We start from the raw sequence: 144,179 nt of genomic DNA, 5'->3' as shown, positions 1-144,179 counted from the left end.
AAAAAACCTGTTTACATGTAACCTCCCGGCAGTAATCTGACACCACTAAGAACACAGGCTGCTAGTTTCACTGTGGGAGGCCACTTAAGAAAGTTGCTTTGGAAATTGACAAGCAGTTGCTTCTATTGATACTTGTGCAACTATATGTTATTAAACAATGATAATTCAAGTCCAACAAAACCAGCAGTGAGCATGGGACAGCCTGATTCTGTATGACTGTAACTAGGCAGGGGAAGACAATTAATAAATGTGCATGTTAATTGGCCCTCATCAGTACCATTCATTACTATCGTATGGAGGTATGGTTAGCGTGTCAAATGATTTTGTGTATTTTCTGATTTATGGACAAAATCGACATATGCTGTCTATGAAAATGGAACCCGTTTATAACCCAGGGACAGCCTGTATTAATAAGCCTTGTTGTGGCTCTCTAATTTTCAAATCTCCCTATTTTCAAAATGTCATTATTCCTCCAATTTTTTTCTGCTTTCTGAATTATTAACTATATTTTCTCATGATATTGCTGGTATATATATGCATAACAGGAGTAATAGCCTGGCATATAGAAGATGATAATATAATTAAGCAGAGCCAATGTGCTTTATTGAAGGAAAAATCATGCTTGACAAACTTATTAGCATGCTTTGAGGATTTAAAAAGCAGGATGAATAAAGGGAAACCAGTCAATGCAATGGGTTTGGATTTCCAGAAGGCATTTGAAAAGGTGCCACATAACAGGTCATGGAATTAGGGATAATATATTAGTGAACAGAGCATTGACAAACTGGCTAAAAACAGAGATAAGATACATGGATCATTTTCAGGATGGCAGTCTGTAACTAGTGGCATGCCACAGGGAATAGGATTGGGCCCTCAATTATTTGCAATCTACTTACTAGCTTTATAGCCGTATTTACTTATAAATCAAAGGCAGGTGAGAAAGCAAATTGTGAGGACGCTCATTCCTACAAATTGGAGTTTTATAGTTTTTAACAAATTGCAAAAAAGAATTAAGTAGGTTTTAATCTTGATTAATGAGCAAAAACTTCTTCTGTCCTGTTTGCAAGGGCACCTGCCTACAGAGATTATAACTGCCACAACACTGTGGTTGAAGATGTGGAAGCATTAAAGCCTTAAAGGAACTGGCAGCCATAGGGCTGGTGCAGAAAATGCTGATATGAAGAGAAGATGCGATGTTGAGAAGACATTTGTTTTTAATCATCATTGAATTTTTCCTGAACTCCACCCTGTCACAGATCTTCCTTTACGTTCTCTATGCCCCTCCACATTTTCTCTATCGCATAAAATTTCATTGTTAACATTTAATTATTAATATTGTGGCAAGTGGGATTAGTATAGATAGGCACGATAGTTTACTTAGACACGGTTGGCCAAAGGGTCCGTTTCTATTCTGTACTACTCTCTGACTCTATGATTGTTTCTTTCACCCCACTTGTTGCCTGACCTGCTGTGTATTTCCAGTACATGTGACTTCTATTTCAAATTTCCAGCAGCTGTGGTATTTTCCTATTAAATTAATATTTAATTTGTTTCCATTCATTGAGTCATAGAGTTGTACAGCACAGAAAAAGGCCCTCCGGCCCATATATGTCCATGCCAACCAAGATTTATATTCAGGCTAATCCCATTTCCCAGCACTTGACCAATATCCCACTAAACTCTTGTCATCTGTCCACATACTTCTTAAATGTATCTATTGTACCTGCCTCAACCACTTCCTCTGGCAGTTAGTTCCATATATCTGTGTAAAATGTTGCTCCTCAGGTTCTTTTTAAACCTTTCACCTCATAACCTTAAAAAACAATGTCCTCTAGTATTCGATTCCCCAACCCTGGAAAAAAGACAGCTCACCCTATCTATGCCCCTCATGACTTTATATATCTCTGTTAGATCATCCCTCAGTCCCCTATGCTCCAAGGAATAAAGGCCCAGCCTGTCTAACCTCTCCCTATAACTCAGTTCCTCAAGTCCTGACAACATAACTTGTAAACCTATTTTGCACTTTTTCCAGTTTAATCATATCCTTACTATAACAGGGTGACCAAAATTGAACACAATACTCCAAGTGTGGCCTTACTAACATCTTGTACAACCACAACATAGCATCCAAACTTCTATATTCAAAGTGCTAAATGATGAAGGTCAGCATGCCAAAAACCTTCTTCACTGCCCTGTCTACCTATGACTCCCTTTTAAGCAAACTCTGCACTTGTACTCCAAGGTCCCTCTTTTCTACAACAGTACCCAGGGCCCTTCTGTACAATGTAGAAGTCCTACCTTGATTTGTCCTTCCAAAATGTAACACTTCGCACTTATCTGAATTAAATTCCATTCATCAGCCTACCTACCCAGCCAATCAAGATCGCACTGCAATCTTTGATACATCACTTCACTGTCCACGACACCACCCATTTTAGTGTCATATGCAAACTTACTAATTATTTCTCGTATATTGTCATCCAAATCATTAATATACAGTAGCTGACAAATAACAAAGGGTCCAGCACTGGCCCCTGAGACACACCATTAGTCACAGACCTCCAGTATGAGAAACATCCTTCCACCGTCACCCTCTGTTTTCTACCATCCAGCCAATTTTGGATCCAGTTTGCTAGCTCACCTTGGATGCCATGCGATACCAGTCATCTTCCAAGAATCTTTCACTTTGAGGTTCTGCCCTTCCCTCCAATGAGATTGCATTCATTGGTTTCTGTTTTCCTTCTTGTATTTGATAAGGTATTTACCAAAATTTGCTTCCATGGCCACATCTCCTTCATTAGTGAATGCTTCTGCTCTAACTTAATACATATGGATTCTCACTGAATTTCCACTCCCCACATTTCAGATCTACCTACGATTACAGATATTTTAAAGATCTTTCTCAAATCACTATTCATGTTGCATCCAGAGATCCACTTTTAATGCCATACATCAACACAGAGAGTGGTGGGTGCGTGGAACACACTACTGGCTGAGGTTGTGGGTCAGATACATTAGGGACATTTAAGAGGGTCTTAGATAGACACATAAGTGACAAGAAATGGAGGGCAATGTGGGAGGGAAGGGTTAGATAGATATTAGAGCAGGATAAAATGTCAGCACAACATCATGGGCCGAAGGGCCTGTACTGTGCTGTAATGTTCTATGTTCTAACACATGCACACTCTTGACCTCTCTCTCCAGCAATCCCAACTCACAAAACTGTCCTAGCATGCAGTTCCACGTAATCCTTCATTGTACATGAGAGTTTAACAAAAGACCTTTTCCTTCCTTTCATATATCAAAGAAAACTTCAACAATCTTGAATTTAAACTCTCTTGTTTACTTTTTTCTGACCTCAGTGCTATTCCCCACTCTTATCCCTTGCTGTGTTTTAACTGTCCCTTCTGATCTTCCCTTCTACGATCAGTCTTCGGCAGTGGAATTGCCTACAACCTCATCTCAATGAGTTCTGAACATGGCGTGATGTTGGGGACTGCTTCCACTGCCTCAGACCTTGTATTCTTTTCTTTGGATAAGAGTTTTCACCCCAGACAGTAGACCCTTTCTCTTGAATTCAGAATTCCTGATCCATCTAGATAACTCCCACAATTTCCTTTGGCTTCCATTTCAATTTTTCTATTCCATTTACTCTTTCTAATCTACGCCTCTCTGAAATTGCAGCTCTTCCTTCACTAAGGGTGAATACCAACATTGTCATCAAGCCTGTTAACAAGGGCAGGGCTTGTTATTCGGGAGGGGGTGAGGAGATGGAAGATGGGCAGAGGGAGATGAAGGGAGAGGGTGAAGGGAAGGAAGGCACCAAGGGAGTAAGGGTGAGGGATGAAATGGAGAACGGGAGGCAATTGGAAGATAGAAGAGAGGGAGCAAGCGTGACAGGAGGAAAGAGGTTAGAAGAAGGAGTAGGCTTGTCAAAACACCTCTACTGGACAGGATGCCAAGTGCCTTTTTTCCATCATAGGAAACCAACCTTCAAGGATCAAATCTGGAGGTGGCCCTGAGCTGATTTCAGGACAGCGTCATCTACCATCAGCACAGAATGGCTGCAGTGCACCATCCATAAAATTCACTGTAGTTTCTCAATTAGACTGTACTGGCAGCACCTCCCAAACCTGTGATGGACAAGAACAGCAGGCACATTGGATATCCAATACCTGCAATTCACCTTCAAATCAAACAACATCCTCGCTTGGAAATATATCATTGTATTTCACCTCCACTGGGTCTAAATCCTGGAACTCCCTCCCCAACAGCACTGCGAGAGCACCTTCACCAGAAGAACTGCAGTAGTTCAAGGCAGCAACTCAGTATCATTTTCTCAATGGCAATTATGAATGAGCAATAAATACCAGCCTTGCCAGCAAATACCCAGATCCTGAAAAATAAATTAAAATATGCATTCTTCAGATGTTTATTGGTGCATACCTCACAATCATAAATTAACAATGTACTTACTGAATGCTGAACACATAGTTAAACAATTGCAAATGAAAACCAGGCACAAGCATTAGTCCTGGTGTGGCTATTAGACGGCAGAATTTGTAACCAGATGATATTTATCAGGAAATACATTCCCAGTTGGTAATTTTATAGTACATAATAGCAAACCATTTTCTACAGTATTAAGTATTATCTCCATTATTTCCTTCGAATGCATTGCTACAAAAATTGTAAAACAGATTAATTTAAATTTCCAAAAGTTTTCTTCAACCACTACCTCCACATTAATAATAATTACAATAATAAATACTCACATGCTTTTATTTTTTCAGCTAACCGGGAAGAGGATTCATTTACAAGAGAACACAGATCTCTTGTGGCATTATGTCTAGTGATGGATAAACACAAATCACATTTTAGGGTTTATATAATTATATGCTAAATTATCTTTGTAGCTATAAAATTGGTGCTGTATGGTGCTATAAATTCCATAATTTTGCTGAAAACAAAGTTATGATATATTGTTATCATTACAATTCATTATGTTATATTAATCTAATCTTAATCCATGTATTGCAAATAGATGTAGGAAAACTTCTACCTCCAAAGCAAGCTAATTTTGATTTTCTCCATCTTATGCATCATGCATTTAATTTAAAATCTAAATTTTGCTATGATAAATCAACAGGCTAAACAGCTGTAACATTAATGCCAAATTTGTAGCTACAGCAACAAGTCAGAGTTTGGGTGTCCTACAGTAAGTGCCTCGCCTGTAGCCATCCCAAGATTTTTGCATTATCTACAATGGCCAATCAGAAGTAAAATGGAACACACTCCAATGGCCAGGATGAACACACCTCCAATAGCATGCGGGAAGCTCAACAACATCCAGAAAAGGCCTCCTGACTGACACCCATCCACCACCTTAAACATTCATTCTCTCTATCACTGGCACACATAAGGGTTGCCCAGATCTATCCTCCTCTAAATAAGACACAGAACATACCATGACTATGTAGTCACATATAGAAATACACTTTCACCAAGTGTAGCCTATCATATGGAAATTAGATTAATCCCTTCAAAAAGTCATTTTATTTTACCACCTACCTTTAAGAGGTTAGAAATTAGACCAAACATGCAACGACTATCATGCACTCAAACTTTTATGCCAATCTGGATTTCAGTTAGTAAATTGGTTTCTATATTGTTTTACAATTACTTATCAAGGACCTATAAAATATGAATTGTGCAAGATTTTTATTTTGCATTGCATTTCAATTATGTAATCTTATAGAAGTACAAATATGAATGAAGTACAAAAATGCAAAGAGAGCTACAAGATTGTTTGACAGAAATACAAGAGACTGCAGATGCTGGAAGATGGAGCAAAAAACAAACTGCTGGAAGAACTCCATTTGTTTGACTGTTTACGACCATTTGCGATTTTGCCTATCAAAGAGCTCATAGGCAATACTTAAAACATGAAAGTTACAGTCATTAATAAGAATTATGGCTCAGAACATAATGTTCTTCTGACAGATTCCTTATGTATAGTGGCTTTTGATTCATTTCTAAGCCCTCAACTCTACTCCCTATAAACTCATGACTGCATGGCCAGATTCTGCTCTAACTCCATCTACAAGTTTGCTGATGCTACCACCGTAGTAGGCCGTATCTCAAGTAACATTCAGACGGGGTACAGGAAGGAGATAGAGAGCTTAGTGACATAGTGTCATGACAACAACCTTTCCCTTAATGACAACAAAAGAGCTGGTCATTGATTTCAGGAAAGGGGGTGGTGTACATGTACCTGTCTATATCAACAGTGCTGAGGTCGAGAGGGTTGAGAGTTTCAAGTTCCTAGGAGTGAACATCACCAATAGCCTGTCCTGGTCCAATCACATACCAACTTTTATCGATGCACCATAGAAAGCATCCTATCTGGATGCATCATGGCTTGGTACGGCAACTGGTCTGCCCAGGACCGCAAGAAAATGCAGAGAGTTGTGGACACAGCCCAGCGCGTCACGGAAATCAGCCTCCTCTCCATGGACTCTGTCTTTACATCTCGCTGGCTTGAGGAAGCAGCCAGCATAATCAAAGACCCTACCCACCTGGGTCATTCTCTCTTCTCTCCTCTCCCATCAGGCAGAAGATACAGGAGCCTGAGGGCACCAGGCTCAAGGACAGCTTCTATCCCACTGTGATAAGACTATTGAACGGTTCCCTTATACGATGAGATGGACCCTTGACCTCACAATCCACCTGGTTGTGACCTTGCACCTTATTGTCAACCTGCACTGCATTTCCTCAGTAGCTGTGACACTTTACTCTGTACTGTTATTGTTTTTACCTGTACTACCTCAATGCACTCTGTAGTAACTCAATGTAACTGCACTGTGTAATAAATTGACCTGTACGATCAATATGTAAGACAAGTTTTTCACTGTACCTCGGTATTAGTGACAATAATAAACCAATACCAATACCAATATCAATTTCTTCCCAGATTGTTCAGGTAGAGTACACAATGCTGAGTGTGTTTGCTACATGCTGCCAAGAGAGCTGTTTTAGATTGAGCCTAATTAGAATAACCATTCTTACACCTATCTCAAGGAACAATATGTCTATTTACTGATCACTAAGTGAAGTATAATTCTGGTATAGCACTATACTAATTGTGGTACTAGATTAATAATATAGTTCAAACCACAAATTATCCCTAATAACTACTCCCAGTAATATAGTAGTTATAGTAATTGTGGTACTAGATTAATAATATAGTTCAAATCACAAATTATCCCTAATAACCACTCCCAGTTTAATCTACCTGCAACAATGAAGCTGACTTCTCACACAATGATTGCACCATTCTAAAAATGCAAGTGTATCACCAAAAGATAGATAAAGCCAAATTTCACAAGTCATGGAATATTAGCCCTCATACCCTATCTTGTTCATATCTGGCATTGCAGTCATACAGCACTGAATGCTGTACTTTAGCAAAACTAACACTGATGAAACTGCTTTATCTAGGTGCTTCTAGTGCACAAATAACTACAAAGAACATGAATATCTAAACAGATGTATGTCATAACCTAGATGCATTGATCCACAGTGAACTGCAAGTTGCCTGAGGCTATGTGTCCTGATGGCACTGGAGCTATTCTACATGCATCAAGCATGGCTTTCAGTGTTACAATCCACCTCCTTTCCTTAGTAAGATCATAATTGTAATCATAAGGTATTATATATGTACACAAGAACACAAGAAAATAGAGCAAGAGTATGTCACCTGGCCCCTCAAGATTGCCCCACCATTCATTATGATCAGAGCTAATCTATGTTGACCTCAGCTCCTCTTCTGTGCCAGCTCCCCATATTCATCAATTCCTCAATCTTTCAAAAATGTATCTACCCGCACCTGAAATACTTCTAATGATCTAGCCTCCACAACTCTTTGGGATAGAGAATTCCAGCGATTCAACACCCTCCACGAAAAGAAATTACTCTGCACCTCTGTTTTAAATGACTGACCCCTTATCTGGTAATACAAAAACAGAAAATGCTAGAAAGGGTCTCTGACCTGAAATGTTGACTCTACTTCTTTTCCCACAGATGCAGCCTGACCTGTATGGTATTTCCATTATTTTCTGCTTTTGTTTTAAATTTCCAGCTTCTGCAGTTTTTTGATTTTCCCTTATCTTGAAACTATGTTTCCTCGTTTGAGACTCTATCACTAATAAAAATCTAGTATAACCAAGTAACATTGATCTCCAGTCTAACAACACCAGTAATTTCCAAAATGAATCTGACTTTACCTCAAATTAACTTTTTAATATAGTTTAGCCTGAAGAAAAGTTATTTTAACTATTACTTACATTTTTGTTGCTTCTTCATTTTTACTGATCTCTTCTTCTAGTTTCATACTGAGACTTTCATTTTCAAACTATATAACGCATAATAATCAGGTTATTATTTATACAATATCATCTTGAAAATAACTAAATCACAGATCAGGTGTTTGGAACCGTCTAAGTACAAACTAAATACAAATTTTAACATTTAAAATCTGCACATCTATATCTAACCACAACATAAATTTATGTTACTTAATGTTGTTTGTGAATGTTACATAAAGAGCAAGAATTTAATTTGTGAGATTCACAACCAGTTGGGTTTCCCTGTGTAATATTACATGGACAATTTTGGCACAATGTTCTCTGTTGATGTGTGTAAGTTCTCATGGCTGTCAGCATTTAGCCCAATGGGTATGATTTTTGCAGCCAGATACATACCATATTATGAGCCACACTCTTAAAGGGCCATACAACAACAGCAGCACCCGTAATGGATGCTACCTTGTTGGGAGGGGATGGGATTGTGTTTACAAGGGGGAGGGGGGTGTAACTAGATAGGAGAGTGAAGAAGTTCATTACCAAGCTAGTTCTCCAAGTCGCTCTAGACAAGGGCTTGTCAGGAAGATCTCTGTAAGAACACGCATGTAGTTTCTGAGTGCCTGCACTTTGGGGAAGCCTACAATGGAAGCAAATGCTTATCCCATTCTGCCTGTTTCTCTGTACTGAAGGAAAAGTAGAGAGTGTCTTCCCTCCTTCAGAATGGAGTTTGAGTTACCTTTCAAACTTACTTTGTTGTTATTGTAATGATATGTCACAGAGACAGCAGCTACAGTTTTGAATGATCCTAAACACAAGAAACTGAGAGTCACTGTGACTTTGAAAAAAGAGCAAACATGAGCAAAGAGGTCAGTACACAAGTATGAACCTATATTTGAAGTCACGGGAAGTCACCTGTCTCAAAGAATGCTTTTTGAGTGTTGGCCCTTTAAAGAGTGGCTTCAGGGGAAATTGGTTAATAAAAAAAGGTTGCTCCATGAGTAAATAAGAACAGTCAGCTATCAGACCAGCGAGGTTCACTGGAGATGAAATGTGTATGTTATACTGCTAGTGACATAATTTGAGAAGTTTTCCACCAGGAGAAAGTTAATGTAAAACTCCTCAAATATAAAAAGCACAAAAGTAATTATGCTAAAATTGTACATTGCTTTGGTGAAGCTTTATTCAGAGTGCTATATGCAATTTCAGGACCTCATCCCTCTTCCTACCTATGTCATTGGCAACAATATGTACCACGACCTCTGGCTGTTCTCCCTCCCTCTGCAGGATCCGGTGCAAGAAGCAAGGATCAGTGAGAGAAGCGAGTGAGCAGAATTGGTCGAGGACTTCCGAAAAGCGAAGTTTTTTTTTGTCTCATGATTCGGGGATAGAGGGGATAGACTGCGCAGGCACGTGACGTCAGACGGTAGCACGTGGAGAGTTTAAAAAGACCGCCATATCCAGCGGGCAGCATCCGAGCGGGCAGCGGAGTGAGAGGTAGCAGAGTGATTTGGCTTTGGCTCAACAGGTTTAGGCGGTAACGGGGTGAGGTGAGGTAGGTGCTAATTGAGGAAAGGAAGCAGTATGAGTGCAGTTTTCTGTGCTCAGTGTCAGATGTGGGAGGCCCTGGAGTCTCCCAGCCTCCAGGACGGCCACATCTGCACTCGGTGTGTCGAGCTGCAGCTCCTAAGGGACCGCGTTAGGGAACTGGAGATGCAGCTTGATGACCTTCGTATGGTCAGAGAGAGTGAGGAGATGATAGAAAGGAGTTATAGGCAGATGGTCACACCGGGGCCACGGGAGACAGGCAAGTGGGTCACAGTGGGGGGGGGGGGAGGGGAAGAGTCAGGTACTAGAGAGTACCCCTGTGGCTGTACCAGTACCCCTTGACAATAAGTTCTCCTGCTTGAGTACTGCTGGAGGAGACAGCCTTCCTGAGGGGAAGCAGCAGTGGCAGTGCCTCTGGCACAGAGTCCAGCCCTGTGGCTCAGAAAGGTAGGGAAAAAGAGAGGAGGGCAGTAGTGATAGGGGACTTTATAGTCAGGGGGTCAGACAGGCGATTCTGTGGACGCAGGAAGGAAACTCAGATGGTAGTTTGCCTCCCAGGTGCCAGGGTCTGGGTCAGATCGCATCCAAGATATCCTGCAGAGGGAGGGAGAACAGCCAGAGGTCGTGGTACATATTGGTACCAATGACGTAGGTAGGAAAAGGGATGAGGTCCTGAAAAAAGACTACAGGAAGTTAGGAAGGAAGTTGAGAAGCAGGACCACAAAGGTAGTAATTTCAGGATTACTGCCTGTGCCACGTGACAGTGAGTATAAGAATAGAATGAGGTGGAGGTTAAATGCGTGGCTGAGGGATTGGAGTAAGGGGCAGGGATTCAGGTTTCTGGATCATTGGGGCCTCTTTTGGGGCAGGTATGACTTGTACAAAAAGGACGGGTTGCACTTGAATCCCAGGGGGACCAATATCCTGGCGGGGAGGTTTGCTAAGGCTACTGGGGAGAGTTTAAACTAGAATTGTTAGGGGGTGGGATCCTAACTGGAGAGACTGGGGAAGAGGTGTTTCGATCTCAAATACATAAAGCTTGTAGACAGTACGAGAAGAAGGATAGGCAGGTGATAGAGATGGGACGCACTCAAACTAACGGTTTGAGATGTGTCTATTTTAATGCAAGGAGTATTGTGAGCAAGGCGGATGAGCTTAGAGCTTGGATAAATACTTGGAGATACGATGTGGTGACCATTACAGAGACTTGGATGGCTCAGGGACAGGAATAGTTACTTCAAATGCTGGGTTTTAGATGTTTCAGAAAGGACAGGGAGGGAAGCAAAAGAGGTGGGGGAATGGCACTGTTGATCAGAGATAGTGTCACGGCTGCAGAAAAGGTGGACATCATGGAGGGATTGTCTACGGAGTCTCTGTGGGTGGAGGTTAGGAACAGGAAGGGGTCAATAACTCTACTGGGTGTTTTTTATATGCCACCCAATATTAACAGGGATATCGAGGAACAGATAGGGAAACAGATCCTAGAAAGGTGTGATAATAACAGAGTTGTTGTAATGGGAGATTTTAATTTCCCAAATATCGATTGGCATCTCCATACAGCAAGGGGTTTAGATGGGGTGGAGTTTGTTAAGAGTGTTCAGGAAGGTTTCTTGACACAATATGTAGATAAGCCTACAAGTGGTCATTGGGGATTCTACAGTGAGGGGAACAGATAAGAGATTCTACGAACCTGACAACAATACCCGGATGGTGTGTTGCCTCCCTGGTGCTAGGGTACGGGCTGTCTCGGACCAGGTCCAGAATATTCTGAGCGGAGAGGGTGATCAGCCAGAAGTCTTGGTACATGTAGTTACCAATGACATAGGTAGAAAAAGGGAGGAGGTCCTGAAGGAAAATTACAAGGAGCTAGGAAGAAGGTTGAGAGGCAGGACCTCCAGGGTAGTAATGTCAGGATTACTACCTGTGCCATGTGCTAATGGAAGCAAGAATAGAAAGATCTGGCAGATGAATGCGTGGCTGAGTGACTGATGCAGGGGGCAGGGCTTCAAATTCTTGGATCATTCAGACCTTTTTTGGGAGAGGTATGACCTATTCACAAAGGATGGGTTATACCTGAACTCCAAGGGGTCCAATATCCTGGCGGGAATGTTTAATATAGCTGTTGGGGAAGGTTTAAACTAATTTGGCAGGGGGAAGGAAACCAGGATGTTAGGATAGAGGAAGAGGTATATAGGAGCAAGTCCAAGACAGCGTGCAGTGAAGATGGAAAGAAGGACAGGCAGGTGAAAAGACCAGATAATTTGCTGAACAATAGAAATACAGCAAAATCGGCAGCAGATACTGGTCTAAATGTACCATATTTAAACACACGTAGCATTAGAAATAAGGTGGATGACCTAGTGGCACAGCTACAGATTAAAAAATATGACATTGTGGAAATCACCGAGTCATGGCTTAAGGAAGGCTGTGAGTGGGAACTAAATGCCCAGGGGTACACAGTGTATAGGAAAGATAGGCAGGTAGGCAGAGGGGGTGGTGTGGCCCTGATGGTTAGTAATGACATAAAATCAATAGAGAGAAGGGACATAGGGTCAGAAGAAGTGGAATCCTTGTGGGTGGAGCTAAGAAATGGCAAGGGTAAAAGGACAATAATAGCAGTGATATATAGGTCCCCTAACAGCAGCCGGGATGTGGACTACAAGTTACAGTTAGAAATAGAAAAAGCGTGTCAGAGAGACAACGTCAAATTAATTATGGGGGATTTTAACATGAAGGTGGATTGGGAAAGCCAGGAAGGCAGTGGATCTCAGGAGAGTGAGTTTGTGGAGTGTCTACGGGATGGCTTTTTAGAGCAACTTGTTGATGAGCCCAGCAGGGGATCGGCTGTTTTGGATTGGGTGCTGTGTAACGAACCAGAGGTGATTAGGGAACTAAAGGAACCATTAGGAACTAGCAATCACAATATAATTGAGCTCAGTTTCAAATTTGAAAAGGAGAAGCTGATATCAGATGTGTCAATATTTCAGTGGAACAAAGGAAATTACAGTGGCATGAGAGAAGAACTGGCCCAAATTGATTGGAAAAGTAAGCTAGTTGGAGGGACGGCAGAGCAGAAATGGATAGAGTTTCTACAAGAAATAAGGAAAATGCAGGATAGATATATTTCAAGAAAAAAGAAGGTTATGAATGGAAAAATGGCACAAATCTGGATAACGAGAAAGGTGAAGGCTAAAGTAAAAGCAAAAGGGAAGCAAAAATTAGTGGGAAAACAGAAGACTGGGAAACTTTTAAAAACTTACAGAAAGAAACTAAGAAGGTCACTAGGAAAGTAAAGATGAATTATGAAAGGAAGTTGGCAGATAACATTCAAAAAGATACCAAGAGTTTTTTTAAGTATATGAAGAGTAAAACAGAGACACGGGTTGATATAGGACCAATTGAAAACGGTGCGGGAGAGATTATAATGGATAACAAAGAGATGGCAGAGAAACTAAATGAGTATTTTGCATCGGTCTTCACTGTGGAGGACATCAGCAATATACCGGATAGTCAGGGGTCTCATGGGATAGAACTGAATTCAGTTAAGGTTACTAGAGAGAAGGTGCTCGGAAAGCTAAATGGACTAAAGACAGATAAGTCTCCCAGACCGGATGAGGTGGACCTCTGGGTTCTGAAGGAGGTGGCTTCAGAGATTGCAGAGGCATTGGTGATAATTTTCCAGGAATCAATAGACTCCGGCATGGTTCCGGAGGACTGGAAGGTCGCAAATGTAGATCCGCTATATAAGAAGGGTGGGAGGCAGCATAAAGGAAATTACAGACCTATTAGTCTGACATCAGTGGTGGGAAAGTTATTGGTATCGATCCTTAAGGATGACGTTATGGAATACCTAAAGGTGCAAGGCAAGATAGGCCCAAGCCAGCATGGTTTCGTGAAGGGAAGATACTGCTTGACCAACCTATTGGAGTTTTTTGAGGAAATCTCAGGTAGGGTGGATAAGGGAGAGGCTGTGGATTTTGTGTATTTAGACTTCCAAAAGGCCTTCAACAAGGTGCTGCACAAGACGCTGATTAATAAGATGAGAGCTCATAGAATTATAGGTAGGATATTGGAATGGGTGGAGCATTGGCTGGTAGGCAGAAAGCAAAGGGTGGGAATAAAGGGATCCTGTTCTGGTTGGCTACCGGTTACTAGTGGTGTTCCGCAGGGGTTGGTGTTGGGGCCATTTCTTTTTACTTTGTACAGTAATGATTTGGATTATGGAGTAAATGGTTTTGTGGCTAAGTTTGCAGATGACACCAAGATATGTGGAGGAGTAGGGAGTATTGAAGAAATAGGAAGGTTGCAGAAATACTTAGATAGCTTAGGAGAATGGGCAAAGAAATGGCAGATAAGATTCAATGTTGAGAAATGTGTCGTTGTACACTTTGGAAAAAGAAATAAATGGGCAGATTATTATCTAGACGGGGAGAAAATTCAAAGTACAGAAGTACAGAGGGACTTGGGGGTACTCGTGCAGGATATCCTAAAGGTTAACCACCAGGTCAGATCAGCGGTAAAGAAAGCGAATGCTATGTTAGCATTCATTTCGAGAGGTATAAAGAATAAAAGTAGGGAAGTGTTGATGAGGCTTTATGGGGCACTGGTGAGGCCTCATTTGGAGTACTTTGCGCAGTTTTGGGCCCCTTATCTTAGGAAGGATGTACTGATGTTGGAGAGGGTTCAGAAAAGATTTACAAGGATGATTCCCGGAACTAAAGGGCTTACATATGATGAGCGTTTGTCGGCTCTTGGACTGTATTCATTGGAGTACAGAAGAATGAGAGGGGACCTCATAGAAATATTTAGAATGTTGAAAGGACTGGACAGAGTAGATGTGATTAAGCTGTTTCCCCTGGTGGGTGAGTCCAGGACTAGAGGGCACAATCTTAGAATTAGAGGGTACCGGTTTAAAACAGAAATGAGGAGAAATTTCTCTAGCCAGAGGGTAGTGAAATTATGGAATTCTTTTCCACATACAGCTGTGGAGGCCCAATCATTTGGGGCGTTTAAGGAGGAGATTGATAGGTATCTAATTAGTCAAGATATCAAGGGATATGGGGATAAGGTCGGAAATTGGAGCTAGATAGGAATAGTATTAGTTTATCTCATGGAGCAGACTTGATGGGCCGAATGGCCTGCTTCTGCTCCTTTGTCTTGTGATCTTGTGGCTGTGCTTGATTTGGTATTGGGAAATGAACCTGGTCAGGTGTCAGATCTCTCAGTGGGAGAGCGTTTTGGAGATAGTGATCATTGGAGAGAGATAGGAACAGACAGATTAGAAAGGCATTTAGTTGGAGTAAAGGGAATTATGAGGCTCTCAGGCAGGAAATTGGAAGCTTAAATTGGGAACAGATGTTCTCAGGGAAAAGTACAGAAGAAATGTGGCAAATATTCGGGGGATATTTGTGTGGAGTTCTGCATGGGCATTTTCCAATGAGACAAGGAGGTTACGATAGGATACAGGAACTGTGGTGTTCAAAGGCTGTAATAAACCTAGTCTAAAGGAAAAGAAGACCTTACAAAAGGTTCAGCGAGCTAGGTAGTGTTAGAGATCTGGAAGAGTATAAGGCTAACAGGAAGGAGCTTAAGAAGGAAATTAGGAGAGTCAGAAGGCGACATGAGAAGGCTTTGGCGGGCAGGATTAAGGAAAACCCCAAGGCATTCTACAAGTATGTGAAGAGCGAAAGGATAAGATGCGAAAGAATAGGACCTATCAAGTGCAACAGTGGGAAAGTGTGTATGGATCCAGAAGAAATAGCAGAGGTACTTAATGAATACTTTACATCACAATTCACTATAGAAAAAGATCTTGCAACAGGCTGAAAAGCTTGAGCATGTAGATATTAAGAAAGTGGAGATGCTGGAGCTTTTGGGAAGCATCAAGTTGGATAAGTCACTGGGACTGGATGAGATGTACCCCAGGCTACTGTGGGAGACGGGGGAGGAGATTGCGGAGCCTCTGGCAATGATCTTTGCATCATCAATGGAGACAGGAGAGGTTCCAGAGGATTGGAGGGTTGCGGATGTTGTTCCCTTATTCAAGAAAGGGAATAGAGATATAGACCAGTGAGTCTTACTTCAGTGGTTGGTAAATTGATGGATAAGATCCTGAGAGGCAGGATTTATGAACATTTGGAGAGGTATAATATGATTAGGAATAGTAAGCATGGCTTTGTCAAGGGCAGGTCCTGCCTTATGAGCCTAAATGAATTTTTTGAGGATGTGACTAAACACATTGATGAAGGAAGAGCAGTACATGTAGTGTATATGGATTTCAACAAGGCATTTGATAAGGTACCCCATGCAAGACTTATTGAGAAAGTAAGGAGGCATGGGATCCAAGAGGACATTGTTTTGTGGATCCAGAACTGGCTGGCTCACAGAAGGCAAAGGGTGGTTGTTGACGGGTTATGTTCTGCATGGAGGTCAGTGACCAGTGGTGTACCTCAGGGATCTGTTCTGGGACCCTTACTCTTTGTGATTTTCGTAAACGACCTGGGTGAGGAAGTGGAGGGATGGGTTAGTAAGTTTGCTGATGACACAAAGGTTGGAGGTGTTGTGGATAGTATAGAGAGCTGTCAGAGGTTACAGCGGGACATAGATAGGATGCAAAACTGGGCTGAGAAGTGGCAGATGGAGTTCAACTCAGATAAGTGTGAAGTGGTTCATTTTGGCAGGTCAAATATGATGGCAGAATATAGTATTAATGGTAAGACTCTTGGCAGTGTGGAGGATAAGAGGGATCTTGGGGTCCGAGTCCATAGGATGCTCAAAGCAGCTGCACAGGTTGACTCTGCGGTTAAGAAGGCATATGGTGTATTATCCTTCATCAATCGTGGAATTGAATTTAGCAGCCAAGAGGTAATGTTGCAGCTATATAGGACCCTGGTCAGACCCCACTTGGAGTACTGTGCTCAGTTCTGGTTGCCTCACTACAGGAAGGATGTGGAAGCCATAGAAAGGGTGCAGAGGAGATTTACAAGGATGCTGCCTGGATTGGGAAGCATGCCTTATGAAAACAGGTTGAGGGAACTCGGCCTTTTCTCCTTGGTGCGACAGAAGATGAGGGGGGACCTGATAGAGGTGTATAAGATGATGAGAGGCATTGATTGTGCGGATAGTCAGAGGCTTTTTCCCAGGGCTGAAATGGTTGCCACAAGAGGACATAGGTTTAAGGTGCTGGGAAGTAGGTATAGAGGAGATGTCAGGGGAAAGTTTTTTACTCAGAGGGTAGTGAGTGCATGGAATGGGCTGCTGGCAACGGTGGTGGAGGCGGATACGATAGGGTCTTTTAAGAGACTTTTGGATAGGTACATGGAGCTTAGAAAAATAGAGGGCTATGGGTAAGCCTGTTAATTTCTAAGGTAGGGACATGTTCAACACAGCTTTGTGAGCCGAAGGACCTGAATTGTGCTGTAGGTGTTCTACGTTTCTATGTTTCTATATGCAATTCTGTTCTAACACTTGAGATAGCTACTTGCTTTGGGGTCATTACAGCATAAGAACTAGATTAATTCCATGATCTCTCTTACTGAGTAAGGTTGGTCAATATTCCTTGGAGTTTAGAAGAATGAATGGCGATTTAATTGAGACATATTACATTTAAGAGGCTGACCAGACAGAAGCCTAAATTGCTGGATTTTCGTACACTGAAGAATAGTGGTTTTAGAGATCTAGGAGCAAAATAGACAAAGCAAAGGATCTACCAAAATCTTATCAAATATTTGTCCAGGGTTAAGGAACTATATAGCTAGTCCTGCTTCAATTTTATGTTCTTTTGTTCTAGGAAGTTTTGGGCATGCTATGTTGGAGCCGGAAGCGTGGCGACACTTGCGGGCTGCCCCCAGAACACTATGCAAAAAGATGCATTTCACTGTGTGTTTCAATGTACATGTGACGAATAAAGATATCCCTCTCTCTCTCTCTCTCTCTCTCTCTCTGTCTGTCAAGTGTGGTCTAACCAGAGTTCTATAGGGCTGCAACATTACCTCGCGGCTCTTGAACTCAATACCCCAACTAATGAGCCAACACACCAAACGCCTTCTTAACAACCCTTTCAACCTGCACAGAAACCTTGAGAGATCCATGGATGTGGACCCCAAGACACCCCGTTCCTCAACACTGCTAAGAGTCCTGCCATTAACCTTGTATTCTGCCTTCAAATTCCATCTTCCAAAGTGTACCACTTCACACTTTACCGGGTTGCAAAAGTTGCATGTATGTAGCCTGGGTTCCAGGCTGCAAAGGCTGCAATTACAATTTACCTCAAATTGCTGAACCCATTGTTGAGTCCAGAACACTTTAATGTGCCTAATCCCTAATCAAATTGGGTATGGCCCCTTGAGGCTGCATTGAAACTCAATGAAAAAGTGTATGAAACTGGACAGTCTATCTTCTAATTATGTACATCACAGCGTTCCAAATTTAACAATGAGATTTACAAATTCAGATAACTAGTAGTTTATTCTTGCAATTTTATTCTAGATTTCCACCATTTCTTCCAAATTCCTTCAGTAATTCAAATAATTATTTTACATTTTCAACTACTTTTGTTACTTACAGTATCACCTTGTGCTATCATTTAATCTCTCCTGCCTTCCAACTTCTCCCAGACATTTTCTTCCACCTCCCTTCTCACTTGTCAAATACATTGTAAAACCTATTTATCTAACTATTTTCAGTTCTGAAAACACAGAAAATTGGAGTATTCAACGCGTCAAGCCTCCTCCACCATTCAATACGATCACGACCGATCCTCTATGTCAATTGTATACAGTATATTCTTGCTCTCTCCCCATATCCCTTGATGCCTTTTGTGTATAGAAATCTATCCAACTCCTTCTGAAATATATTCTGGGACTTGACCACAATCATCTTCTGTTGTAGAGAATTCTACAGGTTCACAAACCGCATAGTGAAGAAATTTTTCCTCATCTCAGTCCTAAATGTCTCAGCCTGTATCCTGAGATTATGACCCCTTGTTCTAACTCCTAAGATAGACTTCTTTATTAGTCACATGTACATCAAAACTCACAGTGAAATGCATCTTTTTGTGCAGAGTGTTCTGGGAGCAGCCCACAGAAAGATCTTCTTCACATCCAATCTGTCCAGCCCTATCAGAATTCTGTATGTTTCAATGAGAATACTCCATTCTTTATAGCTCTAGTGAATATAGGCCTAGGTGTCCCAATTTCTACTCATACAACTGTCCTGCCATTCTAGGAATCAGAATGGTGAATCTGTTCCATTTGCCTTCTTACCTGCTTGCTTTTCTTGCACATTTATTTTCAGTGACTAGTGTGAAAGGTCAAATACCTGAAGCATTAACTGTTTCACACTCCACAGGTAGAGATAAGATGAGATAAGATAGCCTTGATAGTCACATGTACATCAAAACACACAGTGAAATGCAGCTTTTGGGTAGAATATTCTGGGGGCAGCCCGTAGGTGTCGCCACGCTTCTGGCGCCAACATAGCATGCCCACAACTTCCTAACCCATACGCTTTGGAATATGGGAGTAAACCGGAGCACCCAGAGGAAACCCATGCAGACACACGGGAAGAACGTGCAAACTCCTTACAGACAACAGGCAGAATTGAACCCAGGTCGCTGGCGCTGTAATAGCGTCACGCTAACCGTTATGCTACCATGCTATTGCCTGACTTGATAATCATTTCCAGCATTTTCTACTTTAATTCAAATTTCAAACATCCACATTACCTTTATAACATTGCACTCATTTTGAGGAAACAATACCATTGTGGAAGATAGTTATACAGTATAATGATTCATACTTACTTGTTGCTCTTGTATTGCTTTACGCTGAACTTCAATAGTTTGTTTATTTTCTTGTAATTTCTTATCCTTCTGCCAAAGTTCATTATCCATGAATAATTTCCACCTCTTGATTTTCTCAGCCTCCTGGAACAGTTTTGTGTACAATTGGCTTATATGTTCAGTATTCTGCTGAAAATAATGTGGACATTTTAGTAATACATCCTCTGTGAGACAAGACAGCCAATTTCTATTTGAGTATTCAGTAAATTAGGCAAAATAAATCAAAAACAAAATTCAGGGACCTCTTATTATTGATCATTTCATCTTCAACCATAAATCTGAACATCAAAAGATCCTTTTTCAAAAAGGTTCCTCAGATAAAACACTTACAGACTTAAATCTTGCAATATGTGTATGCTGTTTAATATATAGTTGCAACACTTTACGATGAATATTTTTTATGACATTCACTGAAACACAAATATAAGAGACAAAAATATAATCTGCTTTATCCTTCAGGTCTATCAAATCATTATTGCTCAACTATTTACTATTTTTTCTGAATAATCATTACTTAAAGGACATTGCCAGCACCCCTGAATCACTTGACATCCCAATTGATCTCACCAATTAGAAAATGCAGAAAGAGGCAGAAAATATCTAGATCAACTATAAGTGAAGCATAACAGGAAAGCATTGTGCACAAGAAGGACAGATCATTATCTAAAAAGGTGAACGCCTCTTGTTGAGTTTGGTTCAATCAGCACAAAAATCAAAACTGATACCCCAGTGGAGTACTGAGAGAGTACTGCCCTGCTGGAGGTGATTTTTTTTCTATTGATGTTAAAGCAAAGCCCTGCCTGCTCTCTCAAGTGAATGTAACATTTCCCAAGGCACTACCCCAAAGAAAATCAGTGAATTCTTAAAGCAGAATTTCACTTTAGCCGACCTTAGTTCCACCAAGATATGAAGGATTTTGTGGCCATATATCAAGACCTTCAGCAAAAGTGGGATGAGAAGAGAGCCCAAAGAACAATATATTGGTAAAAAGAATGAGCAAAAATAAATACAGGTCCTTTGAACAGGAGAATATAGAAATGGCACAGAACATATACAAAACTTTTGTATTTGTTTTGGCTGTCAAAGTCATAGAAATAGAAAGAAAAGGTTCACCAGGTAATGTAATATATGTGAATTCTGGAAAAAGTGAGCTGCAACATAAAAGGATGTGTCAAGATTAAGCCTACAGGGATAAGGGGTAATATATTATTTTGGAGTAAGCATTGGAAAACAGCATAGGGAAAAGAAATAAATGAGGCATTTTCAGGTTGGTAGATTGAGTGCTTGGGTCTTAACCTTTTACAATTTATACTCATATTTTAGGCATGGGGCTATATTCAAGATTTTTTACAATTCAAAACTCGATGGTAAAGGAAGTTGTCAATGACATTGCAAAAGGATAAAAATGTATTAATTTACTGGGAATGTGGATGTACTGTATTGTAAGGAACTATAAAATTATAAATTATATATAAAGTAAAGACATATTTTCAAAACTTGAGACCAGTAAAGGTTGGTACGCAGATGAATATGAAGGTCCTCGTACACAAATAATGGGATGCTACGACATGTGCTGGGAATCTGGGAGGCAAGTGGTATGATGAGCTTTATTACAAGAAAACTGCAGTATACAAGTAAGAAATCCTCATTGTAATTATGTAAAGCTATGGCACAAGCCATTATTGGGGTAGAATGTTTTATGAGGAGAGATTAAACAGAATGAACCGATCAGAAGAATGAAAATTAATTTCATTGAAAGTGATGCAACTTATTGAGACTTTGGCAGAGTAGATATTGAGATACTATTTCCCATTGTTGTAAATACTCGGATTTATAGTCTCAGGATAAGGAGTCAGCCATTTAGAGCTGAGATGAAGAGCACTTTGTGACTCTTGGAAGTCTCTATTTAGGAGGCTGCAAATGCTTAGTTGTTGGTATATATTCTAGACTATGGTTGGAAGATTTTTAATTAGAATTAAGGAATGTGATAAAGCAGGAATTTGAAGCTGATGTAAAACTGTATCATGAAGCAGGCACAAGGGTAAGTATAAGTAGGGAACATGTGAAGATATTCCTCTTCAGTAACATTACTGTAAAAACTGCCAGAGGTCAAATCTACTTTCAAGATATCCAAACCTACAAGCAAATGACTATGATATTAGCTCTTTGTAAAACACACAGATGAGAAATGTATAGTTTTAAAATGCTCACAGGAAGTTTCTAAGAAGTTTCCCTAAGCTGATTAGTACAAAATTAATACAATGCAGAAGCAGTGAGTTGCTAGAAAATACAGGGAATGCTAAATGTGGAGGGAGCCTGTACATTCAACTGATCATCCTGCATAGTTTATGACACCTTCAACATGATGCCTCCACCAAACTCATCTTCCCCTCCCCTTCCAGTGATCCAAAAGAACTGTTTATTCCCAAATGCACCGGTTCACTCCTTCAAATCCTCTGATGCCCACTCCCCTACTCATGACACCTTCCCATGCAACTACAGGAGAAACAACCGTCCTTTTACCTTTTCCTTTTCCACTGTCCAAGGACGCAAACATTCTTTCTCAGTGAAACAACAATTTACTAGAATGCAATCCACTTTAATATGCTACATTCAGTACTCACAATGTGGTCTCACTTCCACTGCAGGTTTGGTGACCCCATGTTGTCACCCCTTTGTCCTCTCTGTCTCTCCCCCTTCCTTCAATTTAAAATTATTTTGTAGCTAACTTTTTCCAGTTTGAACTGAAACATTAACTTTGTCTATCTTTCTGCAGATGTTACCTGACCTACTGAGTATTTCCAGCACTCTTGTTTTTAATTTCAGATTTCCAGCATCTACAGTATTTTGCTTTTGAATATCATTGAGATTAACATTTGTATGGAAAGTGCCCATTTCTAGTGTGGAGGCATTTTATAGTTTCTTAGTAAAGATTCTTAATGGAACAATTTGAATAGACTTAATGATTACTCTGGATATCCTGTAAGATCCTTGTTAGCACTGCTGTTGTTGATAAAGATATTTCTTTCATGCCTAACATTAAGTCAGAACCATCTACATTAATTGGCATCTTCAGGAATCCTTTTCAAGAAAAGAAAGTTATCTTACTTTCTCTGTGTCTTTATATGTGCCTCTTTTAGTGTCTGCGGCACACATTGTAACTCTGTAAAAATTGGTCAGCTTCTTACACATATCATTGTAAACAAAGCTTAAGACTTTCAGAAGAAATAGTAGGTGAGGACTATCACATCTGAAGTATGGAGTGGGAGTAACCTCACAATATGGGATCTTGGCAACTGAATGCGAATAGCGCTGGTGGTATGATGGCAGCTTGTCATTTCCCAAGTTTTTATTTCTTCACCTTGGGCATACTGCCCAATGAGTGAGTTCCCCAAGAGATGCTCTAGGCAATCAAATTGACCATGACAGCATGTCTAAAAAGAAGGCATCTTCCAAAATTCTCTTCCTCTGCCAACGCTATGCAATTTAGTCCTCCTACACAACCTCCTCCACTTGCGTCACCCTAAAGAAACACCTGAGGTTGCCTGATAACAAGGTTGTACAGGATGACACAAAGATGACAGAGTAATGCAAAGTGACTCCATGGTGGTGGAGATACCAGAAACATATCCTGAGGGCCCTGACAGCATTATGCACTGGCTTCTGATGGTGATGTGATAATCATTATAGGGACTTTGTTGCACCAGCTGGGTAGGAGTCAAAACAGCTAGGCAGCCAAGAAGACAGAATCAGTGACCTCCCTAATGCTGTGAAGTGCAACAAGCTAGAAAATGTAACAGACATCAGCCACAGCAACCTAGAATCATCCAGAAGCTTTGTAGATCAAGTGACACTGATATTCACCTCTGGGGACAGCATTGTACAGTCATGGATGTGTGGCTGGAGCTATACCTATAGAAGATCACAAAACTCTGTTACCACTGACTTAGAAAACCATAGCTTCTGGATAGATGGAGAGCTGGAGACAGAAGTTTGATTCTCTGAATGTCAGGACACATGAGCCTTTCTTCCCCTACATCAGTGGTTAAAAAGAAACAACTCAAACAACTGGTACCAGAATCTGAGGATGAATTAGATGACCATAACCCTCTGTACCCTCATTATCATGATACATGTGAAACTCTGTATGATATATATATAGTAATGGACGCCAGTTTGGGGTCTGCTAGATGAAAACAAGTTAGAGAGTGAGCTCAATGGCCTGGGGATGAGCAAAATGCTGATTTAAACACACTCTGGACCAACGTAGCAGGTGCCTTGAGGAAGTGTTTCCCGTGCACTGTAAATTGGCATAAAATACACAGTACTGCACAAAAGGCAGATGAGGACATTAATGAATATGTAGAATGAGTAACATATTTCAAAAATATTCCGGATTAACTCCAGAGGCAGGGACACCCGCCTTGATAAATGTTATTGTGAGTCGGTTGCAACCCTGGTTAAAGGAAATGTTTACTGTCACTTGTGTGGGATGGGAGGATGAAGAGTTAACTAAGATTGTGAGTGTTTTGCAACATTGTCAAAGGCAGTTACAACACCAGAAATCTAAACTTGCTAAAGGAGATGGGGACAAAGTACTTGTGTCAACACTGGAGGTTACTCCACGTCAACAAGCCTGGGGTCGGGGCAGTAGACATGGTAGGGGTAGAGGACGGGGACGTCCATGAGGGGTTTGCTTTGTTTGCAGACAGCCTGGCCATTGGGCTCGAGGGTGCCCTCAGTGCCAAGGCAACTTTGATAATTATCAATTTCCACCTCTGCCGCCACCACAGGGTGTTCACTTTAAACAACCCATTCGATCAACGTCCCCAGCCACCACAATAGGGGTGCCACGTCCAAATTCTGCCTGTTGTGAAGATCTCTGAGCCTGTTATTCCCCTGACTGTAAATGAACAACCACTTGATTTCTTAATCCATAGTGGAGCCATTTACTCCACAATTCATGCATCCAATTGGCCACTAGTGCCATTGAGCAATGAATCAGTAAGCACCGTGGGACTTTCGGGACAACCAGTCTCCCTACCCATCTCTTGCAGGGTCACTTACCAGCTCCTCAGACACAAAGGAGAACATCAGTTTCTCATAGTGTAGAACCCTCCAGCTAATCTATTGAAGCAGGATCTCCTTTGCAAGCTAGCGTGCATGTTGGTATGCTCCCCTGAAGGAGTGCAACTTGAAGTACCAGAAACAGAATACCCATCTGTCTGTGTCTTGTTAGAGGAGCCTGTTCGGGCAAGACCCGATGTCTGGTGGTGGAAGTTTACTAATGAATCTTTATTTACTAAGGCATTAGCCATGGTTAAGCAACTGCTGCAACTCCCTGAAGCCAGCATAGTGCTGGAAAAATACCCATGCATGACATCTGAGTGGCACACAACTACCTATTGTACAGCACATTACTCTGCAGAAGGTCCAGATCACTCAAATGAGGAATCTGTGAGGCAACTGTAGCAAGACTGCCACGGTAAGTCCTTCTCTCTTTCTATTTTCACCCTCTTTAAGGGTCCTGAAGGTGTTGCCACTGCTATGAAATTACCACCTGATACAGATCCACTTTTTAAAATGCGGCCCGATGTAAGCCTGCATGTTACTTTTCACGTTATACCACCATACTGCTCAAGGGACTTGGGACCAATGGTTTACTGTCTTTTATGTGGGACACTGAAGCTATCTATACTAATCCAGAAGGAACCTTTTCAGTTTTTCCCGAGGTGGGTGTCCTTACATACAGTAAACCTGCATCTTACCCCACTGACTTTGAACACCATGTCTTGAACCCCTCTCCGTTACTGAATGATGATATAACTGACCGGCTGCTCACTCAGGTACCGGTGCCCTTGTGGGCAAAAGGAGGCAATGATGTGGGACGGGTAATATCAGCTGAACCTTTTAAGGTGCAATTGGATTCTGCTAAAACTTTGCCACAGAAACGTTAGTATCCCTTGAACCCTGAGGCCTAATAGGGCATTAAACCCATATTAGCAGCCTTCCTACTCCTGGGGATTATTGTTCCAACAGTGAGCCCCTGTAATATTCTCATATTACCAGTAAGAAAGCCAGGAGGGGGCACCTGGCGTTTCGCTCAAGACTTATGAGCTGTTAATGCGTCCATGATACGAGCCTATCTGATAGTTCCCAATCCAGCCAAGATCCTCAGTTGTATTCCAGCCAACACCAAGTATTGTACAGTAGTTGACTTATGTGGAGCATTCTTCTCCATTCCAATCCACCCAGACTTGCAATATTTGTTCTGTCAGAGTTGGAGGTTCCCACCTGCTTCAAAATGGCATCAAGCATACTGGTGCCCAAGAAGACCAGGGTGAGCTGCCTAAACAACAATCGCCCGGTAGCACTCACATCTACTGTGATGAAGTGCTTTGAGAGGTTGAGAGAGAGGACCCACTGCAATTTGCCTACCGCCACAACAGGTCTACAGTGGATGCAATCTCACTGACTCTCCATTCGGCTTTGGAGCACCTAGACAACAGCAAAGCATACGTCAGGCTGCTGTTTATCAATTACAGCTCGGTGTTCAACACCATCATCCCCTCAGTTCTAATCAACAAGCTTCAAATCTTGGGCCTTTGTGCCTCTCACTGCAACTGGATCCTTGACTTCCTTATTGGGAGACCACAGTCAGTACATATTGGTAGTAACATTTCCTCCTTGCTGACAATCAACACAGGCGCATCTCAAGGATGCATGCCTTGCTCACTGCTCTACTCTCTCTACACTCATGACTGTGTGGCTAGGTACAGCTCAAATGCCATCTATAAATTCGCTGATGACACCACTGTTGTTGGCAGAATAGATGGCAATGGAGAGGCATACAGGTGTGAGATAGATCGGTTGGTTGAGTGATGTTGCAACAACAACCTCGACTCAACGTCAGCAAGACCAAGGAATTGATTGTGGACTTCAGGAAGGGGAAGCCGGGAGAACACGCACCAGTCTTCACTGAGGGCTCAGTGGTGGAAACAGTGAGCAGCTTCAAGTTCTTGGGCATCAACATCTCAGAGGATCTATCTTCGGCCCAACATATTGATGCAATCACAAAGAAGGCACACTAGCGGCTCTACTTCATTAGGAGTTTGAGGAAATTTGGTATGTCACCAAAGGCTCTTGCAAATTTCTACAGGTGTTCAATGGACAGCATTCTGACTGGTTGCATCACCGCCTGGTATGGAGGCTCCAATGTGCAGGATCGAAAGAGGCTGCAGAGGGTTGTAGACTCAGCCAGCTCCATCATGGGCACAACCCATCCCACCATTGAGGACATCTTCAAGAGGCAATGCCTCAAGAAGGCGGGGTGTGTCCCAGGTGGTGAGGGTCCACCATTAAGGAACCTCACCACCTCAGGCACAACCTCTTCACATTACTACCATCAGGGAGGAACTAGAGGAGTCTGAAGACCCACACTCAATGTTTCAGGAACAGTTTCTTCCTCTCCATCAGATTTCTAAATGGTCCACGAACCCAAGAACACTACCTCATTATTCCTCTTTTGCACTATTTATTTATAGTAATCTTTAAGTCTATATGTCTTGCACTATACCGCTGCCACAAAACAACAAATTTCACAACATATGTCAGTGATAATAAACCTGATTCTGATTCTGAATCAGAGGCACTTCCACTGGATCTCATGACAATATGCTGTGCTCCAAACCACATTAATGGGCCTATCTCCGCATGAGGTAGTGTTGGGACTTCCCATGCGCTTGCTGGTCGCTCCTCCCCTTTCTGTCAAGCAGATGGACATCCATACCATGACTGAAAGCAGGCTGCAGTATTGTGTGGCACTAACATGAACTCTTAAAAATTTCCATCAACAGGTAATTGAAGCTCAGAATGTCATGACGACTACAGAGTGCCATACCTACCAGCCAGGAGTTTGGATACTCTTGAAATCCTATCGACGGAAAAATTGCCTTGAACTACGGTGGGAAGGTCCATATCAAGTGTTGCTGACCACACATATTGCCATGAAGGTCCAAGGGAGACCGACTTGGGTCCATGCATCGCTTGCCAAACCTGCTGCACCACCGGACCAGGGAACCGGTGGCAAGGGAGACCCCAAGGATAAGAACTAAGCGAATTACTTGATCATTATCATTTGCGGTTTTAAGTAGTCATTATGTGTTTTAGATTATGGATATTCTCTGTTCCTGTCCTTTGCTTAAGCACAGAACCACATTATAACACCTTCCTACACCTCATTTATGAGTATGCTCTGTGTTCTAACCAGTCGAGTTGTTGGATATATTCTAGGGCCCATGCATTCAGAAGGGGTGCCAATGCTGCCAGTAGCCCTTAATCATAGTGAACTCCATTCCATCTTCTACTTTGATAACGACACCAGAGCCGAAGGGGGAACAAGAAACTGTACTGCCAATAAGAACAAGCCTTGGCTTTGCAATTGCTTTGAGCAATTGTATCAGCCTTCCTATAATGGGTCGCACAACCCTCCAGTGGTGAGATTGCTTCAAGAGAGTCAGAGAGAGGTTTGCTATTGCAATACCCAGGGTTTGGGGTCAGACTTAGGCAACAGTTCTTGCAAGTCCTTCACCACTGCCAACCCCCCTAGCCCTATTAATAGTATTTATTGGGTCTGTGGCACCAAGGCTTACTCGTGGCTGCTGGGGGTGCACCTTTCCAAATGGGATTCCTGGCCTGAACCAAGGCCTTGGAGGGGTTGCTCTTACCTGGTCTATGTGATACCATATATGTACCACCTACCATTGCTCTTTCTACATCCAGCTGTGCAAGGCTGCCTTCAAAGGGCTATCACAGAGGCTGAATGCTTCTGGATAATAGCTGCCCCATTCTGGGGACCTGCAAGACTTGCTCACGAAAACATCAATATGGCCTCAGCAATGGAGAGATTGGGTAATGAGACGGCCCTAGCATTACAGGACACAAGCCAGGTCATTAAGGACATTACAGATGAGATGATAGCAATTCGTACTGTGGTCCTCCAGAATCAGTTAGCGATAGACTTCCTACTGGCCAAGAAAGGCGGTACTTATGCCATTATTGGTCGGGAATGTTGCACATACATTTCTGCCTTGCCTGAAAACATCATTGGTTTGGCCACACACATCCAGAAGGAGGCTGACAAGGTCAGAAAATTGGGTAGGGATTACATAGGACCCCTTCATCACCTTGGGGGCCCTTGGGCACCTTGGGCTGCATTCCTGCTGGGGGCATTGGGGCAGCTCCTTCATACAATGGGGCCTTATTTCTGCTGGTTGTGGTGTCCACTTTAATCTCATGCTTGCGTTCACTCTGAGGGGTGATGGCCCACAGAACAGCCGCCTTTATCATGATCCAACAGCCAACCGTCCCTGATGAAGTCGTTACGGAGTTGCAGAAACTCTGTGCTATTGAATCTTAGTAAGATTTGTGTTGTCCTTTACAGGACAAAAGGGGGAAAATGTGGAAGCTGCAGCGTGGCAAGGGTTAAGATAGTGTGCAGCTAGCTGCAGCAGTACAGAACAGGGTCCTTGGGAGGATAAATACCCATGTGAACAGCAGGAAATACCAAGGACATGAGAAGACTCAGCAGACCAAGACAAAATGAAGATGCAAATGAAGGACTGCAGGGCAAACACTAAGTATTGGACAATTACTTTACTAACAGAGGTATAATTGGCCTTTAACATGTAGTTTCTATTGGTTATTAACACCTATATTAATGTATCATGATTGGTATTTATGTATGCAAATAAGGGATTCTAAGGTGTGCAAGATTTCAATTGGTCAATATCTGTATAAAAGTGACAATTCTTTGTTGAAACTTTGGAATAGTTTGGTGATAGGGGCTGGACTGATTTCCTTGTGGACAAGTAAATAAAGTTTGATTGGAAACAAGTGCAAGTTGTCATAGTCCAGTTGATATTTGTGATGACAATAGCGTCTTGATAGATGGAGAGCTGGAGGTAAGTTTGGCTTGCTGAATGTCTGCATACATGATCCTTTCTTCCCCTCCTTCTTCAGGATCTCCATGCATACTGGCCTTGCCTCTGCAGCTCCATATTGTGTAGCAAGCCCAGCAGGGTCACCACAGAAGCACCCATGGAAAAGAGGTAATACACGGAAAATAGTATTCCACCTCAATGAAACTCCTAATGAAAACGTTCAGCAATTTCCTAAATCTCATTCTCCACATTCGTTGCTGCAGACTGCATCAGTGTTAACTAGGTGAGTAGCCCTCTAAATAGTGCAGTTGCAGTTTGAAAACATGCATCTCTGTGAGATGCTGACGATTATTCCAGTTTCAAGAGCAAATATGCTGAACAAGCATTGCATGACATATGGTGTCAAGACTCTTACCTTATGTGACAACTGTCTGACATTCAATTAATAACAATGGAAGTACCAGGTCAAATTTCCTGAACTGAGTCATTCTCGAAGAAAGGCCACATTCTCAATTTACACACAAAAATAATGATAATCAATCTATGGGTATGGTAGCTTAACGTTTAAATTACTGGACTAGTTCTGGACTATTGATCACGATTCACATGTTTGAATTGCACTATGGCAGCTGGGGAACCTAAGTTCAAGTACTTAAATAAAATAATATCTGATTTTTTTTAAATTCTAGTCTCAGGAGCATTAACAATAAAACTATTATAATATCCTCTAGGAAAATAAATCTGCCACCCTTACCCAGTCTGGCCTATGTGTTACTCTAGATTATCAGTTTATTATCTAGATTATCTAGATTATCAGTCTCCCATGAATGAATATGAAAAAGTAGCTTTTAAAAATCTACAATCTAATTTCTAGAGTTTATGACTCGAGGAAAGTATATCATCTACAATATTTTCCATTTGTAAACTGGGATTATTTTACGTTGTATAGAGAATAACAAAATTAGGAATTATCAATTACTGCAAATTTAAATTGCAAATGTTTTTTGTTAAATTACTAACCTCTTTTTCCACAATGTGCATCTTCTGTGGTTTTAGTAAAATTGGATCGATGAACTCTAAACATAAAAACACTTGAATTAGAAAGGTAAGATAAACAAATTGAATCACAGAAACTTATAGTAGAGGAGGATATTCAACACATCAATGTAGTAGAATTGTTCTACCACATTGTAGTAGAATACAGTACTGTGGGAGGCCTCTTGATCCATTGAGTCTATGTCAGCTCTTTCAAGAAGCAATTCATTGGTCTCACTTCCCCATTCTTTTTCTATGTCCTTGCAATTTCCTTTTCCTTCAAGAATTATTCTATTCTCTTCATATTATCATTAAATTCAAATATTATGGATTTCTTAGACTTCTGACAGGAAATTGTCAAAATTTTATCAGCACTCTGGCAAAATCAGAAAAGACAATTTCTCTGTCTTTTAAAGACTCGATCAGATGTGCCATAATTCACGTTATCCTCTTTCGATCCAGTTAAGCTCAAAATGGTAAACATAAGAGCAGTCCTGCGTTTCCTCCTTTTAAATCTGAAGGATGCAAGGTCAAGTTCCATTCTGAAGAGTTAGGTACAACCAAATTTAAGCTAACATTCACTTGCAATACAGAGTGAAAACTGCACTGTCAGAGGTATTAACTTTTGGCTATGGTTTAACCCTCAGGTAGACTTAAAATATTGCCAGTGTATTGACCAATATCTATTCCTCAATCAATTTCTCAGTTGATGATGCTGTTCCTCAGATGATATGCTGACCCTTCAAATTTCAGTTCCACTGTCTTCAATGGGGCTAAGTTTCAGAAGCATAGTGGAGTGTGCTGCCACTACCATTTGGTGCTTCTAGCTCTAATGACCAGAGGTAAATTTTTGGCAACTCTCTGGCCAAAATACTATTGTTATTTGTGGAAGATAGCTCTGCACAAATTGGCTGCTGTATTTTCATTTTACAGAAGTACTTCTTTGGCTGTAAAGTGTTTTGAGGTCCTTAAATTAAGAAAGGAACTACAAAGCAAGTTGTCCATTTTGCCAAAATTTTACAGAACATCGTTTTTTTTTAAATATGTTACCCAAAGACTAAGAACCATTAAACATTTGCTAAGTAATCTCTCCTTTTTCTTCTTTCTTTCCTGGAAATATTATCATGTAGCATGTTTATGTGCTCTCTGCAGTATAATTTTTTTCAATAAACAATTGTAAAGAAAAACTATGGATGTACTGTAAGTACCGCATAGTTCATGGCTTTCCTTCTGGGTCCTCCCTATATCTGAGGTACTGATTTGTAGGACACCTTTGTACCCCTGAAAAATATTCAAAGACTCTGCTTCAACTAATTTTTGAAGAAAACAGTTCCAAAGACACTCAGCCCTGTGAGAGAAAGTTTTACCTCATTTTCTGTCTTCAGATGTTATTGATGCACAGTAATATCTAAAGGTATGCAACACATGCCTGAATGCTACTTCTGCAATTTAGGTCCAAGATATGCATGGCATCTGTGATGGCACAGACCATATGTGCAGAAGCTGATTTTCATAACATTTACGAGGACTACTTTGTCATTAAAGTAGCCATGGAGGTCTGTACTGGGCACCACCAAATATAGGCTTCCTTAAGATAAGTTCCTTAACCATCATGATGGCGCTCTTTCAGGCACCTCTACCCTCCAAACACAAGTAATATGTTTACATCCTAAAAGAAGAGAGCCTGTTCATGCCCCAAGGAGATACCCTGGGGAAGTGCCTCAACAATCTGTTGGATGAGTTCCTAAACAATAGTGAAACTCTATAAGCCCCTTTGACCATCTGTATCCAGAGCACTGATCAGAAATTCCATTGCAGCTGGCAGATGTTGAGTGGTTATTGCTCGTGCGACAGAAGCTGAGGCAACTGTCATTAGACACTGTTTTGTAGAAAGAATGCCTGTAACTGCTAGTGACATTGCATAGCCTTTTTTAAAGGGTATTTCATACTTTCTTACAACAAAGAAGATAACTACTGGGCTCATCAAGTCATTGATGGCTCCCACAGTAATCCCCTCAATTGCATTCTCACAGTCATTTCCCGATAACTTATTCTCTCACTTTTACCCATCAACACCCTCTTGATTCTCCAACACTAGGGGTAACTTGCAGTCACCAACTAATCTACCAACCAGCATGTCTTTGGGATGTGCGAAGAAACACATGAACATTAAAGTTCCACACAGGCACCACTGAAGCTTAGTATCGAACTCAGGTCACTGGACCTATGAGACCACTGCACGATCTGCAATACCACTGCAATACAAGCCCATATGAACTGGCTTTTAAGTCATGTGGTACAAGTCACTTAAGGTACTGTGGCCTTGTTGAAGCATGCAGATAATGAAAAGTGTGTAATTATATGAACACACGAATTAGGAACAAGAGTACCCACTAAGACTCTTGAGCCTAATCTGCCATTCAGTAACCTCAATTCCACATACCCACCCATCCCTGGTGTCCACTTACCCCAATGCTTATCAAGAATCTATCCACTTTTGTCTGAAAAATACTTAAAGACTCTGCTTCTACTAATTTTTGAAGAAAACAGCTCCAAAAACTCACAGCCATGTGAGAAAGAGTTCCATCTTATTTCTGTCTTAAATGGATGACCCCTCATTTTTAAACAGCAATCCACTCTTCTAGATTCAATAAGAGAAAATAATCCACCCTGTCAAGACCCTTCAAGATCTTGAGATGCAAGAAACAGCATATACTATAATCTGGAGCAAAAAACAAACTGCTGGAGGAACTCAGTAGATCAGACAACATCTGTGGAGGCAGAGGGATGGCTGTTCTGATGCTGAGTATCAACCCAAAACATCGACCATCCTCCTGCCTCCACATATGCTGTCTCACCCGCCGTGTTCCACTAGCAATTTGTTTATTGCCTTCAAAATCTTACATATTTCAATGAAGTCTCCTATTAAACTCGTGCAGACAATACCAAGCATGTCCAAACTTTCCGCATATGACAATCTGCCCATTCCAGGTATTAGTGTAGTAAACTTTTGCTGAACTGTTTCCAATGCATTTACCTCCTTTCTTAAATAAGGATACATAATATTCCAGATGTGATCTTACCAACTACATATGCTGAAGCATAACGCTCCTACTTTAAAACTGAATTCCTCGTGCAATCATGTACGTAACTGAGGGGAGCACAAAGTTGGAGTTTCACATTTGTCAGAAGCAACAGGTACTGTTAACCCTATATGATAATCCCCATGTCTGTCTTTGCTGGCAATCCTTTTCAGCACCCTAAAATTGTGACAGGTTGTTGTGTGCAAATTGCCTGCTGAATTAGTTGCATCATAAGAGTTATTATCCAAAAGTATTTAATTGAAAAGTGAATATCAAGTGAGGTTCACAAATGATTTCCATGCCATCTATTGTATTCAAGAATTTTCAAAATCAAGCACCAGTTTAAAATATACAACCATATCAAACTGGATTCTTAACAGATCTGTAAAATATGTCAGTCACCACATGAGCTCATTCCACTAGACCAATATGGCAGATACTCACTCAAATGTGTGAAGTATGACTGCTCAGTGGGTTCTTAAATTCTAACAAACTCTATTTCAGAATGTGCAGACTTGTACATGACATGTGAGGAGTTCAAAATGTGTGCAGTTTATTCAAGATCTCTTCCCAGACCAGCAATGCACAATGATTTGAAGAAAGAAGCTAAATGTAACATTTCCAAGTTTGCAGTCGACACAAAGCTGGGATGGAATGAAAGCTCTAAGAAGGATGCAGTGAGGTTCCAATGTGATTTAAACATGTTGGGTGAGGAGGTAAATGCATTGCAGAATCAGTATATTATGGATAAATATGAGCTTATCCATTACGGCTCCAAAAACATAAAGACAGATTATTATCTGAAGGGTAATAAATGGGGAAAAGGGGATGTACAACAAAACTCAAGTGTCCTTGTTTGTTAGTCGAAAGCAAGCATTCAAGTGCTGCAAACATTTGAGAAGGCAAATAGTATATTGGCTTTCATTTTAAGATAATTCCAGGAGCAAGCATGTTTTGCTGCAGCTGAATAAGACTTTGGTAAGACTCCATTTGGAGTTTTGTGTGCCGTTCTGGACTCCTTACCCAAGGTTTTTGCCATAGAGGGAGTACAACAAAGATTTACTAGACTTATTTGTGGTATAGCAAGACTGACATATGAGAAAAAATTGGGTTTATTAGGCATGGGATATCTCTCAGGTGTTATAGGATGGGGGTAGCAGCCAGTTAATACAAACAATAAACAGTCTTCAATCTTCAACAGAATAGCTGTGTAAATACACACCATTGTTTACAGAGTTGTTTCTCAATGTAGTGGTAAAAGATGGCTGTTTTGGGTGTCTGGATTCCCAACAAAGACGTTTTAACATGCAGAGGTGTTCTTGTCAGTTGAGATGTGCTCCCACTGTAAATATGTAGTTCTACATATTTACAATGGGAGCATATCTCTAGGTCTACACCAGAATATTGAAGTAATTTGTAATTGTGGCTATTGAAAGTGTATTCAATCACCTGCTGTTATCTTTGTGCTTAAAGAGCATAAAACCTCAGAAAGATTCTCCAGATTGCCTGCTTGTCATGCTGAATAAAGACCGTTCACATCTACAGCTCCAGTCTTGGTGTGTATCATTCATAATCACAACAAGGTTGATTAGGCCTACATCCCTAGAGTTTGCAAGAATGAAAAGAGATCTCATAGAAAATATGATAGGACTCATAGGACTAGGCAGACAATGCAGGGAAAATGTTCCTAATAACTGGGGAATCCAGAACCAGGGGTCACAGCCTCAGGTAACAGGCCATGCTTGTTAGAACCAAGATCAGGAGAAATTTCTTCATCCAGAGGGTGGTGTAGACCAAGTCATTACATATATTCAAGGAGACAGTCATATTTTTAATGCCAAGGGGATCAGTGATGATAATATTGAATGGTAGAGCAGGTAGATGGGGCTGAATGGCCTACTCCTTTTCCTCTTTTCTGAGTTTTTTTTGTGTTTCTAAGCAATTATGGACATCTTTTGTGAATTTAACCTATGCTGAAATACTCTGTGGGGTGGTTCAATATGCACGAAGGTTTGCTGATTTTGCTATGGTGCCCTTAGGGAGAGAAAGAAGATCTCAGTCCATACTGTAACAGAGCCCCTGCAGACTTATACCCAGGAAAAAGAGAGGAAATAGATCTGTGCCAGGATGGAGATTCAAGAAAATGGCTGGAATGCATGCTCTAAGGAGGATGCCAAATGCCTTATGCTTCTCCTGCTATGGCCTTGTACATTCCTCATTGAACCAGTGTTGATCCCCTGATTTGACTATAAGATTATCACATTTGATAGATAGTGTCTTTGGTATGAAGACCGACTCTATCTCCACATAGACTGTGGGGTAGACACTTCTACAACATGTCACAGATGAACTGATGAGGACAAGGTCAAACAGGTTTATCCTTTCATGTTCATTTATTCATTACCTGCCAAAGATTCAGTCTGGCATCTATCAAAAGCAACTCAGCCAGCACAATCATTGATGATGCTACCAAGTCACAGTTGATGATGGATGGTCACTCAGCATAAGTTTTATGACCTCGCTACTTTCAGTGCCATATTTTCTTTGATATTGAGCAGGGAGACGTTGAAGCAGTGGCCCGGGAGACGTTGGAGCAACGGGTCCCTCACAGGTACGGACAAAGTATTTAAAAAGCTTGAGTGTTTGCGCGGGCTTTTTCCTACAGAATCGGCCCAGGAGATGTTGGAACAGCGGGTCCCTCACAGGTACAGACAAAGTATTTAAAAAGCTTGAGTGTTTGCGTGGACTTTTTCCTACAGAATTGGCCTGGGAGATGTTGGAGCAGCAGGTCCCTCACAGGTACGGACAAAGTACAGGAAGTCCCCGGGTTACGAACGAGTTCCATTTTTGAGACTGTTCGTAACCTGATTTTGTGTGTAACTCGGCACAGTGTCTGCGCATGCGCACTTGGCCTGTGGACCGCGGCTGCGCATGCTCACTTGGGCCGGGGATCGCGGCCGCGCATGCACACTTGGGCTGGGGATCGCGGCCGCACGTGGCCCCGGCTGCGCATGCGCACTTGGCCTGGGGTTCCTCGACCGCACATGCTCACTTGGCCCGGGGTTGGGCCTAAGAAGGTGTACCGCCGCCGTGGTAGGATCGGGGGCCGGGCCCGCTTACCAACCGACCGTGAAGGTTGGTTCGTAAGTACGGACATTCGTAAGTCGGGCGTTCTTAAGTCGGGGACTTCCTGTATTTAAGAAGCTTGAGTGTTTCCGCAGGCTTTTTCCTACAGAATCGGCCCGGGAGATGTTGGAGCAGTGGGTCCCTCACGGGTGCGGACTAAGTATTTAAAAAGCTCACTTGTTTCATGTGTTTTTGTGGGCTTTTTTGTTCTTGCAGAATTTAGAAGGGCCAATAAAAAGGAGGTCGAGTCTAGCAGAGCGGCCATTTTGGAGCAGCCATTGTCGGAGTGGACAGAGTCAGAGGGTGTGGCTTTGGCACAACAGGTGGAGGCCATCTGCAACAACACTGGTGAGTAGCTGGTAAGTAAAGGTAAGGTTTACTGTTATTGTTATAATTTTTAAGTAGACTACAGCTAGGTAAGGAAAAATAGTTCAGATGGAGGGCAAGGCGATGTGCTGCAGCTGCATGATGTGGGAGCTAGTGGACCCTGCGGTGGTGCACGGTGACCACATCTGCAGTAAGTGCTTGAGGCTGAAGGAGGGAGAGTTATGTAGATGCTGTACATCGTTAGGCAGTCACCCCACTTACAGCAGGTACTTCTAGGGTGCAGGAGGCAGATAAATGGGTGACTGTCAGGGGAGAGAGAGAGGCAGGGAACAGGAAGACAGTGCAGAGGACCCTGGAGGCTGTTCCCCTCAAAAGCAGGCATTTCACTTTGGATGCTGTTGAGGGGGATGACCTACAAGGATCAAGCGGCAGTAGCCAGGTCTCTGGCAGTGGGACTGGTCGTGCTGCTCAGAAGGAAAAAGGGAGGAGAAGAGGAGGGCAATAGTGATAAGGGACTCGATAGTCAGGGGAACAGACAGGAGGTTCTGTGGACATGAGCGAGAATCCCGGATGGTATGTTGCCTCCCAGGTGCCAGGATCCAGGATGTCTCTGATCGGGTCCACAACATCCTTGAGCGGGAGGGAAAGCAGCCAGAAGATGTGATACATATTGGTACCAATGACAAAGGTAGAAAGAGGGATGAGGTCCTGAAAAGTGAGTTTAGGGAGCTAGGCAGAAGGCTGAAGAACAGGACCTCAAGGGTAGCAATCTCAGTATTGCTGCCAGTGTCACGTGATAGTGAAGGTAAGAGTAGGAGGAGATGGCAGATGAATGCGTGGCTGAGGAGTTGGTGAAGGGGGCAAGGTTTTAGATTTTTGGATCATTGGGATCTCTTCTGGGGAAGGTGGGACCTATACAGATTGGATGGGTTACACCTGAACTCGCGGGGGACCAATATCCTTGCAGGCAGGTTTGCTAGTGTGGTTCGGGAGGGTTTAAACTAGTTTGCAAGGAGGATGGGAACCAGAGGGATAGGTCAGGGGAAGAAGTGCAAGGAGTAAAGCCAGATCTAACATATAGAGAGGCTTTGAGGAAGGAGAAGCAGAATATAGGGTATAAAAGTAGTAAGGTGGATGGGCTAAAGTGCATTTACTTAAATGCAAGAAGCCTCCGGAATAAGGGTGATGAACTGAGAGCTTGGATAAATACATGGAACTATAATATTGTGGCTCTTGCAGAGACTTGGCTGTCACCAGGGCAGGAATGGATAGTGAATATTCCCGGATATCAGTGTTTTAAAAGGAATAGGGACGGAGGGGGCGGCGGTGGGAGAACAGGAGGAGGGATGGCGTTACTGGTCAGGGATACTATTACAGCTGCAGAAAGGGTGGATAATGTAGCAGGATCCTCTCTAGAGTCAGTATGGGTGGAAGTTAGGAACAAGAAAGGAGCAGTTACTCTACTGGGAGTATTCTATAGGCCCCCTGGTAGCAGCAAGGATACTGAGGAGCAGATCGGGAGGCAGATTTTGGAAAGGTGCAAAAATAACAGGGTTGTTATCATGGGAGACTTCAACTTCCCAAATATTGATTGGCACCTGCTTAGTTTTAGACGGGGCAGAGTTTGTTAAGTGTGTCCAGGATGGATTCCTGTCACAGTATGTTGACAGGCCAACTAGAGGGAATGCCATATTAGATCTAGTATTAGGTAATGAACTGGGTCAGGTGACAGATCTCTCAGTGGGTGATCATTTGGGGGACAGTGGCCACCGCTCTCTAACCTTTAGCATTGTTATGGACAAGGATAGGAGCAAAGAGGACAGGAAAATATTTAATTAGGGAAGGGCAAATTATGAGGCTATAAGGCTAGAACTTGCGAGTGTAAATTGGGATGACATTTTTGAAGGGAAATGTACTATGGAGATGTGGTTGTTGTTCCGGGATCTCTTGCAGGATGTTAGGGATAAATTTGTCCCAGTGAGGCAGAGAAAGAATGGCAGAGTGAAGGAACCATGGGTGACAAGAGAGGTGGAACATCTAGTTAGGAGGAAGAAGGCAGCATACATAAGGTTTAGGCAGCAAGGATCAGATAGGGCTCTTGAGGAATATAGGGTAGCAAGGAAGGAACTTAAGAAGGGGCTGAGGAGAGCAAGAAGGGGACATGAAAAGGCCTTGGTGAGTAGGGTTAAGGAAAACCCCAAGGCATTTTTCACTTATGTGAAGAGCAGAAGGATGACGGGAGTAAAGGTAGGACTGATTAGAGACAAAGGTGGGAAGATGTGCCTGGAAGCTGTGGAAGTGGGTGAGGTTCTCAATGAATACTTCTCTTCAGTATTCACCAAGGAGCCTTGATGAAGCTGAGGACAGTGTTGGTAAGGTTAATGTTCTAGAGCATGTTGATATCAAGAGAGAGGATGTGTTGGAGCTGTTAGAAAATATTAGGACAGATAAGTCCCTGGGGCCTGACGGAATATTCCCCAGGCTGCTCTGCAAGGTGAGGGAGGAGATTGCTGAACCTTTGGCAAGGATCTTTGAGTCCTCGTTGTCCATGGGAATGGTACCGGAGGATTGGAGGGTGGTAAATGTTGTCCCCTTATTCAAAAAAGGTAGCAGGGATAGTCCAGGGAATTGTAGACCAGTGAGCCTTACGTCTGTGGTGGGCAAGCTGTTGGAAAGCATTCTTAGAGATAGGATCTATGGGCATTTAGAGAATCATGGACTGATCAGGGACAGCCAGCATGGCTTTGTGAAAGGCAGATCATGTCTCACAAGCCTGATAGTGTGCTTTGAGGAGGTGACTAGACAGATTGATGAGGGTAGTGCAGTAGATGTGGTCTACATGGATTTTAGTAAGGCATTTTGATAAGGTTCCACATGGTAGGCTTCTTCAGAAGGTCAGAGTGCATAGGATCCAGGGAAGCTTGGGCGTGTGGATTCAGAATTGGCTTGCCTGTAGAAAGCAGAGGGTTGTGGTGAAGGGAGTGCATTCAGATTGGAGGGCTGTGACTAGTGGTGTCCCACAGGGATCGGTTCTGGGACCTCCACTTTTCGTGATTTTTATTAATGACTTGGATGAGGGGGTAAAAGGGTGGGTTGGCAACTTTGCAGGTGACACAAAGGTTGGTGGTGTTGTGGATAGTGTGGAGGATTGTCGAAGATTACAGAGGGACATTGATAGGATGCAGAGCTAGACTGAGAAGTGACAGATGGAGTTCAATCCGGAGAAGTGTGAGGTGGTACGCTTTGGAAGGACAAACTCCAAGGCAGAATACAAAGTTAATGGCAGGATTCTGGGTAGTGTGGAGGAGCAGACGGATCTGGGGGTTCATATCCACAGATCCCTGAAAGTTGCCTCACAGGTGGATAGGGTAGTTAAGAAAGCTTATGGGATGTTAGCATTCATAAGTCGTGGGATCCAGTTTAAGAGCCGCGAGGTAATGATGCAGCTCTACAAAACCCTGGTTAGACCACACTTAGAGTACTGTGTCTAGTTCTGGTTGCCTCATTATAGGAAGGATGTGGAAGTGTTGGAAAGGGTGCAGAGGAGATTTACCAGGATGCTGCCTGGTTTAGAGAGTATGCATTATGAGGAGAGACTAAGGGAGCTAGGGCTTTACTCTTTGGAGAGAAGGAGGATGAGAGGAGACATGATAGAGGTGTACAAAATATTGAGAGGAATAGATAGAGTGGACAGCCAGCGCCTCTTTTCCAGGGCACCAATGCTCAATACAAGAGGGCAATGCTTTAAAGTAATGGGTGGGAAGTTCAAGGGAGATATCAGAGGAAGGTTTTTTACCCAGAGAGTAGTTGGAGCATGGAATGCGCTGCCTGGTGTGGTGGTGGAGGCAGGTACGTTGGTCAAATTTAAGAGACTGCCAGATAACATATGGAGGAATTTAAAATAGAGGGATATGTGGGAGGAAGGGATTAGTCTTAGGCAAGGTTTAAAGGTTGGCACAACATTGTGGGCTGAAGGGCCTGTATTGTGCTGTACTGTTCTATGATTCCATGATTGACTTAGACAGTCCTCCAGGACTGAGGATGACTTACCTCCACTATTCTAGGTTCTGAGATGGCTAATGAGACCAATATGGAATCCATAAACCCCTCCACAGGAGTAGGAGGTAACTGATGGGGTGGCGGCTGGGTGATTTGTGTTTCCTTCTGCTACTTATGCAGAATCTCTGTGTGCTCCTGATGCATGGCCTCAAGGTTCTCAATACCATCCCGAATGTTTCTTCTCCACTTTGAGCACTTCCGGACTAGAGACTCCCAGGAGAAATTGAGGATATTGTATTTTTTCAAAGAGGTGTTCAGCACATACTTAAGTCTTTTCTTCTGTCCCACTCTTCCCATGACAGAACTCAGAACAATCTATTTCAGGAGCTTGGTGTCAGGCATGGGAATGACATGGTCTGCACAATGTAACTAAATGAGTACTATTGGCCAGGGAGAGGATACTGACAACAGTTTGTTTGTCCTTCCAGTGAATTTGGAGGATTTTACGAATTCAGCCTTGATGTTGTTTTTCTATTGTCTTGAGATGTAGGTTGTCCAGGTTTCAAAAGCATTTGGAAAGGCATGGATCACTGCTGTAAGGTAGACTATGAGCTTTGTGCCAAGCCTGGGGTGTTAATCTTCATATAGCCTTTTTCTCGGTTGACCAAAGACTGTGCTGGAGCATTGAAGGCATGGTATATCTCATTAATAAAGTTTGCCTTTGCCAGTAGGTGGTTCCAAGATATGGGAGTTTACCTTTTACCCTTTTAGCCCCTCATCCAAGTCATTAATAAAAATCACGAAAAGTGGAGGTCCCAGAACCTTTATTGTCAGAGAACAGTATGGTGAAGTAGTACCAGGTTGGTAGAGGACCTTGCCTTGCAGTTGTTAACTGTAAGCACCATCCCTGTGTATGCTTCAGTTAAAGCATTGACAATGGCTTAGAGCTTAGCCTTTGAGCATGTGCAATCACAAACATTGCATAATACAGCAGAATTGAAGAGGTTTGGGTAACCTTGGCACTTTGGGTAGGCACTGCTGGCTGTCCATTAGTTCTGAAGATCATCTCCACTCCCACAAGAAGTTCATTGGGGGTGAGATGCAACACTGAGGCAAGATAGATTGAGGAAACTGTTGACCGATGACACAGCCTTGTTTGACATTAAGGATGGTGAGGATCTCAAAAGTTCTTACTAAGAATGGTTCTGTTGTAGACTTATTGGTTAATATCATGGCTTGCATACCAGTGTGAAGCAAGCATAAGATGGAGACAAATTGCTGTGAGCAGCCAAATTTGAGAAGGATGTTCCACAGTCCCTCCCAATTGATGGAGTCAAAGGCTTCATCATTCAAAAAAGGCCATCTACAATAGCTGATGCTACTCCCTGCAATTCTTTTTGAGTTTTCCTGCCATGATTCACTGATGAGCTGCTCCTTGAATCCCAATGTGGATTCTGTTCACCCAGAGGTTGTCCAGACACACATTCAATATGGCGGATGATCAGTGATTATGGGAAAATAGTTCCCAGACTTTATTGGGTCTGGAATCAATATTCAGAACTCCCGGGGCTAATCTCTCTCATGTATATACAACTACTATCCACTCTGGTGGATGTGTCCAGCCATTTAGACAGGATGTAACCAAAGATTATGATTGAAAATGTTGTCTGTAGAGTATGATCCTGTGAGGACAACAATGTCAGTCTACTACTTGACACTGGCATGGCTCTACCAATTTATTCACTTGTCCCTAGATGTTTGTGATAACAATTCTTTCAGGTTGTCTGGGTTCGTAGGTCAACATCAAGTGGTCTGTCTGGCTTTGTTCTTTCACTGCTTTAATGTTGTGGTATGATTCAACTGAATGTATACCACATTGCTTCAGGTCTGCAGTCACATGCATTGGGTGAAGATGGCAAATTTCCTTTCTGAAGGAAATTAGTAAACCAGAAAGGTTTTCATAACAACCCAGTAGTTTCATGCCCACTGCTGTCAGACTATTTTTTAAATTGCAGATTATTATCTGAATTTAAATTCCATAATTGTCATAGTGGGATTTGAACTCCTATCTCTGTATTGTTCATCCAGGGGTCTGCCTTTTGGAACAGATCCCATATCACTGCTCAAAACCTAACCCTAACAAATCCCTGTGTATTTTTTGGAAATTGCTACCCCCAGGCACACCCACACAGCAGTGATGACCCTACACATACCCACAACATCCCAATACACCATTCCACCCTGATTTCCAAATCCCACCCCTTAATCAAGCACCGATCTCCAGCCATCTCCCCTAATAACAAACACCAACCACATAGGCCATCATCTGCAGGTACCCTGCCTCCCCTCCTCCTGACAAACTCCAAGGCATTCATATTAACACACTGCAACCCTCCAACCTGCACATTCCCCTGCCAGCAGGCTCAAATCCCTGACCACCAAAACCTAATCATGATCCCCCTAGCCCTGCTCCTGCACCCAAACCCAACCAACCAGAGTGATAGGTTAATTGGCCACTGTAAATTGCCCCTAGAGTAAGGACGCTAGTAGAATCTGGATGAAGTTGCGGGGGCTGTGAAGTCAAAGGCTTCATCATTCGAAAAAGGCCATCTACAATGTCTGGTGCTACTATCTACATATTTTATTGGAGTTTTCCTGCTGTGATTCACTGCAGAACTGCTCCTTGAATTCTAATGTGAATGTCCTTGTGGATGCCAATGTCCTTGGAGATTGAGGGATGACCTGATAGAGGTACATAAAATTATGAGGGGTATAGATAGAGTGAACATAAATGGTCTTTTTCCCAGGGAAGGGGAATTAAAAACTAGAGGGGATAGGTTTAAGGTTGGAAGTGAAAGATTTAAAAGGGACCTCAGGGGTGCTTTACAGTGATATGGGCCAAATGTGGGCAAATCAGACTAGCTTGGTGGGTACCATGGTCAGCATGGATGAGTTGAGCTGTAGGGCCAGTTTTCACGCTGTATTACTCTGATTCTAACAAAATGGAATTAGTGTAGGATTAATGTAAATGTGTGCTTGATGATCAGTGCAGACTCCAACCCTGATCAGACACTTTAACATCCACCAGGCCTCCATCTCTACGCTCCTTCCCGCTACTTAGGCCACCGCTCCCCAAAGCACTGATCTAGTCCCCTCTACATCCTCTCTATCCCCTCCAACCACTGCAATCTCAGGCCCAGTCCTGCACCCACACTTGCTGTGATGTGCAGAGGATGATCTGTAGCACTTGAATCGAATGAAATTGAAGAGGCAGGACCACTACCAAAATAATCTCTGTGTGAGTTTTGCAGTGACTGATCAGAACCCTTTTAACTGCCAAAGAATTCCTTGGTCCTTGTCTCTAAGGTAACAGGGGAACAAGCTCAGAGACAAACTTTGTGGGAACTAAATTGAAATTGTGTACTGGGATTCAAGGGTTCATTTGATTTGTGCAGTATGTGTATAAAAATTATTTTCCCATCTTAATATCACGTTTTCATCATCATTAAGCCAACAATAACTATGATCATTATTGCCATAATGTTGAGTGAATCCATACTAGCAACACTTAAAGGAAGGGGACTCATTACCTGAAACGATGGGTAATGGACTCAGGGGAAGGTTGCCAGAAGCCAAGACAGTGCACAGGTAACAGTGGCCAACCCAACCTTCCAAACAGGCTTTGCACACCTTATCAAATGAGATGCCCACTACAGGCTCTCACTTCACTCTCAATCCCCTTCCAATCACTGCAACCCTGGGCCCTATCCTGGATCCAGTCTTGCTGGAGTGTGTAACAGATTATTAATAGCACTTGAGGTTACTGAAGTTAAAGCGACATAGACACAACCAAAACAATAATTGATATGCTGTGCATCTACCCATAAATGCCAAAGAATTCCACAGCGTTTGTTACTCAGGTCATTCGGAACAAGCTCAGAGGCAGAGATCCTAGCCAATTGTAATTAGGGCTCACTGCTGGCGAAATTGCTCTGGGAGAAGACCCTGATAAGTTTGCTTATCCTTCCAGTGAACTTGTAGGGTTTTGCAGAAATGGTGTCGGTGGTAATTTTCCATGAAGTGCCTGTTGTTGTCTCAGAAACATACTGGTGGACAAGGAGCAACATGGCCTGGGAGATTGTGACTTTAGTGTCAGGCTCGTGTCCTGATCTTCAAACATCCTTCCCTTTGGTCAGCTGGAGCACTGAAGACGATGGTGAATTTCATCACTGATGTCCACTTATACTAAGAGGTGGCTCCTGAGATATGGATAGTGGTCCAATTTTCCACAGGTCTCATTATGGATATTAGTGGATGGTATTGTATAGAGGGACCAGGGTGGTAGAAGACCTTTGTTTCGCAGATGTTGAATGCAAGGTGACTTAGACTGAACAAAAATACATGGCAGAAGCTGTATAATTTGGATAAATGTGAAGGTATCCACTCAGACAGGGTAAACAGAAAGGTGATACATTACTTAATAGATTGGATGTACATATGCAAAAAAACCCCAGTCACTGAGAGCAAACATGCAGGTACAGCAAGCATTTAGGAAAGCAAATGGCATGTTAGCCTTCACTGCAAGAGGTTTTGAGTAAAGGAAAAAGCATTCCATTGTACACAATTTTGTTCTCCTAATCAAAGAAAGAATAAAGAAGCAATACAGTAAAAGTTCACAAGACTGATTCCTGGGATAGGGATCTGTCATATATGGAGAGATTGTCCACTAGATAGATATTCAGTATGTTATAGAATTAGAGGGGGTCAAATTGAAACTTACAAAACTCTAAAAAGGCTGGATGAGCTGGATATGGAGAGGATGTTTCCCCTGGTTGAGAGGGGTTGGGAGACTAGAACAAAAGGTCACAGTCTCAGATGAGAGGGTAAGAGATTCACAACTGAAATGACAATAAATTTCTTCACTCAGAGGATGGTGAAATGAAGGGATTCATTACTACAGAGGGCTGTGGAGGCCAACTCACTGCATATTTTTGAGGAGACATAAACTTCTAAACACAAAAAGCATCAAGGAGAATGGGAAGAGAGAGGGAATATGGTATTGAATTAATCAGCTATGATCATATTGAATGGTGAAGTAGGCTTGAAGTGGTAAATGGCCCAGTCTATGTTTTTTATTTCATCATACTCTTTCTGTCTACATAAAATAAAAACCACCAAAGCGAACACAATTTAATGCAAAGGTAGAGACTTAATCACCATGCTTACAAAAATAAACCACTGATCTTTGTGCAATCTTTAATACCCTGTTTTAGAATGCATTTACCTCTCCTAGTTCTCCATCAAGGCATTTTTCCAATGGCTGCAGCGTGAGTGGTCTTCAGTTGAGAGCTTCAGCCTGGAATAATGGTCTTTGGAGAGCAGGCTCAAGCATCCTTCAGTCTACAAGGCCCAGTTTCACACTACTCCATTTTGGTCTAATGCAGGGTCAACTTGGAATGTCAACCTACGCCTTTTGCCTCCACAGATGCTGCTTGCTTGCTGAGTTCTTCCAGCATTTTGTTCTTGTTCTAGATTCCAGCATCGCCTGTCTCTTTTGTCTTCTCTCCTGAACCTCCTGCCTTCTCTTGGCACAACAGTCTGTGGTGGCTGGCTAATGGCAATGGACTGCCAGAGGGACAGGGATTTGAACCTGAAAGCTGTTGTGCCAAGAGAAGACAGGAGGTTCAGGAGAGAAGACAAAAGAGACAGGCGATGCTGGAATCTACAACAAGAACAAAATGCTGGAAGAACTCAGCAAGCAAGCAGCATCTGTGGAGGCAAAAGGCGTAGGTCGACATTCCAAGTTGACCCTGCATTAGAACGTAGAAGGAACAGGAAAGATAGCCAGCATACAGCAGTGGTGGGGGATGAGATAGACACTGGTAGGTGATAGATGGAAACAGATGGGGAGGGGATGATGGGTAGATGGAACCAGAAGAGGGAGGGGGGTTTGGAACGGAGGCTGCTAGGTGATAGGTGGAGCCAGTTGAGAAGGGAATGGTGGGCAGATGGAACCAGGCTGGGGTAGGGGATGGAAGGGATGAATGAAGAGAGATGAAAACTAGGTTGGGTGTGTGTGTGTGTGTGTGTGTGTGTGTGTGTGTGTGTGTGTGTGTGTGTGTGTGTGTGTGTGTGTTACACCTCCTTCAGTTGCAGGACAAAGTGTCAGGGGATGGGTGGGGAGAGAATAACACACCAGCGAGTCCCAAAGAGAGCAGTCCCTGTGGAAAGCACAAAGGGGGAAGGGGGAAGGGGGAGAGGGAAAGATGTGACCGGTGGTGGGATTGCGCTGGAGCCGGCAGAGATAGAGTGGGATGATGCATTAGATGAGGAGGCCGGTGGGATGAAAAGCAAGGTCTAAGGGAACTCTATTGCTGTTCTGCGTGGGGAGAGGGGTAGAGCAGACGTGCGGGAAATGGAGGAAATACGTGTGAGGGGTTCATCAACTATGGCAGACAGGAAGCCACGCTTCCAGAAAGAGGACACTTCAGAAGTTCTAGAACAGAAAGCCTCATCCTTCTGTGATCTGCCTACACATCCATTCTTCTAATTCTCGCTGACTATTGGTAGGCCTACAGTATAACTTCATTAATGTGACCACCCCTTTCTTATTCCTAAATTCTACCCATATGGTCTCATCAGCCAATCCCTTTAGGATATCCTCCCCAAGTACTGCCATAATACTCTCCCTGATCAGCAGTGCAAAACCCCCTCCCCTTTTGCATCCCACTCTGTCATGCCCAAAACTTGTGTACCCCAGAATATTGTGCTACCAATCCTGTCCTTCCCTCAACCACCTTTCCGCAATTGCAACAATATCATAATCCCATGTGCTGATCCACTTTTTCAGCTCATCTGTCTTATGTGTGAGGTTCCTTACATTAAAGTAAATGCAGTTAAGCCCACCAGCCCTCTCATGCTTCCCTTTCTGCCTCTGTCTACTCTTCTCAATAGACGTGCCTGTTCTATTTTCTACATACAAGTCATCCTCCCCACCTCCTGTACTGCCAATGAGTCCCACCCACTTGCCTTACTAGTTTAAACCCTCCCAACTAGCACCAGCAAACTTCCCAGCAAGGATTTTGGTCCCCTTCCAGTTCAGGTGCATCCCATCTTTCTTGTTCAGGTCACCTCTTCCCCAGAAGAGATCCCAATGATCCAATAACCTCCTGCACCAACTCTTTAGCCACACATCCATCTGTCCTATCTTCCTATTTCTTTACTTACTAGCACATGGCAGAGGTAATGGGAAAAGAAAGAGTAGGAAGAGTTTATATCACCCAGAACTTCAGTGCCAGAAAGGAAGAAGAATGAGGGAGTAATGTATTATAGCAATGAGCATTTGATATCACTTCACCCATGTCAATGGCATGGCTTTGTCACTGCACTGTTTGCATAACATACAGCAGTGTCTCTTTCATGGCCATTAAGGCATTCAGGCATGTTTATCCTCCTCCAGTACTTTGCTAATATCTGCTGTAATATTTGACTTGTTTCAGCAAAAAAAATATGTTTGTGGGTGTCCTGCAACATGTTTGGATGGCTGCCATAGTTGAGTAGCTGCCAATATGTATGAGCTGTGAGTTGCGGGAGCCAGGCAAGGTTAAAATTTCTTTCTATTATGTATCCATATTCTACAGATAAAGAAATTGGCAATGACCTCCACTACAACTTCTCCTCGCTGCCTCTTAAGTATCTGTCCAGAACTTCTTCTGCACCCATTCCTTTACAAATTTTCTACAAATACTCCAGAGCAGTATCCAACATTCTGGGTGCATGATCTCTCGCAACGCTCAAATTATTAAAGCACAGAATCAATTTATCACAACAATACATCTCCCCTTCAAGAGGCACTGGTCATCATTCAGGAGCATTAGTCCGGTCATAAAACAGCGTCCTCTGAACTTGAATGTAACCATTGAACTATATGGGGAGCAATAGCTGCATGCAGCAATTATGTAAATGAGCAGGCAACACAATTTCATCATTTTACAACACAATGAACAGGCATGGGTTAATTGCACGTTACAACCACTATGCTTATTTTCAAGATTTATACAATTTAAATCCTTGGTCTAACCTCCCAGATAGATAAATTTACTTTTGAGCCATTATAAAATACTGTATATATGAAGCAAAAAGGTTGTTAGCAAAAAAAAAGGCAGGAACAAATGTTGAGGTGGAAAGATGGTCATCAATGTGCAGTGTAGTCCTCAAATCTTGATATCCAGCAAAGTAGGCATAGTACAGCAAAAGGCTGTAAAAAGTTGTCCCATTTGGCACACAAAAACAGAAGTAAGATACGTCTGAAAGGAGATGGTGGTGGAAGATCCTTTCAAGACAAATTGATGGACCAAGTATTAATGTTATTAATGTTGCTTGCTAACCTGTTCCACAACTTTACAACTTCTTATTGCTAAGAATACATGTTCTCCAGCTGGAAACATACCATGCCACAAATTATCTTGAAACTATCCTGGAGTTCAATGGCAGGGCTCTGCATTGTATCAGGCATTTGCACAATATAACTGAGATTCAGTACATTCAACTTCAAAGAACTTTGCACAAAACTACTGCAATATAACCTAGTTGCAAGATAAGTGGTCATTTGTGACACACAGGATTAACTATAGGTTGTGCTTATCCGTCCTTGTAGTACATGATCGTTCATCTTACAAATTCTAATGATTACTTTGCTTCAATCGACAAAATTCCACAGAATAAATGAGAAAGGATCTAAATACATGAAGGGTCAAAAATCTGGACCTCATTAAATTTAAGAATATGAAAGAAATATGGGGAAAATGAATTTGCAATACACCCCATGTACAGGATTAACATTAACAGTTTCATCTGGTACCCCTTGTAATTTTCTCCCAGACAGCCATATTCATATCCACATAAACCTGAAGCAGTTAGTGCCCAATAGTGGGATCTTTTGCAGTCAGAATTCTAAAATCAGCTGTTTCTATCATTGCTGGCAAAAAAACTGACTACAGTGACCTTGAATTATTCCACTTAGAATCAGTGTTTTGAAAACAGCCCAAATTTGTTATACTGCAGACCTAAAAAGGAAAGTGCAGTTAAAGTCAAAGAAGACAAAGTATTCCAATGTAAAGTGCAGTTGTTACTAACAATTTTACCTTGGTTTCCAGTCTTAGATAACTTAGGTGTGCTCGTCATTAAGAAGTTAACATCAATTTCATCTTCATGGCAACCATTAGAATTCTAAAGTGGTAAAACGGTGGTAACTATTATTACTACTTTAATAAAATTTATTCTAACATTGAATGAATTTATAGACCTATTCCAAAATATGCTGTCATATTTCAAATCCAAAGCAATGTTTACCATTTTTTCAAATTCTTGCCAATACTAAAAAGAGTGACCAAAATAATTCCACTGAATTATTCAGAGTTTGGAAAATCTCCCAATTTATCAATACAAGATTGCATAAGCTTAATTCTAAAATTAAACAGAGCTTAATTTTCTGTGGTTTGTACTCCAAATACATCTATTTCTGAAGTACAATGCAGAAAACAGGCAAAAACCAAATGCACTGGGACAATGTCATTTATATTCCCCATGCACCTCATAACAGGTCAAGCAAGAAGTGTGATTGCAGTTCACAGAACTGCAGTATTCAACTTACCTTTTAACAAGAGTTGGAGCATCACATTACAGTTGTGCAAGACATTGGTGTGACTGTATTTGGAATATTGCATGCAGTTCTGGTTGCCTAGCTATAGGAAAGATGTCATTAAGCAGAAAGGACCCATGAGGATGTTGCCGGGACTGGACGGCTTAAGTTATAAGAAGGGACTGGATAGGCTGGGGCTGTTTTCCCTGGAGCATAGGAAAAACATTTAGACAGGTACAGGAAGAGGAAGGGTTTTGAAGGACATGGGCCAAAAACAGGCAAATGGGATTAGCTCAGGTAGGCCCCTTGCTTGGCATGAACTGGTTGGGCCAAGGGCCTGTTTCCATACTGTATAACTATGATCTAATGGTCAAGTGATGCCTGAAACCTGCAACCATCTTTCTTCCGTCTCTATTGAGATCAAAAACAGATTGCCTCTGTTTTAACAGGGAACTGATCACAGGAAGGGAGCATATTGACTACTTGATTTAGTTAAATCAAATTTGAAACTTTGTAAATATACACAACATTTAGCTAACTTCTCTGACATTTGGTTAACTTACTGAAATTGTGTGGATAGAATAGAAATGTAATGATTAAGGGTCAATTAAAATTCAATTAAACACAACTTTTAAAAACACTATCACAATTGTCATTTATTTTTACCTTGACTTCCAGATATAGACAACTTGGTGACCTCATTACTAAAATGTATAAGTTATTGGAAATCACTGATTTTGATGACAACATAAAATTATAATTGTGCAGGTAGCTGTGGAATTGCAGACATAGATAAATGGTTAAAGCTCATATTTGGTATGATAAATGGTTAAAGCTCATATTTGGAGATAAATCTATGGAGTGCCTGAAACAAAATCAGCTTGTATAAAATGGGCATTCTATCTAACATAACCTTAGATACGAAGCATATAGGCACAGAGGAACATAGGAGGTATTTCTAAAGGCAATGGGAGTGAGGTGAAGGAGATAACCTAAATGCTATCCTAGAAACTGAAATTATTCATCCCACAGATCATTTTTCAATCCAGTGGAGGGGTGTTGCAAGTAGGAGGTGAATGAAAACAGTGCTGAAAAAAACAATGCTGAAATGCTAGAAATCTGAAATAAAAAAGAGAATGCTGGAAGCATATAGCAGATCAAGTATCATCTGTGGAGAGAGAGAAAAAAAAGTTGCAGATTTCCGACCTTTCATCAGAACTGACCAGTCTTGATAAAAATGTGAAAGTCTGATTATCCGGAATTGTCCAATTCAGTGCTGAATCCCAAGGGTTCTAACCTGCCTAAATGGGATGCCATTCCACAAGCTTACATTGTCTTTGTTTGAATGGCATCTCTGACATCCTCTGCCATCTTGGCAGTCTGCAGTTTCCTGGACCCTAACTGGCTCATTTTTACCATGGACATCCTACCTTTCTACCTCCAGGATGGCATGAGGGTCCTTTGTTTCTTCTTTTAGCAGAAGCCCAATCAGCTCCCTATTCCACCACTCTTCTTCACTGGCTGAACTCATTCTCCTTTAACTCCACTCACTTGCTCTAACATGTTTGTGTTGCCGTAGGAACTCAGAGGAGTCCAGGCTCTGCCTGTCTTTTTGGGGGATACATAGAATAATTGTTGTTTCAGTCCTACTCAGAACCTTGCACTTGTCACATTTTCTAGTGGATTGATGACTTTATAGATCCTGCTTCCTTTGCTGCCATTAAAAGCCCACGGATTCCCATCCATCTTGACTACACCTTCTTCCACCCTGTTTTCTTTAAGAAGTCCATTCCATTTTACTAGTTTCTCTTAGTTTCTATGGCTTTGAGATATCTGCTCTGATTGCATCAGCCTTCAATAGTTGAAAAGCTCTCAGTTACATTTGTCCTATTTCCTGTATATCTACTCCCACTCTCTTGTCCTACCCAGAGCCAAGGATAAGGTTTTTACCTTCCAGCCAAGCAGATTTCACATTCATCCTTGTAATTTCTGCCACCTTCAAAGGATTTACATCAACAGACATGTCTTCTCTCCCCTTTTAGTAACCAAAATTCTTGACTTCTCAGCTCTTCCTTCCATTTCCACCAACACCCATCCCCAGAAAGTAGATCACTTACTCTGTCATATAGCAAAGTGTCAACCTGGAACATTGTTTCTCAATACATTAGAAAGGAGTCATAGTGGCTAACTGTGTATCTAGTTAAAAAAGTGAATAATGTACCACTTTTGGATGTATGATCTTAATTCTTGCATTTTTCATACCTGCATGAAAAAGTTTTGATTTGCTACTTCTTGTGGTCTTACTGCAGATATGGGGCCATAGTTCACTCTTGGAGGAATAAATAATTTGAAGGGATTTTCTTTTACACCATCACCAACCACTTTGGGTTCCATTATTTAGTACCTGTAAAACAAAAGTCAACAGTTTTTAAAATGTAGAAAACTATAACAATGAAATTTAAAAATTGATTTGCAATGTGTACTATTTGACAACCATAATCAATGGCTTGGATCTTGCTGGATTTTTCAGCACATCTGCATGGAATTGCCAACATTTAGACTTGTATTTAACATCAAAAGGGGCATTCCATTAAACATATTAGTTTTCAATTCCCCACCCACCCAAAATGATATTTTTAATAATTAGCAATATGGCATCTAGTGTCATTAGAACATTTTTTCCAGCCTTTCATTATTTTGAAAATATTCTGGTCTACTCATTTCAGGTCAATGACCTCTCAATGATCAACACAGAAATCCATCTGCCTTTTATTTTTCACTTATTCCATGAATATCTCTGGGCAATTTATCACCAATGTTTGTGTGAACACCATTCTAGAGTATATGACCCTCTGCTTCCACATACTGTATATGTTAAGAAATGTGTGTCTAGAAATTGGATTGCATAGTGCTGGTTTTTCAGTGTTAAGCAATCAAGAGTTTATTTGTAAGAATAAATTACATTAAAATTCTCTTTCTTCTGAATTTACCCCAAAGATGAAACTCAAACCAGTCACTTTGATCAGGATCCATGTTAACACATTAAATATAAACACAGTGTTTGAACCTTTTACAAAATTTCAGCTCCCAGTCCCAGAAACTGTCATTTAGCAATCATGAGAAAACAAGGAGCATTACCTACTGCTTTCTACATTCAGGTGACTCTTAAGTGACCACTCTGACTATGATGGAACACGACACTTGCAGCTCCAAAAATCACCAAAGACCCAAACATAGAACTCCCAGTCCTCAGACTAGCAAAAAGTGATTTCTGGAGAATTGGAACTCCCAAGTGAATTTGCGTAATGGCTGCTTCATTGAGACCCCATCTGTGTAACCAACGGGCCTCTTTAATGTCTAGCCTTGCATTCAAATCTTTTTGCAATATAGGCCAACATACTGGTTGCCTTCCTAATTGTTTGCTGAGCTTGCATATCAACTTTGTGATTTGTGTATAGTGTACCCCATGTTATGGAGGGGATGCATTCCTAGAAAACCATCCTTATTGCAATTTTCCATAACACAAATCCTTTTTACCCATTGAATCCCATGTTGTAAATGGAGATGCATTCCTACGGGAAGTTTTCTCTCAACAGTAATAACCCCACAGGTACATGGTCTGTAGACAAAGGAATTCTGATTGTACTGTACGCAGAAGAGAAAGGGTTGTTGTTTTAATTAACCAGAAATGGATATTACTTTTTTCCCCACACAATTTCCATACAGTGAATTTTTACTCCATATCAAAAATATTTTGGTAGTGACTTGGAAATTCTGCAAGGATGAATTTCTGTTACCCAAACTGCCGGAACAGGGTGGTACACTGTACAAATACATCCAGGTCCCTCTGAAGAACAACACTTTTCAATCTTTCACCTTTCTATTTTATGTACCAAAGTAGATGACCTCACATTTTCCACATTATAATCCATCTGCTATGTCCTTGTTCATTCATTTAGCCTGTCAAAATCCACTCGGAGCCTCTCTGCAACCCCTTAACAGGCCACATTGCAACCTAACTTGGAATTATCAGGACACATGGATATATTACAATTTATCCCTACATCTAAATTGTTAAGCAGATTGTGAACAGTTGGATCCCAGCATCCATCCTGCAACACCCTGCTGGTCACAACTTGAAAATGACCCAGTTATTTTTAATCTCCGTTTCTGACTTAATCTACACATCTATTAACTCCAAAGCCTAATTGTTTAATGATCTCTTGTGTGGCATCCTATCAGCCATCTGAAAGTCCAAATGCACCACCTCAACAGTTTGCCCATATCTAGTCTCCTACATAGTCAAGGCATTCAGTAATTCTAGCTTCATTTATAATATAGCCATACTGAAAAACAGCATGATGCTGTAGTGTCATGCTGTTTCAACCCTCTTCTCAACCTTGCTTGCTGCAATACTTCCCCTCATTTTCAATACATTCTTTACTGTGATAGAGCTAATTTGCAGACAAGTAACTCTCTGTTCAACCTTTGTCACCTCCAGTCCAGAACCAAAATCACAGCAACTTCAGTATTCAAGTTACAATATGCAAGTGATACTTATGTGCACAGTCAGAATCTGAGCTCCAAACTATCACCGACTCCCTTACTGACATGTTTGAGAAGACGGACCCCATTCAAAACATCTGGAAGACTGAGGTCCTTCACCAACCTGTAGAACCCTGCCACCTAGCAATCAAAAGCCACGAAATGACCCTATTCAACATGTATCACACCCCATGTACTGTAAGTCACTCTCAATGAGAGGAGTCATCAACACAAAAATCCACCAACTCCTCCCAATACACCAGCATAGCCTTCAGCTGTTTGTGGAAAACAGTAACTGAAGACTAAGACCTGAAGCCCAGCACCAAGCTGAGAATCTTCCAATTCCTCTGGATGAAAATGAATATTGCAGGGTGCATGAGCAAACTGACTCTGGAGAAGCAGCAATCCCTGCTATCCTATAACTGTTATAAGCTGTTCCAAGGACACAAGAGCTACCCTCAAAATCCAATGACAGGATAAGGTCAGCATCTTCTTTCAGGCAGGATCATAGTCAACTACCTTTAATGAAAAGGCCACATTTTCCACATACCCATCACCAGACTCCCGAAACAAATAGAGACCAAGCAGAAACATGAAGGAACAAAATCAACCCACCCTCCCATCTCATCAAGTTCCAAATGACATACCAATGACAGTATCAGCAGATTCTACCTAAAAACCTGCATAGCATAGGCAGTAATTTCAGCATAATTGTCCTCAGAGCGAGTGATTCTCTGAATGTAGGCTTTGGTGATTTAAGTGGTGAATTTGTTTAATTTTATTTTAATTCTAGCTTTAGCTATTGTTTTCAGTTGATGAGGTAAACAACTAACCTTGGAAAGGGACTAAATTGTAAATGTAATTGGGAGCCCATTACTATCAGGTGCCAGCCAATTAAGTTCAAGCGATTTCAGCTTCAGTACTGAAAAGTGGGGACACTAAAGCATAATTGTACTTCTCAGAGTGTGAGCTTTGCTGAGTGAGGGAGTGACAGTGAACAGGACAGTTGGAGTAACTGGACACTATGCAAGTTAAGTAACTAAGTGATGAATGGCTGATGAGTATTTTCTTTTCTAATGAATTTCTGCTTCATTAGCTTTTAGTAAAAGTGACTTGTGGCATTCATCAAAGTGCTAAGAGTTGGGAGTAGAAACTTTTTGGTATCTGGTAAATTGAACAAGATCAATTCTATCCCTATGAGCCCTATATACATATATATATAATCACTAATATTTTTGGGATGACAGGACAGGTGATATGTCACAGCTGCAGTATATGGGAGTTCCAGAACATCAAAGTAACCAAAGGCGAATACATTGCCAAAAGTGTTTGCCTTTTGAAGACCTTTGGCTCATTCACTGAGCTGGAACATGAGTAGCAGACCCTGTGACTCATCAGGGAGAGGGAAAAGTATCCGGATGCTTTGTACCTGGAAATGGTAAAAACCTCAAGAAGGTCGATGAGGGAAAGGTGGTGGATGCTGCTTACGTGGACTTTAGCAAGGCCTTTGACAAACTCCTGCATGGGAAGTTGCTCCAGGTTAAGTCGCTTGGCATTCAGGATGATGTTGCCAATTGGATTCAACATTGGCTTAGCGGCAGAAACCAGAAAGAGCGGTAGTAGACGGTTGCCTCCCTGACTAGAGGCCTGTGACTAGTGGTGTATAGCAGGGATCGGTGCTGGGTCTGGTGTTGTTTATTATCTATATTAATGATTTAGATGATAATGTGGTAAACTGGATCAGCAAATTTACAAATGAATCCAAGATTGGGGGCATAGCAGACAGCGAGGAAGGCTATCAAAGCTTACAGTGTGATCTTGACCAGCTAGGAAAATTGGCTGAGACATGGCAGATGGAATTTAATGCAGACAAGTGTGAGGTGTTGCACTTTGGGAGGACAAACCAAGGTAAGACTTACACAGTGAGTGGTAGGGCTCTGAGGTGTGTGGTAAAACAAAGGGACCTGGGAATACAGATCCATAGTTCCTTGAAAGTGGCATCACAGGTAGATAGGGTCATAAAGAGAGCTTTTGGGACTTTGTCCTTCATTAAATCAGGGCATTGACTACAGGAGTTGGGATGTTATGTTGAAGTTGTACAAGATGTTGGTGAGGCTGAATTTGGAGTATTATGTGCAGTTTTGGTCACCTACCTACAAAAAATATATCACTAAATTTAAAGTGCAGACAAAATTTGCAAGGATGTTGTGGGACTTGAGGACCTGAGTTATAGGAAAAGGTTGAATTGGTTAGGACTTCTATTCACTGGAGTGCAGGAAAATGAGAGGAGATCTTAAGAGCTATACAAAATTTATGAGGGGTATAAATAGGGTGAATGCATATAGGCTTTCTCCCCTATGGTTGGGTGAGACTAGAACCAGAGGACATAGGTTAAGGGTGAAAAATGTAAGGAGAATCTGAGGGGGAACTTCTTCACTCAGAGGGTGGTGTGAGTGTGGAATGAGCTGCCAGCGGAAGTGGTAGATGTAGGTTCAATTGTAACATTTAAGAGATAGGTACATGGATGGAGGGGATTTGGAGGGATGTGGTCTGGGTGCAGGTCAATGGGACTAGGCAGAAGATCAGGTTGTCATGGACTAGATGGGCCAAAGGGCCTGTTTCTGTGCTGTAGTACTCTGACTCCTAGGATAGGATCTTCTGATACAGTCAGTGGCCAGGGATAGGGGAGTGTCACTACACAGTAGAGGAACAAAAAAGACAGGAATACAGGACCCTCAACTTTTGTAATTGTCTGATGGAACTGAAAACCTTTAAATTCGTCTGGATGAAAATGAATGTTGCAGGGTGCATGGGCAAACTGACTCTGGTCCTGTGGTGCAGGAAGCTATTTCAGTATCAGGACAAACAAGAATGTAGTTGTAGAAGGGAGTCAGTTTTCTGCAGCAAAAAAATAGTCCAGAAAGGCATGTTGCATTGATTGGGGCCAGGGTTCAGGATATCTGCTCAGAGTTGGAGAGGAACTTTCATTGGGAGGGGGAGGATCCACTTGTCGTGCTATATGTCAGTACAAATGTTATAGACCAGACAAAGAAAGAAGTTCTGCATAGTCAGTAAGAAGAGCCAGGCACCAAAATAAGAACCAAAACCTTAAAGGTAATAAGCTCTAGATTACCTGGGTCATTTAAGGGATTTTAACAGAGGATCCATGATCGAGGTTAAGTAAAAAGATACAATCAAACTTAAAGACATTGCAGAAAGATAGGAGGTAGGTCAGCAAGTTGGACAGAAAATAGAAAACAGTAGGGAATGATTAACAAGGAAGAGTACAAGGCAAAGGTTAGCTAGAAACGTAAAAGCAGAAAGTGACAGTTTCTGCAGATATTCCAAAAGAAAGGAGTTAACAAAATGAGCACTGATCCTATAAAAAATGAATATGGGGAATTAACTATGGAAAATAAAGAGATAGCAGATGAATCAAACAAGTATTTTGCATTAGTCTTCAAGGTAGAGAATACAAGTAACATCCCAGAAATAACCATAAATTGGAAATCAGAAGCAGTGAGGAACTTGGGAAAATTAATCACCAAGTTAGTGGTACTGAGCAAGCTACTGTGAGCTCTCAAGTCTCATCTTAAAAATACTTTAATTTTCTAAAACTCCTTGGATTTGGGGAATTTTCGTTTTAGTTAAGAAAATAGCAAATGTAATCCCTCCATTCAAAAAAGGAAACAGAAAACAGGATTCTACAGGCCAGTTGGCTTCATATTTGTGATAGGAAAACTATTAGAGAAGTACAATACAGGAACAGGCCCTTCGGCCCATGTTGAAATGTTACTATGCCATAACAATTCTATGATTCTTGTCCTTTAAGACCAGTAACCATTATTCTATTACTTTTGAGATTAGTTATGGAAAAAGATGGGACTAGTCCACAAGTTAAAATCCTACATTGAGGCAGGGTTAATTTCGATGGCATTAGACAGGAACTTGTGAAGATTGATTGGGAGAGGCTGTTAGCAGGTAAAGGGATATCTGGCAAGTGAGAGGCTTTTAAAAGTGACACAGGGAGAGTTCAGGGCCAGCATGTTCCTGTTAAAGTGAAAGGCAAGACTGATAGGACTGCAGAATCCTGGTTGATGAGGGATATTAAAGCTATGGTCAGGAAAAAGGTGGCATCATATGTGAGGGATAGATAGCTGGGATCAAGTGAATCCCTTTAGGAGTATGTGGGAGTACATGTAAGAAGGAAATCGGGAGGGCTAAAAGGAGACGAGATAACCTTTGCAGATAAGGTAAAGGAGAATCTTAAAAGATTTCATTAGTATATTAAGAGCAAAAGGGTAATTAGGTAGATAATGGGTCCCATTAAGGATCAGTGTGGTCATCTATGTGTGGAGCCACAGCAAATGGGTGAGGTCTTAAATAAAAGCTTCTCCTCTGTATTTACTGTGGAGAAGATCATGGAAGCTAGTGAGTTCAGGAAGAGACAATTATGTCCTGACACATATTGGCCTTAAGACAAAGGTGTTGGCAGTGTTGAGGCACATAAAGGTGGATAAATCCTTGGAGCCTGACTAAGTATGTCCTAGGACATTGTGAGAAGCAAGGGAAGAAATTTCTGGGACCCCCAGCAGAAATGTTTGTATCTTCGTTAACCACGGGTGAAGATGTCAGAAGACTAGAGAGTAGTTAATGTTGTGCCTTTATTTAAGAAGCCAGGGAACTACAAGCTGATGAGCCTTGCATCAGTGGTGAGAAAATTACTGGAGGGGATTCTGAGACACAGGATCTATCTGCATTTGGAAAGGCAAGGACTGATTAGGGATAGTCAGCACTACTTTGTGCATGGGAAATCATGTCTCGAGAATTTAAGTTTTTTTTTCAAACAGCTGATCAAGAGGATTGATAAGGGCAGAGCTGCAGACTTTAGCAAGACCATTGACAAGGTCGCGCATGATAGGCTGGTCCAGAAGATTAGATCACACAAGATCCGGGGTGAGCTAGTGAAATAGATACAAGATTGGCTTGGAGAAAGGAGGTAAGGGAGGGTTGTTTTTCAGGTCGGAGGCCTGTGACCAGCAGTGTGCCATAGGGATTGGTGCTGGGTCCAATGTTCTTCGTCATCTATATTAACATTATGGATGTGAATATAATGGCATGATTAGCAAATTTGCGGATGACACCAATATTGGTGGTATAGTGGACAGTGAATAAGATTATCTAAGGTTGAAACAGGATCTAGATCAATGGGGGAAGTGGGCCAAGGAATGGAGATGAAATTTTACTGTCAAGTGTTAAATTTTGGAATTAAACCAGAGCAGGACATGCACAGCAAATGGTGGAGCCCTGGAGAGTGTTGTAGAACAGAAGGACATAGGGGTACAAGTACATAGTTCCCTGAAAGTGGAGATGCAGGTAGACAGGGTGGTGAAGAAGGTGTTTGGCACACTTGCCTTCATTAGTTGGGCCATTGAATACAGGGGTTGGGATGTCATTGTCAAAGTTGTACAAGACTTTGGAGAGACTGCACTTGGAGTATTGTGTGCAGTTCTGGTTGCCCAGCTATGGAAAGGGTGTCATTAAGCTAGAAAGGGGGCAAAAAAGATACACAAGGATGTTACCACTACTGGAGGGCTTGAGTTATAAGGACAGACTGGATAGGCTGGGACTTTTTTCCGAGAGCAAAGGAGGTTGAGGGGTGACCTGATAGACGCTTATAAAATCATGACTGGCATTGATAAGGTGGATGGTCACTGTCTTTTTCCCAGGGTAGGAGAGTCTAGAGGACATAAGTTTAAGGTGAGAGGGGGGAAAATTTAAAGGGACCCAAGGCATAAGTTTCCCACACAGAGAATGGTGGGTATAGGAATGAGCTGCCAGAGGAAGCTGTAGAGGTGGGTACAACGTAGGACATTTAGACAGGTACACTTAGAGGGATATGGGACGAGCTCAGGAAGGCACCTTGGCCAGCATGGATGAGTTGGGCCGAAGGCCATGCGATGCCTCGTATTCCAGACTACTATTTTCTTGTGCTCCTACTTCCTTCCCAAAAGGGACAACTGAAACTTCCTGAGAAAGCATACACTGCCAAGTTGACCGATGAACTAACGTCCAACTTGGTTAGGAAACGTGCGAAACGCAACGCTAATTTTAATGAAAGTGGTTTCCCACCGGTTCTTCTTGGAAGCTGCAGGCAAACCACGAAAACGGGCAGTGGCTCAGTACTTACTTCAGGTTCGACAGAAATGGACTGCCACCTGTCTCCAGAAGCGATGAGGTGATATCGCTGAGGTGGAAAATTGAGAGGGACAAGAGGCGGCTCCCAGCCCGCTCGCTCCCGGCTCCGGACGTTGCTCCGCGCGCCAACGGCTGGTTAACGGACAACCGCGGCACGCGCGAACCAAGGAGCTCCCGCCTCGGGAGCCTTCCAGGGACTGCGCATGCCCGGGCCCGCCCAACGGTCGCTCCCGGCGCGGTTCTCGCTGCTGAATTCATGGAAGCGGTGGGGATCCTCGATGCCCAGGACTCCTCCTCCTCTGAATCTTTCCCACCATTAGTAAGACATTTGGCTTTGTTCTTAAGTTTTTATTTAGTGCTCACATTTCAATAATAGTTTCAAGTGCTGTAGCATGTTTACCTTTGGAAAGCCTAGCCAAATTATGAAGCGTCCAAATAAACAATTATCAGGACATGGCCAGATAAAACGCAGCAAGCAAACTACATCGGGAAAACTTTGCACAGTTTTGCTGGAAATTACCACAGCTTAACATTGGGGTACTGTGCTCCCAAATGATTAAACAACACATCCTATTTCAAACCCACAGTCACACGTTTAATGGTAATGCTTAACAAGAGCTGCAGACATTGTACACCAATAGCAAGGAATTAGGGCTTTATGTAGAACAGAAGTTCCTGGGACAGGACTGTCTCAATGGGTCATACAGTCTCCTGTACCTGTGGACATTATATGAAATGATTTTCAATAAGTAAAAATGGGAAAAGGACAATATAACAGGATTTTCTTTTTTCTGAAATTTAACTATTAAATTCTAAAGGCAGCATGCTGGATCATTCAAAGAAAATACAGGAAAACTAAGTTTACTTTCAAAAAGCTGGCTGTTTGCACTTTAATCTCAAAATGCAAGCATTTCCCTCTTCCCTTAAAAGCTGGATATCTTTCTTCCTCATCCACCCTCAAACACTGACTTTTGCAGCATCTGCTTTATCTCGAATTTACACACGTGCTGTCTCTAAGAAGAGTAAAATCTGCGAAGGACGTTGGGGCAGGGATGGTAGTTCAAAGAATCTTACAGCCTCTTGTGTCTGTCACAGTTCTTTAAAACTGCCGCTCAAAATCAATACTATGAGAGATATGCCCAAGCCTAGGTTGTCCTAGGTTAAAACCTGTTGCTTCGTCTGAACATTGGCTGGGCCTCGAGGACCAGGGTCTACCATCTGTCGGCCTTTGGCATCAGGCAGGTGGTGGGAAGAGTTAAGTTCTTGCTTTGAGTTTTCAGCCAAAAGTTCCATAGTGCTCCCCCAGTCACTATGCAGCACAGGGCTCTAGAGTAAACTGGGTGATGACATCACTTTCTGCTCCTTTTAAGGAGCTGTGGATTCCTATTACTGTCCCAAGAATTCTGTTGACTTTATGGGAAAATTAGCACTTCCTATAAGCGTCCAACAGGATAGATAACTTTCAGATACAGGAAATCCTGCACCTTACAGGATTGTCAGCAACCTTGTGTTTAACAACCATGACATGCATTGTAATAGTCCCTAGTGAACTGGTCTCTTAATCTGAGGGCTCGGCCTTGCAAGGGGATTCATCCTTCAGAAAGCTCACTGAATTAGTTTGGAATGAAAATGAAAGTGACGTACAAATGAACAATGACAGACAAATAAAGCTCCTCTCCACACACCCAACTTGTATGATCTTCTGGAATAAGTAGAAAACTAAATAAGAATCTGTAGCGGTTGCTACCGCGGAATAAAACAAGACTCTACTCGGAGGATTGCCAAACAGAACTGGTTTATTTTCCCGCCTTGCGCGGACCCTTTAAGAGAGAATGTTCCTGCCCAAAACAACCGGCAATGACGTAAGTCCTACATCATCAGGACTTTCCCGCGCGCGGGTTCTCCCCGTCGCTTGGAAAGACGAGGCCCGCCGCCATCTTGGGCCTTGTCGCTCCGACGCCGCGCGACCCGACTGCCGAGCGACCCGACTGCCGAGCCGGTTCGCCCGACTAGATGGTGAGTCGCCACACAACCCCTCCCAGAACCGGCGATACAGTCCCCAAGGTCCGTGGGCTGTGCCAGCTGCTGCTTAGGGGGGCGGCCTCTGCGTCGCGGCGTGGCAACCTCGACAGGCTGTTGCAGATCCAAATGGGCCGGTTTGAGGCGGTCCGCCGTGAAAACCTGTTCCCTGCCTCCAATGTCCAAAATAAAAGTGGATCCGTTATTCCGTATGACTCGGAACGGTCCCTCATATGGTCGTTGCAATGGCGCCCGAGGTGTGCCCCTGCGAACGAAAACAAACTTACAGTCCCGTAGTTCCTTGGGCTGGCAGGATGGGGCTTGACCGTGCCGTGAGGTGGGAATCGGGGCCAAGGCGCCAAGCTTCTCGCGCAGTCTTTGTAGGACTGCTGGGGGTTGTTCCCCTTGGTCCCGAAGGGCAGGTATGAAATCCCCGGGGACAACTAGTGGCGCCCCGTATACAAGCTCAGCTGACGAAGTGCGGAGGTCTTCTTTGGGGGCAGTGCGTATGCCGAGCAGGACCCAAGGCAGCTCGTCAACCCAGTTAGGACCCTTCAGGCGGGCCATCAAGGCCAATTTCAGATGGCGGTGAAAACGTTCCACCAACCCGTTTGATTGAGGATGGTAGGCCGTGGTGGTGTGCAGCTGCGTCCCTAGCAGGTTCGCTAATGCAGCCCAGAGACTGGAAGTGAATTGGGTGCCTCTGTCTGAAGTGATGTGGGCCGGAACGCCAAAACGTGAGACCCAAGTTGTGAGCAGCGCCCGGGCGCAGGAATCAGTTGTGATGTCAGTCCGGGGGGTTGCCTCAGGCCACCTCGTGAACCGGTCCACAATAGTAAGGAGGTACCGGGCTCCTCTTGAAACCGGCAGAGGGCCCACGAGGTCGACGTGTATGTGGTCGAACCTCCTACGGGTAGGCTCGAACTGCTGTGGTGGGACCTTGGTGTGTCGCTGGATTTTTGACGTCTGGCAGTGCGGACAAGTCCTGGCCCACTCACTGACCTGTTTGCGCAGGCCATGCCAGACAAACTTGCTGGCGACCAGTCGGACAGTAGATCTGATGGACGGGTGCGCCAACCCATGTACCGAGTCAAAAACGCGTTTCCGCCAGGCTGCAGGGACTATAGGGTGGGGCTGACCAGTCGCAACGTCGCAAAGTAGGGTCCGCTGACCTGGACCAACCAAGAAATCTCGGAGCTGCAGACCCGAGACTGCGGTTCTGTAGCTGGGCAGTTCGTCGTTGGCTTGCTGTGCGTCAGCTAGGGCCGTGTAGTCGACACCCAAGGATAGGTTGTGGATGGTTGGTCTGGAAAGTGCATCAGCAACGACATTATCCTTTCCGGAGACATGTTGGATGTCAGTTGTGAACTCGGAAATGTAGGATAAATGTCTCTGCTGACGAGCTGACCAGGGATCGGAGACTTTGGAGAAGGCAAAGGACAGAGGCTTATGATCGGTGAAAGCGGTGAAAGGCCTGCCTTCTAGAAAGTATCGGAAATGCCGGACCGCCAGATACAGCGCTAGAAGTTCCCGATCAAAAGCGCTGTACTTCAGTTCGGGCGGTCTAAGGTGCTTGCTGAAAAATGCCAAGGGTTGCCAGCGGCCTTCGAGTAGCTGTTCCAGTACCCCACCCACCGCGGTGTTGGACGCGTCTACCGTGAGGGCAGTCGGGACATCAGTCCTGGGGTGTACCAGCATCGTGGCGTCTGCCAGGGTGTCTTTGGCCTTAACGAAAGCAGCCGCAGCCTCGTCAGTCCAGGTGATGTCCTTGCCCTTACCAGCCAGCAGCGAGAACAGAGGGCGCATGATACGGGCTGCTGCAGGGATGAAACGATGGTAAAAGTTGACCATCCCAAGGAATTCCTGTAGGCCTTTGACTGTGTCGGGGTGGGCAAAATGGCGGATAGCATCCACCTTGGCGGGTAGGGGTGTTGCCCCGTCGCTGGTGATTTTGTGGCCAAGGAAATCGATAGAGTCAAGTCTGAATTGGCACTTGGACGGGTTGATCGTGAGGCCGAAATCGCGGAGGCGGGAATACAGCTGGCGGAGGTGGGAAAGGTGTTCCTGGCGGTTACGGCTGGCGATCAGTATGTCGTCCAAGTAAATGAACACGAAGTCCAGGTCTCGGCCTACCGCGTCCATCAGCCGCTGGAAGGTCTGCGCGGCGTTCTTAAGGCCGAACGGCATCCGAAGGAATTCGAACAGGCCGAATGGGGTGATAATCGCAGTTTTGGGGACGCCATCCGGATGGACCAGGATTTGGTGTATCCCCTAACGAGGTCCACTTTGGAAAAGATGCGGGCACTGTGTAAGTTCGCTGCGAAGTTCTGGATGTGAGGGATGGGATAGCGGTCCGGGGTGGTGGCGTCATTCAGCCTGTGGTAGTCGCTGCAGGGCCTCCACCCTCCGGTGGCTTTGGGGACCATGTGCAGGGGGGAGGCCCAGGGGCTGTCTGACCTGCGAACAATCCCCAGCTCCTCCATGTGACGGAACTCTTCCTTTGCCAGGCGGAGCTTGTCTGGAGGTAATCGTCATGCTCGGGCATGAAGGGGTGGCCCTGTGGTAATGATGTGGTGTCGTACCCCGTGTGTGGGCCTAGAATTTGTAAACGAAGGTGCCAAAATCGATGGGAATTCGGCTAGGAGCTTGGCGAAATCGTCGCCAGAAAGGGAAATGGAGTCCAGGCGCGGGGCTGGTGGGCTGATTTCTCCCAGGGGATAGGTCCGGAGAGTGCTAGAGTGGACTAACCGCTTCCTTCGCAGGTCGACTAACAGGTTGTGGGCCCGAAGGAAATCGGCTCCTAGGAGCAGTCGGGCGACGGTGGCAAGGGTAAAGGTCCAGGTAAAACGCCTGCCGCCAAAGTGTAATTGAAGCGTACGGGTGCCGAAAGACCGTATCGTTGTACCATTGGCGGCATTGAGTAGAGGACCTGGTGGCCTGTCATGAGTGTCGCGGCCTGTCGGGGGCAAAATACTGACCTCCGCTCCAGTATCAACGAGGAAACGCCGTCCAGATTTCTTGTCCTGAACGAAGAGGAGGCTCTGTCGGCAGCCAGCCGCCGTAGCCATCAGCAGCGACTGGCCCTGGCGTTTCCCTGAAACTTGCAGGGTGGGCGGCATCGACGGGCCTCTGCACCCCACCTCTGATGGTAGAAGCACAGCTGGTCACCCGTGTCATCGTCTGCGTTCCTGGGGCGTGGCTACTCGGTTGCTGGGGCCGGGCGAGGCGGGCGTTGGGCTCACAGCCTGGTGATTTGACTGACGAACGAACCACTCTCGCGCTTGGCCCTCCGCAGGACATCTGCCCAGGCAGCCACCTCACGGGGGTTGCTGAAGTCGGCGTCAGCTAACAACAAGTGGATGTCATCCGGGAGCTGTTCGAGGAAGGCCTGTTCGAACATCAGGCATGGCTTGTGTCCCTCGGCCAATGCCAGCACCTCATTCATTAGGGCAGATGGGGATCTGTCCCCCAGGCCATCCAGATGAAGCAGGCGGGCGGCGCGCTCACGACGGGAGAGGCCGAAGGTCCGGATCAAAAGGTCTTTGAAAGCCGGGTACTTATCTTCCTCCGGAGGTGACTGGATGAAGTCTCCAACCTGGGCGGCTGTCTCCTGGTCCAGAGAGCTAACCACATGGTAGTACTTCGTGGAGTCGGAGGTGATCTGCCGAAGGTGGAATTGTGCTTCGGCCTGATCAAACCAGACGCTGGGCCGAAGTGTCCAAAAGGTGGGCAGCTTGAGGGCCACTGCATTGGCTGCTGCGCTGTCGTCCATTTCGCGGGTCCAAAAGCCATTTGGACCGTCGGGGTCACCAATGTAGCGGTTGCTACCGCGGAATAAAACAAGACTCTACTCGGAGGATTGCCAAACAGAACTGGTTTATTTTCCCGCCTTGCGCGGGCCCTTTAAGGGAGAATGTTCCCGCCCAAAACAACCGGCAATGACGTAAGTCCTACGTCATCAGGACTTCCCCGCACGCGGGTTCTCCCCGTCGCTCGGAAAGACGAGGCCCGCCGCCATCTTGGGCCTCGTCGCTCCGACGCTGCACGACCCGACTGCCGAGCCGGTTCGCCCGACTAGACGGTGAGTCGCCACAAATCCAAGAAAATAGGTGCAGGAGTAGGTCACTCCAAACTTCAAGCCTGTCTTGCCACTCAATACGATCATGACTAATCTACCCAAGGATTTGGCTCCTTCTGTGTCAGATCCCCATGGTCCTTAATTCCCCAATCTTTCAAAAAATGTATCTACCTCTACCTTTAATGAATTAATCTCCACAGCTTCTTCAGGCAGAGAATTCTAAAGATTCAACATTCACTGCGAGAAGAAATTTCTATGGATCTCTGTTTTAGATGACTAATCCCTTATCTTGTCGACTCAGTCTTGCCCTGAAATGTCAACTGACCATTTCCCTCCACAGATGCTGCCTGACCAACTGAGTTCCTCCAGCAGTTTGTTTTTTGTGGTTTGTCTTGTAACTACGTCCCCTCGTTAAAGACATCTTGACATCTCCCATATTATTGCCCCCTTAGGATCTTGTGTGCTTCATTAAAATCACCCTTCATTCTCCTAATCTCCAAAGAATACAGACCCAAATTGTTTACCCTCTCTTGATAAGGCAATCCTCTCGTCCCAGGAATTAGTCCAGTGAATCTCTTTTGGACTGCCTCCATTGCTACTATATCCCCTTGTGGGTGAGGGAACCAGAACAGTGTGCAGTACTCCAGGTGTGGCCTCACCAACACCCTATCCAACTCTAATAATCAATTAGTGGAAAAACAAATTAAGAAATAACTCAAAAGGAGGCTAGAAGACCACGCAAGCAATAAATTTTCTGCAGTGCCTACTTTTGTAGTGACAATACAAATTCCCTTGTGTTACATCTAGTTTCATTTAATTTGTCTTACAGAATGTAGAACTAAGTTTTTATATTTAATTACTCTGTATGAAACCCTCTGTAGATTCTATTGATGCCTATTGTTTTCAATTAAAATTCAGAACAGTATATAATAGTTTATTGAATATTCTTAAATTCTACCATTTCAAGATATGTTACATTTTCTTCTATAAATCATTGACACATAATAGATATGATAAAACAATCAGAAATGCATTTTGGTGATTTTGGTAAGTCCATACTTTAACCCAGCATTGTGTAATATTTTATATAAAATTATGTTAAAATTAAACTGATTATAAGAATTTAAAAATATTTGGGAATGCAACTATCCAAGAACTGATTTTATATCTATTGCTGTAGTTAAAATTTCTCAATAAACTCCCTGGAATGGAACAGTTCATATAAATTTTTTTTAAAAAGTGAATTCATCTGTCTTAATTATTGGTGGGTTATCCTTGTACCGAGTAAGAACAGATGTTTTACAAAGTAAAAATATAACAACCAAGTGACAAGCTGTTGATCAGTATAATAAACAAAAGTTAGATTATATTAATAAAACTTCAGTGACTAATGAGTTCCGAGACAATTGATTTGGCAAAGTAGCTGCTGACTGAAGGAAATTAAAGGGAGATTTTCCATCTTTTATTTTGCCACGAATTTGTACTACAAAATAAAAGCTTGGCTTACACTTGCACTGACCAGTCCAAAAATATATAACAATGCTCTGCAATAATCCATCATTGTACATCCCAAATTTCACACAGCAAGGGTGTAAGTTTCTGATCCTTTATCTTCCAAGACATCAATACTTCTGAATGATTGTGGTTAAGAGTTCTAAGCTGAGTAAGTCGACCCAAAAGACGAGCAAAGCGCTGTGGACTCTCAGGATGATGGATCTTGGAATATTTGTGTAAAATCTCCAAAAGAGGCTCCTGTAATTTTTCTACATGCGTTTTATTCTTTAAATAGGGTCGATCTGCAAAACAAAATGATGAGCCTTAAGATGTGAACAATGGTCAGTGGCATGATTTTACTGCAACAATACAAGCACAGGGGATAGATATTAATTTTTTTAGTCAGGGCATTAAACTTTGCCTTGGAAAAATGTTGAAAAGAAAATCTGGCTGTGAGCTTTGGAATGTACCCAACAATACCCACCGGTTTTATGGAAAGTATTAATGGAAAACCTCACCATTCAGCGTGACTTAATTTTCTTTCTGTGCTCTGCCAAGCCCATACATAACAGCCAGACTGATGTCAAAATAAAATCTAAACCCACGTTTCCCCAAGCATTCCAATAAAATTGTTCAAGTGAATGAAGCAAACCAGTGTTAAACCAGTACAAAAGTTAGGGCTGCATATAGGATCCTCCTGGACAGCTAATTTGATTCCCTGTTGTAACATGACTGTTGAAAATTCCAAAGAGCAGACTTAAGAAAATTCTCTGTTTGTTGGGCTTTTAAAAGTCAATATGTTTCTTGACCTTCCCACCAGTAAATAAAGCAATCAATCAAAAACTCCAATGACTCAACCAACCATCTAAGTTTTGTTGCTTCTTATGCAATAAATGAAGATTTTCCAAATACTTGCCAAGGGCATTAGGTACATTTGTGGGAATGATTTTTGGATGTTACACTCTCACTCCTACTTGTGAAACCATACACTGCACTTTCTACTTACTTCAAACTTAATAATAATTTAATATTTTAGGAACAAAAATCCTTCTACACCGCAGTAATTCAATTATTTTTCCTTAAGTTAGTTGTGGCACAAAATGACTTGTAAATCGTAAGTGGCATGTTATTTAAATGCCATGAAGGTGAAGCCACAAAAGTAAAGAACACCAATTCTATAAATGTGGTTATAAGAAAGCTACTGTAATATTTTCTGATATTTGCTCTTATCAAGACACTTGTGAAATAGCTTGACATGTACAAAGCATGGCAAAGGAATGTTTCTGATACAGAATAATAGTTCAAAGATTCAGGTTGTAGAAAGTCAACTGCAAGAAATTCAGTGTAAACTCCTGGTGATAAAGGTGAGAATTCTAACAGTCAAAAATGGGACGGATTAGGTTGACTGCTACATAAGATATGGAAGTGTAGCCATACGCGGCGCGTGGCAGAAAAGAAAACGCAGAAACGCGGAGGCTGGACTGGAGCACACTTTATTGACTCAAACCAAGCGCGCGCGCTGGCTATAGTAACCAAGATCCTCTCCAGCGGATGTGACGTGCGGTCCTTGCCAGAAGGCCCGCCCCACGGTTAGTCTGCATCGCGCTCCCGCGCATGCGCCCGCAGCTGCCGATGGCAGTTCGAGTCCTGCAGGTCTGGGCCGCTACACCACCACCCCCAGAATCGCCCATCGGGGGCTTGGAATCCCCAGTCTGTGTGTCCCTCTTGGGTGGCCTGCCCCGCCGGCGCAGTGAGGGCACCTTCACAGGCTGTCCGATGTCCAAATGCGCTGGTTTGAGGCGGTCCACTGTGAAGGTCTCCTCGCGGCCCCCCTCCTCCACGACACACGTAGATCCGTTGTGCCGGATCACCTTGAAGGGTCCTTCGTACGGCCTCTGCAGAGGGGACTTGTGCATGCCCCTGCGAATGAAAACGTACTCACAGTCCCTGAGATCCCTAGGAACAAAAGACGGTGTAGTGCCATGTCTGGAGGTTGGAACCGGTGCAAGGCTCCCCACCTTGTCCCGCAGCTTCGTCAGCACTTCCGCCGGCGTCTCTGCTGGACCTTGGGCCTCTGGCACAAACTCGCCCGGGACCGTCGGGGGGGGTGCCGTAAACCAACTCCGCCAAGGAGGTGCCCAGGTCCTCCTTGGGGGCCGTGCATGCCCAGTAGAACCCAGGGAAGTTCATCTGCCCAGTTGGGCCCTCTGAGGCGCGCCATCAGGGCTGACTTGAGGTGCCTGTGGAATTGCTCGACCAAACCGTTGGCCTGTGGGTGGTATGCCTTGGTGTGGTGTAACCAGGTGCCCAGGAGCTGTGGCAGTGCTGTCCACAACCCTGACGCGAACTGTGCTCCTCTGTCGGAGGTGATGTTCGCTGGAAGTCCGAACCTGGCGATCCAGTTTGCGATGAGCGTCCTGGCGCAGGACTCCGTGGATGTGTCCACTAGCGGCACGGCCTCCAGCCATCTGGTGAACCTGTCGACCATGGTAAAGATATACCTGGTGCCCTGGGAGATGGGCAGGGGGCCAATGATGTCCACGTGGATATGCTGAAACCTGCTGAGCATCGGTTGGAATTGTTGGAGGAGAGCCTTCACATGCCGCTGGACTTTGGCGGGCTGGCAGTGTACGCAGGTCCTGGCCCATTGTCCGACCTGCTTGCGCAGACTGTGCCAGACGAATTTGACTGAGAACAATTTGATGGATGCCTGGATGGACGGGTGGGCCAGGCTGTGTAGCATGTAGAACACCCGCCGCCTCCATGCTGTTGGTACCACAGGCCGAGGTCTGCCAGTCGACATGTCGCACAGGAGCCGAACCGCTGTAGGGCCGACGGGGACGTCCTCCAGCCGGAGTCTCAAAACGGTGGTGCGATAGGCCGGGATCTCAGTATCCGCTTGTTGTGCCTGCGCCAGCGCCGTGTAGTCGACCCCGGGGCTGAGGTGGTCACTGAGTGGATGTGGGGACGAGACAGTGCATCAGCAACCACGTTGTTCTTCCCCACGATGTGGCGGATGTCGGTGGTAAACTCCGAGATAAACAAGAGGTGCCTCTGCTGCCGAGCCAACCATGGGTCCAATACCTTTGTGAGGGCGAAGGTGAGGGGTTTGTGGTCCGTATATGCGGTGAAATCCCTTCCTTCAAGGAAATACCAGAAGTGCCGGATGGCTAGGTAGAGTGCTAGCAACTCCCTGTCGAAGGCGCTGTACTTCACCTCCGGTGGTCGCAGGTGTCGGCTGAAAAAGGCAAGCGGTTGCCACTGGCCCTCGACAAGCTGCTGCAGGACTCCGCCAACCGCCGTGTCAGGAGCACCGTGGGTACATTGACTCTCGGGTGTACTAGGAGGGCCGCCTTCGCCAATGCCCCTTTGGTCTGCTCAAAGGCTTCCATGGACTCCGCGTCCCATTCCACCTCCTTGGCCTTGCCGGCCATCAGGCCAAACAGGGGTCTCATGATGCTGAACTGGGCCTCAGCCTGCTCAAACCAAACATGGGGCTGAGCGGCCTAGAAAGTCAGGAGCTTGAGCGAGACTGCATTGTGCGAGTCATTGGGATTCATGTCGCGGGTTCCAGATGCCGTCTGGGAGCATCGGGGTCACCAAATGTAGCCGTACGCGGCGTGTGGCAGAAAAGAAAACGCGGAAATGCGGAGTCTGGACTGGAGCACACTTTACTGACTCAAACCAAGCGCGCGCACTCGCTAAAGTAACCGAGAGCCTCTCCAGCGGACGTGACGTGCGGTCCCCGCCAGAAGGCCCACCCCACGGCTAGTCTGCATCGCACTCCTGCGCATGTGCCCGTGGCCACCGATGGGCCACTACAGAAGATCTATGTCTAACCGGACTTTTACTTGCCACCCAAGGGTTAAAGGGGGCATGAATGAAGTAGGCAACCAATTATCCTTAAGGTGTTGATTTGTTCATTTTATGTTTTATAATGAATGTACCTTGATTTTATCTGTGCACCAGGTTTAGCTTTGACTGGTGAGACTTCCCTGGCCTCAGGAAAAACTGCAGCTAAACAGATGCACAGATTTTTTTGTGGAATAGTTAATTGCCCTTCCATCATTGCTTATAGAGCCAGGAGGAATGCTTCCTTCCATCCTCCAAGCTAATATGCTTGCCCCCAACAATAATAAGTACACTTTCCTTTGCTATTGGTAACACTCCCCATCGCTTTTGCAATCTCTATTTCCCCACTGCAGTAATCAACACCCCACCACTGACAACCTCCCCTTGATCACCAGCACTGTAGGTAGACTTTTAGGAGCACTTTAAAGAATCAAGAAATGGAGATGGAATTCCAGAGTAGTGGACTGATTTAAGTCAGGGATGAGCGGGGGGGTGGGGGGGGGATGAGGCACAAAGTTTGGATGAGCATAAATTTATGATGAATGGAAGACAGGTTGCTGAAGACCAGCCAAGAGTGCATTGAGTAGCTATATAATAAAATATATATACAAATGTGTGGGTTTCAGCAACAGATGAGCTGGCTCAGGCTAGAGTCAGTTAATGATATCTACATAGAAATAGTCATGGTGCAAATATTTAAACTGAAGCTCATCTCAAAGTCAAACAGGACACTGAGGTTGTGAATCAAAAGGGTAAAGCTGCATGTGGAAAATAAAAACAAAATGTTGAAAATACTCAGCACATCAGGGAGCATCTATGGAGAGAGAACAGAATTAACATTTCAGGTTAATGATCTTTCATCAAAGCACTTGCTGCCAAAAGGTTGTGAATGATTTTGTTTAGCTTCAGTCATTTGCCAGGCAAGGGCATCGAAACTATTGGGTTGGGAAAGAGCTTGTGAGGGGAACCAAAAACAAGTAGATAGATGAAAATGTCCCATACAATGGAGGAGAAGCATTCAGGGAAGACAGTCTGTTGACTGTTTCAAAGATTAGGGATCAAGAAGGATGAGGAAGGAGAGTTAATATGGCCACAGTCATAAAAATCCTATTTACAACATTGATGTGGGCCATTTCAGTATTGCTGAAAGGTCAAAATATAATTGGAGATGATCAGACATAGAATTGTAAGAAAGATTGGGAACAATTTGGAAAGAAGCAACATGGTCAATGTCTTTGGAGATGAAAGGCATGTTGGTGACAGGGATGTTTCTTGCTAAGACCAGAGGAGTTTTTATAGACTGATGATCTCGGTGGATATAAAGGAGAGGGAACTATTACTAACGTATAATAACATAAGTAGATCATTACCACAAATATTATATTTTTCAAAGAGCAGTTGCTGGTAATAGTGCCAATTACAGCTTATCCAGCTCAGCTTTTGTTCCTTGCCTTGTTGCACCAACATTTGCCTTCCAACATTATTTCTTATCATTTAATCATTTCTGCCTTCTATTTTGTCACAGAATTTTCCATTGCACTCCAACAATAAAGGTGGACCACTTTCCTTATCTTGGGAGCCATCTTGCGGCAAAGATAGAAATTTACTACTGCTTTCAGTGCACCAGCATGGCCTTTAGTCAATTGAGGAGAAAGGGTATTTGAAGATCAAGACCTCAAATCAGGCACAAAACTCATGGTCTACTGGGAAGTAGTGATCCAGCCCTCCTGAGAGCCTCTGAGACCTGTCATCTTAGGACTTGTGCATACCAAGTACTCATTCTTTGGCAGGTGTGCATAAATCATTGGAAAGGCAAGCCAACTAATGTCAGTGTTCTCTCCCAGACCATTATCCCTAGTTACCAAGACCCTAGTCACATTCAGTCAGCTACATTGGGCAGGCTATATTGTTCGCATTCCTGACATCAGAATCCTTTAACAGACACTTCATTCCAAGCTCTGTCATAAGAATAGATTACCAGACAGAGAGAGAGAGAGAGATTCAAGGATGTGCTTAAAGCTTCCATGAGGAAATTTCCACTGACTCCTGGGAACTTCTGCCAATGACTGCTTAGAATGGAGAAAGAGCATTTAGAATGGCTTTGATTGCCTAACTAGTTAACCAGGAGAAGATTATGATCGATAATCATAAGACATTCAACAACAGCTAGCTTGTGCCTCATTTCTATGCAGTTAAACATGTGAGAGGGGTCATAAAAGATTCCTCTTGCTGTTGGCCATTCATGAATTACATTAGGCATGTTTTATAGGCAGGCAATCACATCAACTTTGCCACCAATAAGACTAATCAAAATGAGTGGCCACCTGATTAATCAATAGCCCCTGAGATGCAGCACTTGCATCCAACTAAACAAAGCTTAGAGCGTCTTGCACCCTATGTTGCAGACTTTCCACTGCTGTCCTTATCCCTTATCATTTCTTGCTCACTTGTGATGTGTGGGTTACCAGATGAAACCCCAAAACTACTTCTCTTATCAAACCTGCCAAAGAATGAGTACTTGGTATGCATAAGTCCTAAGATGGTACAACCACAGAGTGAGCAATCTCCTTAGAGAGAGTCATTGTTGTCCTGATGCATAAATTGTGGTATAGATAAAAGAGATTAAAGAAAGTAATTAGAACCATCTGGGTAAATTTTTTAAGGTTATATTTTGTATGCTTGTTGCTAATTTCAAATCCAGAGAAGCAAGTTTTTGGCTACATGAGATAGAATATAGATATCAGGGAGCCTTGAGATCTCTCTCTCCAGTCACCAATTCTGGCAATAAATCTACGGTCTCCACGCCAGCAGAAGATATTACTCCCAGCTTCATTTAAATATGTATGCCAAACACGGGTTTCAAAGACCTCTGGCCAACCACTAGATCAAGTTTTGTCACAATGACACCATAGCCAGAGGATTTTAACATTATCTGCTATTCGCCTGCTGTTAACTGTTATTTCAGCATCAGCCCGAGTCTTCCAGAGTTCCATAAAACAAGAAGTGGAAACCTCTTATTAGCAACTGAACAATTTCTGGATAGTAGACAGTCACTGACTGACCGCTCTTTATGACACAGAGTTTGTACAGAAGAAAAATGGGACAACTATCCAGCCCCCGTGGCTGTGCCGGTAGCTTTGGTGGAAACACGTGGCAACTACCGTGTCAGCCGTGTCGGAAGTTTCTGGACAGGCCAGAAAGATACATCAAGTAGAATAAATGTGCTCTTTAGGCCGCATATTGTGCATCACAAGCAAAGACAGAGGCATTTAGCCAGTGTGGGTTACCAGATGAAACCCCAAATCTTCTTAACAAACTCACCAAAGTATGAGTGATTGCAAGGTGAACAGGCATGAGGAGTGATGAGCTGGACGGAACTGAAGGATGCAGATTGATGAGGCTGGAATAATAATTGCATCAGCATGTAGGCGAATATATCATTGCTCTCGTATTTCCTGATCTGAGGAGTTTTTAAACTATTTGCAGCACTAAATCTGGGAATAGAGGATCACCTCTATATTAACCTGTAGCTGCGCCTTTTTGATCTACAGGCTTATCCCTTCATCAAAGGGGAAAATAATCACTCATTGGGTCCTTTCTGTATCCAGTATGATATCAGAATCAGATTTATTTTCACTGACTTATATGACGTGAAATTTGTTGTTTTGCGGCAGCAATACAGAAAAATTACAAAGATAAATTAATAATGCAAAAAAAAAGAAATAATGAGGTAGCGTTCGTGGACCATTCAGAAATCTGATGACAGAGAGGAAGAAGCTGTTTCTGAATCGTTGAATGTGAGCCTTCAGGCTCCTGTACCTCTTCCCTAATGGTAGTAACGAGAAGAGGGCAGGTCCCGGATAATGAGGGTCCTTAGTGATGGATGCCACCTTCTTGAAGCACCTCTTCTTGAAGGTGTCCTTGATGGTGGGGAGGGTTGTGCCCGTGATAGAGCTGGCTGAGCCTACAACTCTCTGCAGCCTCTTGCAATCCTATGCCTTCATACCAGGGTATGATGCAACCAGTCAGAATGCTCTCCACAGTACATCTACAGAAATTTGTAAGTTTTTGGTGGCATACTGAATCTCCTCACAAAGCAAAGCCACTGATGTGCCTTCTTCATGATTTTGTATCAATGTGTTGGGCCCAGGATACATTCTCTGAGATGTTGATGCCCAGAAACTTAAAGCTGCTCACCCTTTCCACCACAATGCTACACTGAATTTTGCAATTGTTTTGCCACATCTATTCTCACGTTTCTTCTGTTCTTCATCCATTTCCAGAATCCATGAATGTAATGCTTGCAATATCCCTCGGTATTATAGATCTTAAACTGAGTCAACGGCATTCTCATGACACTCACTCAGCCTAACTGGTAAGGAAACCAGGAGCAATGTGTAAACATCATGGCTGACTTATAAATGTGATGAAGAAAATTTCAGGTCTTCCACCTGCTGGTGGCCTTTTCCAGTCTGTAAGGATATTAAAATGTAGCCCAAAGTCTTTTCCAATTAAATTCCAATTAGGGCAAATTAGTAAATGGAAGTCCTTTTTACCAACCATACCAATGTGCTTAATCTGCTCATTAATTCCCAATTAACTTCCACAACATTTTACCTTAACTGCATTTGAACTAAAGCGGAATTATATTCCTTGGCCAACCTAATTAGTGAATTTTTTACCTGAGAAAAGAATTGTGGTTGCAGAAAGTAAGGCATATTCAGTATCTGTCACATTCAGTTCTCCCATGCTTCTGTAGAAATCGAACAATGGTGTTATAAATTCTTCAGCTATACCTGGTTATATAGAGGAGCAACATTAATATTTCCAAATTCACTTCAACAAAATGCACACATGATTAGCAATAATTTGAAGCATGATGGGATGCTTGAAAAAGTTGTAGTTGAATAAGGTAAATTAAAAGAGACCAAGAAGGGTTAGTCAAGATGTCTAACTTAGAATTTACAGCATTTTAAAACCATACATTTGCTTTTAGCATACTTGAATGAGACTGTGATTTGTATTATAAGCTTTGTTTTAGAAAGCAATGAAGTGGAAATGGAATCAAACTTTTGAGTACTGCAATCCATTATAGTTTTATTCAGATATTCATTCAGAATTAATGAAATTATTTTCTAAATTTATATCACAAATTGAATTATATCAAAGATAAAGTGGAACTATTTTTCTCCTTTGCTTGATCTATAGATCTGAAAAATTACACATCAGTAATATCATCATGACTGTGGAGTTCATTATTTTGTGCATATTTGCATTGAATGGATAAGTAAGGACACTGGTATTAAATTCAGGAGGCTTTTCTTGCTCCTTCTCCAATCATGTTGCCAGGAAACTTGCTATGGTGGAATGGGTAGGTGAGAAATCCCAAAGAGAGTATAAAGATGAACCCTGCTGTGAAAGGAAATGTATTTTTTTAAATTTTATTTTCACAATATTCTCTGTATCTGATAGTTAATGAGAAGAGAGCATGAGAATGGTGCCCGTGTAGATAACGAGGTAGGTATACGGATAATGGGGATAAGAATTCATAGAATTACTGTTCTTAATACATAACATATGGACTAATTCTAATGAACTGAGGAAATTAAAAATGCAGTTAAAATAAAAATTACTCTACAAAATTCTGCCTGTATTCAACAAGGAAGCGAAATTTGAACAGTGTGTAGTAATCTCCTTTCCCTCAATTATTGCATCACTGTGATAGTATACAAGCAGATGGTACCTAATGTGCGATTTGGAACTACAATTGAGATCTCATCCAAATTAGACTGCTCCATCATAACAGCTGGAATATGCTCTTCAAAGCATTGGCTGGGACAACACCCAGGGAGTGTGGAATAGTGATCAGTATCTGTAGAACAAGCAAAAGAATAGTTTACAATAGGGAGTTTTCAATGGTTATAGTTCATTAATATACCAATAACAATCCATAACAAATATACAGCAATGCAATATAGGTTTACTTTTGTACATTAACAAATATTTAATCCTCAGTGCAAACAAAGCAATTCAGAATTGAGGGAAATGAAATTATTTTTCTAATTTGTTTAATTTAATGCATTGCACAATACATAAAATAATAGATTCCTAATTAATACTAATAAAAGAAATCATTCCACCATTTTGGATAGCAATCAAGTTTAGAGTCATCAGCAATAAAGTCAGATAGCTTGAACCAAAATGAGGTGGGCACAAGGGTGTGGACCATAGGCACGTTCCTACCTAAAGTGCTGGATGAATTTCAAAAAATTGTTGCTGAACATATCTGCAGAAGATATCTAAAACTTGAGGAATTTAGTCTCAGAGTCTATAAGCTGAAGTTCTGCCTCCCTATAATGTATCAGGGAGGGAGAAAGTTACTTGTGTATTTTGTTCCAGAAGATAATCAAACCCCTTAGATTAATAACTATAGAGTTAGGCAATGTGAGACTACAAGTGAAATAGGTATGAGGATCCATGTTGTTTTGGAGGAGCCTCAGTGCTTGTACTTGACCAAAGTATGAGGCTCTTGCAGCCTATGTGGATGACAGCAGGGTGGATAAACAAACTAACCACAGATCTAGTTTTATACAATAAGAAAGGGTTAATTGATTTTGTAGTTAAGGTGCATTTAGGGAATAGTGATCATAATATGATAGAATTTTATATAAAGATTGAAAGTGATCTAGTTTGCCTTATTAATTAGGCATGAGATACGAGAAATCTTTGATAGATTGAGAAACAACAATCCATTGCTATCCTTTAAAGAATTAATACATGGTTTACAAGTCATTTATTAGACAATATTAAAAAAAGGTACATTCCACCAATACTGTTCCTGCATTTATTTCTCTTCTGTTTTCCATTTGAAAGTTGTGAGGTGCCCCCTTCCTGACCATAGTGCTTGTGATGAAGGAATGTTTACATTGTTTTTACGGAGATAGCTTCAATGTATTTATTGAGGAAGTATATAAAAAAGGAAAAATGTATTTCCAAGTGTGCATGTCTTGTACTTGCAGTCCTTCTTTCAGGTGTAACAGCACTCAGGTAGCAGCTGCCTTTGACCTTCTGACATGGCTTCTGCTTGTGAGAGTGAGGAGGTGCTGGTGAGTTACTGCCATGCAGTTGGAAGATGGTATGCACAGCTGGCATTACATCAATGATGGGATGCAGTGAAAGCTAAAGGTAGAATATAGCAGACTATTTTGTGTTGGATATGACACAGAATTCTTCAGTAGCATAGATTCACTTGGCTAGGAAGCAATGAAGTGCAGGTACACGAAATTGATTCTTGTGATGAGTCCCATGTCTTCATTAGAAATAAAGCTCAGATAATCTGCTATTTGGAAGTATCCGACTATCTGGAAATCCTGATGGTTCAGCATCTGGCTCACAAGGTGCTAATTCCAGTGCTCCCTTTCAAATTCAAGGGCCCTGGTTCTGGCTCTTCCTTGAAACTCACCTGGTTCTATTTCTTGTCCTTCCTGGTACACTGGAAAATTTATTATTCTATTGTGTAACATAAAGTGAATTAAAAGTGTGTTGAAGTATTAATAGGAATAACATCTAAATGTCTGGAAAATCTGCTAATCCAGCACCATCAAGGTACCAGGTGTGCTGGATTAACAGAGTTTTACTGTATTCAATAAGGCCATCAAGTGATTGTTCCTTCTGACTGGAGAGCTCAGAATTAAGACTCATATTGTGAAGAAAAAAAGTCAGCCAGTAAGGACATGAATGACAAATTGCTGAAAAGTTTTGCTACTTCCTTCTCCAGAAGTCTCCGGATCCTGTCACAAAGCATACTCAAGACTGAGATTGGTAGGTCTTTGAATCAAGGAATATGAGACTCGGGCACAAAAGTGAACTTGAGGTGTAAAATTCTCCATAATTGTATTAAAAGGCAGAACAGGCCTGAGACTCCTCAAGTTACTTGATCAGTGGTCCATCACTATTCAAACTGAATGGTGATCTAATCCAATTTGTTAATTGTTGAATTGCATGCTGTTTTAGCTATTTTGTCTATTCTAGTCCTGTGCAGTTTTTCTCGGGTGACCTTTATAGTTGCACTTGGTGCTACTCTTTTTATATTCCTTGAACCAAGGTTGATCTCCAGACTTGGTAGAGTGAAGGATATGCCACCCAAGTCATTACAGATTGTGGTGGAATACGATAATGCTTCTGCTGATGATCCATAGTGCCTAATGGATGATCAGTTCTGAGCTGTCAGGTCTATAATAAACTTGTCCCTTTTTAACATGTTGGTGTCAGCAGTGTGAACATGTCTCTATGAAGGATTAGTGATTGTAACTCTCATCAATACTGATGACTACATCTGCAATAGACAAATTGATGAGAATATCAAACAGGTTTATCCCTGGTGTGGTTCTCTCACCACCTCCCATTATGTCTTTTGGAACCCAGTCAACTCAGTAGTAGTGATATGAAAACACTTTTGATAGTCGACGTTGAAGTCTCTCACCCTGTGCCAATAGCAAGATTTTGTAGAAAGTCATTTAAATTACAGAGTCAGGGAATCCTTCAGTGAAGTATTCTGTGTAGGTGAACCTGTTAAGCATGATCTGAGAAGATTTTATGTGAATTCTCCTGTATACTTATTGATGGACGATGTTGCTGTAAGGGTTGTGGTCAGGAGAAGGTCACTTCATTTACATTGGCAAATTTTATTTTGCTTGTTACTTATGAAAATTGTCTCTATTAGGAAGCTCCTTTCATCCCATGCAGCCAATCCTAGCCTACTATGTGCAGCTGGGAGAACTTCACCTGGTAGCTGCCGCCGCCTTTTACTTCTGCTTATCTACAGGCTCTACCTCCAAGGCCCTGAAGCTTTGCAGCTCCTTGTAGCTCTTCTTTCAGCCCAACTGCTAGTTTTAGTTGGCTAGATGCAGACAACTAAGTCTCCTCATCTGTTTGACTTGTACAGTGAATAAATATTGTGCAGTTTGTGGGGAACAATATTTTAATACATATGTCTGATCCTGAGGTAAAGCCAATAGCTAAATAAGTGAAGTGAACCACCTGAATTCCAGTGCCAGGGTGGGCCAGTTCAATGTGACCTAATATCTTCTAGCGATGGTCTACACAAGTGTTATATATGAAGTGATATTATTATGCATTCATCCAGGATAAGAAATGACTGATCTAAGCAAGAACAATTTGTAGCATGAAGTGCCCAGATGATCTTTGATTTGATGATAGTAGTTCAATTGTGTTCCATTCCAGGAAACACAGGGTGCAGGGAGTGGGAATTCATATGAGATTACTGAAAAGATGCTATGTGTCCAAATTTCCAGGCAGTGACATTTTTGTTGGCAAAGCCCTATGTGTGTTAAACTACTAAATATTGTTTAAAAGTTTCCAGAGACTCTTTTGGCTTTAGGATAGGTAGCAATCTCACCTTGGAGTTAGAACATCTAGGTTTCAAGTCCCACTCCAGAGACTGGAAAGACAAAATCTAAGCTAACACACCAATGAATTACTTATGAAGCATTGCATGGTTAAAGGTGCCATCTTTCAGAACAAAATGTTAAACCATGGTTCAATATTTCCTGAGGTGCCTGTAAAATATACCAAAGTACTATCCATAGATAGCCAGGTAAGTTCTCCCTTTGGCTAAACTCTCATCACTAAAGTACAATTTCTAATTTTAATCACACTCCTTTATGGGGGAACATGCTGCTGCATATTAAATCCCCTGCTGCATTTCTTATATTTTCTAAAATTTCTTGTGGTAAGCAAGTATACTAAAAGTTGAGAGTGATAGAAGTGAAAGAAGCATACATTCTTTATTTGAATCTCCCATTACTTACCCTGAATATATTGGTGACTGCTCTGTGTGAGGCGCTGGTTGTACAGCTGTGCAGAGTGAAGGAACATCACTTCCACAGTGGAACCTTTTAGCAATGCAATCTGGTCTTCATTGTCTAATGTCTGGAATCCTTAAACAATATACACACTACTGAATTTCCAGACATAATATTCAACCTCTTTGTTTACCAATTTGGAATGCATATAAAGCAAATCAACGACATAAAACTATTTACATAGATCCAAATTTGATGTTTTCCAATACTTTTGCTTCATAAGTTGTGATAATTTCTATTTTTAAAACTGTATTACAATTTTCTTGATCCTCTGCACCTGGAGTATATTTGCTTCTCAGGGAGAATGGAGAGGAAAAAAGCTTGAACTCTAATATGAAAGTTTTAACATTTTTGTTACTGAGGAATTTCTGAATGAGCTCCTGGGAGGTGCAATCAAAGGGCATATGTGTAAATGAAGCAGGAGTCCTTTTAAAAGGTTTCAACCTATAGCTTCACTGGGCAGGTGACAAAATGAAGAGATATCCAAAAGAAATGGGTGATGGCCTTTAATCTAACCTTTCACATTCAAGAGGATCAGGTAGCAACATGACTTTTTTTTAAATAAATTGTCCTCAAAATGCTTTCCACTAAGGAGAAATAAATGCATTCCCAATATACAATAAAGATAAGGGGCGGCACAGTCGTGTAGTGGTTAGTGTAACGCTATTACAGCGCCAGCAACCGGAGTTCAATTCCCGCCGCTGTCCATAAGGAGTTTGTACGTTCACCCCGTGACTACGTGGTTTTCCTCCGGGTGCTCCAGTTTCCTCCCACATTCCAAAGATGTACAGGTTAGTAGGTTAACATGGGTGTAATTGGGTGGCATGGCGTTGTAGGACCGGAAGAGCCTGTTTACCGTGCTGTATAAGTAAAGTTTAAAGTTTAATTGTTTTGATTTGGAAATGTTTGAAATAAATCTGCAGTTGATGAAAATCTGGAAAAAAAACAGAAAATGCTCGAAGTACTCAGCAGGTCGGGTCGTGTTTGTAGAGAGATAGAAGAACAACCGCTTTCTTGCTCTGTACATCACATATATCACTTTATTTCCCCATAATAAGCAAACTAAGTGATTCCAATTCACAAAACAAACTGCTGGAGGAAGCCAGCAGGTCAGGCAGCATCTGTAGAGGGAAAGGGACCCATGACTCTGAACCCGAAACGTCGACTGTGCATTTCCCTCTACAGATGCTGCCTGACCCCCTGAGTTCATCCAGCGGTTCACTTTTTTTGCACCAGATTCCAGCATCTGCAGTTTCCTGTGATTCTGATTCATTTGTTTTTTTAATAGTGCAGTTCAAGAAAAATGAGGCATTCTTGGATTTGCAGTTGCACATTAAATTGTTGAAGCTTTATTTGCAGCCCTATTCCCATTGTGTAATCCGTGAAACACAGAAAACTTCACATCTACTCACCTGGCAATCTTTTAGTAAATTCTACCAATACTTCCACTTGCAAGGTAGCATTCTCTGACAGCCGGAGAAAATCCTCCACAGGATTTGCAGGTTCCAACAACTGAAATATAGGTGGCGGTATCAGATATGACACATGGGGTTGTGAGGAAACAATGTGGTTAATCATCTAAACCCATAAAAGGACTATAACATAAATCAAACGCTTCTCCCCAGAAGTGTCACATACCCAAAGGGAACTATATTAAATAAACACAGAGAATGGTGGAAATAAATGATCAGCATCTCAGGTAGCATTTGTGGAGAACAAAATAGTGAAAGGTCATTAACCTGAAACATCAGCTTTGTTTCCACCCACCCAGGACATTCTCTCTTCTCTCCTCTTCCATCAGGTAGAAGATACAGGAGCCTGAGGGCACGTACCACCAGACTTAAGGACAGCTTCTACCCCACTGTGATAAGACTATTGAACAGTTCCCTTATACAATGAGATGGACTCTGACCTCATGATCTACCTTGTTATGACCTTGCACCTTATTGCACTGCACTTTCTCTGTAGCTGTGACACTTTACTCTGTACTGTACTGTTATTGTTTTTACCTGTACTAAATTAATGGACTCTGTACTAACTCAATGTAACTGCACCGTGTAATGAATTGACCTGTACGATCGGTATGCAAGACAAGTTTTTCACTGTACCTCGGTACAAGTGACAATAATATACCAATACTGAGTACTTATTGCAGATTTACACAATATGTTTATTTTTACTTTTTGGGAACTATCTTAGATCCTATTTGTGTTGAGGTAGGGAAGAGCGCCTTAATTCTTCAGATTCAATACTTTTTTCGCAGAGGAAAATGCCATTTTTCATTCAACAGACTCCCATACCCAGCATTTGCAATTATGAGATGCAAAGTCTTATTATAGGCTGTAATGCTATTTTGTTATGAAATAACATAAATTCAATGAATGATGACTCCTTTCCTTTAACTATATTATCTGGTTTCTTACCATTTCAATCTTTCACCTACTAATCCAGAAACATCCAAAAGTCTCATTTCTGGTCTTCCTGCTCCAGCTGTTTCCACTTTAACTTTATCAGGTAATCAGGTTTAATGGATTAGACCAACCGAACCTAACACCACTTCTTCTATGGTGCTGGGACCATTGTTGTTTGTTGTCTATATCAATGACCTAGATGATAATGTGGTAAATTGCATCAGCAAGTTTGCTGATGACACTAAGATTGGAGGTGTAGTGGACAGCGAGAAAGGCTCTCAAAGCTTGCAGAGGGATCTGGACCAACTGGAAAAATGGGCCAGAAAATGGCAGATGGAATCTAATGCAGACAAGTGTGAGGTGTTGCATTTTGGAAGGACAAATCAAGGTAGTACATACACAGTAAATGGTAGGGTACTGAGGATTGTGGAGGAACAAAGGGACCTGGGAGGTCAGGTACATAGTTCCCTGAAAGTGGCATCACAGGTAGACAGGGTTGTAAAGAAGGCTTTCGGCATCCTGGCATTCATAAATCAAAGTATTGAGTATAGGAGTTGGGATGTTATGGTGAGGTTGTATAAGACATTGGTGAGGCCATATTTGGAGTATTGAGTGCAGTTCTGGTCACCTAACTAAAGGAAGGATATCAGTAAGATTGAACGAGTGCAGAGAAGATTTACTAGAATGTTGCTGGGTCTTCAGGGTTGAGTTACAGGGAAAGATTGAACAGGTTAGGACTTTATTCCTTGGAACGTAGAAGAATGAGGGGAGATTTGATAGAAGTTTACAAAATTTTGAGGGGTATAGACAGAGTTAATGCGAGTAGGCTCTTTCCATCTAGATTAGGAGAGATAAGTACGAGAGGACATGGCTTTAGGGTGAAAGGGGAAAGGTTTAGGGGGAACTTCTTCACAAAGAGTGGTGGGAGTGTGGAACGGGCTGCCATCTGATGTGGTAAATGCGGGCTCACTCTTAAATTTTAAGAATAAATTGGATAGGTACATGGATGGGAGTGGTCTGGAGGGTTATGGACTGGGTGCAGGTAAATGGGACTAGCAGAATAAAGTTTCAGCACAGACTAGAAGGGCCAAATGGCCTGTTTTCTGTGCTGTAGTGTTCTATGGTTCTAGATGAAGTGTTCTTACATTGTTCATGTAGAAATTCATTTGCTGTGATAGAATACTTAGCCACAACAGCCTTGATTGCTAAAGTACTGCTCATAAATGCATTGGTGCACAATTCACTGAATGTTCCTGGAACAGCTTTACACAAGGCATTGTCTGTCCTTCACTTTCTGTGCCAGTGCAGAGCACAAGAAGGAGAAAAAGTAAGTTGCGGACCAAGGTGGTCACTGGATTAAAAAAGGGACATCACAACATGAGGTAATTAGGCCTGTGATGGTGGAGGAGTTGTTGTAGGGGTTGGGGGAGGTGGGAGTTTGGATGAGCAGAACTGGGGCTTGGATGAGTGGGGACTTGGGTCAGGAGATCAGTGAGTAGGGCTGATCGGTGGGTGAGGAGGGGTTGGATGAGGGTTGTAAACTGGGCTGGGGGGTGCAGGAGGGAGAGATGAAGTTCATTAGATAAATAAATAAAGTAAAAAGGGACCTCCTTGAGTTCGTTCCCAGGAATGATCTGGAATCTGGGGACCTGCACGGGAATCCACTCTAAATCATGTTGACAAAGCCAAAAAAATGCTATTCAAACTTGGTTTAGCTGAGTACATAATGACAAGCTGTGATTGGGCCAACATGATGTAATTCCTTCCAGCAAATGCTCTAAATTATTGTTACACCAGGAATGACTTCATTAGGTACCCGTTCAGCCGAGATCAGCTGCTCTGTACTTCATGATTTGTGACTGGAAATGATTTGTTAAATTGCTCAAATGGGTGATTCAATTTGGATATTAGAATGTTCCAGGTGGAGATATACTGATTGTAATACACAATACTGCAAAAGGCAGCATTATGTGACCAAATTTTCAGGCAGTTAACTTACTTTTACTCCTAATTCTCATACACTTGTTATCTATTAAAATATAAACTGTGTCCAACAAAATGTTTTTTCCATATCTTATACAAGATGGAAACAATACTAAATTGGTTAGAAAGCTGTTCTAAGCACATCAACGTGGATGATTTACAATGCAATTGTCAAAATTTAATAATGCACTTATACAATCTCTACAAAACCACATAACACTGTTCTGCTGCTGAACTGAAGATGGTATCATAAACCAAATTTGCCATTGATTCTTTTGAGGCAATGGTATTGATATGGCTATAATATTTGAACAGAAGAAGTTGTTTTCAATCTGCATATTACATACGTATTTTCTTGCTGCTTCTTGGGGTATTCGGTACTTGTGATGAGCTTCTACAATGTAATCAAGGAGCTGTTGTTGTTCAGCTGTAAACTCTACTCTCTCCTGGATCTGTATAAACAATAAAAAGGTATTTTTACTACTCAGCAGCTCAGTGCAATCTCAGCAGCCTTCATCTAAGTTAGATGCACTGTCGAGAAGAACGGAGCCTAGATCTGTAATACATATTGATGTGGTTTCACAGAGAACTATATGCAGAATTCCATATAAGTAGCAGGGAATATACACAAATCACAAAGCAAATCCCATCATTTGCACATCACTATTGTGAAAATCTTTGAACATTGGCACCTTTCATTGGCATCTTCATTATTTTTAAGACAAATGAGCTCACCAATCATTAATTTGTTTAACAATCTACCTTTTCAACATGTAAAAATGGAATTTCCATGCAGTGTTGATTGTAGTAGGTAGTAGTTATCTGCAGATGATTTCAAACTACATACATGATTGATACGAGCTTTCAAAAAGAAGAATGTTCTTTTACATGAATAAAAGTTGCTCTCCCACTACGCCAGAGATCTAGCACTGCCACTGAGTAAGATGAAACATTAGCCCCACACACTGGCCCTTTCCCTTTTAGTGGCTATCTCTGAGAAACCGGCAGAAGAAAACATAAAAGCAGAATCAATGATTTAATCTCCAGAACCATATTTATAGATGAAATGAAGCACTCTGTACCCAGACTGACCCAGCTTGGGACTGCACTATCAATGGTAGCAATCTGGGTAATTGTGATGAGGGGCAACATTCTTGTTGGCTTCTTCGTAGGATAAACAATGTGAGTAGCATTTCCACAGACATCTGTATCGGCCTTCTTCAATAGGCTATCCCATTGTAGTCCTCTTCTGAAACCTTGGAAACCTCTGTTGTGCACTCCTGCCATTTGGAAGTCGGCCCATTTGCTTCCCTGGCCATCTGCCCTGGCTGCAGCTCACTTGTACTGATGGTTCACCATGTGGAATTCATACCTCTACATCCCACAAGGTGTAAGGATTTGATTTACACTTGGAGTATTAAGTGCAATAAGGCAGCATCTTGCTCCTTTTCCTTGTTGGAGTCCAGCTGCTCAGTGGGGGAAGTAGTGAGGAGGTGGTAATGCTCTTGACATGATGTGTGAAACACCAACTTGTCACCGCTTACCAACCAAAATATCCAGCATGCTGTAACTGAAACGTAGAGCCATTCTCTTCTCCATGGAAGATCCCTTGCAGCTAACATTGCTGAATAATTTAAGTGTAACACTCCCCAACAACTTCCAGTAGATTTGGAGGTCAACTCTGCATATCGTCTATTACTGTAGGTTTCACAAGTAAACAGCACTAGTCAAATGACAAAAACTTAAAGTCTAGTAATAGGGAAATCACCCATACATTTTAAATGTACACATGCTGTTGCATAAAGAGCTTGACAGTAAACTGCACACCATGGGTTCCAGGACAGTCAGTGGTCTTCTACATAGCACCATTTTGGCACATGTATTGAAGAATTCCTATCCACTTTTCTTAGTTTTGTGTAGTAGATGATGGCCTCACAATAAATATGTACAAGAATAAGAAACATACTTCTTTGTGTTCACTATGCGGAAAAATATTCTTGTACAACTCTTAAGGTACCTCTCGTTCCAAACTTAACTTTGAAACACTTTTTGAATCCATCCAGTGATTTTTGTCATAAAACAAACCTTTAATAACAAAATCATAGAATTGTTACTCCTTCGAAGGAGACCATTCAGCACACCAAGTCTGCTATGTAAGAGCAATCCAGCTAGTCCTACTTCCTTGTCATCTCCCTACAGCCCTGCAAATTCTTTCCTTTCTGATGCTACAGTTGAATCCTCCATTATTCTTATTCTTGCAGTAGATTCCAGATCCCAAATAAAATAAGCTATTCCTCATGCTAGTTTTGGTTCTTTTGCCAACCATCTTCATTCTATGTCTCGTCCTTGACCTCTCCTCCAATAAGAACAGTTCTATCTACTTTGACCACGCCCTTACTGATTATCTGATCCCCTTGCAATTTCCTCTATTCCAAGGAGAATAGCCCAGCTTCTCCAATCTATTCATATAATTGATTCTCCATCCCTGAAATCGCTTTAATATATCCCTTCCACATCCTCACTAAGGCTTTTACATCTTTTTTGTAATGAGGTGCCCAGAACTGGGCATAGTACTCCAATTATGGTTGAACTAGCATTTCATAAAGGCTCATCACGACTTCCTTGCTAAGTCATATCAAAGGTGCTTTGCTGAAAGCATAATCTCCAGCCATCGAATTTATTGTGCATACATGGAGTTCTCACTGTCAATCTAACTCTTTGCCCCACAATGATTTCTAACAGAAGCCAGGTTCTCCATGTGGTCAGCAACTCTGGTGCTGCATCTAAAAGGTTTCCAACGAAAAGAATGAAGCAACATGAAACAGCTGTATTTCACTGTCAATTATCTCTAACAAGACACATAAGAACATAAGAAACAGAAGTGTAAGCTATGTGGCCCCTTGAATCTAGCTCATTATTCAATAAAGATGTAGCTGATTCTGTGCCTCATCCCACCCAATACCATAATGTCCAAAAATCTATTAATCTTCACCTGAGCATCTGCAGCCCACTTAGATGAATGATTCCAAAAGTGTACAAGATGCCTGAGTAAAGATGTTTGTCCCTAAATACTAAATGACTCCCTCTTCTTTCTAACACTATGCCCCTCTAAGATGAGATTCTCCAGTTAGATGGAACAGCTTGTTAGCACATATTCCACCAGTCCGTCTAAAATCTCATATGGTTCCAGGAGATCTCCTCTGATTTTTCTAAAGTGCAATGAGTGCAGGACAATCTTGGTTACTGTCTCCTCATTTGAGCAGGCCCTTCATCCCAGGAATCAGTCTAATAAATCTATGCTGCACTGATTCCAGGGTAAGTATATCTTTCTATAAATATGGAGAGTGTAGCGGTTGCTACCGCGGAATAAAAAAAAGACTCTACTCGGAGGGTTGCCAAACAGAACTGGTTTATTTTCCCGCCTTGCGCGGGCCCTTTAAGGGAGAAAACTCCCGCCCAAAGAAAACCAGCAATGACGTAAGTCCTACGTCATCAGGACTTTCCCGCGCGCGGGTTCTCCCCGTCGCTCGGAAAGACGAGGCCCGCCGCCATCTTGGGCCTCGTCGCTCCGACACCGCGCGACCCGACTGCCGAGCCGGTTCGCCCGACTAGACGGTGAGTCGCCACACAACCCCCCCCCAGAACCGGCGAGACAGTCCCCAAGGTCCGTGGGCTGTGCCAGCTGCCGCTTAGGGGGGCGGCCTCTGCGTCACGGCGTGGCAACTTCGACAGGCTGTTGCAGATCCAAATGGGCCGATTTGAGGCGGTCCGCCGTGAAAACCTGTTCCCTGCCTCCAATGTCCAAAATAAAAGTGGATCCGTCCCCCAGGCCATCCAGATGAAGCAGGCAGGCGGCGCGCTCACAACAGGAGAGGCCGAAGGTCCAGATCAAAAGGTCTTTGAAAGCCGGGTACTTATCTTCCTCCGGAGGCGACTGGATGAAGTCTCCAACCTGGGCGGCTGTCTCCTGGTCCAGAGAGCTAACCGCATGGTAGTACTTCGTGGAGTCGGAGGTGATCTGTCGAAGGTGGAATTGCGCTTCGGCCTGGTCAAACCAGACGCTGGGCTGAAGTGTCCAAAAGGTGGGCAGCTTGAGGGCCACTGCGTTGGCTGCTGCGCTGTCGTCCATTTCGCGGGTCCAAAAGCCGTTTGGACCGTCGGGGTCACCAATGTAGCGGTTGCTACCGAGGAATAAAACAAGACTCTACTCGGAGGGTTGCCAAACAGAACTGGTTTATTTTCCCGCCTTGCGCGGGCCCTTTAAGGGAGAAAACTCCCGCCCAAAGAAAACCGGCAATGACATAAGTCCTACGTCATCAGGACTTTCCCGCGCGCGGGTTCTCCCCGTCGCTCGGAAAGACGAGGCCCGCCGCCATCTTGGGCCTCGTCGCTCCGACACCGCGCGACCCGACTGCCGAGCCGGTTCGCCCGACTAGACGGTGAGTCGCCACAAGAGCAAAATTGCGCAAAGCACTCCAATTGAGGCTTCACCAAAGCCCTATAAAATCTCAGCAACACTCATAATCCAATTGCCTTGCAATAAAGGTCAGCACACCGATTGCCATCCTAATTGTTTGTTGTATCTGCATAAATACTTAATGTATCTTATGGACAAACATACAACATCCCTCTAGATACCAACCTTTACTGTCTCTCCCCATTCTTCCCACTCCATACTCGCATTTTCTCATACTCTTGTGTTACCACCTTCTCAGTTAATCTGTATTCCTTTGTGTAATCCTCACAGCTCACCTTTCATCCACCTTGGTGTTATTGGCAAATGTACATACAATGCATTGTGCCTTTTCACCTAATTTACAAATATAATTTGTTCTGATCCCTGTTGTATCCCACTACTAAAATGCTGCCAAGCTGATAACAGTACATCTAGTCCTACTCCCAGCTTTCTTTCCTTTAAGCAATCTTCACTTCATTGTAACTTTTACCCCAACCCTTTGAACCCTTACTTTAAGTAATAATTTTTTGTGTAGTGCATAACAAATGTCTTTTGAAAATTCAGAATTACTATATTCACTGGTTCCATTTTATATGCCCTAATCGTTATATCCTTAAACTTATTTGATTTATTAAATAAGATTACCCTTTCATAAAATAATTTTTGTTTTGCCAAATCATATATTTTCTACATGTCTTTCTACCATGCACGGAGTGATGGATTCCAGTATTTTACTGAGAACAGGTTAAGCTGACTGGTTTATTATATTTTCTGTCTATCCTTTCTTATATAGTGATATCACATTTGCCACCTTCCAACCTCTGAAACTGTTTGAAAACCAGGGGAATTTTGGAAGATCAGCACTAATGTATCTACTGTCTCTCCAGCACCTTTCAAAACCGCAAGATGCCAACTATCAGGTAATGTCCAGTCTTAGTCCCCTTAATTTCTCCAGTAATCAATGCAAACATTTCTATTTGTTACTGTTTACCCACTATTTAACCTCCTCAAGAAGATAAGCATGAAATCCTCAACATTGTTTTCAGTCTCCACCTCCATCAGCTAGAAACGTGTGCCGAGCAGCCATAGCAAAATAGAACAATATATGCAAAAGAGTAATAATTGGGTATAATATTTAAATGGAACTTCCAGAAGATGTCAGAGTTTCTGTCTCAGCTTTGGAATATTGCAGTTCATCCCACAAAAGACTTGCATAGATTTGCTGAGCATTCTTGTGTATCATTTTCCCCCTGAAGATGATGTACAACCCTTCTGTCTTTTCTGCATGAAAAACATCTGGTAAATGTACTTCTCTGAAGCCCATCACCATTTAAAAACTGAGATCTTTATCATACAAGTTCAAATTGTCTTACCTTTCCAGCCTTGGTTGTAGATGAAACCTGTTTGTTGTCAACACCGTCTTCCTCTGTCTTTATGCTGCAAAAAAGATCCATGACTTGTTTGGTGTTTTTCCGCAGGCGTTTAGATTTACACTGGATTTCTGTTAGCAAACCTAGGAGAATTTAATAGATACTATTTAATGCTTAATACCAATATTCCTGGAAAAAGTGACTTTATTTTAACTTGCACTGTTCCATTTGCCCATCTCTTTTACGTTTGATCTATATTGATTCATATTTAAGCAATGTCTTTATTTTAAAATCCTCATCCATATTTTCTAATCCTTCCATGTCTTCACAGCGCCCATCCTATAACTTGCTACAACCTTTGGAGATACCTACGCAACTCTTGTATCTTGAGCATCCTGTTTTTGATTGCTCCATTGCACTACTTCCTTATCTGCAAAGGCCCTAAGCTTAAACAATACCCTCTCTAGACCTGCCTGCTTGTGTCTCCCCTCTCTAAACCTGTCTGCTTTTGTCTCTTTTCTTAAGAAGACCCATTAAATCTAATGCTTTGATTCAGACTGTTCCAAACCTATGACAAACTTTTCAACACAGAGCAGAAGTTCCAATGTCATATTGTTTCCATCAAAAAAAAATTGCCTATCTCCACCTCAGCATCATTGTATTAGAACAATTCTAATTGTTTGAACCATAAAATTAAAACATTTGAGAATGGATTGCAATGCAAGTTGCAAAAAGGTTTTGGAAAAGTCAGCTGATCTAAAACAAGGGAATGGTACCAAGGAAAGTTAAGAGAAATAAAACTGAAGGGTTTATGAAGCCTTGAGCTGTTCAATGCCAAATCTTATTTGATAACACCTTTGTGAATTGCTTGAGATATTTTGCCAAATTAAAGTTGCCAAATTTATCAGAGTTGTTGTTGTTATTTTGCACTCCCACTAAATTCTCCTATCAGTTGCCACCCTCTACCCTGCCCAAGTTACCATGATGACTGTGGCACACTGGTTACCTTACTTCATCCTAATCTGCACTGGGAACAGGTCTGTAATGAAACAATTGGTTAAGATTATGGTTAGTATATCATTGTGTAACACATGGATTGGTAGTGTTTATCTGAGAATTTGACAAGGATTGTCCATAATCCATCTCCATTGATGGAACTGAAGGAATTTGTGTGGTCTAGCAAGGCCATATACAGTGGTTGCTGCTGCTATGTGGAAGACAGAATTTTTCACTTGTTGGCACATGCAAACATCGTATACGGCAAACATCAAAGGTTTTTCCAAGAAATTAAAAACAAAACTGCAGTCTTCTGTATTTATTCTCTCTTTTTCTTATCCTTGCAATCAATTTTTCCATTTCTCTCTGTGGTATGTTAACAGAAGTTAGAAGGAATAGGGAAAGGAATCATATACAAATGATCTCGGAAGGAAACTGGGATGTTACCAATTTAGTGTGAATAGGATTGAAGGAGTCAAGGGTCATTTTAATTAGACAAGAGCACAGGAGAGGTATGGGAGAAAACAAAATAATGACTAAGGATGCTCTGGGGAGAGGTTTGTTTCACTGAGCTCAAAAGCTAACTGCTAAGGCAGCTAAATGGATATGGGAGAGAAATTTGGCCACTAGTGCTAAATGCATACAAGGTAATGGCTACTGGTTACATTCTCATCCCATGACGGAACTCAATGTGAAGAAGAAGAATACAACTGATGACCAATAGCACTAGAGAACAAAGACAAATTTCCTCCCTTGGCCTTCATCTTGCATTCATTTTTAGAAATGAGGCTGAAGGGGATAGTGGAAAGGGTTTCAGGAAATTAATGGTAGTGGAGAAAGTATGGCTTATGTTATCTTTCCTTTCCAAAGAAGAGTTTTCAAGAGGAAGGCGAGATCTAGTAGAACTTAATATAATCCAGTCAGATTTTGTCATGGATGCTTTAATCAGTTGTTCACCAGATATGGTCATTATGGTCTTTTATTTTTGAGATTACAATTCCGTACTGAGCTTGTGAGCTGACTGACCTATGCACAGGTCACCTGGATTTTCTGATCTTCCCTTGCTTTGGCAGTGGAACAGGCTCAGTTGACTCCAGGTCGAATGACTGTTTTAGGAGCCCTCCAGTGTCTTCTACAACAGACAATAACAGCCTTTCCACCTGGATTCAACTAAGAGGCAGTGCCTTATTTCCCAGTTATTGTAGGCCTTGCCATGGACAGTCTATGATAGTCCCCTTGCCAGATGAATTGGCTAAGACAGGAGATCCTAAAGAGGTTATGTGTGAGCATTTTACCTGTTGCTCGTCCTGTCTGTTACAGGATCAAGTAATCCCTCATGTCTGTTTGCCTATTCAGTACTATGGCAGGTCTTTGATTTATTTCAATATCACAACCTAAGCCCATTGTCCATTAATACCTTTGCTTAGCAAAAGCCTATTAAGTTCAGTTTTAAAATTAACTGTTGACTCCATATTGGAAGAGAGTTCCAAACCTTAACCATAATTTGGACATAAAAGTCTTTCATAAGTTCACTCATGAAAGATTTGCCTTCAACCTTTAGGCTATGTCTCTTAATCCTAAACTTTTTAACTAGCAGAAATATTTTCTTCCCATCTAGTCTAACCAATCTTCAATCAATTTACTGCTCAATCATTTAAATGCCTTTCCCAGGCTAATTGGTAGCTTTGTTGTCTGATTCAGAAGATTGTGGGTTCAAGAACCATTCCAAAGTCATGACAAAAACTCAGTTTGACACTCCACTAGAATATTATCAGAGATGCTGTCTTTTGGAAACAGAGCTGGTTGATAATTTATATCTGCAAGAAAATGAGAGAAATAGTTGATTATTTAAATCAATAAGAGAGTGAGAGTGATGGATGATTATTGAAACCAGTGAAAAAATTGAGTGAGCTGATCCATTATATAAGCCAGCAAAAGAATGATAGCACTGGTCAATAATTTAAATTGAGATCTTGCTTCTGTCACAAGTGGATGTAGAAAACAAAACAAGTGACGATCCCCGTTATCCTGACCAATATTTATTTCTCAGTCAACATTAATAAAAACAGGTGGTCTGTTCAAAATTATATTTCTGTTTATTGGAGCTTGTTGTCTGCAAATTGGCTGCCATGTTCCCTGAATTATAATAATCGTCATCGTCGTCGTCGTGGCTATCCCTCGAGGTCATGGATGATGGTCTTCATTCCGTTGATCTATTTATGGGCTCTCAAGTGGCTTATGAGTCCAATCTTGGCTCTGAAAGTTCTTCCACATTCAGGAGAGTTAGTTCCAGATGGCAGATCGGGCTTTGGTTGTTGCTGCCTCTCTTTCCATTTTCTTCTCTTTTCCTCTAATTCTGCACATCTGTTGGCTTCGAAGGTTGCTGTTCCTTCTCGGATGATGGCTTGCCAGAGTTTCCTGTCCTTGGCATTGGTTTCCCAATTGTTGATGTCGATGTTACATTTCTTCATGTTGGCTTTTAAGACGTCTTTGAATCTCTTCTGTTGTCTGCCTCTTTTACGTTTGCCTACTTTAAGCTGGGAGTAGAAGATTTGTTTCGGCAGATGTTCATCTTTCATCCGAACAACATGACTGCTCCATCTTAGTTGGTTCTTGATAATGTAGCCTTCAATGCTTGTTGTTTTTGCTTCATTTAGCACGCTGACATTGGTTCTTCTATCTTCCCAGCTAATATTTAAGATATTTCAAAGACAGCATTGATGGAACTTTTCAAGTGCCTTCAGATGTTGTCGGTATGTTGTCCACGTTTCTGATGCATACAGGGGTGTTGGGATCACCACTGCTTTGTACACTAACATTTTAGTGTATGAATTATAATAATACTTCATTGCTGTAAAGAGCTTTAGGATTTTCAGAGATCCTAAAATTAGTACAAGTCTTCTAAAAATCGAGTGCCAAAGGATCAATAAAGATGCATTTTCAAATATAAACTTTTTTTGTGTTTATTAATTACTTACATTCAGCTAGCATCCCCACTGCCTTGCATTTCTTCAGCCGGCATTCCTGACATTTCCTCCGCATATACATATCCATTTCACAGTTCCCACCAGTCTTACATTTATACACAGCATTCTTGGTGATACTCCGGCGGAAAAATCCTGGTTGGAAAATGGGACAGTCTAAGTTTTATAACAATAAAAGAATCTCACGGAAAAGATAATTAGTTATTTAAAATAGACAAATCTATCTATATAATTTTTTAACTGTTTTGTGGCATTAAACATTTCTATTTCTACATCTCCCATATCTCAAGGAAAATCTGAGGACAAAGTTAGAATTTTCTGCAAGGCCAGCTTTTCTCTTGATTTAACCAGAATATTTTTCATACATCCTTTGCATAACTATAATTTCTGAAGCCCAAGTTAATTATAATAATGGATGGTTCTTCACAATGATGCCTTCACAGAATAATACTCTATCAGAGGAGACATTACAGGGTAATTAAGAATCAGCATAGTCTGAAATGTAACAATGCCAAGATACCACCAACAAAATCTACAAGTATACCAATATTAAATGACCAATGTGAATCAAGTTCCCAGGCTCAGGATTAACAGAGAGACCAGTGGTTCTGATGGGTTACCTGTTTCAATAATATATGTAACTAATATGCATTATATGGTTGGATGTGAGACAGCATTGTCATCCATATTTTTAAACTTATCTTAATCCATTTCTGGATTTGCTATACCAATAACCTGGTGCCCTGGAGAGGAAATTAGGAAATCCTGAAGGTCCTTTTCAATCCTGTAAACTGGAGTTCCAATGCAAGAGACAATGCTCGAGTGGAAGCTACTTGTTCAAAATGGAAACCCTGACATCATTCATTAGATATTGTATCAGGGCAGGACCCCTGATGCACTGATTGAAATGACTACCCATTATGGACATAGGCAAGGACGAAATCCGAGGGCAATGCACAGCCCTTGCCAAGTTGGAATTAGATTCCTCCAGTTATTTGTCATTCTGCATGAAGTAGGTTGTACAGCGTGCCAGACATCTGCTTGTTTATGCCCATCAGCCTTTTTCTGTAACGTGCACTATCAAAGTCCTCATCTGACTTTTCCAAGGCCAAGTTCACTCTGGTGGACTCTCCCTGTATTATCCATTCCCCTCTGTATAGTCATGCCCTTAGTGTCTCACCAAATGTACATACATCCTTTAAAATATGTGCAATGTCTTCCTGAGGTAAGAATGAGGAATGGGGAGGCACACACACATTGGAATCGAGTTTCCCTTTGAACATGTGTGTATGCGTTGGGGTATACTAGTAATATTCTTTCTGCCATTCCTCTAGTTAAGCAGTTCCGGTCTAGTTTTGGAGCAGTTGCACTAAAGGCTGATATAAGAATATTGGCACATGTTAAGTAGTTTTATTTATTATGCATTTCTCTCATTTGTTCCTGAGACACTTCAAGGCAGAATTTTTCATCTAGACAATATAAAATTCAATAACCTCTTGAAACCAACAGTTATAAAGACACCGTCAGTAAATTGATTAAAAAGATATTTTTTTGAAAAACAAAAGGCTGAAAAAGATATTGTAAGTGAAGCAGAAATAAACTACTGCAGATTCTGGAAATCTGACAGTAAAACAGAAAATACTGGAAATGTGGAGATGGTCAGGCAGCATCTGCAGAGAGGGAAATGGAATTACTACTTCAAGTCAATTACCTGAACTGAGAGGTCATCAACCTGAAATGTTAACACTTTCTCTCTAGATTGCTTAGTATTTCCAGCATTTTCTGTTTATTTTTATTCCTTTAGATAAGAGTTGATTAAGTCAGCAGAAACTATCTGAAACAATTCTTTTTCAATGCTGGTCTGTAGACATTTATTGAACTGGTTTGTTCATTTTTTAAAATTTTATGTTTAGTGGATGTATTAACTGTTAATTCATTATGTCACCAATGGCATTGTCATTGCTAAAAATCTAACATGTCTATGATTGCACAAAGACATTAGTATTTACATTAAAGCATGTGTCCACATGTAAAGACAGATACACATCAAACAAAATAAGTACAAATACACAAATGGATATACTTGCATACACTACATGTACTGTGTGGACAGTTCTACACACACGTGCACATATACACAGATGTCTAAAAACACATGTATGGCATACTATTGAGGCACATGTACTGATACTCAGGTATAGACATGCATTCACATTGTAATTTTGGTATTCACAAATGATTCACTACTCTCGATATTCCAAAGAATTGTGGTTGAGTTTTTTAATAGTTGTTACAGTTGTTGGTTGTAAATTAGTAATTTAAACTATGTAATTATATTGTATAACTTTTATTTAGTAGGGCTGTGTCTATTTAATATCCGCACATATGTGGTCAGCCAGTGAACACATCAACAAGTTTGATCTGACAGTAACTGCACATCTACTCTTACATACTGCTCCAAGCACCACACCTCTGACAACCCAATAACAAGCTCTATCAATCACTAATCTTACCTAACATTCATAATACAAGTTCAAACATTTACAATTCACAGTTGAGTGTGAATTTGCCGTCCCTTCTTGGGATGACAGAAATGATGCTGCCACTGCAACAAATCTATCAGCTGGCTGGCCAGGATACTTGCACTGAGAGTGAAACAGTGCTGCCTGAAGCAGGACCATCCAGGCCCAGAGACCTGCTTGTGGTCACCCTTCAGTCTTCTCCCACTTCCTCCAGTGCAAGTGACCAATCTTCTTCATTGAAATAGTAAGGCAGGCAATGAAACATAGGACTAAGCGATTGCACAAGGGCATTTAGTCAATAATTATGAGGCTTTCTTACTGATTGGATCTATAAACTTGTTTGGCATGGTGATTTTTTGATTCAAATTTTCATTATTAGTATTCTCATAGACACAGATAATCAATAGCAGGGGAAAAGCAACATGAGAATTATATGATTGAGCTTCCCTTTATTTGTTCTTATGACTAAACAGCAAAGCTGGAAGAACAATATTCATTACATACAGATAAATGCACAAACAAATTAGGAGCAGAAGTAGGCCACTCAGCCCTCAAGTCTGCTCCACCATTTATTAAAATCATTCTGATCTGATTCTAATTTTAACTCCCTATTCCACCACTGGTAACCTTTCACCTCCTTGCTTATCAAAAATCTAACTATGCCTGTCTAAAAAATATTCAAAGTCTCTGCTTTCACCACCCTTTGAGGAAGAGTGCCAAAAACTAACAACCCTCTGAGGAAAAAAGGGTCTCAAGTCTTATTTTTAAACAGTGGCTCCTAGTTCTTGATTCTCCCAAATCTGTCAGGACACTCAAGATCTTATGTATTTCAATCACTCTCACTCTTCTAAACTGGAGTGGTTACAAGCCTACCCTGTCCAACCTTTCCTCATGAAACTATTCCAGGTATTAGACTAGTAACAACAAACAATGCTGGAAGTACTCAGCCGTCAAGCTGCGCCTGAGGAGGCAAAAGTTGTAAGTTGATATTTTGGGTTGTGACCCTGCAACAGGACTAAGAGGGAAGAGGAAAGATTTTCAGTATATAGCAGTATGAAGGAGGGTGGGATAGAGACTGGCAGATGACAGGTGCAACAAAATAGGAAAGGGATGGTGGGTAGATGGAACTAGGGCAATGGAGGGGATAGGAAAAGTGAATAAGAGGATAGGAAAATTAGGAGAACAAGTGAGTGTGTGTGGGAGGAGAGCAACGGAGATGTGGGTTACCTGAAAATGGAAAATTCAATGTTCACACCATTGGGTTGTAAACTATGTAAGCAGATTCATACCATTCAGTTGTAAGCTACCCAAACAAGATAAACCTTCCTCCAACCTTAAATACACCAGATGAGGTCTTGCTAATGCCCCATATAACTGAAGCATAATCGTGTCCTTTGTCTTCCCTAGCAAAAAACATGATGTTAGTTTTTCAAATTAACTGCTGTATCCTCATACTGGCCCTAAGTGAATCGTGCACTAGGACCTCAAATCCCTCTGTATCTCAGAGCTCAGTAATCTCTCATCATTTAGATAATACCCTTTTTAGTTTTCCTGCCAAAATAAACAATTACATATTTTCCACGTTAATACTTCTTGCTAGATCTTTGCCTGATCACAATCTATTTATATCTGTGTAGCTTCCTTTATGACATTGTCAGAACTTACTAACCTACCTATCATTGTGTTATCAGCAAAGTTACCAATCGTGCATTCAATGCCTCATTCAAGTCATTTGTATAAAGTGTATGAAGTTGAGGTCCAATCACTGATATCTATGCAACACCACCTGTTACATCGTGCCAACCAGAAATGAAGCATTTAAGTCTACTATATGTTTCCTGTTAACTTGCCAATCTTCTCTTCACCCCTAATGTTACATACTACACTGAGATGTTATTTTCTGCAATAACTTTTGATACAGCTTTTGTCAAACACCTTTTGGAAATCAATGTATGTTATATCTGCTATTTCCCTTTATTCACGTTGCCTGTTACTACTACAAAGAACTGCAATAAATTGGTCCAACATGACTTCCCTTTCACAAAACCAGATTACCTTCAATTTCTCCCCCCCCCGCCCCCACATGTCCTGCTGTAACATCTATATTAATAATTTCTAACATTTTCCCTATGAGGGATGCCAAGCTAACAGGCCAAATCTTGGAGAATTTGGGGAATTTAAAACCAACACAACAAATATTTCAGTAGCCACTTCCTTTAAGACTTTAGAAGATAGTCCATTAGTTCCTAGGGGCTTATCAGCTCACAGCTCCAAAAATTTGCTCAGTACCATTGCCCTGGTGATTAACTTTCCTGATCCTGATCCTGATTTAAAGCTGTTTCTGGCTTGTTGCTTGTTTCTTCTACAGTGTAAAATATCTGTTTAATTCATCTGCCATCTCCTTGTTTTACATAATTAACTTCCCAGACTCACTTTCTATAGGAAGAGTATTCACTTTGTAAACTCTTTTTTAAAGCATCTATAGAAATATTCCTATTTCTTTATATCTCTAGCAAGTTTCATTCCATGCTCTTAAAGTTTTCTTTCTTATTAGTCTTTTGGTCATCCTTTGGCGTTTTTTTGTATTCTATCCAATCTTCTGACCTCAATTTCCATTCAGAATGGTGAGGTCTTCCCCAATTTCCACTGTGGATTTCTGATTGGTTCTTGTTCTGTGTTGAAGGAATTTCCATTGTGTTGAAAGGTGGGCAGCTCCAGCATTGTAAATGAATGAGCCCATGAGAATAGGAGGACATATTCTGAAGTGGGGACAATATGTGACTTGAAGTCTACCTTGCAGTACCCAAGCGACTGATCTCCTTCTAGGTTGTAATCTGTGTTTTAGCAAAGAATGATGGGATGTTGCTATCATTTTTGTACATGGTGAACAACAGAAAATGTTCAGGATGGTTAATAAAGGTGGCATTACAATGAACTACTTTGTGCTGAATGCTGCTGGAATACAGTGTAGGGAAGTGTACAGTCATGCACTTTGGTAGAAGGAATAAAGACATAGACTATTTTCTAAAAGGGGAGCAAATTCAGAAATCAGAGGTGCAAAGGGATTTGAGAGTCCTGGTGCAGGATTCTCTAAAGGTTAACTTGCAGGTTGAGTCAGTAGTAAGGAAGGCAAATGCTATGTTAGCATTCATTTTGAGAGGACTAGAATATAAAAGCAAGGATGTAATGCTGAGGCCACGTTTGGAGTATTGTGAGCAGTGTTGGGCCCCATATCTAAGGAAGGAAGTGCTGGCATTGGAGAGGGTCCAAAGGAGGTTTGTAAGAATGATCCAGAGAATGAAAGGGTTAACATATGAGGAGTGGTGGAACAGACTCAAAGGGCCGAATGGCCTAATTCTGCTCCTATGTCTTATGGTCTTATGAATCAGTTAAAGCTTTAGTTTCATGGAGGCAAGCCAGTGATAGGGTACACTGATTGCAAAATCAGACGCTTACCAACATAGTTTCTTACTCAATCTTACAAATAATATGGTATCTACAATAATATAATACCATATACAACAAAAATAACATCATCCTACACCTCAATCTGGAAAATCTATCAATAAGACCTTGGCATCTCTAATATACAACTCTGAAGAGTAAATTAAGCTCTCCTATGAAGTCAGTCCCCAACAAACTCACAAGTTATTAAGGATCCCCTTCAAGGCCCAGTGTTGCAGGTCATTCATCAAATGACCATTGCACAAGGATGGAGGTCACCACCATGTACTCAGCAGACATGAGTGAAAATATACAAGTACCAGAAGATGCATTGAAAATGCCACTAATTTGCATTAATTTCCATGGAATCCATGAAGCATTAAAAAAATGTACTTAATGCAAATTAATTTCTATCACTTAGGCTAAACATATGACATCATAGCAGTGAGTACAAATTTATACTTCATTATTAAATATTGAAGAATTAGAAAGATTATTCATTATAACAAAAGTCTTGCATTCTTACCTTTGCATCCTTCACAGGTTAGTGCATTATAGTGATACCCTGAAGCTTTGTCCCCACACACCACACACAACTCCTCCTCTCCCTTTACTCGCAAAGATGAATTATTGAGTCTTGGTCTTTTCATCACAGGTATTCCTCCATCTGCAACACTGGAGCCCAAATACTGTGGTTTGCTTAGCTCATATGAGCTAGGAGAATAATGTCCTTCTGGTGAATACTGAGGGTAGTAATTATGAGCGGAATAATGCGTCTGCTGCTGAGGTGTTGCCATCGTAGAGAACTGCATGTTGGGATACTGGCTGTATGGAGGCATCTGTAGATCGGGGTCTTGAAGTGGATAGCTAATCTGATCAGTCAGAACTTCTAAATTTAGAACAAGGAAGAAATTACTCTACAGCAAGAAATTGTAATCTAAATCTAGCATTTCCAATATATAGATGCTTTCCAGAAAAACTATGGCGTCTCAAGATGGCAGTTCACCACCGCCTTCTCAGGGACAATTTGGGATGAGCAATAAATGCTGACTTTGCCAGTGATGTCCAGATCCCAAAAATGATTATTAAAAAAATGCTGGACTCTCCACTTATACCCAGCTTCAGTATAAGTAACTTGCATCATTTGTAGATGACAATTAAATACAGGAATCTTACGCCAATGACATAAAAATGTTACATGCCATTTGACATCACTACATACGCTCAGCAACCTTAACATAACCATGTCAAATGCATAAAAGGATCTGGATCAGATTTCCAAAGATGTACTATTTTTTAGATAAAATTCACTGTGTGGTGCACAAAAGCATTGCACTTTGTGAATGAATTTCTGATCTTTTTTCATGAAATTATCGCTTGTAATCATCAATATATGCTGATTGTACAGAGAACAAACTCAAAATAAAACCATTGTATGAAATCATATTAAAAACAAATGGAAGACTACATCACAATAAGACTACGGAGTATAAATGCATTTGACATTGCTAAAGATTTATTGTAAATTATTTGAGTTCTTTTTTGAATGAGATAAAATGGTTCAGTTTGGAAAATTAATTTAGTATTTCACACCATAACCACAAAAAGAATGCCTTGCAGGAAGAGAAATTGAAAATAGAGGAGATAACTTCCCACCATTATCCATTCTGTTCTAAATGTAATCATAGTCCTGTATTTTTACAACTGTTTATATTGTGCTTTTGTTTTGAGATAGTTGACTGCACTCTATTCTGTGATAACAGTGAAGGGAAGGCCATTGAGCATATGAGAGTCAACTTTTCTTTGTTTTCCTTGAAACTTTGTCAGTTGAATCAAAATTATAATCAGCTTGACTCTTTATCACCTTCCCATGACAGCTCAATCCTATTTACTAGGTTTAACTCCTTCTTTCTTAATTCCTTTTATTCACAATAGAAATTATTAGATGTCTGGCACAGGCATGGTTCTTTTATAAGTTTCGGGGCACTAGTTCCTCACTTGGTGAGTTATCTGGTCATCGAAGGATAGCTGAAGAACAAATCACCTTCCCAGTTGTAAGGAAAGGAGACAAGATGTATTATTTTGGATGTTACTCTGCACCTTCTAGTCCTAGAATCATGAACAAGCAAACACAGAAACACAATAATTAAGCACTGAGCATGTGCTAGAGTTGTAACAATTCTCTCCTTTATTTTTAGAAGATCCTCTCTGCAGTTTTATATCATTGTTTAAATCAGTTCCATGTCAACTGCAGTTTTTAATGATGATAATTTGACCCATATGTCAGTTTATCAGCATTTTAGTAGAAAATTCAGCTATTCCCTTGGTGGGTCTGAAATCAGTTGGATGCATTCAGTCAAATGTTACTTTCCCTTAATGTTAGTTTTGCTTAAACTTGTGTCAGTAATATTTTCAAATGAGCTGATGATATCTGAAAGTTACAATTACAAATGTGTTTATTTAACTTTTTCCCCTGCATTAGTTTCATATAATGAGTAAGCTGCCAAATTGCAACAGTTAAAATATATTTAATTTTCCTCCAAAGTATTTTCCTTGGGTTATGCCCAGAAGTTGTCTAATGTGAAGATTTATTCACCACTGGAGTTGTTGCACCCATTTTTTTTAAAGATAAAGGTGATGTTCCCAGGTGTAAAAACAATAATTGGCCTGATTTGTTGGAGTTTGGAAATAAAACTGGAATTGATTCTGTGTGGTAATAAATTTTAATTAAAATGATTAAAGTGGGATTCCCACATTTCAGATTTTACTGCAGTGTGCTACCTTTTAAAATTGATGCTCATGTTATGGTTTTCACAGGCTATGTCAGTATTTATTGCTAGGTCACTGACAAAGAGGTAACTCAACTGTTAACTTGCTAGACCAGTCATGGATTAGCCACGTTGGTTTGTAACCAGAGTTACGTATGTGCAGGTTTCTTTCCTATTTCAACATCCCATCCCTGCAAACCATTTTTAATTGGTTGTTGTGTGTAATCTATTTCTCATTTATTTATTTCTCATGCAAGGAATTTAAACACTTTATTTCAGTCAAAAAATGTCAAAAATGATTAACAATTGTTGATGAATATTTAACACTTCTGGATCATTTTGAAATCTCCAGAGTTTCAATAAAATATAGCAAAACTCCAAAAATCCAGCAGCCTTGAGACTTTAGCACATTTTCTGGACTATTTGATATTACCCCTATTAATACCCAAACACACCTTTATTTCACTTTCTTTTACACATTATACAGTAGTATAATAAATTTTCCAGTAAACTCTGCAAGTCTAAAGGGAGTGAGTAATGTACAAACAATCTGGACTCCATCTCCTGCTGCAAACCCATTGCTTTGGTAGTCCAGACCCCAACCTCGGATCTGGTTGCACATTAGCCCACAACATGGATCCCACCACTCTGGGCCCCAGTTCATATCCTGATGCTGAACCATCAGGATTTCCAAGATAAATCAATTATTAAAAAAAACAAAGATTTATCATTTGCTTAATGAAGTCTGCAATTTTCCTTCCAGGCTTTCATGCATCTGATGCACAAATGGACGTAGATTCCAGGCTGTCCGCAGTGCTGCTAAATGATTTGCAAAGCTCACCTGGACACTGCTTCCATGATTTTCCATTGCATATGCATGGACTATGGATGTCACAAGGCACTCGTGTAAAACTGGGCTTTTGTGGCACACATTGTTCATTAAAGTGGATCTGCAGGGAATGGAATCTGGTTTGGGAACGCAGTTCAGGATCTCTTTTAAGTCATACACTGAACCTTCGTAATGGCTTTCCTTTGCAACTTCCAAAACTTCTCCCAGCCCTCTGGGCACAACCCTCAACCTTCCCAATCAGAATGTGCAACCAATTACAACTCTCCCCTCATGCCACAATCCAGATTCTTTAGAAAAACCTTTTGATCCTTCCATCCTTGCAAACAATCACCTCTCTCTAGCCTCCCTTTTCTCTCTGAAGTTGAATTTTAATCCCCCAAATTCATCCATCTCTCTGGGGAGTCCTTGTTTGCACCCCTCCAGTTAGGTTTCCATTCCCATTCCAAAACTGAAATGACTCTTAACAAAATCATCAATGCCTGCCTACGTGATTTTCCCAAAGCTACTCTTTCCCTCCTTCTTCTCAATCTGTCTACAATCTTTGACAATGCTTGAACACATCATCCTCCTCCAGTAACTCTACTATCATCCAAATGGACATTGCTGCATTTCCCTAATTCCATTGTAACCTATCCAGCCATTACCAGAGAACTACCCATAGTTGCTTCTATTGCTAGGTCTGCTCTGCAGCTGGTGTTCCCCAAAGATGTATTTTCCTATCCTTGGCTTCTACATTCCACCCTTCAGCAATATCATCCAAGAATACTGTATTGATCCTACATGAAAAATGATAATACTGTCAACCTTTTGACCCTTTAATGTCTGCACTGCTTGTCCAACATTCAATTATGGATGAACAGAAATATCGTCCAAGTAAATATTGGAAAAACTGACATTAATTTTCTTGAGTGCCCATCATAAACACCATTCCCTAGATCTGATTACATCTCTTTCTGGCCAATGTGTCCAAAACTGAACTAGACTTCTTATATCCCTGGAGTTATTTAAACATGAGCAGAGCCTCTGGCCTCGGATCTATTCCATCACTATGGTCACCAACTTTTATTTCTGTTACATCACCCACCTCCACACCACCTCAGTTCAACATCTGCAGCTGAAACCCTCATCTATACCTGTTATTCCTTCTTGTCTTGACTGAAGAGGTCATAGCCAGCCTCCTTCATTCTACTCTCCAAAAACCTGTGGTTAACTAAAACTCTCTTAACAAGTCCTAACTCTCACTATTCCCCTGATCTTGCTGATCCACATTAAGTAATATCAGCATATTAAAATTCTGATCTTTGTTTTCAAACCTGTGTATAACCACCACCACCCCCCCCCCCACCCACCCTCAAATTAATAGCACTCCATCAATTCCAGCTGCTTGATAGTCCCTGAATGTAATTGCTTCACTATCGGTAGCCATACTTTCAGCTACCAAGGCTCTAAGCTCTGGAAGTTTCTCCCTACATTTTTCTGATTGCTGTCTCCTTTCTCCTTTATAATGCTCTTTGCTATGTAAGGGTGTTGTTTCTATTGCTGTTGAAATATGAAATACTCTGAGACCAAAAGCAATAGTATTTACCAAAAATCTTAATGCAAGAAACTTGCACTTTCACAAATATATTTCAGTTGTATGTAATTTGGTATTGGTACTAGTTTATTATTGTCACTGTACCGAGATACAGTGAAAAACTTAGTTCTGCAAGCCATCCATACAGATCATTTCAAAACATGTACTTTGAGGTAGTACAAGGGAAAAGCAATAATAATGCAGAATATAGTGTTACATTTACAGAGAAAGTGCAGTGCAGGTAGACAATAAGGTGCAAGGGCCATGACAAGGTAGATTGTGAGGTCAAGAGTTCATCTTTAATGAACAAGAGATTTAACCAAACTCTTGCTGTTAAATCATAGAATCATAGAAACATACTGCACAGAAATGAGCCTTACAGCCCACCTCATCCATGCTGACCATGATTCCTATCTACACTAATCCCATTTACTGCATTAGGCCTATATCTCTCTATTCCCTTCCTGTCTATGTACCTGTCCAAATGCCTTTTAAACTTTGAAATCATATCTGCCTCCTCTACCCCCTTTGGTAGTTCATTCCAGATATTCACTGCCCTCTGTGTGGAAAACCTTACACCTCAGAAATTTCTCCTCTCTAACTTTAAACCTGTGCCCTCTAGTTCTACATACCCCTATCATGGGAAAAAGATTCTGACTCTCCGTCCTATCTATGCCCTTCATAATTTTGTAAACATCTATAAGATCACCCCTCAGCCTTCTGGTTACTATAAACCCAGCCTATCCAACTTCTCCTTATTACTACAGCTCTCCATTCCAGGCAACATCCTGGTGAATCTCCTCTGCACTCTCTCTGTTGTTACCACATCCTTCCTGTAGTATGGCGACCAGAACTGTACACAGTACTCTAAGTGTGGTCTAACCAGTGTTTTGTATAACTGCAACATGATGTCCCAACACCTATAGTCAATGCCTTGGCCTATAAAGCCAAGCATACCAAATGCCTCTTTCACTACCCTATTCACCTGTGTTGCCACTTTCAGAGAGGTATGGACTTGCACCCTCCGTACATCAGTGCTCCTAAGTCCCTGCCATTTGCTCTATACATCCTACCAGAATTTGATCTCCCAAAATGAATTACCTCATACTTATCTGAATCTAAATTACACCTGCCATGACTCTACCCAACATTTTAACTGATCTATATCTTGCAAGTCCAAAAAAGGACATGTTTATTCCTAATCTTTGTTTATCAATCAATTCTCTATCACATTACCCCCAACGCCACGTGGTTTAAATCTCAACAATTCTGTTTAATGCCAATTTTGTGATGGCAACAATATTGTTGCACTTATAATTAACAGGTTGGGGTTGTGTTGGGCATGGAAAGTTAGGAACAGTTTGAGGATGGCTGGTCATGCAAAATATTTTTGAATTCTTCTCTGAAGTTTAATAATATGGTGGCTAATTCCAGCAGATGATTGATTAGTAACTACTTCAAAAGCACTCCTTTTCAGGTGTTAGGGAATGAAAGATACCGTACATGAAAACTACTTTGCTGAGAAAGGGCTGAGAAGTGGCAGATGGAGTTCAACCTGCAAAAGTGTGAAGTGATACACTTTGGAAGATCGAATTTGAAGGCAGAATACAAGGTTAATGACAGGACTCTTAGCAGCGTGGAGGAACAGAGGGATCTTGGGGTCCATGTCCATAGATCCCTCAAGGTTGCCGCGCAGGTCGATAGGGTTGTTAAGAAGGCACATGGAGTGTTGGCCTTCATTAGTCAGGGTAACGAGTTCAAGAGCCGCGAGGTAATGTTGCAGCTCTATAGAAGTCTGGTTAGACCACACTTGGAGTATTGTGTTCAGTTCTGGTCGCCTCGTTATAGGAAGGATGTGGAAGCTTTAGAGAAAGTGCAGAGGAGATTTACCAGGATGCTGCCTGGATTGGAAAGCATATCTTATGAGTATAGGTTGAGTGAGTTAGGGCTTTTCTATTTGGAGAGGAGGATGAAAGGTGACTTGGTAGAGGTCTACAAGAGGCATAAATTGAGTGGACAGTCAGAGACTTTTTCCCAGAGTGAAAATCACTAACACAAGGAGACATAATTTTGAGGTGATTGGAGAAAGGTATAAGGGGGATGTCAGAGGTTAGCTTTTTACACAGAGAGTTGTGGGTGCGTGGAATGCACTGCCGTCAGAGGTTGTGGGGGCAGGTACATTAGGGACATTTAAGAGACTCTTAGATAGCCACATGAATGATAGAGAAATGGGAGGGAAGGGTTAACATTTGGGAGGGAAGATACTACAGCAGGATAAAATGTTGGCACAACATCGTGGGCCGAAGGGCCTGTACTGTGCTGTAGTGTTCTACGTACTTTACGCAGGAAGTCTGAAATCCAAACTTACTACAGGCGACCCCTGCATTATGGGGGTATTGAATTCCTCGAAAATGGGCCATATCGCAATTGTCAATAACTTGAAGCCGTGTCATCTGTGCATGTGTCAAGAAATGCAAATTGAGAAAACAATTGTGTTGATTTATTTACTTTTTTTCCACATAAATTCCATCAGTCCAATTTTTTTTCCATATTCAAATTTTTGAGTAGTAATTTGTGAATTCTGTAAGGGCAAATTTCTGTAACCCAAATGGCCGTAACGGGGTTGTTGCCTGTGCACTCATATTACTGTAATGTAGCTGCTGTCCTAAAGATAGAAAATTGGAGTAGGAGTTGGCCATTCAGTCCTATTAGGCTGCTCCATCATTCAATAAGATCTTGGCTAATCATCCAAATTCAGTACCTTATTCTTGCTTTTTCCCCATATCCCTAGATCTCTTTAACCATAAGAACTATATATAACTCCTTCTTGAATAAGTTTAATGAATTGATCTCAACTGCCTTCTGTGGTAGAGATTTCAACAGCTTCCCCAATCTTTGGATGAAGAATTTTCTTTTCATTTCAGACCTAAACAGCTTAACCTGTAGCCTTAGGCTGAGATCCTGGATCTAAATTTTCCCCACTGTTGGGAACATCCTTCCTTCATCTATACTGTACTTCAGGATTTTACAAGTTTTAATGAGATTTCCTCTCTTTTGTCCAAACTCTAGTAAATATAAGTTCAATCATCCCAATCTGTCTTCATAAATCATCACTGTCATCCTAGAGAAAGAAGTCTGTAATTCCACTCAGTTTGACCTTTTCACGGTTCTAGTGTAATCCACCTTTAATTCTCCTATAGGTGGCCAAATGTTGCACTCAGTTTATAATTCTACTTTGGGAACACTTACCACCTCTTTCTCAAGGCATTTGACTGACTGACAATACCATTCATTGAAAATAATATTTTTAAAAAACTGAGGCAACTAAAATAAGCAGATTAAAAAAAACTGTAGATTTTTCAATTTTACCAATGCCAGAACTTATAGTTAAACCTCCTGCTTCAGATATGTTACTTCCTTCCTTAGCTGGCAGATGACCTCTATCACTGATTTCTCTGAGTGCAGTGTGGAATAACAGTGCCTGCCTGTGGGGAGAAATGGTCTTGCAGTGGGCAACTAAAGACCACTTATTACACATACTTATGCCCTTGGTCCTCTTGCAGTTGTTTTTGCTCAAAACGGAAAGTGATATATTTCCTGTCCTCCATTTTGGGGCCTTAGGTGAATGCCCAATCCATGAAGAATTCTCATCTTAGACTTTTGCTTAAAATATTCAAAAGGACTGCTGTTTAACAGGTAGAAATACCCCTTAATGAAACTATCATGTCTTTACAAAATTTAAAGCTGAAATGCTAGGAGTTTATACATACCATAGAGCTGGGGTGGTTCTGCAAGACAGTATCCATCTGAAAGAGCTAAGTGGCTGTGCCCAGCCATGTTGGCCTCTGACCCCGTCCAGTGTTTCATTCATGTACTGTTTGTTGATCTGATTATAAACAATTGCACAGACGCTGGAAAAAAATGAAAAGATAATTATAACAAACTTAATTATTCAAACCAGTAATGCTACTACTGTAAAAATGTGAACATTGCTAAGACCAATCAAGTGATGTGCCCTGCATAGTACCAGCTTCTCTAGAACCTGTTTTCAAATAAAAGTCAATAATTAAGGTTTCATCCTTTACTCTGCAATCTACAAATAAAATGTTTAATTATGAGGCATGCATTTGATAAGAACACTTTTTAGTAAACAATTATATAAACTTCATAATAATTTTCTACAAATTCAATGAATATATTTCTCACAAGCCTTATCTTTCATTTCCATTTTATTTCAATGGCTGGATATTTTAGTTGTGGTAATAATCAGTTTAAGCTCATTTATTCTTATTTATGTAATTGTTGTTTTGTAGACCTTGTACTTCTAGGCCCAGGGTTATTCATTGTTACATTCTGAGAGACAGGAGCTACCTCCATTTGGAAAGGCAAGGACTGATTAGGTATATTCAGCATGGCTTTGTGTGTAGAAAGTCGTGTCTCATGAATTTGATTGAGTTTTTTGAAGAGGTGACCAAGAGGATTGATGAGGATGGGATGGTAGACATTGTCTACATGGACCTGAGCAGGGCCATTGGAAAGGCCCCTCAAGGTAGGTTGTTCCCGAAGGATAGAGCACATGGGATCGAGGGTGAGCTAGCCCATTGAATATAAAATTGGCTTGGTGAAAGCAGTCAGAGGGTGGTAGTGGAGGGTTGTTTTTCAGGTTGGAGGCATGTGACTAGTGGTGTGCTGCAGGGATCCACGCTGGGTCCAATGTTGTTTGTCACCTATATTAATGATTTGGATGAGAATGTAGGTGGCATGGTTAGTAAGTATGTGGCTGACACCAAAATTGGTGGCATAGTGGTGTATTGGTGACTCTCTTCCTTACTGATCACGGATCACATTCTATGGGAATCTGATTTCATTCAAATTTGAATTTGTCACAGTAATAATGTCAAAACAGTTTGCACAATATTGCACAATCGCATGGGACTAAAGCTACAACAGTACCATGCATTCAAAGTTCCCATTGTTGCTTGTTAAATTTTTAAATTTTGTGCTCCTCATTAAGGTTGATGATTAAGGTTGAAGGCTCCTTATTAAGGTCCATCTGATAAATGGAACAAAAATGTACTGATTCCTCGTCAGATATCTGTGGTGTCACATCAAATGTAACACAGACTTCAGGCTAAATAGTACCATCCATGTATGTACATGGTTGCAGCTTGAGAATTGTGTCTATCATTGTACCTACATAATTGTTCCTCAGTTGTTCTTATTTCCCACATTCGTCATCTTTTGTCCTTTCTGATTAATATTGGCAATTTTCTCACGTACTAGAGTGAAAATATGGTTTAGTCTCTGCCCAATTAACACACAAAAAAGTTTGGGAAGAGCTACTACTGCAGTAAGCGTTCTGAACTGGATACTATTCTAGGTTTCATAACTGAAAAGCAATGTGTGGCATTCAAATCAGGTGACCCTGACCCATACAGGAAATCAAGATACGGTCTTCATAAAGCAATCAGGGATGCCAACAGACAATACAAATCCAAAATCGAGTCCCAGACCAGCTGTCCATTGTGGCAGAGCTTACATGCTTAAAAGGCCATGCTAGTCCCATTTGCCTGCATTTGACTCATATTCCTCTAAACCATTCTTATCCATGTACCTGTCTAAATGTCCTTTAAAAGTTATAATTGTACCTGACTCTACCACTTCTCTGGCAGCTTGTTCCATGCTCCGACCATCCTCTGTGTGAAAAACCTGCCCCTATCTCAGCTTTTATAATCTCTCTTATTTATTCTGCTGTCATTCAAACATTTCATCTACTAGCCCATCAATGTCAGTCACAGGTAGACAGGGTAGTGAAGAAGGTATATGGCATGTTTGCCTCATCAGCTGTGGCATTTAGTACAAGAGTCAGGATGTCAGAACAATACAGTGGTTAGACCACACTTGGTGTATTGTTTGCAGTTCTGGCTCCCATCATAAAGGAAGGATGTGATTAAGCTAGAGAGGGTGCAGAAAAAATTCACAAGGATATTGCCTGAACTAGAGGGCTTGAGTTATAAGGAGAGATTGAATAGACTCAGACTGTTTTCTCTGGAGTGAAGGAGGCTGAGAGGTGACCTTATAAGAGGTTTATAAGATCATGAGGGGCCTAAGTAGGGTAGATAGTCACAATGGTTTTCCATGGGTAGGAGAGTCTAAAACAAGAGGCATATATATAAGGTAAGAGGGGGAAAATACCATGACCAGTAAAAGAAATAAACAGTTAATATGCTGACGGTGATGTTGATTAAGGTGGAATTTAAAGCAGGCTAGAGGGAAAACCACTTTCTTCTCTTGAAATGGTGTCATAACCAGGGTCACACTTTAGCACCTCTGCTAAAACTTGATACCTCGAGTAATAAACATCCAATTGGGATGATTGCAACAAAATAGATTACAAACACAAAACCTTTAAGATTTGAACCTTCTAGCCTTCGAAGAGAGAGAATTACCTCATGCTAATGGCTTACTGGGCTGGATGATGTTCAATCCAATCCACTAATGCCATGGCTATGTTTACCTGCTGTAGTAGACATGGGAAGGGCTGTTTTGGTCACTTCCATTCCATGGCCTTCTGTAGAATGGAGCAGGGTACAAATAATAGCCAGGTCTTATGCTGTGTAACATGAGGCTCAACTCTAGAACTGCCCAAATGGCCATCGGCATCTCAGTACTGTCAAAAAAATCTTTTACTGTCTTAAATATCTTGTGTTTTTAAAACAAAAATAAAATAGCGAATTTAGTTAGACACATGGCACAACTGATAATTAACAAATAAATATACAGTGAAATAAAAAGATCTCAAACACAGCTAAGCTTCTGAGTGAAGGTCAGCATTCCCAATCAAGGGAATGGAGTCACTCCTTATACAACAGGCTTAGCTAAAGTAGAGCTTACAGGCCAAATGAGAAGGGCATTTGGCCCCTCCACTCAGTACGGTCCAGAGTCACTGCTGGGCTATGATTCAGTGCCAGAGTGGAAGATCAGATATGCCAGTATGTGTTTTGCATTCCATACTTCCATAATGCAGTGCGCAGACATGAAAGTTGAAGATGTACTGAAAGCATCGTCTGCTTTCAGTACATATTCAACTTTCATGTCTGTGCACTGTATTATGGAAGTATGGAATGCACCATACTTACAGTACCTACAGTAAAGCATGAACTAGTTCAATATATCAAGGGCTAAATACATCTAAATCAGTCCTTAGTGGAAAATGATCCTAATTTTGGATCCAATCTGATACCATTTTGAAGTTAGAATGTGCATGCTATTTATAGAAATCAAAATTGGGATTTGGGAATTATTTAAATCTTCACTGTGAATATGGATTAAGGGATTGGCTCAGCAGCAGCTTCTTTCTAAATTCACTTACAGGAAATAAGAATTAATTTAGTAAAAGTCATTGCAATATTTTTCACATTCTTGGTTTTGGGAATTAAGTGAGCCTTGTTTTTTTGATCTTGGGTGAACGGAAAGAATGAATCAAACTGTTCAAAAGCCATTTCATGTTTTTTTTCCTTTTGATAAATATATAGAACACATTGCCAGATGCTTGAAATTTGAAGACTCTGTAATGTATCAGTAAAGAACAACAAAGTCCTGCCAAATAATTTCCATCTTCATTGGGAAATCAAGTGAAGGAAAAATAAAATGCAGATTTCTCATGAGTTTTAAAGTAGCTGCTTTCACTGAACAAGCAGCTTGAGATTGATATGTAGAGGTAAGAGTCAACTTCATGAAAAACAGGCACATTAATGGCTAATTTTGATGTGGCATCACTGTGTGATTAAAGGATGCCTGACCAATCTCCAACTCATTTTGGTCAAAAATTTGAACAAAACCACTCAGGTTTGACACCTATGAATTAGCTTAAATTTGCTTTGGAATACCTGTACATTATAAGTAACCTTGTAGAATTACTCGGTTTTATCTATTTCATTCTGGCAATAAGGTGATGGTAGCCTTACCTATAGCACGTTTTTGAGAATCTCTGTTTATAAAAGTCTTAATTCCAAAAATTCTGATGGTGCGTTTCTATTTTGAAAGCCATCTCGATGTTGACACACTCTTGTTGAAATTAGTTCAGATTTTAAGATGATGCAATATCCTCCAGACATAATCCCAGTACAGAGAAATTCCAAGGATGTATATCATTAATCATGGAGTGATTTATTGCCAAGACAATTAACCAGACTTCATTATCAGGAGGATAATATATTTCTCTGCTTTTTTGAGTCTAGAACTCAGTTATAAAAATGTGTTCCTTTGATGATGAATTACTCTAGAAATTATATGAATTATCAGGTTTAAGTGAGGACAATTCAAAATATTATAAGAGATGAGATAACTATGTTACAGAAATAAACTATAGCTCAGTTGGTGGCATTCTTCCCTTTGAATCATAAAGTTGTGAGTTCAAGTCTTTCTCCATTACTTAAGTAGAAAAATCAAGGTGGTACTTCAGTGCAACATTTTAAACCAGCAGTGTAGTCATTTGGATTCTAGATTTTGACTGTTCTCTAAGTTGGTGGTAAAAGGGCCCGCGGTACTATTTTAAAGAGGAGAGTTCACTATCCAGGTGCCTTGGTCGATATTTATTTCTTAACACAACAGATTACCAGCTCATTATCATGTTGTTGTTTATGAGAACTAATTGCTTGTACTATTTCATTATTTGGAACAGTGAATACATTTCAAAAGTAATTCACTGGCTGTAGAATTCTTTCGTAAGTCCAGAAGTTATGAAAGATTCAACATGCTTGTAAGTTTTACATTTTGTTTTAAATGTCCCTATATCTAATACAGGGATGTCATAAAATGCTTAAAGTGAAGAATCTTCTCCAGTCAATTCCGATATTGGACGTAACAGGAATGCTCACACTTCAAGAATATTTCAATGCCTGAAAGTACTTTGGTATGGCCTGATTTAATGAAAACAAGTATATAAATGCAAATCTTCTTCTACTTATTTATTTTCAGCAACTTGGCATCATTGGCAAAGGAGCATTTATTGACCATCTGAAATTCACTGTTGTAGAGTGGTGGTGAGCCACCTTCTTGAATTACTGTAGTTCTTCAGAAGAAAGTAATCCTATATTGCTGATGGAGAGGGAGTTTCAAGATTTAAACCCAGCAATGACAAAATTAAGCTGATATTTCTCTTAGTCTAGGTGATGTGGGACTCTGAAGGGAACCTGTAGATGGTGGTAGTCCCATGCACCTGTTGACCTTTTCTCTCTTGGTTGAAGAGGTTGTGGCTTTCAGAGGAGCTGTTTGAATGTCCTGGGTAAATAATTGCAGTACATGTTGTAGAGAATGAATATAAAGGGTGGTGAATGTGTGTCAATCAAATGGCCCACTTTGCTTTGTCCTGAGAGATGTTGGAGTCGCATTCATCCAGGCAAGTTGACAGTATTCCATCACACTCCTGACTTGTGCTTTGTAGATGGTGGAAAAGGTTTGGTGTATCAGGAGGTGAGTCACTTGCTACAGGAAACCCAGCATCTGAACTCTTCTGATTGCCACAGTATTTAAATGAATAGTCCAGGATTTTGATGGTGGGGGATTCAATGATGCATTGAATGTCAAAGGTAGGAAGTTGGATTCTGTTGTTAGAGATGGTCTGGCACTTTTGTGGCAAGAATATTATTTGCTACTCATCAGTCCATGCCTGAATGTTTCTTTTTATTCATTTAAGAGATGTAGGCTTTGCAGACCGAGCCAGCATTTATTTGCCCATCCCTAGTTGCCCTGGAAAAGGTGATGGTGAGCTGCCTTCTTGAACCACTGCAGTCCTTGACGTGTGGGTATACCGACAATGCTGTTGTCTAGGTCTTGCTGCATGTAGGCATAGACTGCTTCATGGGTGAAGAATTGCAAATGGAATTGAATTTCTGGCCTTGTGATAGAAGGAAGGTTATTGATGAAGGAACTGAAGTTGGTTGGGCCTAGGGCAGTGTCATAAGGAAATTTTACAGTGTTATCCTAGAGCTGAGGTGATTAACCACCAAGAAGCACAACCATCTTGTTTTGTGCAAGTTATGACTCTTGACTACTGGAGTGTTTTCCTCTTTCCCCTTGATACTCATTGACTTAAGTCTTCCTATGTTCCTTCAATGCTACACTCAGTCAAATAGTGCCATGATGTCAAGGACACTCATTCCCACTTCGCCTCTGAAATTTAGTTCTTTGATCCATATTTGGACCATGGATATGAAGAGGTCTAAAGCAGAGATGTCCTGGTGAAACCCAAACAAGGCCTTGGTGGTCAGGTTAATGGTGAACAAGTATACAGTCAATGATACCTTCCATCACTTTGCTGATGATTGTGAGTAGTCTGGATGATAACTACTTGGATTGGATTTTTCCTGCTTTTTGGATCTCCCTGGGCAATTTTTCTCATGGTTAGTTAGTTGTCAGCATTGTAACTGTACTGGAACAGCTTAGCTAGAGATGCAGCTAGTTCTGGAGCACTGGTCTTCGGTACTACAACTAGGATGTTGTGGGGTCCTGTAGCCTTTTCAGCATCATTGCTCACAAAAGTTTCTTAATATCACATGTTTCTTAATATCACATTCTTAATATCAAATTGGCTGAAGACTGGTTTCTGTGACAGTGGGGATCTCAGCAGGAAGCAGTGGTGGATCATCCATTGGGCACTTTTGGCTGAACTTTGTTACAAATGCTTTAGCCTTGTCTTTAGCATTCGAGTTCTAGGCCCCTCCATTATTGAGGATGGGGATGCTCTTGGAGCCAACTCTTCCTGTTATCAGTTTAATTGTCCACCAACATTCACAAATAGATGCAGTAGGACTGCAGAGCCTCACACTGATCTATTCGTTATGAAATTCTTTGCATCATCTGTTGTATGTTGTTTTTGGTGTTTAGCATGCAAGTTCCCTGTGTTGCAGCTTCACCAGGTTGGCATCTCATGTTTAGGTATGTCTGATGGTATTCCTCACTGAACCAGGGTTGATCCCCTGACTCAGTAGTAATAGGAGAGTGATGCATGTGTCAGCGATGAGATTACAGATTATAGTAGAGTACATTTCTGTTGCTGCTAATGCTCCACATTGCCTCATGGATGCCCAATTTTGAGCAGACAGATCTATTCTGAAACTATCCTATTTGACATGATTATAGTTCCACACAATATGATGAAGAGTGTCTTAGGTGTGAAGATAGGACATTGTCTCCACAAAGTGGTCACTACTACTAGTGCTATTATGATAGATACATCTACTACAAGTGGAACCACTTACTGACTTCTACCCAAAACTCACCGCTGACACCACATTTATTCTCAGTGCTCTGGGTTAGGAAAAAGCAAAATGAGCCAAAATCTCCAGTCCTGAATAAAACTGCATCCCAATATGGGTATCCCCTTCAGAGCAAGAAGTGGGAAATTTCGGGAAGTTGAAAAAATATTCAGTTACTACTTTGAATAGCCCCTAGCTAATGAAAATCTTAGGAACTTGTAGGACACTTACCCATTCCACAAAAGTATTTACCTTCATGCTGATTTTGATCTTACCCTTAAAGCATTTTCTGCTATAACTTTTACAATCATTAACCAGATTCAAATTTAATCAAATAGAATCTTGGCCAAGATTTGGCTAAACTGACATATTGTATGGTTCCTGGACAGATAACTCAAGTACCTCATTGTATTTTGAATCATGCATTTTGCAAGAATTGATGTCACAATAGAAAATGCAGTGGAATGTCTATTATTCATACTAACAGAGAGTGGGCAGGATGGCAGCAGTGTGAATTGTGTAAATGTGGTCAGAAATTACAGCACCATGGGAGCCATACTTGACATTTATTTCCAAGCAATGCCCTCAGGTTTTCTACCACTATACCTTAAAATTCTGGGAGTAAAAAAGTCCGAAACTCCTTCACATGCAGAGAATTTCTTTGAGGTGTAATAAATTCTCTCATGTAGTCTTGCTGTTCTCCACCAGATTCTTAAGACAGATCAAATAATAAATATGCTGCTTCTCCCAATATAATTGAGGCCAGCTTTTAGAACTTAGTAGAATTTCCAGACAGTTGCATTGCTGTCAATTCTACAACATCCCCTTTATAAACTATATTATTTCTAAGTTACACTAATTTTATCCTTTCATTTTCTCATTTACTTTGTGATTTCCCAAACCAGTGGGCAGCACTTAAGCTTCTCTCAGTGTATTTCTGACTCACTTCCAGAAAAGTCACTAGAGATCTTTGAAGACTGAGCTTGCCTAACATTGTCTTATCCATTTCTTCCACTGTTTACATGTCTTGGTCTGTTCAACAGATTTTCTCCACTGTCTTTTGGTATTTGAAGTCAAGCAGCTTTTGTTCTTTGATGTCAAGCTGCCTAAAACTAATTTGCTTATTTACAATATTATGTATATTCTCAAATGACAGAATATAAGAAAATTGTTCAGTATTAGCATTTTTGGGCATTATTATTAAAGCTGGATCCTTGCCTTTGTACACAGTAATGCAGTGGCAGGTTCTTCACGTCTGGATTTAATGTAGCATTACTAACACTAGAGATAAATAAAGCAGTTCTAAAATTTGGTGGAGAGGAACTTCTGATACAAGTTCACAACCTCTTCTACACCTAGGAAGAGTTGTGTATGCTAGGGGACCTCAGAGATACTGATATCATTACCACCTTCAAGAAAAGAGACAAATCGGATTGCAGTAACTACAGAGAGATCTCCCTGCTATGTGCCACATAGAAAGTTATTGCAAGGGTGCTCCTTAACCACCTCCTCTCAGGGGCTGAACTGCTCTTCCCTGAATCACAGTGTGGATGGATTCAGTCCACCAAGAAGGTACCAAGACGTGATCTTTATCATGACAACAACAAGAAAAATACAGGGAGCAGCAACAATACAGGACATGGCCTTTTTCAAGAAGAGCCTTTGACTCTGCTAACTGACAGATATTGTGGAGAATCCTTCTCAAATGTGACTGCCCTTAGAAACTTGTCCCTATTCTTTGTCTTCTTTGAATCTGTATGCACAAACCCAGTCTCAGTACAGAATGGGCTCAAGGAAGGCTGGTTCAATGTTCCAACGCTCTTCTTAATTTGTCACATCACAATATCGCACTTCAGCTCCAGCAAGCTTACAGCTGGTTTGCAGGTAAACTACAGGATGAATGGGAAACAATTCAACTTTCATCATGTTTAATGAGAATCAGGGTCATCCAACCTATTAGTTATACACAACTGAGGCTTGATAATTTGCATACTTGGAGAGTGAGCTCCTAATCTTTGCTGACTTGTTCACTGAGGTATTCGAAAAACTGGGCCTAACACTAAACATCCATAAAACAAATCAGCCACTACCTCCACTTCCCTCCAATCAGCCACTGCTGCCAGTAAGCCCCAGTAAAGGTGATTGCTTTCTATATCTCAGAAGTCACCTCTCAAAATGGTAAATTGGTTTATTATTGTCACATGTACTGAGGTACAGTGAAAAACTTGTCTTGCATACCGTCCATACAGCTCATTTCATTACAACAGTATATTGAGGTAGTACAAAGAAAAACAATAACAGAGTGCAGAATAATGTGCTACAGTTACTGAGAAAGTGCAGTGCAGGCAGACAGTAAGGCGCAAGCCCATAATGAGGTAGATTGTGAGGTCAAAGGTCTATCTTATCATACTAGGGGACCGTTCAGTAGTCTGACCTCCATCATGACAAGAGCTTATGGGGTATAGAGAAAATGCTTCAAAGGTGTTCTCAAAGCTTCCTTGAATTTGTGAGAATTCCTGCCCTGTGATTATTCAAAGCCGGACATCCGGGGAGGCACTAAGAATCTAAAGTCTCTGTTAGGAATATATAGAAGCCCAGCAAAAACAGTGGAAGGAGAGCACCAACTCCAAAGCTATCCACTCACCCCACCCATTAAGCACCTTCTGCCCCACATTGAACAGCTTATAGATCCCATATAGGCTTCATCAGCCTCTACAGAACCCACAGAATTGAAATGGAAGCAAATCACCCTCAACACCAAGGGACTGCCTAAGCACAGAGAGAATCAAAAAGAAATTAAAATTGCAAATAGTGGAAATAGAAATAAAAACTCATGGTGGTGTGGATTTGTTAAACATCCAAATCATTAATCCATCTCTTTTTATAGATGGTAATCCATTCCTATTTATTTGCAGCATTCTCTGTTTTAATTTCACGTGCAATAGAAATTGGGCTGACGTCAAACAGGGCATGTATACCATCCAATATTGTACCATCCAATCTTCTCCTATCCAGAGCAAGGATAGGCTTCCCTTTATCTTCATCTTTCACATTACCAGCCTTCACTTTCAATGAATTATCCTCCATAATTTCAGCTACATTTGATAAGATGTCTCCACCAGATACATCTTAGCCTTCCCCCCACCCTTTTAGAATTCTGATGTCTGCACAAATATTAGAATGGTGATCCTCCCAGCTGTAAGTCAACAATTCTTTTACTCGCAGTTTTTATCCCAAATTACCCTGTTTTCAGAAGTTAACAAAAATGTAGAAAAGTGTGTAGATGTCTATAATGGCCTAGGAGACACAAGTGATTGCAGATACTGGAATCAAAAAACAAGCTGCTGGAGGAACTCAGTGGGTCAAGCAGCATGTGTGGAGGCTGCTTGAGACCCTGATGCAGAACTAATTTTCATGCAGGTTTTTTTGGGTTTTCTCAGAATAATTACCAACAACTTTTGAGACTTTGCACAAGTGTGCAACTCCCATGTTTCCTGGCTGAGTTCCATTGTCATGGACCTAATGACAGACCAAAGTTGCTAACGTTGCCAGTATTTACCCTGGGGATCTGCTCTCAGATCCTGCATTGGGTTAGACCTGATATATGATCTGCAAGCTTATTCATTTGAGTGAGCAGTATAGGATGGTGGGGAAGAAAGATAAGTTACTTTTTTAATTATTTTGTGTTTGCCTTAAAGTTCTTAATAATATAAAAATAATTATTTGAAGCATTTTAATTGTTCTTTTTACTTTTTAAGAAAATAATTATTTTTAATAATTTTAATTGTTTATTTCTTAATAGTTTAAACATTTTAAGTGTTTCTGGATATTAGGAACATGATGAAACATTGAGAAACCTTTAAACTCAGAGCAGGGCGTTATCATCCATCAGTGTGTTCCAAAGAAGTTTCGTTCAGCTCTTGTTCTAACCTATCCATGCCACCTGGGTTATGTTATTTGAGGGTGCTGATGCTTAGGTTGTCTCTCCCTTCTTATCCCTCCTCTTCCTGCTCTTTCTTGCTCTACTGTTTAGTTGTTTGTGGCTAGACATATGCCTGGTGGTGAGAGTTGTCCCCTATTGATGGCATGGTTCTACAGCATGCAGCAGACCATGTACCTTGACTCTTCCTCTGCCAGGTATTGCAAGGCTCTGCTAGAGCATTTCATACCAAATGCTAAGCAACTATTTTCAAACAAAATTACACATGCTACATTGAAAAAGCAACCTACTGAATCAGGATGCTATGAGCTTATAGAAGTCACTAATATAAACTGATTCATGTAGGATTCTATATACCTTGTCCATTAATATTGTTTGTTGCAAGAAACAATAATTTGTATTTATGTTGTGCCTTGAATGTAACAGTACATTTCAAGTCACTTCACACAAGTGATTATTAACTAAGATTGACATAACCATGAGGGAGAGGTAACCAAATGTTTGGTCAAAGAGGAAAGTTTTAAGGAGTGTTGTGGAGAGGATTAGTGAGAGAATTGCAGAGCCTAACTGTTGAATACATGGTTGGCAAATGGCCACAATGCAAAAGTGCAGAGGTCATAGGGAAGTGTGGTGTCATATACTTTGGTAGGAAGAATAAAGGTGTAGACTATTTTCTAAATGGGGAGAAAAGTTAATAATCAGAGGTACAAAGGGACATGGGAGTCCTAGTTCAGGATTCCCTCAAGGTTAACATGCAGGTTGAGTCAGTAGTAAAGAAGGCAAATGCAATGTTAGCATCCGTTTTAAGACTAGAATATAAAAGCAAGGATGTACGTGTACTGCTGAGGCTTTATAAGGTACTGGTCAAACAGCTTTTGGAATATTGTGAGAAATTTTGGGTCCTGTATCTAAGAAAGGATGTGCTGGCCCTGGAGAGGTCCAGAGGAGGTTCACAAGAATGATCCCAGGAATGAAAGGCTTAACCTATGAGGAGCCTGTGATGTCTCTGGGCCTGTACTCGATGGAGTTCAGAAGGATGAGGGGGGAATCTCATTGAAACCTACCAGATACTGGAAGGCCTGGATAGAGTGGACATGGAGAGGATGTTTCCATCAGTAGGAGAGTTTAGGATCCAAGGGCACAGCCTCAGAATAAAGAGACATGCCTTTAAAACTGAGTTGAGGAGGAATTTCTTCAGCTAGAGGGTGGTGAATCTGCAGAATTCATTTGTCACAGAGGACTGTGGAGGCCAAGTCATTGGGTGTATTTAAGGCAGAGATTGATAGGTTCTTGATTGGTAAGGGGGTTAAGGGTTATGGAGAGAAGGCGGGTTAAAAACAAAATCAGCCATGATTGAATGGCGGAGCAGACTCGATAGGCCGAGTGGGCTAATTCTGCTCCTATATTTTATGGTCTTATGTTCTTATACAGGACCATCAGCCTAGAGCAATTATAAAGGTATGGCAAAGCATATGATTGGGAGATCCAAAAGAAGGGATTTTTTTTGAAATTGAGGCAATGCCAGATCAGAAGTTACTGTCCATCAGCAAACACAGAAGTAATGAGTATAAGTTAGGGTGTGAGCACCAGGGCTTTAGATGAGCTGAGATTCATGGAGTGTGCAAGGTAGAGGCCAGCCAGGAGAGCACTTTTGTAATGAAGCGTAGATTTTGCAGCTGGTGAAATGAGAAATGGGGGATTGATGTGGAGATGGAATTTGGTTGTCTTAATGATGAATTGGATTTAGGATCAGAAGCTCAAATCAGGCTCAGATTGGTTGCAAAGTTCAAAAGTATTCCGATTCAACCTCAAACATTGATGCAGAGAGGCTGGAGTTTCAACTGGTGTTCAGTGTTAAAACATAAGTACATGGGAAGTGAAGCTATTTCTGGTGAACTCTAGCTACAGCCAGATAGATAACAATTGAAACAGGTGGACGATTCCACTTTCCAGTAGGAATATCCGGAGAAGCATTAGGAGTAAAAATGCTATTGGATATTTTTCTTGTACGGGGTAAACTGTAGCACTAGCACCCTGATTAGGCAAACTCATACCAGAGACTGGATTTGACCTTTTATATCTGATATCCTATTGCTGTCCTTGCAGAATAGAATCCGATTTGAAGGGCTGGAATTCCTGTAAATGCAGAACTCCTGCTTTGAAACCATTTCCAATGGCAAAGCACAACTGAAAGCAGGCCCACTCCCATGCAAAGCTTGATCAGAGCAATAATGACATTTCCCACACTCTTATTCTCAAATGTTGGACCGAGATAACTGGGGAATTAGCAAATGATTTGACATGTTCTTAAGGAAGCTTCCCTGGGGACCTTCTGGTTTGGAATTCAGAGCAGTTTGTTTACAAAGTCTTCATGTTGGATTATCAAAGATGGCAAGTTAGTTTGATGTTTACGGTGGAGACATTTCAGCAACAATTAAAAATCTGGATTTTAATGTAAAAGATTAATCATTATGAAAATATTGATGAATTACCTGTAAAACATGTTTTTTTTTAAATCAGGGTGAACTGGCTCCAACACCTTGGCTGAGAAATTAGTTCACACTTAAAAAACATAAGAAGTGAAAAGAGGATTAGATCACATGCCCCCATTCTTCGTCATTCAATATGGGCATGGCTTATCTTTTACCGAAGTCCATCTTCCTGCTCGTTGATTCATTGTAACCAAAATCTATCAGTCTCTGCCTTGAATTTAGTCAAACAAACTAAATATTCACAGTCCCCACGGTAGAAATTCCAAAGATTGACAAGACTTTCATTCAAAACCTGAGATTGACAGATTTTTGGATATGAGAGGAATCAAGAGTTAAGGGAATGGGGCAGAAAAAACTGGGGTTTAGGAACAAGACAGAATTAGATTAAAGAGCTGAATGGCCAATTCTGATCCTCGATTTAAGATGCTGACCTTATTAGATTCTTTGAGAGGCTAAATTTCTATTCAACTCAGTCCTAACATGAGAATATGACCTTTAGTTCTGGACTCCCAAGCCAGGTTAAACATTCACTCAACAATAATCTTGTCAATCCCTTAAAGAATTTTATGTTTCAATTTCATTCTTCTTTTTTCTGAACTCCAGGGAATATAGGCTAAATTCACCTCATTTTGCAACAACCACCATCTCACCTTCTCCCCTTTTGCAGGAGCTAGTCTTATGAATCTCTAAAACATCCCTTTAAGGTAAATATATCCTTCTTCAATTAAGGGGACCAAAACTGTGCATGGTACTCCAGGACTGGTTTCACCATGACCCAACATATTTGCAACAGGGCTTTTTATCCTTGTACTGTAATCACTTTGCAATAAATGCAAACATACTGTTTATTTTCTGTACTTGTATACCAGGTTTCTGTGATAACTGTACAAGGATGCTCAGGTCTGTTAATACCAACATTTCCCAATCTTTCACCATAAATAAAACAGCTTTTCAACTTTTCATTCCAATAATAATTTCATATTTAATTCCACGTGGCGTACTCTTGCTTGCCTTTGCTTAACCTGACTGGAAAATCCCTTTGCATCCATCCCATAGCTTATTTTCTTGCCTAGCTTTATACGGTTAGTAAACCTAAATACATTATGCTCATTCACCTCATCTAAGTCATTGATATGGATTAAGGATAGCTGAGGTCCAACCACTGGTTCTTGTGGTACTCCACTAATTTCATACTGCAGTCCTGAAAATTATCCTTTTATTCCTATCTGTTTTGTATCTCTTAACTAATTTGCCTTCCATCTATCCTGCTAATTACAATCTCTAACAGTTTCATCAATACAACTTCCTTTTCATAAATCCACGTTGACTGTGCCGAATCATTTTATAATTTCCTAAATACCTGTTACCACAACCTTAGTAAAAGATTCAAGTTTTTTCCTTCCCATCTCAAGCTTAACTGGCCTTTATTTTTGTTTTCTTCTCTTTCTTTCCTTCCTTGAATAGCCAGGTTATGTTTACTACTTGCTAATCCACAGGTATCATTCTAAAGTCTATCAGATTCTGAAAGATCAAAATCAATCCATCCTCAATAACCAGCTATTTTTAAGACTTAATTTCCAGGCCATCACATCCAGGGATTTGTTTGTGTTCAGTCCCAATAATTTCTTCAGCATTATTTTATTTCCAAGTCTAATCTCTTTAAGTACCTCATCTTCACTGGACTCTTGGTTACTCACAAGTTTTTTTTATGTCTGTGCAATGAAAAGCGTTACATAATATTTGATGATTTTGCATTTTCTTATTCCTTGTTATAACTTCACCTGCTTCAGCTTTAAGAGACATACATTTACTGTTCTTAATCTTACATAACCTTGAAGTATTTTACAATCTGTTTTATGTCTCCTGTTGGCTTGGTCTAATATTCTATTATTTTATTGATTTCTTGGCTACGTGTTGCCAAAATTCTAAAGCCTTGGGCATAAGACTATTTTGATAATATTATAAGCTTTCTCCTTTAATCTCATTCTGTCTTTAATTTCTCTCATTTGCCAAATGGACCACTTTTCCTATGGGGTTATTGTTTCTTATTGGAATGCATACTGGTTGTAAATTATTAATGATTTCTCTGAATATTTTCTAATAATCATCTACTATTATATCTTTACATCCAACCTCCTGACATTTTGGCCAACTTGTCTTTTTTACTTGGGTTGTTTGCTTTACTCAAGTTTCAGACCAACTTAAACATTTCTAAAACTAGTATAAAATTCTATCATATTTGATTACTTTTTCTCATAGACTGCAAAGTTTAATTATCCCTACCTCACTACATAATTTGAGATCTAAAATATCTTGTTCTCTAGTTGTTCCTTAACGTGCTGATCTAGAAATCTACCTTGAATTTCTTCCATGAACTTCCATGAAATGTCCATGAACTTGTCCTGCACACTATTACCATGTATTTATTTGCCTGATCTACCTGCCAACAATCATTCTGAGCAAATATAGGTCTTGAGGCTTTGGAGAGGGTGCAGAAGAGGTTTACCGGGACACTGCCTAGATTAGAGGGCATAAGGAGAGGTTGAACAAACTTGGAGAGGCGGAGGCTGAGGGGAGATTTGATAGAAGTTTTTAAGATTATGAGAGGCCTAGATATAGTTGACAGCCGGTATCTTTATCCTAGGGTCGAAATGTCTAATACTAGAGGGCATGCATTTAAGATGAGAAGGGGTAAGTTCAAAGGAAATGTGCGAGGCAAGTTTTTTTACACAAAGTGGTGGGTGCCTGGAATGCGCTGCCAGGGATGGTACTGTATTGCTGCCGCAGAACAACAAAGTTCATGTCATATAAGTCAATGATAATAATTCTGATTCTGAAATATGATAGAGGCGTTCAAGACGCTCTTAGATAAGCACATGAATGTGCAGAGAACAGAGGAATATGGACATTGTGTAGGCAGAAGGGATTAGTTTAGTGAGGCGTTTAATTACTAGTTTAATTAGCTCAGCACATCATAGGCTGAAGGGCCTGTTCCTGTGCTGTACTGTTCTATGTTCATGAATCACTAAAGAATGAATTGTATAAAATGAGATATATTCCAATTGTCTTCTTAGACTTCTTAGACCTTCTTACGTCAATTTTTCCCACAGACAATTGGTGCAATTGTATCTAATTTCATACATCCTGAGAACCTTAAATACTTTCCACAGGATCCTTGTTAGCACCACTTCAAAGCTCCATTGACAAAAGATCCCAAAGCTGTGATTTTTGCCATATAGAAGAAAAAAGGGCAGTATTTTGGACCACCATCTGTATATTCTCCACAGCATACTGGCTTGGCAATATGTCACTGTTCCTTCATCATTGCTGAATCAAAATGATCTAACAGCAAGTCTTAGTACCTTCACCACACTGGCTGCAGTGGTTCAAGATGAATGCCTGCTACCATACTCAAGGGCAACCAGATATTCATAATAAATGCTATTTTTGCCGATGAAGTCCACATTCAAAATATAAATTACAGATACATTAAAGCCACAAGTAATTTGTCTTGTTTTAGAGTTTGTCCCTAACTGGGCACTACTGTTAACAGGTCACTCAAGTATTTTGAGGTATGGTAACATAATGGTTTTTACTGCACTGGTATCCAATGACCTAAGGACCTGAATTCAAATTCCATTATGGCAGCTGGTGAATTTAAATTCAGGCAATTAAAATAGATCTGGAATTTTAAAAAGCTACTATCAGTAATAATGACCTATTTAATGAATGTCCTTCAGGAAAGGAATATGCCAGCCCAACCTGGTCTCAGTGTAAGCATAAGAGATAACATTTCACCTTCCAACTCAGTAATGTCAGCATTCTGGACACAATATAGAGTTCACCAATTTGATAATCAATATTTCAAGCATTTTCTAATTCAAATTTCCAGCATTCATTCCAATTTCCTCCAATAATTTCAGATAATTATTTGCATCTCCTCTCTTTCCTACCACCACTTTCTTTCCCCTTATACTGTCATCCTTGTGTCATTTAATGTCTTTCGCCTCCTAAACTTTCACAGACCTTCCTTTCAATCCCCTCTTCCCCTCTCCCTTCCTCACAGCATCTTGAGATTTTTTTTGTTTAACAAATGCATCTTTCCACAGATGCAGCCTGGTATTTCTGGCATTTCCCGTTTTCATTGCAGTATTTACTCCTTATGGTGGAAAATAATTTCATGCAATATTAAAATCCTTAAGACATAATTTATGATTATAAAAGATCCAGAAGAGGCAAAAAGTTTGTGAATTTTGTGAATAATGTAAGGAAACCACTTGTTTTATACATTATTAGCAAGCCTATAACAACAGTAGGAATTTGAGAAACCAAGTTATTCTCTTTCCACAGCTGTTGCCTGACCCACTGATTGTTCCCAGCATTTTCTGTTTTAATTTCAGATTTCCAGTATCTGATTTTTGACTTTCATTCAGATATTAAGAATTTCAGGTAGTTAATGTTGTTAACATGGGTAGAGATACCATGCTTACAGACTACCTGTATACGAGTTATATTGAGTTGCTTTGCATGCACTGTTACTTCTAGAAATCCCACACAATGTAGGTACCATCAGTTTTCCTCCACTGGAGAAATTTTGCTAATTTTCTGAAACCAGTAGCTGTTATAACAGCAGCTTAAATCAATAATTAGATGCAAGGGCCAGTCTCTTCAACTCTGTGCTCTCTTTTCCATTTATTAATTTTAATGGATTGAAGTCTGTGCTCATTCTAACTCAAATGTACTGAGGACCATGGTCGATTCTGTAACTGGCACTGCCACTGAACGAGACTCCTGCTGGATGAAGAGGCTTGTCCAGTGTGTGGTATCCGTGGGTAGCAGTTATAGACAATTAAAAGACTGACAGTTTTTGGCTCTATACATTTATGTGCCACAAAACATGATCAGACAGGCCTTTGTATACATGCTAAGGGATCATGTGGAGTTGCACAGTGTGTAGATGTAGCCATTGTGCAGTGTGCACTGTTCAGGAGCAGACATTAATAAGTAATGATATTTTGGATGAACTGTTCCCTTTCATGCTGTGTACACCACATTTTGTTAAATTAGCATTCTTCAGAACTTCTGACCTTTCATGTTTGAAATGTTTGCTTATGTTGTTACTCTTTAATTTTTATTATCATGCTTTGGATCAAATTCCAATATTGCTTCAGGGGCAACAATTTCCAATACAGTACACAATAGACTTTTACAGTGACTTTTAAAAACACTTTAATAGATGATTATTTTCCCTTATTGTGATGTTGCTGGATCAGTTAATTTCTTGATTATTAATTGCATTTTGTGTTATTTTTATTGGCAAAGTAGTACAGCAACAATAATTCTCAGTACACTAGCAAGAATGTTTTTTCGTTCTTGTTAATGTTTATGTTGACACTGTTTGTATTCTCTTACTCAATCTCGGGATGCTTGATAATTTATGTGGCACAACATTTATAAAAATAGAATGGAGATGTCAATGGAGAGAATCTAACAGCTGTCAAGCCCAGGATCTATCTTTGACTCATGTTACATTGCATGTCATCTTACTTCAAAACATGAATGGAGATAATGGTGAATTCAGCATGTGTAGCCATGTTATATTTCTGCAGAATCAGATGTCAGTCATATCTCAGTGTCATATGTCATTTCTTTGTTAAAATGTTGCAGGTTCAAGCCCCACTCCAAAGGCCTGAGTACGAAGCCTAAACTAAGGTATGAAACCTACTCTAAACGAACTGCTGAAGGAACTCAGTGGGTCAGGCAACATCTGTGGAGGGAAAAGGACAGTCACTGTTTCAGTTGGGACCCTTCTGGCCTGAATACAAAACCTAAACTAAGGTATGAAATCTAGAGTAGTTTAGTTAAGTTCCAGTGCAAAAACCAAACTGCTGGAGGAACTCAGTGGGTCATTTGGGGGATATAGTTTTTCAAATGAGGTTAAACCAAAGACCTCTCAGCTTTCTGAGATGGACATAAAAGGTTCTACGGCAATATTTTGATAAAGTCCTGGCTGCTTATTCAGAAATAGATTATCTGGTCATTATCATATTGCAATTTGTAAAGAGCTTGCAGTGTGAAAGGCTATCATGTTTCCTGCATCACAAAAGTAGCTGTAAAGTGTTTTGGGGCATTCTGAAAGGGACATGAAAGGCAGTTTATAAATGCCAGTCTTTTTTTAATTAAAAAATGTACACCTCAAATTATTATTTATTTGTCCTTAGGATTACACTGACACTGCCACGTTTATTATCCTTCCTCACTCTCCTGTGAAAGTGGTCTGACTTCTGTAGCAATTGATTTATAACTAAGTATTTTTTAAACCACTTCAAAGAGCATTAAAGATGAATCTTATATTGTGAGACTGGAATTGTGCACAGGACAACCCAACCCAAGAAAACAAAAATGGCAGATTCCTTTTGTTGACAAGCATGACATACTAGTCCACCAAAGCCAATTCAGGAATTTCCATGGTAGGATTATGAAGCAATTAGCTGAGTTTCTTAGTCCAACCACTAAATTACAACTCTCATTTACACTTTTCATACCAGTTGCCAGACTAGTTAAAAACTTTTTTGTTTAAATATATACGTGGAATTTTCTCCTCAGAATATATTTTAAAATGTATTTTTCTATCTAATTTACCATTGCAGAAGCAGATTTCCATGTCGAAGGGACAAGATGCATTACTTTATATCTACAAGGAGCTTGCAGTGGTTGTTTATAGGGATTTCTGTAATTTTGACACAGGTTACAGAAGAAAATGTTAGGATTTGGAATATTTGAATTTGGATATGTGATAAATTCTCAATTTTTAGTGTCAATTTTATTTTGGATTGTTTCTTGAAATTGGGTGGCAACTAGCTGTTAATCAATTGTGCCGTGGGACAAGGAGAGAGAATAAATGAATCAGCATTCCTTCTTTTAATGATTAAAAGGTGAGCCCTGTTGGAAAATGCACACATGTTGATGCTGTGAGGAGACAATTGGGCTTGACTATGACATTTCCAAATGATAAGTTAAACTACAAATATTCCTTAAGGTCACAAAGAGTGACTTGGATGAGACACCAGATTGTAGCAGACTCTATTATAACCATACTTTAGCTGTTGCGAAAGTGAAGAAAGTGGGGAAAAAAGTTAAATAAGAAATTGCATGATTTGTCAGCTGTAAATTTTGGACGGAACACAATTCCACAGGTTTCTACTTCAATGGAAATTCTTCCACAAATTAGATTCCTATGGGACAAAAATGTCTTTTTATGCAGTTCTAGCACTGGAGGTCTGAGATCTTTCTACCTCAAGAATTCTGTTCAAAGCATCTCAATAGGATATATATGTGCTGAGAGCAAATATGGATCCTGCCTTGGATCAAGAAAGGAACCAACAAAGAAGACATAAATGGGAATGTTATTAAATGATTTTTTCTTCCCTGAGTAGAAAGAAAGTAAATTTTGCTAACTTCCTCTTCATAGAGTCATAGAGTTGTATAACATGGAAAAAGGCCCTTTGGCCCATACGTGTCCAAGCGGACCAAGATGTATATTCAAGCTAATCCCATTTCTCAGCACTTGCCCCAAATCCCCCTAAACTCATGACATCCATATACTTGTCCACATACTTCTAAAATGTATCTAATGTATCTGCCTTAACCACTTCCTCTGGCAGCTGGTTCCATTTATCTACTACCCGTTGTAAAAAAGTTGCCCCTTAGGTTCTTATTAACCCTTTCACCTCTAACTTTAAAACTATGTCTTCTAGTTTTTGATTCCCAGCCCTGGAAAAAAAACCGCTCACTCAATCTATGCCCCTCATGATTTTATATGCTGCAAGCAATAAAGGCCCAACCTGTCTAACCTCTCCTTATAACTCAGTCCCTCAAGTCCTGGCAACATCCTTGTAAATCTTTTCTGCACTCTTCCCAGTTTAATCACTTCCTTCCTATAACAGGGTGACCAAAACTGAACACAATACTCCAAACATGGCCCCACCAACATTTTGTACCATCGCAACATAAGCTCCCAATTTCTACATTCAATGCCCTGATTGATCAAGGCCAGCAAGCCAAAAGCCGCCTTCACTTCCCTGTCTACCTGTGACTCCACTTTAAGGGAACTATGCACCTGTACTCCAAGGTCCCTACAACATTTCCACAAGAGTACCCAGGGCCCTTCCATTCAATGTAAAAGTCCTACCTTGATCTGTGCTTACGAGATGTAACACTTCACACTTATCTGAATTAAATTCCATTTCCAAATTCCATTAATTTCCATTTTTCAGTTGAATTAAACTATTTAACGGTCACTCTGAGGGCCAGGGTGTCACTGTGACATCACCATGAGTTGAGAGTCTTTGTTGCATCACTATCAGTTCAATAGTTCCCTGTTATTAAAATGAATTGAAGTTCTATCTTTCTGCATATCACAGAATCTGTACACTAATGTCCATGAGAGTAGTCTATTCTATAAATGTAAATACCATTAAACATTTGGATTGATATTAATAGAACCTCTGAATATAGTTATTTCCTATTCAGCACATTTTTTTTGCCAAAGCTGCAACCTTGTGGGTTTTGAACAATCTTGTTTGAGAATAAAAGGGAGGTCATGAAAGGTGCCCATCAGGAGGTTTCATACAAAAAAATCTTTGAGGTATTTAATGTACACAGTGGCCATATTTAAGGAAGGATCAATGAACTATCAAGGTAGGTTATTTCCACCACTGTATGTTTTTGAAGGAAGAGGTTGGTTAAAAGTCACAGGATTTCTAGTTCTACAAATACAATGTAGTGTGTCAAGGTGCAGTTTGCGGAGAGCTAGCTCTTATCTTTCACAGTAAATGTTTGTTTTAAACCAAAGTGACCCATCATAATCTCACTGCAAAGATCAGACACTGCTTATCAATTGGAGAAAATCGGAAGCTGTCAAAGTCCATTTAAAAAAAAACAACCTTAACTTTCCTTTCAGGGAACTTGTGAATTATTTTATGTGCTAACCTATTGGAACGTGGGTACACACCACAAAAGGAACAATTTTCTTCTCCCTTTCATCAAGCGGAATGCATTTTCCCACAACTCATTTTGAGTTTCAGAACTGGTCTGTCTGAAATTCCTTCTATTTTCAGAGAATTAAGGACAATAACTGATACCTCCCTTCAATATCCTTTCTCTCCTTTAATACCAATGATCACAATGTTTCTGAATATCTCGAAGCATGCACTTAATCTAGAGCAGTAACACATACGTACATAGTCAATAAGTGTCACTTCTCTATTTCCCACACCATCTATTCTCACTGCTGCTATGTGCAAGAATATTGCATTAGTAGGAACCGCGCCAAATTAAAGAGTAATTTTGTTCTGGGGACTCATGTTCACCCACTGGGGATATTCATAAGACTGTATAAACTTGTTTAGGACAGGAAGCAGCTGTTGGAGAGAATAGTTTTTCAGTTTGTTTGCACTTTTGATGAATGTGAGGCAGTATTCATTTTGATGAGAATGCTATGGAAAAATGATGCAAAAAACCCAAGAGTACAAACTTAACAGCATAAAGTAAAACGACATTATAGACAGTAATAGTAATTGAAATAAACAAATTTGCATGATATTTTGTTTTTATTAAAGAATTGTATTATTTGACATCTAAACAAAATCTCGTAGTACTCCAGAAACACTGAAAACTTTGAAATGCATTGACTATTATGCAAGCATTGTAACAAGTACTCACAAAGGTAATAGTTTGAATGAGCAATTGCTCAGTCTTGGTAAAACTGTATAAATTATGCACAAATTATTTATAACAGTATGCAGAGCATAAAAGTTTGACATTTATCCTGGGCCCAGGAATTAAAACCACATAAAAGATTGAAAGTCTTTGAATTCTTCCATGCCTGCTATGGTTAGATGGCAACTGAGAGATGTGGGTGGAAGACTTGGAGTCGTAGTTAACGTGTGAGGACTTGAAAGGAGATATGTTAGGGAAGTGCCCTACATGATAAAGTTAATTGGTAATTGAGTGATGGAAATGCATTACCTTCATCAAGTAGAGGCAAGTTATGCATTTGGTGGAAAAGCCAGAGATCACATGCAATGCTAGACAAGTTGTAAAAACCTCTACCATTTCCAATCAAAAAGTACTCCCCACACCTCAATCATTGCCCCCTCCCCCCCACCCCCCACTTTAAGTGATGAAGGCTTGAGTTCAATAATCACTGGCTAGTTTCAAGAGGTTCAGTGCATGGCTTCTCTGGTAAATGTAAAAAGTACTGTTGCACTATTACAAAAGAGAATATTAGTATTCCAAATGAAGTTCTGCCCAATAATTATTACTTAATCAATGCAATTAAAAAATAAATTATTTTGACATTATCACTTTGCTATTTTATGACCTGTATGAAAACTGAATGCCTTTTTCTACGTTAGTGCAAATAATTTATGCTTCAAAAAATAATTTACTGCCTTTAAAGAGATGTTCTGATGTTTTGAAATATACTTTGTCAATCAAAATGCATTCTTTCTCTCATTCTTTCTTCGTTTTTGGCAAAAGAATAATACATGTTCATTTACTGTTATTTATTTGCTGTTAAAATATAACATAATTCCATCAATGGCCAATGGCCTGGACACCATGAAGGTAACCACCAAATATCAATAGTAGAATTTAAATACTTTATGGTTCAGCCACAACTATTGTTGAGTGATCTCATACAACACAACACACATTCTGCAGCTTATTCCATTTAACATAATTGAAATTTGCTTTGCTGTGTAAATTTGATTGAACAATTATTTTAAATTCAGTTTTGGAATCTGAACTATACTGGCAATGCAAGAATTTATTGCCCACTGCTTTTCCTTGAGAGGATGGTGATGAACCACCTTCTTGAACCACTGCAATTGTTCTGGTTAAGGTACTCCCACAGTGAGTAGGGGGCTCTAGAGTCTAGAATGAAGGACTGTCTATATATTACCAAATCAGGATGGTGTGCAACTTGGAGACGACCCTGCAGGTGATGTTGTGCTGATTGAGAGGTACTATCAGAGTAGCATGGGTGAGTAATTGCAGTCCATTTTGTCGATAATACACACTTGTTATGTAAGGATGGTCATTGATGAAGCAGCTGAAGACGGTTGGGCCGAGAGCCCTGAGGGAGTCTGGCAGTAATGTTCAAGGTCTAGGATAACTGAACTCAAGCAACCACAATCATTTTCCTTGTGCAAGCTTTGACTCCAAACACTGACTCATCCACATGCTTTACATTGCATGATGTTTGCCACATTCTGAATATTGTGCAACTTATGCTATGCTTTGCATTTCACTCTCTGTACTGTGAGTTCAATTGTCTCTAAATTATTTAACAACAGCAAAGGTGCACAAAATGTGTAACATGGTAGTAGGAGGAGATTGCCGGAGTTCCTGTCAGGTGGGAAGAAGGTGTTCATTTGTTGCCAGTTATTGCATCTAGTACATCATTACATTTGCTCACAAGACTTACACTAGGGTGTCAGAACAGTAAGAGTTTAGTCTAAAGGCACCAACCTTAAGCTGCCTCCCATCACTGCTCAGGCAAGTTCCCTTTATGCTTTGCCAAAGCAGGCCTCTCATACACTGTGAAGGACTACTTCTGCATGAGTAGTCATTCAGTCTGCAAACCACATATGTTTAAATGATTTTCATACATAATTCTACATTATGCGCTGTATATGGAGAGTGTTCATCATTTGCTGTATTATTCATTCTGTGTTATTTGCCGTGCAAAACATTCAATATATAGCATGTGACTGACGCCTTTAGTTTGTAATTACATCCACTGAATCATAGACATGCTGCAGTGGTGGGCATTTGCTTCTTTTGGGACAGCAAGCAAGTTAATCGCACTTACCTACTCTCTCAGTTGTTCTGTAACTTGTTTTCCATTAAGTATTTATTCAGTTCTCATTTTAGTGTTATTTTGAATATGCATCTACAACTTTTTCAGACAGTGAATTCCAGATCATAAAGACATATAAAATCATTTTCCCATGTTAACTCTGGTTCTTTGCCAATATCTTAAACCCATCTCTGGTTACTGACATTTCCACATCTGGGAAGGAATTCTCTTTTACCGCAGTGTTTTCCTGTCAGTCTAAATAACTGTCCCTCAGCATTGGTCCCTCACTCTTCGAATCTCTCCTTGACAGCCTTCTGAGTGTAAGGTGCCCCATATTAAATGCCACAATACTCCTGATCTGCTCTAACCAGTGTTTTACAAAAATTCAGCAAATCTCCTCTTTTGTGCCATGTTCCTCTATCAATAATGCCGCAGACTCCTCATGTCTTTCAACAGCTTCCTTAGCTAGTCCTGTCACTTTTGAAGATTTTCCTGCATGCACTATTTGTCCATCCTGATTCTTCTTACTAAAATGTAGGACTTCCTGCTTCTTGAAGTTAAATTTCACCTGCCATTATCTCTCTATTTTACTGGTCTCCCTCTGCCTTATCCTGCTCAATATGTACTGTATTGATGAGTTTTATCATATGCAGCATGGGAAATTATGGCCAGTCCAAATAGATAATATATTTTAATTTACTTAATATACTTTAAATGTTATACTTTTGCCATTTGTCAGTCTTTCTGCTTTCTGTTTTTAATTTTGGTTCCACGCTGCCACAACCTGTACATGGGCTTTGATTTCACAAACACCACTTTGTGATCATTTGTCAAATGCTTTTTAAAAATCATTTTAAATAACTTCAAATTCACTATGTTCAGCTATATGCTCCATTATTTCTTCAAACATTAGTTAAACGTGTTGTATTCAGAAAATCTGGACTGACCTTTATTTACCTCTTGCTCTCCTTCATACCATTTAGTTTTGTCCTGGATTATTTTCCTTAATGGTTTCTCCATTACCAATGTCGGGTTAATTGATTTACACCAATATACAGTATATAGCACCTAAGGATTAGATGGTTTCCAAACCAGTGTCTTAAAGGGAGTTGATGAGAACAATATAGATGCCTCAATTTTAATTTTCCACTCAATTTGGAAACCATACTTAAGATGGGAAAACTCTCTTTTACCTCATATTTCCAGAATACTCCCACTCTGTCTAACCAGTGTTTTATAAAGATTCAGCATCTGCATCTCACAATTCAAGTATTGTCTTTATCTCTTTTCTCTCTATTGCCCTCATTCATCGTTCTCTATTTACATTCCTCCTGACAGAGCAGTTGTGATTAACAAACATTCATTACCTTTTCTTAGATGGCACTATCTGCATTTCTGTCACCTGGACAATCATGGTTTCCAACCTATCACAAGCATTCCTTGAGTTCTCTCCACCTCTACCTACACTGCAAATTTAAAACCCTTGTTTCATCACATTTCCAGATCTGATAAAAGGTAATTGACCTGAAATGTTAAGTCCCTTTCTCTATCTAAATTTGTTGCCTGACCTGCTGGATATCACCAGAATTTTCTGTTTTTTAGATTTCTGGCACCTGCAGTTTTTTGCTTTTCAGTTGACTGGTTGCTGATATGGAGCTCCAGAAGGCAATTGATAAAGATTCTCAGAAGACAATTTTAGATATAGTTCAAAATTCTTGGAGTAGAAGGCTAGGAATGTGACTGAACAGCAGAAAAGTACTGAGAATGAGCAGGTACTCATCTTCGAAGAGTGTGACAAGTGGAGTTCCACAAGGATCTCATTAAATGTTGGAACAGGCTCAGGGGCTAAATGGACTACTACTGTTCCTAAATACTTCATTACTGGGGTTATCCTATTCCCTATTTCAAACAGTTGAAGTCTTTCACTCCTCTTAAGATGACTGGAATATTGTGGGCCAGAGCTTCCATAATTTCCACCTTTACTTCCCAAGTTATGTTGGTTCACATTCTGACCTGATGACTTTTCTATAATGACAATTACCAAATTTTCAAGTGCCTACTTTTATCTGTTTTTATACAACATTGTCACAGTCCACTCCTAATGCTGCCACAATGACTGAATCCTTTTTTTCTAATGAAGACAGATGTTCACTTAATTTCTCATTTATGCCCTCTGCCTCCATAAGAAGATTTCTTATATTTATCCAGATCAGTTCCTCTGATTATTCTGATAGGTTAGTTCCTAATTTGTTCCCTGACTCTCAGGGAGAATGAATGAGAGTTACATTATGAAATACTTTAATTATGGTGAAAAATCCGAGAACTCTGGTGACTTGCATTAAGCAGGAAACTAGTGTAGAAGGGAGTGAACAAACAAGGATTTACTGTATACAAATAGACAGAAAGATTTATTGGAGGTAAATATGATCTCTGGAATATAAATATGTCTTACAGTGATGATGGCAAATGATAATCAATTCAAGAAGGATTATGTTCCAATAAAAGAAGGGCCTGAGCAGTCCTTAAACCCTTGTGCTTTCATGTATGAGCTGATATCCAAGCTTCTTGCAGCAAAGGCGTGATGTAAACTTTCTGGAAGAGGACCTCACTTTTTTTTTGCCAGCATTAAAGTGTTTACTCAAGTATAAGTCGTTGGTTGTATTCACCTCTACAGAGTCAGACCCATGAAAGTTAATGGAACACAATGTTCAGGGGTGTGTGTAACTTGTGGACAATATTCTTGCATGCATTTAGTGCTCAAGGCTAAAGGTGAGTTTCACTGCTATGTTTCCAGAATTTGAAACAGTTATGGGAAGGGTCTATCACGTTGCCACCGCTTTTCAAAGTGTGCAGGAATTTTTATACTCAACTTCAATATTATTGTATGCAGTAAATTCATGATAAAAACATTTTCATAAGGAAAATAAACTTTCATAGAGTGAGATTTGCAAGTTCACAGGAAATGCTCAATGTATGTGTACAGAATTGAAAACCAGAAGATGGGTTAATGTTACTGCCTTGTGTTGAAAGTCTCCATCCAAAATGTTAACATCGTTCTTTTGAAGATGCTGACCTAATTGCTGCACATTTAGTTTTTATTGTTTAAGCTCCAGTTTCTCCACAGATGCCCACGGTCATCTGAAAATGGATCACACTTTCCACAATTCCACCTTTGTGATAATAACAATAATTTGCATTCATGCAGTTCCCTTACGTAAAAATATACATTAAACAAAATCATAACTTGTATGGTTAAAGTCAGTTGCAACAATGAGATATGATGAAGGACTACATTGTTGAGAAACTTCACCTCAGACAGAGCTAAAATTCCATTAAAATTCTTCACGTTATGGAATCAATTTAGTCCAAATCTTGAATATTCTTCACATAATTGGACAAATTGTTCTAGTATTCCTCAAAAACACTAGGTTATTTAGAAAAAAATACAAATGGCCTGTCAAAGTTTCTTTCTGTTCACACTTCCTTACCTTCCCTTCTCACTACATGCTCACTGTTTTCAAATCATGCCAAAACACATTGTCTCCTAAGGCCAAAAATTCAGAAATATCTTGCCTCCCTCAGTCTTTACATTTTACTATAGTCTATAAAGATTGCATTTGGTGTTGCCTTTTCACTACTTCATCATTTGCTTCATTTTCTGTTCCGCTGAATTCAATCTTAATAGAAACCTATAAAGCATTTGCAATAATCAAACCCAATCTCACTTATTGAATTGGATAGAATGTTTTAACTGTGTCTTTAATTTCTATTTGGTTATTAAGCTATATCCTCTGTTTTTGTCATTTTGTCTTATCCACATCAGCATATGCAAAAAAAGCTCTTTGTTACAGAGGGTACTTCAGTAATCGTTGGGTTTGCAAGTATTCTTTCACATACTGCCCAAGACCTAGCTTGTTTCACATCGTCTTGAGATATTGTTCATTTATGGCAACAAATAAATACTTCACTGTTATTTCTAAATTCACTGTGTAGTGTTCTTTGTAGTTGGCAGGTACATACCCAAATGTCCTTTGGCTTTTGCTTATTTGGTCTACCATGTGCCATAGTGATTTCCAAATTTATCAGGGAGTCATAAAACTTATATATGAACACTGGCACTTTAAGGTTTGTGTTTAGTTCTTTAGAATTTCAGTTTCCCTTCAAATGCTACGCTTTTAAGTTACAATATACCATAATTCTTTTTACACTGTTTAAATTAAAGAAATTAAATATAGATTAATTTACAATGCCCGTAAGTGAATATTGGAAAGTTGAGCAACAAGTTAATATTTCATATCCCTCTGTTCTAGGTTTATATTAGATGAACATTTATCTACTAATATCACCAGTTTCAAGCGAAATGACTGGCCTTCAAAGTCTTATGCTTTATATTATGACATATCCATGACTGCAACAATATTTTTGTTTTTTGGCAGAGACCACATTCTAAATGCACACATCAACGTTAATGATAGCTAAATAAAGAACTTGCGTTTATAGAATTGTTTACACTTTCATGACATTCCTATTTGCTTCGAGTCCAAATTATATAATATTTGTGGATCGTAGTAACATTACGATAGATATATAACCAACCTTTAAGAGTATAAGTGTAGGCTAAAAGTATCTGTAGTGTCTTTTAAAATAACCTTTATAGATGACTTTATTGTTATCTCATGCTATAAACTGAATAAAACGCAACCTATATGAATTTTGCTAATGTTAGTTGTTTCCCACATTTTCCCCAAATAAAAGATACCTTTAGTTTCAGAAGTTTCAGTCGTATTGCTCCTGATGTAAACTGTATTTTAGAGTCACTAAAGTTTGGTGAAACTCTGAAGTAAAATTAAAATTATGTTTTTAAAAGTCTGCTTACCAGAATTTGGTGGAGTATAGGATGTTCTTGCCTGCTTCAGTTGTTACGTGAGGATACAATGATCTCTGAGCGTCACTGAAGTCCAGCTGGAGCGAGCAGGGCCTTTTTTGCCTATTTATCAGAGGCTCTTTGCAAACACTCTGGCTCCAGACATTCTGCAGAACAGCACTAGAGGCCTATCGCACTAACTAGCTTCCCACACAGCTCCCTCCTGGGTCAGAGAAAGGGCATCCCCTAGTGAGAATAAATCAAACAGAACTGGCTCATCGTTGCTGTCCACGGCCAGGTCAGAGAGATCCCAAAGTTATGTTTATCTTCTGCTCCCCATTTTCAAATCTTTGATTTTCTTTTTACCTTCAAGTTTAGGCAAGGACAGGCAGTGGAACAGAAGAAAATTTCTTTCTATTCATCATCCAGTGACAGTCCCAAACAGCAAATCCAGGCCAAACATCTGAACAAATCCCAGTATGGTTAGTTTGGTCAGACTTAGCAAAGGAGAACTAATTTTCTAAATACTTGAGGAACTTGCAGGATGCCACATCCAAAGTTCACTGTCAAAGCTCAACGTTGCTGCTGACAATGCTGCTCAGACCTGCCGTTTTGACAACAGTATGCTTAGCCTAATTTGCACCTTGGTATTGTTATTGCAGCTACACATGATGAGCAAAACTCTGACACAGCTAAAGTATTGTGTGGGAAAATATCAATATTTAAGAGCACAATCAAATGCTGTGAATGAGCAAATCAAATCAAATGAGGTGAATGGAAAAGGTTATTGTCATCATCGCTATCCCCTTGGTTTGGTGCTCCCAATTAATGCTTTTGAACTTTTAAAGAAAACCATTCCACTCTTACTCCTTCCCGGATTAAAATCTTTCTGAAGCCAGTAATGTGCTATCTCAAAAGCTGGCAGATTAATACTGCTTAGAAGAAAATCAAGTGCGCAGCAACATTTTTTACATTACACTGTCCCAATTAACATTTTGATAATCAAAGGCCTACTGGTATGATGAGTATTATTCCATTTCCCTGTATTCTTAACCTTTCTCTGTATTCTTATTTCCCATTTGCTGTATGTAGAATTATATACAGCATAAGCTAGTTAGTTTAACGTCCATACCAGTGTTTATGCTCTATCTCAGCTGGCTCCAGATTCCCATTCTATGAGTTTGGACAGTATAAAAAAAGTTATGGAATAGATTCTGATGTATGCTCAGCAGCACCTCTCTAGCCCGGGAATCAAACATATTTTCCAATAGCATTTATTTTGCATAAAAGCAGGATTGATCGGCGAGGGGGGGAAAAGACATAAGGAAATCATGGCATTATGAGATTAGAAACCCTAGACCACACCTCCACACTTACCATCACTCTCCTGCCTGGTTATAAGAAAAAGGGGGCTGGGAGGCCATTGCTAGTG

The 144,179-nt window shown here is 41.0% G+C and overlaps 1 protein-coding gene across 2 annotated transcripts; it reads right to left on the bottom strand.

Annotated features, from left to right (window-relative positions):
• Positions 1-68,686: 68,686 nt before the first annotated feature.
• Positions 68,687-142,913, bottom strand: LOC127580831 (bile acid receptor-like). Of its 2 annotated transcripts, XM_052034756.1 has the most exons (12): positions 142,760-142,913; positions 112,098-112,238; positions 110,696-110,780; positions 103,663-104,025; positions 97,165-97,305; positions 93,194-93,333; positions 87,712-87,816; positions 84,383-84,482; positions 82,917-83,045; positions 78,830-78,958; positions 77,769-77,882; positions 68,687-69,536 (listed from the first exon to the last, which is right to left on the bottom strand). In XM_052034756.1, the coding sequence occupies exons 2-12, from the start codon at positions 112,131-112,133 to the stop codon at positions 69,298-69,300; spliced, it is 1,581 nt and encodes a 526-aa protein (XP_051890716.1). In that variant the 5' UTR covers positions 112,134-112,238; positions 142,760-142,913; the 3' UTR covers positions 68,687-69,297. The 2 variants fall into 2 exon arrangements, with proteins under 2 accessions (XP_051890716.1, XP_051890717.1); XM_052034757.1 differs by lacking the exon at positions 110,696-110,780.
• Between the last annotated feature and the right edge of the window lie 1,266 nt (positions 142,914-144,179).

The sequence above is a fragment of the Pristis pectinata genome, chromosome 20 (genome assembly GCF_009764475.1).
Source record: "Pristis pectinata isolate sPriPec2 chromosome 20, sPriPec2.1.pri, whole genome shotgun sequence".
NCBI classification, from domain to species: Eukaryota; Metazoa; Chordata; class Chondrichthyes; order Rhinopristiformes; family Pristidae; genus Pristis; species Pristis pectinata.
This window is presented reverse-complemented; position numbering and strand designations above follow the sequence as displayed.

Bases quoted from the DNA above. Each gene is read 5' to 3' on its own strand.
- LOC127580831 (XM_052034756.1), bottom strand. From the start codon at position 112,133: ATGGATACTGTCTTGCAGAACCACCCCAGCTCTATG. The intron at 104,026-110,695 runs GTAAGTTTGGAT...TTCTAAATTTAG, and splicing joins TAATGCAGGGGTCGCCTGTA to AAGTTCTGACTGATCAGATT. The intron at 78,959-82,916 runs GTAAGTAATGGG...CTTGTTCTACAG, and splicing joins CAGTCACCAATATATTCAGG to ATACTGATCACTATTCCACA.